This window comes from Triticum aestivum, chromosome 4B, assembly GCF_018294505.1.
Source record: "Triticum aestivum cultivar Chinese Spring chromosome 4B, IWGSC CS RefSeq v2.1, whole genome shotgun sequence".
NCBI classification, from domain to species: domain Eukaryota; kingdom Viridiplantae; phylum Streptophyta; class Magnoliopsida; order Poales; family Poaceae; genus Triticum; species Triticum aestivum.
The window spans coordinates 2,375,651-2,519,829 of NC_057804.1; the positions used below are offsets into that span (position 1 = coordinate 2,375,651).

General features: G+C 45.8%; 3 protein-coding genes and 1 pseudogene across 3 annotated transcripts; 3 read left to right on the top strand and 1 right to left on the bottom strand.

The window, feature by feature from the left end:
- Nucleotides 1-6,899: 6,899 nt before the first annotated feature.
- Nucleotides 6,900-9,426, bottom strand: LOC123094134 (probable pectinesterase 66; annotated as a pseudogene).
- A 31,866-nt stretch (nucleotides 9,427-41,292) lies between these two features.
- On the top strand, nucleotides 41,293-42,439 carry LOC123094135 (zingipain-2-like). Its single transcript, XM_044516198.1, has 2 exons — nucleotides 41,293-41,740; nucleotides 41,865-42,439. The coding sequence occupies exons 1-2, from the start codon at nucleotides 41,293-41,295 to the stop codon at nucleotides 42,437-42,439; spliced, it is 1,023 nt and encodes a 340-aa protein (XP_044372133.1).
- Nucleotides 42,440-53,534: 11,095 nt separating this feature from the next.
- Nucleotides 53,535-56,750, top strand: LOC123094096 (prostatic spermine-binding protein-like). Its single transcript, XM_044516175.1, has 4 exons — nucleotides 53,535-53,562; nucleotides 54,054-54,220; nucleotides 54,303-54,368; nucleotides 54,451-56,750. Exons 1-4 carry the CDS (start codon nucleotides 53,535-53,537, stop codon nucleotides 54,697-54,699), a joined length of 510 nt encoding a protein of 169 aa, XP_044372110.1. The 3' UTR covers nucleotides 54,700-56,750.
- Nucleotides 56,751-67,299: 10,549 nt separating this feature from the next.
- On the top strand, nucleotides 67,300-113,271 carry LOC123094136 (uncharacterized). Its single transcript, XM_044516199.1, has 25 exons — nucleotides 67,300-67,533; nucleotides 67,646-67,830; nucleotides 67,954-68,110; nucleotides 68,841-69,099; nucleotides 69,252-69,471; nucleotides 69,571-69,697; nucleotides 70,685-70,897; nucleotides 71,775-72,185; nucleotides 79,262-79,633; nucleotides 82,046-82,468; nucleotides 82,984-83,508; nucleotides 84,331-84,717; nucleotides 85,007-85,375; nucleotides 86,527-86,898; nucleotides 87,124-87,612; nucleotides 88,543-88,626; nucleotides 94,301-94,666; nucleotides 94,800-95,165; nucleotides 95,609-95,986; nucleotides 96,398-96,775; nucleotides 102,498-102,875; nucleotides 111,622-112,002; nucleotides 112,132-112,518; nucleotides 112,714-112,774; nucleotides 113,034-113,271. The coding sequence occupies exons 3-24, from the start codon at nucleotides 67,955-67,957 to the stop codon at nucleotides 112,768-112,770; spliced, it is 7,098 nt and encodes a 2,365-aa protein (XP_044372134.1). The 5' UTR covers nucleotides 67,300-67,533; nucleotides 67,646-67,830; nucleotide 67,954; the 3' UTR covers nucleotides 112,771-112,774; nucleotides 113,034-113,271.
- The last annotated feature ends 30,908 nt before the right edge of the window (nucleotides 113,272-144,179 follow it).

Genomic DNA, 144,179 nt, shown 5'->3' on the forward strand with positions numbered 1-144,179 from the left:
CCGTTGCCCATCAGCACGGTGGAAGTCCATGCAGTCTGATAAGACGAAAACATTGAAATATCACCGCAAACATGCACATTAGCACCCATGTCAATCAACCAATCAGGAGAATGACATACTGAAAGAATAGTGGGAAATATACCATACCCAACATCCTTCATGTCAGTGTCTCCAATGACAACATTAGCGGTCTTGCCGCCTTTCCCAAGATGACGCTTGTCATAGCGATTAGGGCAACTAGGAGCCCAATGATCGGGTTCTCCACATACATGACAGACACCTTTCTTCTTGTTATTCTTCTTCTTGAAGTTCGTGTGTTGTACAACCTTGTTTTTCCCATCAAACTTTGCTTTACCATCAAACTTTGCTTTATCATCAAACTTGCCCTTGTTCTTGAACTTGTGGGACCGGAATTTTTTCTTCTATACCATATTGGCACTAGATCATCCCTCAATACCTCAAGCACGTGTGTCCTATACTCTCGCCTTTTCTTTCACGTCAAGAGTACCAATGAGATCCGGAACGGAAAACTCTTGTCTCTTATGCTTCAGTAAGGTAGCAAAGTTCCTCCGCGAAGGAGGAAGCTTAGTGATGATACCTCCGGCAACAAACTTGTCTGGTATCATACAATTGAAGTGCTCAAGTTCTCTAGAAAATGACTGTATCTCATGAGCTTGCTCAACCACGGAGCACTCTTCAGTCATCCTGTAGTCATAGAATTGCTCCATGATGTACAACTCAGTGCCGGCATCCGAGACCCCAAACTTGGCCTCGACTGTATCCCACATATCTTTTCCATTATCTATTGACGCATAAGTATCAACTATGTTCTCACCAAAAAAACTCAAGAGAGCAGCCTTAATCAAGGTATCCATTTTCTGAAAAACTTGCTCCTGTTGAGCATCAAAATCTCCTTCAAGTTTGCCAAGAGTAGCGTCATAGCAACTCATGGTTTGGAACCATAAAACTGCTCTCACGCGCCACCTCTTATTGTGAACACCCTCAAACATAGGAGGCTTATGGATGCAACAAAACCACTTGGGGCAAATTGCCTAAAATAAGATTTTTGAATTGTTGGGAATATGAGCAATTTACCATATGATTTTATTAACATAAATACTAGATAAAAAATGACTATTATAGCAAAGATTAAATAAGCCATCTAATCTGACAGAGAGAAGGTAAATACCATCCGCATATATGAACTAGAAGAGAACTTTCCTAGAACAGATACTAGAACAAGAAATTGTGGCAGAAACTGAAACTGAAAGAACACAAAGACATATTGAGGTGCAGCAGAAGTATTGGCGTTGGGGTTGACATCCTCATCGGCCATATCATCGAAGAGGTGGTCGACGTTGGGGAAGAAGTTGTCGTATGGCAAGTGATCGTCGGTGTCCTTGATGAAGAAGCTAGTAGTCGCGCAGAGCGCTTCCCAAAAACCTTATCACCCTTCTCCCGTACAGGACTCAAAAAGGTGTTGTTTCGGAAGCCTACTGTCCCGACCTGCGGTGCACGCCGCAAGTCAGGATGGAGAAGATCGTAGCGGTAGCGCAGTGCTCGGGAACTTTGTGGCGAGAGGGAGAGGATCTTCTTGTGCGTCTCGCTGGAGAGGAGTGACCTCCCTTTTATAGGCACATGAGAAGGAGGCGAGAGGCTGCGCCGGGAGCTGAAGGGAATGAGGGAGACGAAACGAACATGCAGCAGCCGAAGGTTGCAGCGTTCGTATTCAATGTCCACTAGAGCAAAAACTTTCAGCTTCCGAGTGACCTTTCGTATACCAATGGTGCGTGGCAAAAATTTAGACATCGGCTCGGCTCATTCTCGCAACCTGCGGCACGTCGTGACGAGGCGTGGCGGGCCGCGGAGGAGGAGCGCGCATGGATGTCCCTCTTGTCCAACTCCCACTAAACTAGCAATGTGGGACTAAACTTTAATAGTACCCCTTGCCTTGCACGAATGGGCTAAGTGGGCCTCTAGGATTTATTAGGAATTTCTGAAATAGCTATTGGGTTGTCCAAAAATAGACTAAATTCTAGCACAATCCACATTAAGTTTGCTACGATGCATTTCTCATAAAAAATCAGGAGGATAAAGAAGTAAATTGTACTATTGATAGCTACGAGAAGTAAATTGTACTATTGGTAGCTACGAGAGTGTACATATTTGGGCCCTCTGTTCAATATGTACCATATAAATCAGTTACCATATAAATTAGGCTTCGCCCAATCTGGGCGATCGGGGGGAACCCAGCCGCCGCCGGCTCGCGCACCCCTCCTCGTGCCCGCCTCCGCGTTGCCGTCGTCAAATACTGATTTATATTGTTCTTCTATGGCATAAAGTGATGCGATCTATTTCCAAAGTAGGAATGGTTCATAGCAGAACAATATAAATTAGGCAGCAAATGAGTAAGAACATTAGCCCTCTGTTCTAGCCAAATTAAGGAGCTCGCTAAGGCATGGTGCTGCACAATCTTCATACCAATTTTCCCTGCTACAATGTAATGAAGCTTTGAAACTAGATATACCAAGATATTCGCCAACCCATTCAGAACATATACATATGTAATGAAGAGGGAACAGTTAATTTCTATATAGAACATGCACTTGTGAATTGGCCGGTAATATGAAGGTGCTGTATTGGAATTTTACCTTCGCTTTGAGTGACACATATCAGATAATATTCCCTCGATCCTTTCATGATGTGGTTGTTGCCGGTGCTCTAGGAAGAACACCATTTTGTTAATAGTTATTATGAAATAAGAAAACCTTATCATTTTGGAATATAAAAAAGACAAATATATGAAAACTGTTAAAGGTTGAGGGAAGATTTAGAAACTGAAATGGCATGTGAAATATATTTTTCTCTACATTCCTCATATAAGCATCGTAAAGAGAAATGTAACCGTAAAATTGCCCTGTTGGATATATCCTATATATTTTCTAACATAGAGTATGTATCAAACATAAGTCAGAACAAAGGGAATATGCAATAAAATATGATTTCACCTACATTCCTCCTGTACACTTCACGAAAAAATAGTTTTGGCTTGCTTTTCATAAAAATAGCAGTGGGGCCTTACCCCACTGTACAACTAGAAAATATATACGAATTCACCCCACTCAAAGAAGTACACCTTTTTTTAGGAGTCGAAGTGGAAATAACCAAACCTATAGGTAACACATAATTGGAGATTACATATAAGAAAGAGTTCCATGATAAAAATTGTGGAATAACATTACGACATGGATAAAAATTAGACACCGTTACACAACTAGTACTATAGTTGACCAAAATAGAGAATAGCCTAAGATCCACTGGTCCAGCTCTTTGAGAAACACAGAAATGAGAACTTGCAAAGTGAAGTTGTCACCTGCTGCGCCATCTTCAGATGGACCATCTACTTGTGCATAATCATCATCTGCTGGTGGTGGCGAGGATTGAGCTCCAAGAGCCCCGTCATTGCTAAGTTTTCTACAATCTCCTGCACCAAAAATAGGAAGGTTATTTAACATCAAAAAATATACAACGACCAGAATGCCCAAATCGCTGAGGAGGCCGGGTTCCTCCCATGATTCTTGTTTCTCGATAAATAAGCAACATCCTTAAATACGAATAAAAAGGGTTCATATGTGATATCATAGTGGGCTCAGATTCCCCATTCCTCGATCATATAACCTACCCCCGTCATATCTGATCACCAGATCAATATGTTTATACGGTGGAGCTGCACTGGTTATCACTCAACAAGAATGACCATCCAAGGAAAGAAACAACAAGTATCACAGGATCAAAAAGGATTCTAGAGACAAGAGGGAGGATCCAAGTTGATACCCACAGGTGCCTCGATTGCTCAAAGGAACAATTATTTCTGTCAGGTTAATCATCATCGCCCTAGCACGAACACTACTGATCAATTTAGTAAATCCAGGAGCATAGCTATATGACCAGGGCATCCACATGTAAAACAGATCATCACAGGAACTCCTATGATAGAAACCAAACATGAACAACAGCCTGCAAACCCTAGAATAGCATGCATCCACAACTACATATATAGCTCAAGTAGGAACCGATGCCTGAGTAGGGCATAGAGCATCAACCAGACGAGCACCACATCAATATAGCCACGACCATGTCCAATACAGTAGCCGAAACAGATGATCAGGAGGAAGATGGAGCTCGATCACCAAGGGAGATTGTATCCGAGGCAATACTCAGTGGGCACCGGGGTTGCGCCTGAACGCCATCCAACCGGCGAGGAAATGCGTCGGAGTTATGCCTTGCATTGCCCCGCCGACGAGCACGAACGCATGAAACAACCAAGTGACTCTATGCACGGAATACATGTCAAACAATATAAACAATCAGATATGCTATCACAACAGGCAAATATACATCTAGTATAATAGAAAAATGTAATCGAAACGGGGCTAGGCAATACATAAAGCAACACATATTTGATAGACCAATTCATCTATCACTGGAACTGTATAGTATTTAGATGACTGCTAATAATAGTATATCACTGCATATATATTTGTAAGTCAAATGGAACGTGTTTTGTTAAAAACCCATTTAATGGCCTGACTTTGATAAAGCCACAGGACGCTACAGGGTTAAAGGAGATGACACGAGGGCTATAGACTTATACACAGGTTAACCGATATGGCGTACTGAACCTCAGTTATAATTTGAAAGATTCATATTGTGGACTATCGAAGTATCCTACCACTTATTTTGCTAGAAGTATATACAATACAGTCTAGGTTTTAAGACATGACCAACAAATGCACAAGGTAAGCATGTACCTAGCAGGCACTGACATGAATATTACATAATAGCACAAGTAAGCAGAGTATAAAGTTACATGCCAGTCCTAGTGCTTGGTTCATGTTAAGATGTAGACCTTGGAGGTACACGGACTGAATAATCAAGTCCCATGGTAGTCACAAAAACGCTTTAGATATAAAAAATATAGGTGTTCTATTAAGAAAAAGAGAGGTGCGAACCACAAACTTTACACTGAATACTCCAGTTACACGTTAGTCCTAGTGCTTGGTCCATGTAATCATAATTGCTAAAGAAAACAAGAAGGGCATTAATTGCCAGCAACAATAAACCAGAATGACATGAACATAAGGATAGCTCAAATCAGAGTTGCTTCAAACATATATAAAGAAACACTCAAATTCTGAAATTAGTTGTAATTTAAGTATTTGACATTAAATATACTGGTCCTTTGAAAGTAGTACTATGTATCAAACAGAATAATTGGCAAATAGAGTCAGCAACTATCTCCCCTGGAAATATACAATATTTTACTTCATTGACCTTGTGTTATGCTCAAGCTTACAGTAGAGGTGACCTTCCTCCACATGAGTACATAGTTTCATCAAGACCACCGCATCAGAACCTCCTAAACTAAAAGCAAAGTAATCTACAGTCATTATTATTGTGTTCCCACTCCCTGTATGACATTCCATTTTTTTGCATCTTTTGTCGAGAAATGTATCTTCTGATACCTTGCTATAATATACAAACAAAAAATCCCCTGTTGGCAGACTAAAAGAAGGCTATTCTGAAACAACATCGACAGAATCAATTTAGTGTCACCGTATACACGAAGGTGCCATTTACACGAAGTGTCACCGTATACATCACGATATGCACCCACAAGCTATTTTAAGATCACAGTGCCACTGTCAAAATTCACAAATTGCCAATGGTGGTTAAGTTATGTATAATTTAATAGAAAGTTCTAAACACATTTATCCTAAGATCAGAGTGCAGCTCATACAAAAGTGTCTTCCAGTCAGAAAGGAATTGCCAAATAACAAAATGCCAATGTCAATTAATGTGCCAATGTAGTTCATACAACAAGGTGCTACAATGAACAAAATACATATCTGTTGACCCAAAATTTTGTTAACTGCTACAAAGTTCATTTAGGTGCTAAGGGGGGAAACATGACTCACAGATGGCTTGATGAACTGTAGGAAGTGCATGTAAATCTTTCATACATGAAAGAAAAGAGAGATCAGGAGAAGAGATAGAAATTCATACCTGCAGAGGCGGATCTCAGGTCGGCGGGGCTGGCACGAATCGGTCGGGCGAGCCGCATGGTGCTCGGGGGTGGCGAACAACGAGTGAGAAGAGGGGCGACTATGTTGCCTCTGCCGAGCACCGTGGAGGAGGAAGGGGAGAAGTGAAACAGACGAGGAGAGAACCGGACGCCCTTCCCAGCTCGTAGAGGAAAACGCCGGAGACTGGATCTGCCGGTGCTCCTCGCCTTCCCCGAGGGGTAAGGAGCAGCTCCGAGGGGCGACCTTGACGGGGGCGGAGATGACTGGAGCAACGAGCAAGCGGCCGTCGGAGGTGAGGTCCACCTCCACCACTGAAACTCTAGCAGGGGAAATCGAAGCGGGCGAACACGGGAGGCGAGGAAAAGCAGATCGACGCGGTGAAGATTGTAGAGCTCACCGAGGAGCAGCCGTGTGTGTGTTGGGCGGCGCCGGAGCTCACCGGAGCGGTCGGAATCAGCCGGTGACCGAGGCGGCGACGGCAGATCCAGCGAGTGGGCAGGAGGTGGGGATGGGAGGAAGAGGCGAGGAGCTGTGTGAGTGCGGGAGAGAGGCGGCTAGGTCATCTCCATGGGAGCGGCCACCTTTTATACGCATAAGCATGAAATGACGAAAATGCCCCCCGCGGGACAAGCTATTTATGCATGGTGGCACGATCGGGATGAAACTATTCGTTGCTACAGGAGCCCCACTTCGATGCGACGGACGAGGTCGTCCCAGGGCTCGATCCGAGGGCCCAGATCGCATCAAGCAAAACGATCCAACGGCCAGGAAGCTCAAATCGCTGAGGAGCCGGTTCCTGCCATGAATCTTATTTCTGGATACATCTAGCATATGCATGTTTGGAGTAAGCTTTTTCTTAGACTCATTATGCGCGCTTGGCTCCTTAAGACCACATATATAAACATTAAGTAAGCTTGACCAAGCATTCTTCGTGCCTTATCTGTGCATGCATGCATATATATTGCAGCGTACGCATAAATAATTTTGCTAAAGAAACATACATCGAAAATAATGCTAAGTGGTCAGCTTGGTAAGCCACCAACAAAAATTTGAATAGAATGCCAAGTTAGGTACTCACTCAGTAAATAAATATAAGAACGTTTAGATCACCTTTTTAGTGATTTAAATGCTCTTATATATTTTTACGCAGGGAGTAGATATATAGAGAACCTGCCACGCCACCGGATGTAGAGTATAGTTTGCTTGATGCTACCGTATAGTGGCACGTACAAGTGTGTTTCTCACAATCTAGAGTAGGTACGTACATGCCCAGAGCAGCGTAGCTATTTTCTCGTAAATAATAAATAGTACGTATCTAGTGCGGCTGCGGCTCTAGCCATCCATCACTGGAGACGTAGTTTATGTCGGTGAACCTGGCGACCTCTGTGCCGCTGGCTACCCTGGACCAAGGGACTCGGCCTGTCCTGTTGGATCCTGGCCCCGTGCACTCCGACTCCAACATTGTCAGCGAGGTCCTGTGATAATTCGAACACGTTGGTACATTAATTAGTGATTAAGGTTGTAATGCATGCAAACAGTAGATCATACAGTACGTCAGTACGTGTATATATATATATATATGTATACTCACTCATGACCCTTGGCATTCCAGGCGTCCCATCCCTGGGGGACGATGATGTTAGACAAAAAAGTTCGATAGAAGATCACCGTGGAACAGAATCGCCACCCACGCCCCAAGTAGACCGGCGTGACGCCATCTACGGTGCACTCCTTAAAAACGAACCCATTATCTTCACTCAACGATTCGCGCCCTTGAGCCGTGAGGAAGCCAGTATACTTCCACGATGGTAGCTTGCATGTCCACAACGTGCAGCCCTATGCATAAATAAGTATATAACAACATGCATGCAGGGTTAAGTCTTGTGGTTGGTTTTGATATAGGTAGACCAACACCTACGCATGCATTAATTGAAAGAGATTGCAATTATGGTTTTCTAGCACTACTACCTGAAAGATTGATCTTGCATGGCCGAAGATAAAATCTACCGCACCCTCAAGGTAGCAATTCTCGTAGTAATGGCGACCTTGCTGGTCATTCAGCGTGTCCTGGACCCCACGAATCCACAGTTGTAGAACGCGGATCGATCTCCTGACACTTGAGCAGCCACGGCTGGCACCGTGTTGTTATCAATTGTATAAGTGTTCTGCATGCGTCAAGAACAACACGTAGACAGACAGCTAATTATTCTCTTGTCGCTCTCAAAATTACGCAAGTAAGTAGCTAGCAGCTAGCTGGTACGTACAAGGAAGTAAGTAAGTAGCTAGCAGCTAGCTGATACGTACAAGGAAGTTGCTGGTGCGCGCGGACATGCATGCATGGAAGAGATCACAGTGAGTTGGCAACAAGGGTACTAACAGCTAACCTTGAACGTTATATTCCGTGCCTGGAAATCGGAGGCGTCGCACCGAAACGTCGCTGATTTGAAAGTAGACACTCTGTTGAAACTCCGATAGTAGTGATCTCGGCCCTCCCCTTCTAGAACTATAAACGGCTTGTTTGATTTTATGTGCACCTTCTCCCTTAATAAAGAATTAATTAAACATACACATACACATACACATAGGATACATCGTCAATATTAATCTCCGATATGATTCTACAAGCAATGGAAAGTACATACGCCGACTCTATATATCGTACAAGCTAGTACTTCGGGTTACCTGTACGTCCCCGCTGCAACGTGGATACGGATCCACTCAGAATTACCATCCGGAATGGAATCTATTGCTTGTTGAATATGCTTGAAGTCACCACGCCCGCTGTGATTAACGGAAATCGTCCTCGATATTGCTGCTGCTGAAATGTAACGATGTATGCATTACACTCAACTTCTTGGAGCTTGACTTTCTAGTAGAAAATATTACTGGTTTCTAATAGGAAAGCACAAACACCTCTGATTTGCATGTAATATGCAATGAACTTGTTCATTGCAAAACGCAACACAGAATAACCTTTACCAGCCGTTAGCATAATTCTTAGGTTGCGTTTTAACATTGTTATCTCTTATTATTATTATTTTCCTAACTCTTTTTTTTATAAAGAGGGCTCCCCTCCGATTTCATTTTAAAATTCCTACACCAATTCACTCATGGCTACAACTAATAAGGAAGATAGAGGAAAGCAATTCATTTCCTGACCAAAACAAGGTTAAAGCCATACATGCATCTATTACCTGGACTCGGCGAGGTCTGCTTGTTGATAAACGTGCCGGACCGTTGCGCCATGATGGCTACCAGGGGCTGCGCCATGATGGCTACCAGGGGCTGCGCCATGGCACTGATGATTATACAAAATTGCCCTCCTGCACCGGCCATGGCGGGTGCCACAAGTTAGTTTTGGTTCGAAACACGAGAGCTCGTGAACACCGCATTTATGAGAAGTATGAAATCAACCTACTTCCAAAGTTGATGACCTACCCTACCTCGGTAAAATGTTGTAGGTCTCATTTTCTGATGGACTACTTTTTGACACCTCTAAGTTTCATAACCTGAACTACATCTTTCTTTGATGTATGAAATCAACCTACCTCTAAAGTTGATGACCTACCACGATAAAATGCTGTAGGTCTCATTTTCTGGTGGACTTGTTTTTGCCATCCGAAACCTACCTCTAAGTTTCATAACCTGAAACTAACCGTCTTTGATGGTGGAAAGTAGGCAAGTAGTACTAGCAAGAGACACTTCTGATCTGCGTGGGCATTAACTATTAAAATGCAAGATGTGTGCCATCTTTATTGGCAAAAAAATGTTAGCTGATGCTCTTCTTCCGGAGTACCATCTTTCTTGGTCTGTTCACCCAAACGCCAACTAGCAGGTGAACCACCGCGCATAAAAATATTTATCACACACATATCTTTTGTGGATCAATACGGATGTCGACTGCCTCATCCCATTGGATCGCTTGTAGCTGTCTGCAGCAACTTGCGTTTGTATCTATCTGACTACTTGTCAATGTATCATGCAATTAGCTTTCTAGGAATAAAGAAAGAGCTATTTCGTACGGAATTCACACCACTGTGTCCTCTGCCATTTCCAGATGGAGTTCAGGCGCTAATGGTGATCTAGAGCTCCGGTCTTTCGAATCGATTTAAGCTAACTATGGTACTTGTCGGTTATTCTACTGACGTTAGTGTGCGTGCAGTGCAATTAGTCAAATGAATGACCTTTCGTGTAGGCAGATGTTGCTCTTAATTTCCCTGGACTATTGTTGTTTGGAGATCGACTTACAGTCATGTAAAATGATAAATCCAGTGTCAGTTTTTTCTTGGACCATGTGATGTTACGATGATAATGTTAGCTTAAACCTGTGCACAGAGCCATTTACATTTAACGGTGGATTTTCTGTCCACTAGCCATGTTATTGGTGGGAGGGTAGCAACTGTGTTGCTTCTGCGGATGGTGGTGTAATTTCGGGATAGGTAATGCCGCACCCTAGTCTGAGTTAATTTATGTTTTTTACTGTAAAACGATGTTTATTTTTAGGCCTATTGGACTTGCTGGTTGTGTAGATCTTGCTATGCAGAGACCACACTTTCTCTATCTGCGGTTGTATCACCTTGGTATATCATTTCAATGAAGTGCCCTTTATTGAAAAAAATCTAAAAGCCCAATCCTCCGACCTTCAATAAGAAGAAAACACTTGGTTGCAGGACTGTAAAGTTGTGGCGCCAATCCACAAAATTTACTGAAAAAGGCTTTCGCCCCGCTTTATATTATAAAGCAAATGCCCAAGCCAACATTCCACAGAGGTTCAAACACACACACACAGATGTCTCACACACACAGGATCCAAAAGGATTAATGCTGAGGGCACAGCTCAACAAGCCCTATAACAGAAATAAACGTCAGCATCTAGTCGGGCTCCGAGGGCGGCGGAGGAAGCGGAGGCGCCAGGCGGAAGGCGAGCGATCGAAGGTCGGCGATGAGGGTGTTGATGACGTCCCGATCTTGAGGGCGGCTAAGCGGCCGCCAAAGCTGCAAGTACCCACACATTTTTAAAATGGCGTCAGTTGCACATCTGAAAGGGACCTTTTGAATGACAAGCTTATTGCGGACAGTCCACAGCGTCCATGCGAGGACCCCAACGCAGAGCCAAGGGATATGTCGGTAGCGAGGGGGGAGGCATGGATCTCCGCGAGAAGGTCGGGAAAGTTGGAATTGCACCACTATCCGCCAACCGTATCACGGAAGCTGGACCATAGAAACTGGGCCGTGGTGCACGTGAAGAAGATGTGATTAGCATCCTCCACCGTGCCGCACATGGGGCAAAGCTCATCTCCTGGTCCGTTACGCTTGAGGACCTCGACTCCGGAGGGGAGGCGGCCACGGATCCATTGCCAAAGGAAGATCCTAATCTTCAGTGGCAGGCGGATGTCCCAGATCAAACTGAAAGGCTCGGGGGCGGGCGAGGGCGCGATGGCCGCGTACAGGGATTTAGTTGAGAAGCGACCGAAAGATTCTAGACGCCAAGAGATGGCGTCCGGGGTGTCGTTGACGCTCATCGGGAGAAGGGCGATGTCCTCGAGGAGGGCATCCCAGGTGGCCACTTCGGGCAGGCCAAAAGGGCGGCGAAATGTGAGGCGCCCTAAGTCAATAAGGGCCATCTCAACTGAGACCCGAGGGTCAACAGCAATGGCGAATAGCTCGGGAAAGCGGGCCGCCAGAGGGGTGTCGCCAATCCATCAATCAAACCAGAACAGGGTCGCGAACCCAGTACCAACCGAGATGGAAGTGCCAATGCGAAGCACAGGGAGCAGCTGAATGACGGCCTGCCAGAATTGGGAGCCGCTCGATCACTGACAGAAAGCCAGGGGTTGTCCACGGAGGTACTTGTTCCGGATGATGGTGAGCCAAAGGCCTCCGTCGCCATTAGCAATACGCCATAGCCAACGGGTCAGGAGGGCGATGTTCATGCGCTGTGAGGACATAATCCCTAGACCCCCCTGGTCCATGGGTTTACATATGTCCGGCCAACTGACCATATGGTACTTCTGTTTGTCATCCTCGCCAGCCCAATAGAATCTGGATTGGTACTTGGCGATTTCCTTGTGCACCGTTTCATGGAGGCTATAAAAGCTCATGAGGAACCAAAGAAGGCTGGCGAGTGAGGAGTTGATGAGGATCACACGCGCAGCCTTCGATAGCCAGCGCCCTTTCCAAGGCTCGACGCGATATTGCATACGAGTCACCGTGGGGCGGTGGTCCGCCATGGTGAGGCGTGAATCACTAATGGGGATCCCCAGGTACGTCATGGGGAAAGAACCCAGCCGACAGTTAAGTCGGTCAGCAATAGCCTGAGTTTCCACCGGAGGGTAGCCAAGAACCATCACTTCGCTCTTATCGAAGTTGATCGTTAGGCCCGACATCTGCTGGAAGCACAGGGGGAGGAACTTCAGGTTAGCCATGTCCTGAGTAGAAATGGCATCCGCGTATTGAAGGAGGGAGACCCCTCCCCCTCCGACTAGGTGGGGGACAATGCCGTGAATATGGCCGGCACCCTTGGCTTTGTCCAGGATGGCGGCCAGGGCATCGACCACCATGTTGAACAGGAACGGCGAGAACGGGTCACCCTGACGAACTCCACCGAGGGTGGGGACGTATGGCCCAATCTCGCCGTTGATGTTCACCGTGGTCCTCCCGCAGGAGACTAATTGCATCACGCGAGTCACCCAGCGGACGTATGGCCCAATCTCGCCAGTGAACAGTATCATATGCTTTATGGAAGTGCAGCTTCAGGAAGACTGCTCGGTGATGCTTCACCCGGACTTCGTGAAGGACTTCATGGAAGACCAACACGCCATCTAAAATAAACCGGCCCTGGATGAAGGCCGATTGGTTTGGGTGAGTGATCGAGTCAGCAAGCAGGGTCACCCTATTAGCGTACCCTTTGGCCAGGATTCGAAATATCACGTTAGTCATGGTGATGGGACGGAACTGGCGGATATCAGAAGCGCCCGGAACCTTGGGGATGAGGGTAATGATCCCGTAGTTCAGGCGTCCAAGATCCATAGAACCCGAATAGAACTCCTCGAATAGGGCCATGACCTCAGGTTTGATGGTCTGCCAGAATGTTTTATAGAACGTAACGGGCAAGCCATCCGGACTCGGGGCCGAGGAGGGGTTCATTCCTTTAATGGCCGCGAGGACCTCATCTTCGGCGAAGGGGGCAACTAGAGCCGCATTGGCCTCGTCGGAAACCAACTGCACCCCCGTCCAAGTGTCGGGGGCGAGACTAGCCCCACCCTAAGGGGTGGGGGTAAAGAGGGCTTTGTAAAAGCCGTCGACATGGGCCCGGATGGCCGCGGGGCAGGGAAGGAGGGAGTCATCCTCCCACAAGCAGTGGATGGAATTTCTCCGACGTCGGCCATTCGCAACTGCCTGGAAATAAGCAGTGTTCGCATCGCCGCGGAGAACCCATCTTTGGGTACCACACAACCACCAATAGGCCTCCTCATCTGTGTAGATGGATGAGAGTTGATCCTCAAGATCATATCTCAACATCCACTCATCTGGGGAGAGACCGGAGGAGTCGGCCCGGGCGTCCAGAGCTTGAATAGCCAGCAGGAGAGACCGCTTACGCTCGCGGAGGTCATGGCCAAGGTTAGCACCCCAGCCCTTCATGAATTGGCGGGCAAGCTTGGCGTAGAAGTGCCACGAGTCAACGGCGGACATGGAGCGATGGGGCGAAGCGCGAGCAAGAGTCCAACGAGCAGAAACCGCATCCCGAAAGCCGGCCTGGTTGATCCAAAAGGTCTCAAACCTATACCACGGCGGGGAGGGGGGCGATCGTCCGCGGAGGATAGGAGGAGAGGGACGTGGTCAGACCCAATCCGGGTAATCGCACGGAGAGAAGTCAGGGGGCACCTCAATTCCCACTCCCGGGAAACTAGGACACGATCCAAGACGGATCGCGTCGGGTCGGCCTGGCGGTTAGTCCAGGTGAACCTCACACCCGTCCGCTCGATCTCGCAGAGACCGAGCTCCGTGATCCAGTCGTTGAACAACTGCATCCGGGGAAGGTTGATCCAATCATTATTCTTCTCATCCGGAGAACGGATGAGGTTGAAATCTCCGCCCACAACTACTGGGAGGAGGCAGGTGGATATCTTTTGGTGAAGCTCCGTAAGGAAGGTCGGGGAACGGCGGTGATCCGCCGGACCATAAACAATCACGACCTCCCATTTGAAGTTCAGGGCCCGCTCAAAGATCTCCATGCTAACGAAGAATTCGCCCCGGTCCATGCCGCCCACGTCGAAGGTGGCATACTTAACCCCTAAAAGGATGCCACCAGAGTGGCCCGTGGTCCCACTAGAAGGGAGCCAATGCCAGGCGAAAAGGTGGGAGCTGAGGCAGTCAAGCTCATGGAGGGAGAACTCAGTACGCATGGTTTCCTGGATCGCAATGATGTCAATGTGTTCATCACGCACATACTCGACGATTTGTCGGCGTCGGCCATCATGGCCGAAGCCGCGGATGTTCCAAAAAAGGGCCCGCATCTAAGCCCCCATCGGGGGGCTACTTGACCCCAGGACACGAGATGCGCTTTGCGCGCGGAGAGCAGCAGTGCGGGACCGAGTGCGCCCACGGATAGCCCCGTCGACCACCGGAGGAGCCTGAACCGCGGTATGGGCAGTCTGCTCCTCAGGGGCCCGACGCAGGCGAGCCCGAGTTTCATCCAGCTTGCCATCTAGGATCTCGCCTGCCCTAATGGCCGCGATCTTCTCTAAGGGGGGACCCACTCCCCCCCTGAAAATGATGGCCGAGTCAGTGGCCACCTTGGCAAGGTGTCCAAGAGGAATGGCGTCAAGCGCAGAGAAGGAACAACTGGAAGAACTTGGGAGGGCGAAATCCACACCTGACTCGAGGTTCCGAGCAGCCGCGCGGGAACTGCGGGGTGCCCGGCTTCCTTGCAGAGGTAGCAAGTCGGTGGGTTGGGGCAAGCCACCTGGAAGTGGCCGGGCAGGCCACAGTTGAAGCACGGCGGACCCTCGAGGGTTTGCCGTAAGTTTCAGAACATTTTTTTTCGAGCAACCGGCAGGTGCTCTGCCTTTTCATTAAGAAGAAGAGAATTGACCAGTTTATAAGGAAAACTGGCCAAAAACCGATACATCTGCGATACACGCACACGCCAGCCCTGAGGCTGCGCACCACTCGAGTCGACGACACTGTCACCCAAGTGACCAGAGACGACACCCTACAACAGAACACTGGGCTCCGGAGCCGCCGCTCCGACATCCACACCGGCCCCGAGGCCACGCACCAGCCTAGTCGATGGCTCCGCCGCCCTAGAGGCCAAAGCCAACACCCAACGCACACGAGATCTCCGGCGCCGCCGCACCGGCATCCACTCCGGCCCCAAGGCCGCGAACCCACCTAGTCGAAGACCATGTCGCCCTCGCGACCAAAGCCAACCACCGCACGAAGGAGATACCCGGAGCCGCCGCTCCGACTTCCACGCCGGCCCCGAGGCCGCGCACACGCCTAGCCGACGACGAAGTTGCAAAGCCACAGAGCCACCACCAGCAGATGAAGGACCGGACCTCCAAAGGCGTCGCCCCCAAGAGGGAAGCGACGAGGAACGCCGCCGACGCCCACTTCGGCCAAGGCCGAAGTTTGGGTTTTGACCCGAAGAGCCCGTGACTGAGATGACGAGGGAGGTGAAGGGGCTCCACGACGCTGCCTCCAACAAGGGAACGACATCCTAGGACGTCGTCGACGCCGGCATCGACCGAGGTCGAGCTAGGCTTTCACCCGGAGCTCACCAAACCCATGATCACCACAGCCAATCACCACCAGCGGCGGCCGAGCACTCTACGCCGAACACCACTGCCAACCACCTCTAACACGGAAAGCAAAACCACCACAGCACCACGCGCAGTCATGGCAGCCCCGCACCCACCGCCAAGAGCGGCGCCGCTGCGCCACCATCCTCCCTCCTCGCTGCCTTAGCCAACGCGCCGCAGCGCCGCCCGCAACCCGCCGAACTCGAGGCTGACCACCACGCACCAGATCCGGGGTAGCCTCGCCCGGATCCGCGCCCTGGACGCACCCCACGACCGCCGCAGCACATCCACCTACGCGGCGGCGCCGCCATCTAGGAGCTGCCGCGCCGCCCCCTTCGATCCGTGGCACACCGCCATCACCACGGATCCGCAGACGCCAGCCGGAGCAGCCACGCCCCGGCCCGCCCGCCATGCGCGGAGGCCCGCCATGGAAGCCGCCGTCCTGGCCAGATCTGGGAGAGCACGGACCCCCGAAACGAGGCCATCCCGTAGCCCCCATGCCCGGAACCGCCGGCCACCGCACTCCCCTGCCTCCGCGTCCCCGGGGCCGCCGCCCCGGCATGCCCGCGCCGGCCAGCCGCCATCACCGCCCCCAGCCGAGTCCAGCGGCCGCCAGCGCCACCACGAGAAGGAGCCGCCCCCGACGCCGTTTGGCAGCGGAGGGCCGCCGCCACCGCGGCGCAGATGCCGGCGGCAGCGGCGGGGAGGGAGCACCGGAGGGGGGGCTTCTAGACGGCGGCGTGGTTGCGCCCCCGGAGTCGCCTGGGGAGCGACTCGGGGGGTTGGGGAAAGGGTATTTTCTTAGCATTCTTGGTACATGACCAAAGTGGGATTCAGTACATCGCCAAATGGATTAAGTTTCAGAACATTATAGCACGTAATTAAGGATTTGCACTCGGCGCCCTTATTTCACTGACATGCGGGTCATCGGTGAGGCGCTGATGAGTGAGCAGCAGAATCCTTAGTTACATTGCAGACGAATCTAAAACCTTGAATCGATGGATCTAGCTAGACGCAGTGGCACTTGCAGTAGGCGGTGCAGCAGGATGTGCATCCACGGGAGTAGTTGTCCGCGACTCACCGTAGACGGCGCCGCATGCACAAGCTGCTTTGGTTGCTGCAATTGCCTTTGCAGGTGGTTTCGCAGTCGTATGCACCCGGTGTTTGGGCTTTGCACGCCCTCAAGCACCCCGACATGCACTTGCCTTGGTATTCAGCATCTCTCGGGAACTCCATCCATCCTATGACGAATCACACGCCTGATTCTTTCTTGGATCGACCAGTTTAGCTGGTACTCCAGCGGTGGATGTGCAGCACTGCCTAGGATCCATCACTCGGTGTACTTGGATATGAATGATCGGTTTACTGATCGATGCAACGTCAACCTGTTGGATCCCGTGAACGAATCAACACACGAGTGAGTGTATCACACCAGCATGACACATGACGTACTAGAATGACACAGCATGCATGCATGGGACTCGACTCATCACTGTTGACGCCATCAAATACTGACGTCACATGATGCATCCGCGAAACAACAAGTGGCAAGACTTGTTTTTTGTGCAATTTGCTCCACCGACACCCCAACCTCCCTTCGACTTGCCATGATCTACGTTAATTTGGTTTTCAACCCGTTAGGCGATGTACGACACCATACAGTCAGTTGTCCGTAACACATATCACATAGGAATTTTTGATGATGTCACATGCTGCACCAAATAACATCACACATGCATGAATGATTGCTCAAGCTTACTAAATAGAGAAAGGAGATCTGAGCTACAAACGTCGTAGTCTAGATGACAGATAGATGATGATCATGGCACAACTTAGAGAAATGGTTAACTCTACCATCAATTCTTCACCTACGGCGCTCTGCTATTACTGCAGGCTCACAAAACTTTTGAGTACAGACACCATGTTGTCGATGGCCATGGGGCAGTAGTTCAGGCCGAACAACACATTAATTATGTCTTATGGCATATTTCCACTGCCCCCTGGTTTAGGCCGTGGTGACATTATTAAATTTGTGATATAGTACATTGTTTTTTATACTAATTTTATAAATACATCTTACTGATTTCTAGAGATGGATTTTTTTTTGCCTGCACAGGGAGTAGATTAGGCATAGAAGTGCTGAATACATCTCAAGTCTCGCTCTGCTACACGCTCGCACTTCTTACAGACATGTGACCACCAAATCTCCTGGATGAACAGGGAACAACATTGCCGCCCGAACCGTCTTCCCATTTGCTAATGCATGCTTTCTTCTATGAAATATTTTCCACTCAGCATCCTACATAGATGACATATCACATTACATCTACATCTCACAGACCATAGCACCTGCACAATTTATGAGAAGATTCAGTACGATTTCAACTACAAATATTTGTGTTCATCTGCTGTATATGAAGGGCAAGCTATAATTAAGTTATACCGGATTACAAGTGTGCATAGAGTAATAGGACATTAGTGGTGTCACATGATCTTCCTCATACTACTGTCGTACTTATACTATGACTAAGTTGTCTATATTGTGAAGAGATGGCATGAAACGATTTTTTTGTTCCTTCCCGTCACCTTTATGGATGAGAAAAAAAAACAGGGCTTTAAAAAAAATTAATTCATTGCATATGGGACAAAGTAATGTACTAGCTACTTTTGTTACCAATTAACTAGAAATAGGACCGGGCGTTACATAAAGGCCCCATGATAACATGAATTGTACAATGAATTTCCTATGAGATTGTACATTTCCTATAAGGAGTTCCCCCAATTAATCTTGACGTTGAAGAAGGGCCTGAAATGTTTCGAAACAATAGAACAGTGTTTCAAATCATGTGCGTCCATCAGAAATATTGTTGATCATCATTAATTCCGGAATGATGCAATTGCAATGGCAGACTACCAAACGGATCACACAAAATTGAGTTTTGTAGATAATGCAAGAGTACAACTTACATCAAAATTTGAACATTGGGGTATCCAATCTTGCAAGGTGAAAAATGCCAGCGTATTTCATGAACTAAACATATCTGAAGTATGATATTATTATTTTGAACTAATTTGTCAACTGGATCAACTTTTTCATCTAATTGAAATCACGAAGTCCCAATGCATGCTTTAACATTTAGTTTTTTCCCAAAATAAGCCATATTTACAGTACTCAAATGGTTGTTGCTTTAATCATCATTCACTCCTCCATCATCGCTACCATAGGCAACAGGGAGGCCAATTCCACTGCCACCACCACTACTAAACCTTAGTTGTACTGCGCGTTAAAGGCCTAGCTAGCAGTAGCGCGGGGCCCCTGCGCTACTAGTAGGGCACTACAGCTAACTTTTAGCAGTACCACTGGATTGACTCACCCGTGATATGGACTAATGGCGCACCTCTCATCGGTAGACTGTCCACATCCCTGGACACCGATGGAGACTGGCTGCTAGAAGGAGCTTTGGCGGCACACTAGTAGAAAAAGGGTCAAATGTGAGACACATTAGTGCCGGTTTGAATTTGATCCGGCACTAATGTGTCCATTAGTGCCGGTTCCAACGGCTAGCCGGGAGGAGCTCTTTAGTACCGGTTCGTGGTGAACCTTTAGCACCGGTTCGTGCCACGAACCGGTACTAAGGAGAGTGGTGGCAGGATGTTGTCAGTCCGGGGGCCCTCCAGCACCTTTAGTGTCGGTTCATGTAACGAACCAGTACTAAAGGTCGCCCTACATAAACCCTTCGTCCACCCGAGCTCGCTCTGTTCTTCCCCTTTCCCCTCTCCTCTCTGTTGTTCCTCTTCTCTCCCCTCGAGCTCATCACACATTTTGCCCAAATTTTGTCAAGATTTAAAGACCCCCATCCATTCAAGTGATCACAAAGGTTGAAGACACGTGCCATGCATGATGGCGATATTGAAGATGACATGTACTCGCTGTCCCAGTTACCATCTTCGAATAAATGACTTTCAAAGGGTATGAGATAAATGGGAATACATTTTACACGATTGCCCAAGATAAGAAGAGCACCAATCAAAATAGTGGTGTCCACTTTGATGCAATAACCAACACGGGAAAGGAAATATATTATGGTTACATAGAGGACATATGGGAACGTAACTATGGAGGTGGTTTGAAGGTCACTTTGTTTCGGTGCAAATGGGTCAATATGACACGAGGCGGGGTAACGGAAGACCTGCAGTACGGAATGACAACAGTGGATCTCAACAATCTTGCGTATGGAGACGAACCATTCGTCCTAGCCAATGATGTGGCACAGGTTTTCTATGTGAAAGACATGTCTACCAGGCCGAGAAAAAGAAAAGATAAGGAATGGATCATACGATGAGCCAACGCGCCACATAGTTCTTTCAGGGAAAAGAAACATCGTGGGAGTGGATGACAAGACAGACATGTCAGAAGATTATGAACAGTTTGATGAAATTGCTCCATTCAAAGTGAATATTGATCCGAGCATCCAGTTAAATGATGAAGATCGTCCATGGTTACGGCGCAAAGGGACACACGCGAAGAAAAAGTTTCACACCCAAAGATCCCACACTAGTATGTGATAGGCTTCACCGTCATCACTTTCTTCTGTAGTTACTTTCCAGACTTATATATCTCAGAAGTGCCGCTTCGAACAAACCGGAAGGAATCTTTGTAATAGTTAGGGTACTTATGTGTTTTGCTATTTGAAACACGAACAAATTTTATGTGCAAAAACTGGATGCACTTCGTCTACAAATTAGTTCGTCAAATAATTCAAATTTAAACTATTCAAATTTGAAAACTACTGGGACTAACAGAAAGTTTGTAATTTTTTGTAACTATAGAAAAAATATTCAGAAATAAATAAATGAAAATAAATAAAGTAGAAAAGAAAAAAATAAATTTTCCGTGCAAAGAAAATGAAAACTTCCTTAGGAAAAATTGTTTGGAATTCCAAGATGCACCCTTGTGCACAATATGAGATCATTTGAACAAACTATGCCATGAATGTGGCCATAAGATTGATCATTTGGCTTGAAAGCCATGAATCTTCACGCATGATAGCTCATTTCTGAGAACACTTTTTTAAATTAATTACCGTTTTACAAGTTTATTATTTTTCCTGGAAACTTGGTCACATATAATGACCCAATGCGAAGGTTTTCCAATTTTGTGATTTTTATTGAATTTTTTATGCCCGTTTCAAAATGCGGTCAAAACGGCGGGCTTGACCGTTCCTAGCTAGTGGTTGAATCTTGGAAAACATTTGATGTTTCTATGATTAAATAGATACTTATGTACCTAGAAATGATTTTTGGAAAAAAATGAAGAGCAAACTAGGAGGCACCTACAGTTCAAATTTGACCCGTTTCCAGCTGAATCGGCGGTAATTTGTCTCTTTCACCAGAGGTGGATCAAAATTTTTTTCACCCAACCATTTGGTCAATTGTGCATTATATATGGCCTAGTATTTTATAAAAATGATTTGGTCCATTTTTGCAATACTTATTTGGTAGGTCCTTCACAAAAAGACCTCCTTTTGGGCACTCGGAAAATGGAAAATGAATTTTCCGTGCAAAGAAAATAAAAACTTCCTTAGGCAACATTGTTGTTTGGAATTCTAAGATGCACCCTTGTGCACAATATGAGATCATTTGAACAAACTATGTCATGAATGTGGCCATAAGATTGATTATTTGGCTTGAAATCCACGAATCTTCACGCATGATAGCTCATTTCTGAGAACACTTTTTTAAAATAATTACCGTATTACAAGTTTATTATTTTTCCTGGAAACTTGGTCACATATAATGACACAATGCGAAGGTTTTCCAATATTTTGATTTTTTTGAATCTTTTATGCCCGTTTCAAAATGCGGTCAAAAAAGCGGGCTTGACCGTTCCTAGCTAGTGGTTGAATCTTGGATTTTTTTTGGTATTTCTCTGATTAAATAGATACTTATGTACCTAGAATGATTTTTCGAAAAAATAAAGAACAAACTACGAGGTAGCTACAGTTCAAATTTGACCCGCTTCCAGCTGAATCGATGGAAATTTGTCTTTTTCACGAAAGGTGGATCAAAACTTTTTTCATCCAACCATTTGGTCATTTGTGCATTAAATATGGCTTGGTATTTTATAAAAATGATTTGGTCCAATTTTGCAACAATTATTTGGTAGGTCCTTCACAAAAAAACCTCATTTGGGGCACTCAAAAAATGGAAAATGATTTTTTGTGCAAAGAATATAAAAAATCCCTTTCTCGATATTGTTTACTATTCCAAGATGTAAACTTTTGCAGAGTATAAAGAACTCATTTTGAACAAATATAAAGAATATCATTTGAACAAATATTTGGTAGGTCTTTTACAAAAAAAGAACTCATTTTGAGCACTAAAAAATGGAAAATATTTTTTTCATGATATCTACATTATTCAGAGTTTGTTATTTTTACTGAAAAGTTGGTCACACTTGGTGACACAATGCGAAGGTTTTTGATTTCTATTTATTTTTATAAATTTCTTAGGTCGTCAAATAGGAGACATGATTCAAAATCTTCTTTTCGGTCGATTATGACCAATTTAAATGGTCTTAACATCATCAAAGGGGATACTGCGTTCTGATTGGTCTAAAATCATCTCACGCGGATCATGAATTAAGCACCGTCGGATTCACCCAGATCCAACGGCAGCCCACACACCCCCTCGTCGCTCTCACCCTCTCCTGAATCACCCCGTATCCCTCTCATCCTCGTCCACCCACGAAACCCTAGCCCCTTCTCCCAATCGTCGTTGCCGCTCCCTTTTCCCCATCGCCGCCGCCTCGCCTCTCCCTCCCTCAGATCCGCCGCCGTCCGCCTCCGCGCGGCCTCCACCTCCAGCCTCCGTGTGCACCGCGTCCTCGCCCGCCTCCGCGTGGCCTCCACCTCCAGCCCCACCCTCGCCTTCCCCCCCCCCCCCCCGCGCAGATCCGCTCATCTCATAGCCAGATCCAGCAATAATCCTTCCTTCCCACCTCCCTACCTCTGGATCGAGCAGGCGCCGCCGCCCCCACCCCCACTCCCTCCCCCCGGATCGAGCAGACGCGGCTTGGGAAGGCTGGCGTTCCCCGTCGAGATCCGTCGCGCGCGTCCCCCAGCGCCAACCGCGACCGGCTCCCGTCGCTAGGGTTTCGGTCGGCGTGGCTCCGACGACTCAGGTGCGTCCATCTACTCCATCTCCTCCTCACAGCCATTCCTAACTTCCTCAGTTCGTCGTCTCTGCCTCCCAGATCTAGGATGCCGTCCTCGCTCGAGCACCGGGACGTCATGGACGATGGCCGCTTCCTCCCCTGCCTCGGCGCCATGGAGCAGCTCCGTCCGTCCGTGTTCTTGTTCTCGGGATTCCTACCACCGGCCATGGGCCGTGGCGAACGAGTAGCTCCAACCGCAGGGCTCAAAGGTACGAATCCCTTTCTCCTCCCCTCGTCTTTTCTTCTTCCGCTCTCTGTCTGACCCCCTTCTCATCTCTCTTTCAAACCAGGATGTCACCATGGGAGATGAAGGCGTGATGTGTTGTGCTGCTGCTTGGGAGGGACACCATGGACCTCCCTCCTCTGCTTCTTCTCTTCCCCTACTCAAGGTGATGAATTGGTACATCGACCTACTCCCCTGCTTCCTATGTTAATTTGGTGCGCGATGTGGATGTGATGTATTTTAGGCATGATTAAATACGTGTTTTGGCACAATTCCTTGTACAATTCCTTCTCAAGGTGCTGGTGTTTGTGGAGGTGATTTACCTCTTTTTTCACTCTGTGTATCAAGGTGCAGCTGCTGAGCATTGATAGGTGTTGTTCGGTGTACGTGTGTATCCTCTAGTAGTTTGTCTCATATATGATGTTGTCCGCCTGCCATGTTGCTGTCGTGTCTGACTATTGGACGATCAAAACAGAGATTTGTAATTTAGAAACTGCATATTTAGAACAGCTATTTAGAACTAAGTGCTTCATAAGTGTTGTTGAAAATGAAAATGCAGTTAATTATAGCACAGTGAGAGTGCTCTCAAATGTCGGAAGGGTTGCTGCTGCATTTACGCTCCTGTCAGTGTCCTGCATTGACTGATGGTGCAGCCATATACCCCTGCCAGTACCTGATTGTTCTCATTCATTATTGTGCAGCAGCACATGCTTGTTCATACCCATTTTTTTTTCATTTAGTGCCAACATGTACATATTTACACAGGAGAGATAGCTATATTTTTCGACTAACAAGTGACAATAAAAATGTGGTTGTTTTAACCTAGAGGTTAATAAAACACTTTGATAGTTCTCTCTCATTGTAGGATGAGTTTTCTCATAACTGTTGCTGCTGTCTTCATCTTCTATCCCCAAAACTGCTGCTGCTCCCCATCCTCACGTCCTTGCTGCTCCTCTTTCTTCAATCTTGCTGCTGCTTTCCCCACGCCTCTGCTTCCTTTCTTCTCCTTCACTTTCTGCCTGCTTCTTCTCCTTCTTCAACACCTTCTGCTGAATCTCTCTCTCTCTCTCAACCTCCCTTTGCTGCTGCTCTCTCCTCAATCTTGCTACTGCTATCTCTCTTTCTCCCTCTCTTCTCTGAAATTATTGTAAAATTTGAGACGTGTAGTACATGTAATATTCAGATTTGATAAGATCTTGCAACCTGATAATTGTTCAGTCTCGTACTTGTATAATATGGTGCATCTTATTATGTGTTCTGACTAGTTGATGTCTAGTTGCTTTGGAAAACATTTGGTATGTTTGATTTGATCTATGAATTAGTGGTGTGCTAGCTCATATGTGAGTTCACCCTGTGTCTTTTAATTCCAGTTCATGTATGTGTTGTCACCGGTGTGTTCCCTTTTATGCAGAAATAAATTCAGATTCGTAGTCCATGTATTAGCTCAAGTTCTTGTGAGATAAATGTTTGTGATATATATGCCTACTATAATTGTTTGTGTTGTGATATAATTCTATCCCTGTCATATTAGCTTGTTTCTTCCTCCTGTCATATGCTTGATAGTTATATATGCAACTGTCCTTGTCAAATTATTTCCCTTTGTGTTAGTGTTTTAGATTGTCAAGTATAATGAAAATACCAAAAAGATATTGAGTAAAATCTGAATCTCCCTTTGTTGATTGTTGTTTTCTTTGTCAATGATCTATGGGAATAACCTTGTTTAGTTTAGTTTTTTTTTCTTGCTTTCTTAATCTGAATTGTGTTACCTAGCTTTAGCCAAGCATGACCATCGATTTGCCTAGTCCCTGAGGATGGAGCTACTCGTTCGCCTCATTGTAGATATCTTCATGGATCAGTTTTCTCATAAAACTAATGTGCCTGGACAACAGTTTGCTCCACTGATGTTGTATCTCTCTCATTGTAGGATGGCAAGTTGTGGCAGCTGGAGCATGACGCATAAGAGAGAGCAATGAAATCCATTGTACTGTTCCGTTAAAAAAAGTACATTGTGCTGTTATGATAGTAGCAGATGTGCCATCATTTTCTTATTGTATATTCCCGTGTAAGGAAATGTATTCCTGAGATGATTTTTTGTGTTATGTAAACCTGGGAGATATTTTCTTTTTGTGTTATGTAAACCTGGGAGTTTTCCTAATTTGAATGAAATAATGTTGGATGTATGTGTGTGATTGGGCTAAAGTCTGCTTGGGCCAAACTGGACAAATAATTGGGTTGAAACAGGCCACATACCAACAAGCATCGAACAATTTCAAAAATGAAATGAAAAGTCTTACAGAAAAAAGAAATGGACTGCAAAAATCTCAAAGGCCTCAAAAACTAACAAGGCTGAATTGTTGGGCTTGGCCCATGAAGCCGATAAAAAATTGACAGAAAAATATATAAAAAGGCCGAATTATTGGGCTCGGCCCATGTAAAACACCGAATCGGACCGGGCTAAATCTTGTGCCACATAAGCTTGCCACGCTGGATGCCTACGTGGACTGGGGAGGTTGCTAGTGACCAAAACGCCACAGTGGACATATTTTGGTCATAAACGTCTACGACCATTCCAGAAGAAAGGTCGCTATAGTCAGTTTACGACCGTCAGCTTTTGACCTTCTGTTTTTGGTCACAAAAAGGTCGCAAATGAAAAACCATGACCTTTCAGTGACCAATAGTGGTGGTCACAAGTTACATATTTCTTGTAGTGTTAGTACTGGGTCGTGGCTCCAACCGGTACTAAAGGAGGGGGGGGGTCTTTAGTACCTGTTGTAGCCTCCATCCGTTACTAAACGGGGTGCGCTTCCCGCCGCTTCGCCAAGCCAAAACAAACCTTTAGTACTGGTTAGTGGTTCCAACCGGTACTAAAGGTAGGTTCTATATAATAGAACACTTCAAAAAAATTCGTCAGTTCGTTCCCTTTGCTTCTTCTCCTCATCTGCCCCGTCGCCGTCGCCCCTCGCCGCCGCCCCCGTCACCATCGCCGCCGCCCCCGTCCCTGTCCCCGTCGCCATCCCCTCTGCCTCGCCGTCCCGTCGAGTGCCTCGCCGTCCCGTCGCGTGCCTCGCCGTCACCGTCGCCGTCGCCGTCGCCCGCGCTGTGAGCCCCTCTCCTCGGCCCCTCGTCTCCCTCGAAGCCGCCACGCCGCCGGCGCGTGCTCGCGCGCGCGCGCACAGACACACACACAGACGCACACACACATTTAGTTTATAGGTTTTAGTTTTTTTAGTTTTTTTTGTTTTCTGTACACATGTTTTAGATGAATTAATTAATTAGATTAGATTAATTTTAAATAGTATATATAAATGTTAGAAATGTTATAGAAATGTTAGTTTTAGCTAGATGAATTAGATTAATTTTAAATTATTATAGAAATGTTAGTTTTTACTTTCTTATAATTTTAGTTATACAAATTTAGTATTTGCTTATAAGAAATCACAATCCAATCATTTAAAAAATGTTACTTTTGAGGCGTATAGTATTTGTTCTCGATGATACCTGGCCCGCATCCTCGCCATCGACCCATTCGTGACGACGTCCTGCTTCAGAAGACCCATGTCCGGGACTGGGCTCCGCCGGGCTAGCACTGGGAGGTGCTACCTTCAGGGGCTCGCCGCTTGGTGAGGAACCCGGGTCCCGTCGTTGAAAGTTAAGACCCTCGGCCTCTGCATCAATCGATGCATACGGCCATCTTTATTTATTATTCAATATAGGTCTAACAAGAACATACATCAATCCATCAGAAACCACCACTCACATCTACAAAACTTGATTATGTGGAGTGCTTTCACTCCTCATATCTAAAATCGATGTCGTTGCCGATCCATCCACATAATGTATCGGAACCCACAGCCGGTGCAGCAGACCTAAAGCGTACACCACATGCAAACGTTTTAGACGCTGCCATCATCATCGAACTGCTGACCCATCTTCAAGAGAGAGATCTGCATCATCCATGCCAATCCGTCCATCCGTCGACGCCACCACAGCACCCAATGGCACCATTGCCCCATGCTCGTCCGTGCAGACGCGAAGATTCTGGAAGATCTGTCGTGCGTAGCACCTGCTAACCAGGCATGGCACAGTAGCACCTGTCGGACAGGCATGACTTGACATCTCCACCAAAAGCTCCATGCAAGACAAAGCCGCTCTGCCTCCATCTCTGCTCCACAAACGATGCTCCAAAAGAGAAAACGACACTTCAGTACCGCCATGGTCCGATCTATAAAAGAAGATCCTAGGGTTTCCCCCGGAGCAGTATGAGTGGGTCGATAGTAGTTACACGACGATGCCTTCATCAAAGTAACGATGCAGAACACCGCCATCGCCTGCCATTTGCTCGGTTTTCGCCGGCAACTATGTCTTCCCGACTCGCAGCCGAAACTAGATGGGATCTCGAGATCTGACCATCCAGCCTCATGTCGACCACCTCCGACGGAGGAGATGGCCACCACCACCACCAGCGGCGCCGGCCAGATCAGATCTAACCGAAGGCGCCCCTGACCAGTCAACCATGGCCACATCCCATCCTGATCCACCCTCCAACGAAGCTATCGGAGCAACGCCGAACCGTCAGGAAAGACGAAGACCGAAGGGCGATCTCGCGCCGTCGGTCCCTCCAGACCATGGGGCTGCAGCCTAGATCCCCGCCGTCCCCAGCACCGGCGCACGTCTCTGGGGACGACTAGGTGGAGGAGAGGGGGGAGGGGGCAGCGGCCGGGGCGCCGGGGTTGGCCCCCAGATCACCCTGGAGGGAGCAATTTAGGGAGCCGTGGAGCGATACGATGAGAGGGAGCGATCCGGCGCCGCCATGGGCCTAGAGTCTGCTGGTAGCAGAGTTAGGCTGCATATTGCCATGTCCAACCGTTCCTCCCATCGTTCTCCTGCAAAGGCACCTTCTCAAAGCACCTAGTGGGGTGGTGTCTATAGGTAATCCTGATCATCAATAAAATACACAGATAAGCATCTATAGAAAGCTCAAACCCCCATTAGAATTTAAATTTGAATTTGAAAGTCCAGCATATAGCAACCGGTACACACGAAGAAAAAACAGTTCCTGTTTGGAAGCACCGTATTTCTGAAGTATACTTTAGTTTGCGGAAATAATTAAGTATGGAATACTTCAAGGCGTTTGGGTCAAATAAAAACCGTGGTTTAGAAATTGTGCAGATCTATTTCATTTGTTAATTCCAATGGCGGACCATATTTTTATAGAAGGAAAGAGAGTTAATTACAAGAAACCCGTCTCGGTTGCGAACAATCCGAGAGGATACACACTCCAACACCTAACTCCGATGCATACTAAGCTAACTTCTCACAAATATTTGTAGACCTCCTACACCAATCCCCGCAGCCCGTCATTCTGCGATCTCATCCAGCACCAAGATGGGTATGAGAGACGCCGGTTTCTGTTGGTCCGTCCTGTTGAACATCCTAGCATTTCTGTTGGCTTCGGTCCCAAACGTACGAACACCGACGAATACTTTCCGTCGAGTCCCGGTTGGCCGATACTTTGGCCAACGGACGTACGTGCAACAATAAGCAGGCAAGCACCCTGGTGGATTGATTAGCTTCACACTACCAGAAGAAGCTAGCTTGCACTAGCTAGCTCTACGCAGCCGGCCGATCGATTAACCCCGTAGCTCACGAGACAACACGCCGAGTTATAGCAACAGGCTCGTGTCGAGCCTTTGTACTTTTATTGCTTTGATTGATCTGATATTACAACGTAGGGTACAGCTATATTTATACTAGTACAAAGCTAGCTAACCCAAACCGAGTCGGTGACTGCTCCTAGTCCATACCGGACAGGACTTCTACTACGTGGTTGATTCCAACAATCACCCCCCCAACCACGATGTCCTCACTTCACAGCTTGGACGCCGATCCTTCCCCGCATCTCCGTGAACTTCTGTCGTCCCAAAGACTTGGTCAGGATATCTGCAAGCTGATCATCGGTGCAAATGTAGTTGACTTCAATCTTGCCTTCTTCCACGCAATCTCGTATGTAGTGATACCGTATATCAATGTGCTTACTTCTATCATGATGCACTGGATTCTTACATAGAGCAATCGTGGACTTGTTGTCAACATAAAGCACCACTCCTTCCGGTTCCTTGTCAGTGAGGTCACCGAGTAGCCTTTCTAGCCACACACCTTGACCTGCCGCGGTTGCAGCTGCAATATACTCCGCTTCACAGGATGATAATGCGACCACCTTCTGCTTTTGTGATAGCCAACTCACTATGCTTCTTCCCAAGAAATATGCCACGCCCGAGGTACTTTTACGGTCGTCAATATCTCCTGCCAAGTCGCTATCACTGTAGCCAAGTAGCTCCACCATCTCCTTCCGCTTCTCTCTCAAATAGACACAACCGAAGTTAGTTGTCCCTTTGATGTACCTGAGTATTTGTTTCACAGCTGCCCAATGTTCTGTCGTGGGTGCTTCCATGAAGCGACTCACTACGCCAACGGAATAGGCCAAGTCTGGTCGTGTATTCACAAGATACCTTAGGCTTCCGACCACACTTCTATAGTCCGTTGCATCAACCGCGGGTGCTTGGCTCCTCTTGCTAAGTTTAAGTCGAGGCTCCATTGGAACATGACTTGGATTGCAGTCCTCCATGCTACAGCTTTCAAGAATCTTCTTTGCATATGCCTCCTGGCATAACGTGATTCCCTCCGGCTTTTGCTGTACCTCGATCCCGAGATAGTAAGTCAAGAGCCCTAGATCACTCATCTTGAAAAGCTCCTTCATTTGTAGCTTGAATTTAGCAATCTCCTCCTCATCTGCTCCAGTTATCAAGAGATCATCAACATAGATGCCCACTAGGAGACGATCCTTGCCTTTACCTCGCTTGTACATAGCATGCTCTAGTGGACTTTTCTCAAAACCAAGAGAAACTAGTGTACGATCAAGCTTGATGTTCCACGCCCGAGGAGCTTGGCATAGCCCGTACAATGCCTTGTGTAGTTTCAACACCTTGTGCTCCTCTCCCTTTTTGATGTAACCCGGTGGTTGCTTCACATACACTTCTTCTTTTAACTCCCCGTTCAAAAAGGCGGATTTTACATCCATGTGATGTAGCCTCCAAGATTCTTGAGCCGCGAGAGCTATAACTAGCCTCACCGATTCCATCCTTGTGACAGGAGCGAACACTTCCTCGAAGTCTACACCTTGCTCTTGCACGTATCCTTTGGCTACGAGCCTTGCCTTATGCTTCACCAAGTTTCCTTCGGCATCTTTCTTGACCTTGTACACCCACTTGAGCCCTATGATTTTATGGTCGTTGGGTGGATCCACGAGCTCCCATGTATTGTTGTCTCGGATCGATCCCAACTCCTCATCCATAGCACGACGCCAACACTTCTCCGTATTTGCATCTTCAAATTTCGTCGGTTCCTCGACGCTAAGCAGACACTGTCGTCCTCTTCTTTTTATTTTCACTGGATTTTTCTTCGGATATAAATCCGCCACTGGCCGAAGACGGACTGGTGTCGGCGGACGTTCCCTTGTCTCCTGTTCAGTCGAAGACGAGGAATTTTCATCCGGAGTTTCCAAACTCCCAATTTCTGGCGAATCCTGTTCCTCCGAACTGGCTGCATCTCCATTAGATGAACAATCCAAAACATGTGTATCATCTTCACGTACATGGCCTTCACGTACGTGGCTTTGATGTCCTTGTGGTGCAGCACGTGGGCTGCTGGAAACGCCTCCAGTGGACAGGCTTTTTGCTCCCGGGCTGGTTGATGAGCCACCTGGGCTTTGAGGTGGACAGCCTCCTGATGGGCTTCGTCCAGTGCCTCCACGCATATGTGAGCCACCAGATCGAGCGCCGCTGGCGCTGCCTGGCGTGTCTTCAGGCGCATCAGCCGGTCCTTCTTGCTCGTGCGCGTGTGACACAGCGGGAGTAGCTGGCGCTTCTCCATTTTATGTGCGCCGTCCGCGCCGTTTGTCGCGGCCGACGTCTCCGGTTGATCATCAATGTCTGCATGCTCATAATCATCGTAAACAATGTTGAAAATATTATCGGAAGACGGGTATACCGGCTCGGTGAAGTTCCAATTCCATGACCTTGCTTCTTCAAAGACCACGTCGCGCGTCACAACCATCTTATTGGTTGAGGGGTTGCACGCACGGTATGCCTTCGTGCCTTTTTCATAGCCAACCAACACCATTGGAGTACTCCGATCCGCCAATTTGCTAGTATGCCCGGTCACTGTCTTCACATGCGCTACGCACCCGAAAGTGCGAAGATGATCAACCGTGGGCTTGTGTCCGTACCATGCTTCGTACGGCGTCATCCCAACCACACTCTTGGTTGGAGCCCGGTTCAGCAAGTAAACAGCCGTATTGACCGCCTCACCCCAAAACTTGCCCGGCATGCCTTTACTTTTCAACATGCTTCGTGCCATCGCCACCACGGTTTGATTCCTCCGTTCCACAACACCGTTTTGCTGCGGTGAATATGGCGCCGTAAGATACCTCTTGATGCCTTGAGCTTCGCAAAAGTCCGTGAATGCACGGGACTTGAACTCACCCCCCCCCCCCCCGATCGGTACGGAGGGCCTTCAGCTTGGCTTCAGATTCTACTTCAGCCGCCATTTTTATTATCCTGAAGCTTGCAAAGCTTGATCCTTCGTCTTCAACAACACAATCCACATGAATCTGCTGAAGTCGTCGACGACGAGCAAGAAGTATCTGTTTCCGGCAGGGGTGGCCGGTGTAATCGGTCCGCACAAGTCTCCGTGGACCAACTCAAGAGCTTTACTCGCTCTAAAGTTTCCCTCTCTTGGGAACGGGGCTCTCCTTTGTTTCCCAATGAGACAACCGTCGCACACTTGGTCGACATGATTGATGCACGGTAGACCACATACCATCTCCTTTTGTCCAAGTTGCCGAAGAGCCTGGAAATTTAGATGACCGTAGCGCGCGTGCCACTTCCATGCCGAGTCGTCCATGCTCGATAGGAGACATACCGGATCCACACGATCCAAGTTGAGGACGTAGAGCCTGTTCGGTGACCTCTGCACCTTCATAATCAACATCCTCTGACGATCATACCCCCATAAAAAGCCATCTTCGAGCACAATCTTGCAACCACGCTCCTCGAGTTGGCCAAGACTTATGATGCTACTCTTTAGCTTGGGAATATAGTACACATCTGTGAGTACCTTGTGACCGCCATTCTTCAACTCAAACAGGACAGTACCTCGCCATGCGATGTCAACGGTCCGTCCGTCGCCGAATCGAACCGTGCCTCCCACCGAAACACCGAGCTCAGAAAACTGGTCCTTGTCGCCGGTCATGTGGTTGCTAGCGCCCGTGTCGAGGTACCACATGTGCCTCGACGTGTTCATCCTCTTCTTATCATGAAGATAAACTGCCTCCTCTACGAGCGTGACAACCTCTGTAGCCGGCGCCTTTGGAGCTGGACTATCCTCATCCATTAGCTCACATACTTCGACCATGAGCATCATGTCTCCATCATCGCCTCCTTTGGCCATGAGAGCTTTCTCCTTCGGTGGTTTCTTGCACTCCGACTTGAAGTGCCCCATGATGCCACAGTTGTGACACTTGATCTTGCGCTTGTCAAACTTCTTCTTCTTCGGAGCGTCGTCGCCGGCGTTCTTCTTACTTTGTTCTTTTGGTGCACGATCTTGGCGAGTGTTGCTGCTAGAGCCCTCGCCACCTCTCCTTGAGTCCAGCACCAGCCACTGAGCCCGTGTGAGCATGACATTCTCATCATTCCTCCCATCCCCGAGACTGTACTGCATACGCTCGTCGTGAGCTTTGTAGCGTCCGACGAGATCGTCGATGGAGAGAGTCGCGAGATCGACGCACTGCTCGATCGCCGTGACAATTTGCAGGTACCTGGGAGGGGCTGCGCGCAAGAACCGCCGGACAACCGAGGTCTCCGTGAGGTTTTCACCAAGCGCGCAGATCCGATTGACGAGAGTAGCCACCCGTGAAGCGAACGCATCCACGGACTCATTGTCGCCCATGACCAAAGTCTCATAGTTCCTTAGGAGAGTTTGGAGATTGGCTTGCTTGACGCGGGTGTGTCCCTCGAACATGAGCTTCAAAGTATCCCACGCCTCCTTCGCCGTTTCTTTGGCGATTAGGTGTTGGAGGACATCCATCGGCATCACCGAGTAAATCGCTGACGCCGCCTGCCGATCCTTCCGGTGCTCGGCTCCCTCCTTCTTGAACGCGTCGCCTCCTGGATCGACCACGTCCCATAGCTCGTTGGCGCGGAGACCACACTCCATGAGGGCCTTCCAGACCCCGAAGTTCTCGCGATCAAACCGTGGGTATGACGTACCAGGTACGGCAAGTACTTTAGCCGCTCCGGACGATTCCACGATCTCCTTGCCCGTCATGACCTTCCGTTACTAGAAGATCAACCTGGCTCTGATACCAATTGTTGGCTTCGGTCCCAAACGTACGAACACCGACGAGTACTTTCCGTCGAGTCCCGGTTGGCCGATACTTTGGCCAACGGACGTGCGTGCAACAATAAGCAGGCAAGCACCCTGGTGGATCGATTAGCTTCACACTACCAGAAGAAGCTAGCTTGCACTAGCTAGCTCTACGCAGCCGGCCGATCGATTAACCCCGTAGCTCACGAGACAACACGCCGAGTTATAGCAACAGGCTCGTGTCGAGCCTTTGTACTTTTATTGCTTTGATTGATCTGATATTACAACGTAGGGTCCAGCTATATTTATACTAGTACAAAGCTAGCTAACCCAAACCGAGTCGGTGACTGCTCCTAGTCCATACCGGACAGGACTTCTACTACGTGGTTGATTCCAACAATTTCTTTGCTTCAAAAGGTTCCATGCCACCGTGCCTCAGTAAAGAAATGAGTAAACATCCTAATTTGCTTCAAAAGGTTCCATGCCACGGTGTGTACATCCTAATTTTTACCACACCGTGCCTCAGTAAAGAAATGAGTAAACATATTTACATATGTTGCTTTTTCCCTACGTTTGTTTCCCGTTTATGGGGACCAAACACGTAGGCGTTGAACCAGGAAGAGACTAGTTTTTTTTTGCGGAAAAGGAACTTTTCATTGATCAACTATGATGATTACATTCAGATTCGACAATGCTAGCTATCTCCCTAGGGGAATTCCGGAGCCAGCATGCCGTGCGCTGTTGCAAGCGACCCATACAACCTAAGGTGTGGCTCGCCAAATTTGTGTGCCTGCTGATTTTAGCTAGACTAATGTTCCTCTCTTGAGCCATAACTCTTTTGATCTCATTAACCCGGTACGCATACCTCGACCGGTCTTTATCTTTGGAAGCAGACTAGTTGAAGGAGGCCGCGAGCTCCTGGCAGTAGGCAGCGCCCCTCGTGCAGCGAGTGTCGCACGCGTACGTACTAAGCATAATCCCTCACGGGATACCAAGATCAGACGATTGTGCGCCATCACAGAAATTACCAAATAAAAAAATAAACTGGTTAGTCAGCTACATATATGTACTCTTCTCACAACCTACTTAACGGTCAGCTAGCGGTCAACTAATGGAAGTGGCATTTTCGGTACAATGACCCTTGTTCGATGGCTTTATTAAAACGGTGACTAGATTGATGGCATTTTCAGAATGTTGAAATTATTTGTTGGTATTGTCGGAATTTCCTCTACATCAAAACCCTCTGGCCGAGCAGATCTATAAGCTCGCCAAGGTCCACATAGTACCGATCTGAAACAACTGAATTAATAAAGTTCAAGGGACCTTCATCTACATCTTATATGAATCAAACCTGCTGACCCGCATCGCCTGCCGAACTAATAAAAATCTCTTTCGAATCATTGGAAGTGCGATTAATGTGAGATCCTGAAAACTATCTTTCGACACATGGTAATGTGCTTGGAACATACACATCGAAAGATGGACAAAAGTCACATGGGGATAAGATTAGCATGTAGCCTACCCAACTAAAGCCCCAATCCCCATCATCAGTGATGTCACATCAATGGCGGACGACTTAAATATGGATTCTTAATCAATAAAATCAGTTATGAGATATGTTGGGTGTAGTGAGAGCGCATCTTAAAGTTAAAGTGTTTAACTTGTAAGTGGAAATTAATTATGAACACCCCGCAAAAAAAAAGAAATTAATGATGAACAATGTTTAATGTATTTTCATAATTTATTGCAGAGATTGGCATCTGTTTTTCACCCACAAACAGAATTGTTGATTTAGATAATTAAATAGATATCTAGTAATAAAACTTTACGGATTGGTACCGTAATGTGAGGATCGCAAAACTTTCGGTAAAACCTTCTCAATGTATATCAACAGATGAGCACATCTTCTTTGGATGTGTGTTGGCTAGGTTTTTGTGGAGTGGCGTGCTAGAGATGTTGGGTTCGAGTGGAACCATCTTTTCTGTTAGGACTTTTCTGCCATCCTAAGTGCTAGAACGGGCAAGTCACGCCATCTAATTTGGATTATATTCGCAGCCCAAAGTAGAGCGGTTTGGCTGATTCGAAATAAGTTTTACGATTGAGGCTAAATTCCCCCGCTAATGTGGTGACTGTGTTTTTAAAATCCATGATTATTTTGCAGTAGGTGTCTTCTATATAAAAAACGCAGCAACAATACTGTGTCGTAAAACGTTGCCCGTTTGCTTCCAGTTGTTGGCAGCTGCTTGCCCGTAGTAGTGTCTTTGCCGTTATGGCCGTGTGTAAAATCTTAAGATAGTCTCTCGCCTCAGGGATTTATTAATTTAAAAATGGGCAGGTGGTGCCTTCTATATAAAAAAACCCAGCAACACACCATGACACCAACAATACCAGCCTCAACCCTCTCCTCGCTCAAGAGTATACAAAATATGCAGCCTGTGTGTGCATGAGTATATAACGTGCACATGAGAGTTAATTATTTTCTTATTAAAAGCAATACTATTTCTACACAACCAAAGCGGTCAACAAAGCTCGTAGCTTCTGTTGAAGTGGAAAAGGGTCCTCTTTGGTATTTTTTTCCTCTCGAGGCCGTGAGGACGGTGCATTCACTAGTAGAAAAAGAGGCTTCTGTCCAGCCCCATTAGTCGCGAAACTGTAGGAACCGCGACTAATGAAGTCTTTAGTCGCGGTTCGGCAGATGAACCGCGACCAAATGCCTGGGCCCAGGGTGCTCGCGGGCTTTAGTCGCGGTTGGCCAGGCCAACCGCGACTAAAGGTGCCCAAAGGCCTTTAGTCGCGGTTGGCCAGGCCAACCGCGACTAAAGCTCCTCCCTTTTAGTCGCGGTTTGTGGCACGAACCGGAACTAATGGGGTTGAGACCTTTAGTCCCGGTTCGTGCCACGAACCGGTACTAAAGGTCCCATTTTCAAACTCTACCCCCCCCCCCCCGGGATCGCCTTTTCAGTTTTAAAAAAAATAAAAGAAAATAATGGAAATGTCAAAAAAATAAAAGAAAATAAGTTTCTCATGTGATATGTGGTCTAGTTGTTGGGAAAATTTGCAAATGTGAATTTTGACTTTATTTGCAAAATCTCTCTGAAATTTGTAAAAATGGGCATAACTTTTGCATACTAACTCGGATGAAAAAGTTTTTTATATGAAAAATCATCTACTCGAAAAGTTACATCCAAATTTAACGGGGGGAACCCCGTTAAACATTTTCAAAATCCTCAAAAACCTAATAGAAAAAAAGTTACGGGGCTTGTAAGATCTAGAGTGGAAAAAATTGAAAAATATTCAAACAGTGGGCAAACTATGGTCAAACAATGGTCAAACTAATTATTCTAGAATATTAGTGTTACTAAATAATTATTTTAATTATTTCAATTTTGGTCAAATCTGGTCAAACTGTGGTCAACTGTGGTCAAACTGTGGTCAAACAATGGTCAAACTAGTTATTCAAGAAATATTAGTGTTACTAAATAATTATTGTTTTTTAAAACAATAGTTTCAAACTCAAACAGTGAAATGTGTCACTTCATGCTCAAGAAAAATTCCTGAAGGTTAATAGGATTGACATCTTATTATTGTCAGGAAAACAACAAGTGCAGACTTGGAGCGTGGGAGAATAGAACCCGGAAGTTAAGCGTGCTTGGGCTGGAGTAGTGAGAGGGATGGGTGACCGGTTGGGAAGTTAGATGATTTGGAATGATGAGGGGTGATAAAAGAATAAATTGAGAAGTGATGAGGGGTGGTGATTAGAGACTAGAGGATAAAATAATTCAGAAATTTGAAAAAAAAAATTCAATTTTTTTTTTCAAAAACCTGTGGCGGCCTTTAGTCGCGGTTAGCCACAAGAACCGCGACTAAAGGTCCTCCGCCCACGTGGACGGGCCTTTAGTCGCGGTTCTTAAGCAACCGCGACTAAAGGGGGGGGGGGCTTTAGTCGCGCCCGTCTGGTCGCGGTTGCGCAACCGCGACTAATGGCAGTTGCGAACCGCGACCAAAGGCCCTTTTTCCACCAGTGATTGCCTTCCCTCTTGGTTACGTCTTTTATTTTCATTAAGCATGGAACAAAGATAATAACTACTCCCTCCGTAAACTAATATAAGAGCGTTTAGATCACTACTTTAGTGATCTAAACGCTCTTATATTAGTTTACAGAGGGAGTACATCTTGTACAGCATCATCAAAATAAGATCCCTATATTAAGACTGCAGATAGAGTTAAATATGAAAAATAAAAAATACAACACATGATAAAAATATGCCGAACATATTGCCAAAGTAGACGTAACACATGCGCTGACTAAGCAAACATACATATGCTTGTACTAACAAAAAAGCCTAAACGGCTCATATATTATTAAGAGATGTTATCTAGTCTAAACAATAAAGTAAAGTTTGTATATTACAACTGGTATAGCGCACGAGCTCATGAATATTAGAACCAAACAAAACAGTACTCCATCCGTCTCATAATATAAAAGTGTAGTGTCAAAAACGCTCTTATATTCTGAGACGGAGCGAGCACTAATTAAAAATATTCTACCAAATCTATGTAACACTTCGCTATGCCAGGCTAAGTCATTTGGGTATGACATTGTGCACGACGCACACGTTAGGATACTATACTAGTACTACCAGGCAGCAAGTAAACGGATGCTGAACTTGGACAATGGCACTCTTTGTGGAAGGTTCGATGGAATCTTTGGTCAGCAGTCAAATTCATACATACTCCATGGAGTCTATTACAGTATTCTTTTTGCAAACAGACCGCTGGCGTGTCAAACATCTTGCCAAGTGGACAAATACGACTCGTGTGTCACAGTAGACCAGTGACCGTATATATATGAGTCCACACGCGTATTCCGTATTCCGCTAAAATTGCCAAACTCGATGGAGTTGAAACTTTGAATTAAGTACGTATTATTTTTCCACACATGATTCCAAAAATTAGCACCGTGTTGTGTGGGGCTGGAAATATTAGGCTACATCTTTTTTTTTTTGAAAAGGGGGTTTTCCCGGCCTCTGCATCTAGCGATGCATACGGCCCTCTTTATTAACTAAATAGGTGTCCAAAAGGTTCGAAAGTCTCAAATCTGGAGATAAAAGGCAGCTCACACAGAGCGCAAAAGGCTAGAAACACATACTAGCCAAGAACAATGCGCCACAACCGGCTGGCTAGAATAAGACAGGTAAACTAATTTCCTATCCTATTACATGACCGCCATCCAAACCGGTTGAAGATATCCCGAGTTACCGTCTCCCACCGGATACACGCAGTAACCAAATGCTCCCTGGCCTCCATCGTAGTGAGTGGCGACCACGAACGGATCAGTGCCGTAGCTCGGAAAATAACCTGCAAAAAATGAACCCGTGATGATCTGTTAAACACCAAATCATTTCTGCAAAGCCAGATGGTCCACAACAAAGCGCTAACTCCAACCCGAATATGTCTTGCTAAATTAGTCTCAAACCCATTAAGCCAACTCCCAAATAGCGCATTAACAGTATTGGGTGGAGTGATATTGAAAGTAATGTGAACCGTCCGCCAAAGAACCTTGGCCAGCGGGCAATCAAAAAAGAGATGCTTAATCGTCTCGTCCTGGTCACAGAAACTACACCTAGTAGGTCCTGTCCAATTACGCTTTAATAGGTTGTCCTTTGTTAGAATCACTTGTTTATGAACAAACCACATAAACACTTTTATTTTCAAAGGAACTTTGACATCCCAGACGTTCTTGGAAGTTGGAATGGAACTCACATTAATGACATTAATATACATTGACTTAACTGTAAATATTCCAGACCTAGTCAAACTCCAGCGTAATTCATCAGGTTGGTCAGAAAGTTGAACCTCCATCAGTCTCCTAACTAAATGGAGCCAAACCTCCCACCGATTGCCCGCAAGCGCTCGTCTAAAGTGAATATTGAGGGGGATAGACTGAAATACCGTCGCCACTGACACCTCACGTCGTTGAGCAATACAATATAAAGACGGATATTGAACGGCCAAGGGTGAATCGCCAAGCCAAGTATCCTTCCAGAAACGTGTAGTAACCCCGTCTCCAAGTACGACTCTAGTCCTATTAAAGAATAATTGTTTGACTTTCATTAGTCCTCTCCAGAAATGCGAGTCAGTCGGCCTAACCGTTACCTGAGACAAGGTTCTAGAATGAAGGTACTTGCTACGAAGGATCTGTGCCCACATGGCGTCAGTCCCAGAGGCAAGCTTCCAGAGCCACTTGCTGAGAAGGCATCTATTCTTAACCTCAAGATTCTCAATACCAAGCCCTCCTTGGTCTTTCGGTCGACAGATAATATCCCATTTAGCAAGCCTGTATTTCCTTTTAAGTTCATCACCCTGCCAGAAGAAACGTGATCTATAGAAGTCCAATCTTTTCCTCACACCCACTGGGACCTCAAAGAACGATAAGATAAACATAGGCATACTCGTGAGCACCGAGTTAATCAAGATTAGTCGGCCTCCATATGACATGAGTTTACCCTTCCAGCAACTCAGTTTCTTCTCAAATCGATCCTCAACACACTTCCACTCTCTGTTTGTCAGCCTTCGATGGTGAATGGGAATACCAAGATAAGAGAATGGCAAGCTCCCCAACTCACATCCAAACAATTGTCTATAAGACTCCTGTTCGTCATTAGCTCTACCAAAGCAGAACAGCTCGCTCTTATGAAAGTTAATCTTTAACCCAGATAATTGTTCGAATAGGCATAACAACAGCTTCATATTTCTCGCCTTGGCCAAATCGTGCTCCATAAAGATGATTGTAGCATCTGCGTATTGAAGGATGGATACACCTCCATCAACAAGATGAGGAACCAAACCACCCACTTGACCATTGTCCTTAGCCCTTCCTATCAAGATTGCTAACATATCCACCACAATGTTAAACAGGATAGGGGACATTGGATCTCCTTGCCTGAGGCCTTTATGAGTCTGGAAATAATGACCTATATCGTCATTCACTCTAATTCCCACACTTCCTTTTTGCGTAAATGATTCGACTTGCCGGCGCCATGCCTCGTCGAAACCTTTCATACGCAGAGCCTGTTGGAGAAACGGCCACTTGACCTTATCATACGTTTTTTCGAAATCCACCTTAAAAATTACCCCATCTAATTTTTTGGAGTGAATTTCATGGAGCGTTTCATGGAGGACAACCACCCCTTCAAGGATGTTTCTGTCCGGCATGAAAGCAGTTTGGGATTGTTGCACCACAGAATACGCAATCTATGAGAGCCTAATGGTCCCGACTTTGGTAAAGATTTTGAAACTCACATTGAGAAGGCAAATCGGCCTGAACTGCTCAATCCTCACAGCCTCCGATTTCTTAGGGAGCAATGTAATAGTTCCAAAATTCAATTTAAATAATTGAAGCTGTCCAGAGAAAAGATCGTGAAACATAGGTAACAGGTCCCCCTTAATAAAATGCCAGCACCAACTACTCTTGACTCTTGTTACTCACTTAATTAGCTTGCCACGTTTGCTCGCAAATCACTCGATTTGCTAGCTGCGTACATGGCAGGGACCAAGATGACCACCCCTATCTTGCTGCTGCTCCTCATTGCCCTAATGAGCAGCGCGGTCGCGGCCCGTGAGTTGGCCGGCGGCGAGGAGGCGGCGATGCAGGCGAGGCACGAGGAGTGGATGGCCAAGCACAGGCGCAAGTACAAGGACGACGCAGAGAAGGCGCTGCGCTTCCAGGTGTTCAAGGCCAACTCCGATCTTGTCGCCAGGTCCAACGCCGACGGCACCAAGAAGTACCACCTGGCCATCAACAAGTTCGCCGACCTGACCAGCGAGGAGTTCGCCGCCAGGTACACCGGGTTCAAGCCCACGCCGCCGGGACCCAAGATGCTGCCGGGATTCAAGTACGAGAACGTCAGCCTCTCCGCCGCCGACGTGCAGGGCGTTGACTGGAGGACCACAGGCGCAGTTACCGGTGTAAAGTACCAAGGACGGTGTGGTACGTACCAACTCAGTGCATGCATGCATGCATGCACGTTCCTTACCGTCAGTAGTAGTATATAAAGAGTAGTCCGTAATAAGTAAAACTTACATGACGACGACGTTTGGTTTGCTACGTACAGGATGCTGCTGGGCCTTCTCTGCGGTGGCTGCTGTGGAGGGCATCCACCAGATCACCACCGGCCAGCTGGTCTCCCTCTCGGAGCAGCAGCTGCTCGACTGCACCACCGAGAACCAGGGGTGCGGCGGCGGCTTCATGACCTCTGCCTTCGAGTACATAGTGGACAGCGGAGGCATCACCACCGAGGACGCCTACCCATACGTCACGGCCCAAGGCAGGTGCGACTCTGATGCCACACAGCCGGCCGCCACCATCAGCGGCTATCAGGTCGTGCCTGCCAACAACGAGGACGCGCTCGCCGCCGCCGTCGCTAACCAGCCCGTGTCCGTCGGCATCGATGGAAAGCAGCCGAGCTTCCAGATGTACAGTGGCGGCATCATGACCGGCGACGCCTGCGGCACAGAAAGCAACCACGCGGTCACCCTGGTGGGCTACGGTGTCCAGCAGGATGGGACAAGCTACTGGCTCATCAAGAACTCATGGGGCCAAAACTGGGGAGAAGGAGGTTACATGAAGCTCCAGAGAGGCACGGGCGCTTGCGGCGTTGACATGTTGGCTTCTTACCCTGTTGCATGAACCTACGCAAGCACAAGATCCATTAATTAATTAAAAATATATACCCCTAGTAGTAGTAGATGCTAGTCCTATATATAGAATAAACACAACCTGATCAAGCGCATCTGCTTGCTTTGAAGAGATTATTAAGGGGCACTCCTAGCTGTAACATCAGATTGTTTTACCAGTTTTGCTAGAACTCATCTAGATGAGATATAATTCGGTCTCATTCACCTTTTATAGCCATTGGATATGATGCTATAAGATGCGTGTGTGCTGACGTGGGTTGTATCTGTTTTTGTTTTCAAAGTGAATGAAACCAAATTATATCTCATCTAAATGAGTTCTAGGTACTCCCTTGTTTTACTATCTAATATGTACTATGAATGAGCGATTATTTGTACCATCCATACTAGCCACCTTCGACACTGTACTATATGTTTCAACAAATATAAGAGTGCTTTGTACATGTGAGAGTTCACTACAAAAAAATATATCGTCTCAACATATTCTAGACGATTTTTCGCCAGAACATCATGGTCTTTCCTGAGGCCCCTGTTCCGTTGGTTAGGAAATGTCAATTTCAGCATGGAAAGAACGTTGGGAATGATAAGATCGGATGCCCCAGACCCAAACTACCCACGGTCCATTATGAAAATGTCAATTCCGTCAGGAAAAGATGTCACCAGTGTCATACGGGACGCCCCATGCCTAACTAACTACCCGCATCCGGGCTGGTTCTTTTTGTGCTCAAGTTCCAAGGACTAAGTACCATCGACAAGGTGATCTCCTAAATTGTGACTTGAAAAGGGGAAGCTCTTACACATGGCAAAGCACATGGTTCTCCTTAGTCAATTATTTCCACTGCTGCAGAAAAGGACAATTTAAAAATGCAGTCAACAACCTTGTTAGGGAACTTACGTTCAATATTTGTAAATATGTTCCTGGTCGTCCACAAGATCCAGCACACTGTGTGGTTGCCGGAAAGCATTGTCGGAGTTGCGACGTCAAGCTCGACGATGAAGCGGCAAGACACGTACATATACTTACAAAGCAGCCGATCAATCAGAGTATTGATTGATTCAGCAAGAAACAAGACGCCAGGAAGAAACTTGCTTGGAACCTCACCACATGCAAACGCACCAGATCAACCTTTTGTGTCCCCCTCTGCCGTAGCTACCCAGGGGCTTTTCTGCTTTATTTATATCACATGATTACATAGACTCCAACACAAATACGAACTAGTACTTGCCGACCTCGGGCTACCTAACCGTGTAACACAATGAATCATCTAAATTGAGACATACGTTTGGAATAGCTAACATAGACGATCTTTCGCCAAAACATCATGGTCTTGCCTGAGTCCCCTGTTCCGTTCGCTAGGAAATGTCAACTTCAGCGTGGAAAGAACGTAGGGAATAATATAATAAGATGCCCCAGGCCAAAACTACCCATGGTCCATTATGAAAATGTTAATTCCGCCAGGCAATGGGGATGATGAATGATATTTTATCGTTGCACTCTAATAAGAAGGGGATTTTCTTGGTTACATTGTCTAACTATGTGTGGGATATTCAGCATGGTCGGTGTCAAATCCTGTATGGAGGGCCATCTGGTCACTACAGGCACCGGCGAAGATCAAGATTCATAGCTGGCGTGTGATGCTAGCTTGGGACTATACCTTGTCTGGGTGTTCTAGGAAATCGCCATATCTCGGTGTCTAGTCAATGTCCAATATGTTTTGTTTAGTGTGAGAGCATCTCACATGTGTTTCTCAAGTGCGCAAGGGTGAAGGAAGTGTGGTCAGGTTTGGGTATGTTCTAGCTTACTGAAGATTCTTCGGAGGTGGAACTAGACGATACACGGATCCTTGAGTCTCTCCTGCCGCTATTACTAATTTACTCCATGACATTCGCTGCGGTGGCTAGCTGTTATATTTGGTGGGAGAGGCGTAAGGGCACATACTGTGAACCTCTTCAGTCGCCTATGAGATTGGCTCAATTTATTTTGACACTGGCCCTTAACTACAAACGAATTAAAAGATGGGTGCTCAACCTATTGCGAGGCACATATGGGAGAAGCCCCCTGAGGATCTTGTTAAACTGAATGTGCATGCAGCTTTCGATATTGATACAGGGACTAGTGGCATCTGGGCCATCATTCGTGATCACCTTGGATCCCTTGTTTCACATGGGACATGGAGCCTGCAATTTGGAGAGGATGCAGCTATGGCTGAATCTTGCGCGTTACGTGACGGCCTATTAGTAGTTGTAAATACAGGGTGCAACAAGCTGGTGGTCGAATCAAAATTTTCCAAAGTTGTGGATGTCATGCGAAATTGAGGCAATTCTTCTGGGGCGACAGCGGCTGTATACGAGGAGTGTACTTTTCTTTGTTGCAATTTCGTCCATGTTAGTTTTTCCCATTGTCTTAGGGAATCCAATATGGAGCTCACAAACTTACTAAGTTTATTGAGGACAACCATGGAGTGTAGCATGATGATCCTCTGATGTGCATTATTTGATTTATAATCACAAATGAGTTTCTAATCAATAAAGTGCGCTATGATAGCTGTTTCTGAAGAAAATACTCATGGAACACCCCCTACTATAAGCTAAATGAATTAGATTAAATTACAAAAAGTTAAAATCACAAAATAAGAAAAATATCAACCGGATTAAAATATAGAACCGTAATAAAGTAAATGGCGGAGAAAAAAGAATGAAATTATCCCAAAGGTAAATGCGACATCCATGATTTTGTAATTAAAGAAGAAAAATAGCAACCTAATTAAAATGACGTCATGGTCTGCAACACCGAGGATGCCGCCGGTACTGCCTACCTATCTCAAGACATAAGCCAGCATCTCAACAATCTCCTCCAAACCAAGGTTGGAGCCGACGTGACATTCAAGGTCAGCAGCGAGACGTTCAATGCACATCGGTGCATGCTTGCTACCCGATCAACAGTCTTCATGGCGTAGCTCTTTGGCCCCATGACAAAGGGCACATGTCTCTCAAATTTGGAAGAAAGAGTAAAAAGCATAAGGGGCGGGGTGGGTGGAGCATCTTTTCTCTCCGAGAGCCACATAAATGGACCCCGCCTGAAGTATTCAGAATCTAAACAGATGCACCAGTTGCTAATCGTGATGCAATCAAGCGGCTCAAAAAATGTGTCTCCCACCCGTGCGTGTATCCGAAGAAAGACCATATGGCCAGCCTATACCCGCACCCACCGTATACATAGTTAGTGGATGTAGCCATGGTAATGACACTCTTCCTGGAGTACTTCCTGGAGTAATCCTCAGTTCGAAGCAGGAGATCCACCATGGCTTGTCAGATCAACCAATTAGATCTGGCGTCCATCTCCGTCTAGTTGCAGTGGTGCTCTTCCTCGGTCTTGCTCAAAACTAGTCATGTCAGGGTCGTCTAGCAGTATTAGAAAAACAAACATTAGAAGTGGACAACAAGAGCGTTTATGTCCCCAAGTTACAAAGACGGATGTAATAATTCTGCGGTGGTGGTTATTTTATAGTCGAGGTTGTTAGAAATTTGAAAGCACCTTTATTAATTGGTACGGTGGTGGCGGTGGGGGGGGGGGGGGGGGGGGGGGATGGAAATTTCAAACCACCCGCAGTTGAGAAATACTCGAGACTAATTTGTAGGTTGAACCTCATTCAGGATTCCAACACCGACATATTCAGCTTTGCACCCCGTTCCTCACCAAAAGGTCTCATAGAACGGGATGTTAGATCTAGAGCCACCAAACCTCCCCATCATCAGTGTGTGGTCGTGGTGTTGCGTGTGACACCATGCGGTGGCGATGGTGTATCATCACGAATCACCGTGTTGTCTTTCCAGGGTGCATCCGGCTAGTCCCTTTACAAGAATATGCCCATCGCATACAAAGAAAAAACATTTTGTACAACCGATGAACTTCACATGATCAAATTACATTTCTTGATACTTTGTGACCGATCAATAGAGCTTTAATTCATTAGCCCGCATGCTACACACCGCTCCATGGTGTGCATCCGGTTGGTCCTATGCCGCCAAAGTCAAACCCTGGACTGCCAAATACTCCCTCCTTTCCGGTTTATAGGGCTTATCTTAAAATTTTAGTTTTTCCATTTTATAAGGCTCAATTTGGTTGTTTCCATCACATGTTCAGATTCCAAGGTGCATTAAATCATTGAATGCAAGAATTAAGAGAAAATTGACCAATGCATGTAATTTATGCATGCATGCATTGCAATTAATGCATTGGTAAACATACTTTTTTGAGGGAAACAAGAGCATTAATTGGGTGCTTTTGCAAACTCCAAAAGGTATTCCACCACTCACCGTCTATCTTGGTTGGTGAGATTTTTGAATTGAGCCTTATAAACTGGAAACGAGGGAGTATTTCTTCATAATTTTTAGAAATATATTATTATTACCTACCAGCTATTGTTTTGTTACACACACAAAGTTTGTCTTCCGCTTACTTACTGGAACTGGCAAACCTTTATCTCAACGGAAAAGATAAAAAAGCAATACATAACCATTCACAGATGAAAAGCTCCTCGACCAGGACCTTATTTTTTTGTACTCTTTCTTGGGTACCACCTGCCATGACGGAAGCAACCCATCCCAGTTTCTTTTTAAGGAGAGATATGATGTTCAAATCGTTAGAGGACTGTATTCATGGAATTGAATTGAGATGACTCAGAAAATCGCAAGGCCCAGGCTGAGAAAACTCGTAGATCTATAACCCATTATTAGGTAAAGAAAAATCATGTACTCTTTTTTTGTGAGTTTTTAAATAAGTTTCTCATCGAAGGTTTTTGCAAGACAATATGAGTACAGCTGTGCGTATATGTAATATGTCATTGAATTAAAATGGTGGGTCATGTGTTGTTCATGCGTGCGTGCAAACTTGGAAGGCGAGAGATATACATGCAGAGTAAAGAAAGGCGGGAAATGGATGCAAACTTGGAAGGTGGGAAATGGAAAGCCTGCCTACATATGACTGATGACTGATACAGAAGGGCCAACCAATATATACAATAGTGTGTGGTATTGTATTTGGCTGCCGCCAATGAGTCCATTAATTTTCTAAATACTAGCGTTCCATGTAACATGGGCTTCTATATATTATCATCTAATAATCTAATGCACTACGCTATTCATGTTTGAGGCGACAGATATGTAAATTAACTAATTTGAAAATATGTGAATGGAGTTGACCATGGACTCTACTAGCTAGCTAGTGAGGTTGTCCTAAGCATCATTTGCTCCATACTCTTAGATCATGTTTAGCTACAAATAATTACGCTCGTAATCAAAGAGCACAAATTGAAATTTGGCAACGAGATTGCTTGGCAGCTGGTACATCTGGAATTGAGAATTACAATGCAGATTCTAGGAGAGAAAATAGAACTAAACGATTCATTGAAAATAATGAGTGACTTAAATTATGTTGAAATAGGATGCATTGGGATAACACTTGCACAATCCCTCCTTGTCAAAAAGCACAAAGCGTTCTACGGAGCTTCTATTTCAAGGGAAAGAGGCATGGTGGAGATAATCGAGAGTACTAGTAGTATTATTTTCTACTGCTAGGCTGTTGAGGAAAAAAGAGGCTCGCCACATCAACAGACGGTCACCTGCGCTCCTCGTGGACACATGTACCGAAGCATGTTGCCAGCTCAAGGATCATAGAGAACGACGAAAAAACTATGAACATCAAAAATAGGAGACTGCTACCAGCTCTTGCCAAAAGCAACTATCCCTGGTCCGCCCTCCTCTGCCAAAAAGGCCAGAACCATCGATTCCCACATCCACCTTCCCTTGCCAAGATAGTATATATATATGTATGGGAGGGAAAGCAATTCATCCAAGAAAACACAGCAACCAAAAAAGGCGGAGAACTGGGCTGCAAAACAGTGTATACAGGAGCAACAAAAGAACCCACGAAAAGAAGGTTCAAAAATTTCCTACCATATCTGAACTTTGGAATAGATTCCTCATTACAGAAGACCTGCTTTGCTGGTCTTGCCTGTGTACCCTCCCCCGAGATAAATCTTGTGATTTTTGCATGTTATTGCCCTATGGAAGTTTTTAAGTATATTTCGCCAATTCCTTGATAAACCAAATCATGTGCTGGCAGTTTTCTCTCTCCCCAACTTGACCATTCTTTTGCACCCGATGGCTGCAAAAATACCACAAAAACTTGAGTGAATAGCATAAAACTGCGGTAATTTGGGCCACGGTTCCAAACAACTACATTTTTTGAAAAATTTCTAATACCTACCACTTGTGGGTTAGGTGTTTATAAAACCACTAGTTGTTATCTGGTTAAAATTTAATCATGTTTATGATAGTTTTGGCCCACATTCAATGGATAACGTCGCATAAAAGTTAATTCCGTTAGCTTTTACTGTTGGGTTGGACGTCTGATAGATGGGGCCCACATGTCAGTATCCATGAAATCCCCCAGCTCCTTTACAACTTCAAAAATAGGTCCTCTTTTCTACAAATAACCCCTGAAAACATTTTAAAAAAGCAATATGGACCGTAGAAACATTTTTTTAATGGAGTTGGACCCCTGAAAACATTTCTTAAAAAGCATTATGGTCCATATGAATATTTTAAAAATGCAATCAGGTTCTCTGGTCGCACGCATGCCATTGGAAATGTGGTCGCGCGCCATTGACTTATCTCTCTTCCTCCAGACGCATGCATGTAATCCTCTTCTCCTTCCCCCGGTCGCACACACAGAGGATGTCTACGGGGTCACTCAGGCCAAAGCTGCCACCCTTCACGTAGGCCGCTGGTTCCTGCTCCACCAGCCAACACCACCTCAACCATTAGCAATTGTCCTGGACAGAGAGACTGGAAGAGCGCCGCACGCCACCTCCCGACGCCATAGTTCCAGTGATGCTGCTCCTTCGTGCCGCTGCTGCTACTGCCCCACCCATCAGACGCCCAACCTAACGATCAAATCTAACGGAATTGAGTTCTATGCCACGTCACTGTTTAGATGTGGGCCACTGTTGTCATAAACACGATTAAATTTAACCATATAAGAATTTTTTTTCTTAATAGTGAACCACACAAGTAGTAGGTATTAGATTTTTTAAAGTAGTAATTTTTGGAACACTATATGCATGCTTGAATTGGGGTGCCGTGTAGCAAACGATCTTGATGGAGAGAGAGGTGCGGGGGCCGTGATCCAATGTCGGTGCAGGCGGGCGTGATAGGTCGATGGGTGGTGTGCAATGCAAATCAATCTATAGATCGGAGAAACAAAAAGAACACTGATCAATTGAGCGGTGAGAGAGAAAAGCCTCAATTAATGGACCAAAAAAGACTTCAATGTAGCTGATCAATACGATTGGCGGACAAGCCCTAGCTACGGGTTGTGCATCCACAATGGAGATCAACCTTCTCGGGGATGGCATGGCGTGCAAGCTGTGCTGGAGCTAGGTCAGTGACTTGCAGCAGATACCACGTGTGAGGATTAGTGAGGAGATTGGTGGAATTGTTGTTATATTGCTGAGCACGGTGGGCGAGTATATATTGTTTACATGTCTTGAAGGACAAGAAACCATAGTAGAGGCAAGATAATAGAGAGGTACGAAACCTATACTACCAAATACACATTTTTTTTTTTGACGAAACGCTGTCGGAGCAGCTTTTCTTTTTCATTTATAAGAGGAAAGGTGTTACAAGTATGTGGTCGGAGCAGGCCGCTATACATCAACTATGCCAACAGCCGGCAACCCAGCAACATATATCAGCACATAATTCAGTCTGGCTCTCGAGGTCTGTCCAAAAACAGCTGAAACCTATGACGCCCAGCCTGGTTCCATATCCTAAATTCATCAATCATCAAGTTGAAGACCGCACTGACGGTGGACGCCTTGCATTGGAAAATCCGGGCATTCCTCTCGCACCACGTGAACCACCAGATTGCCACTACCAGACCGCCCCAGCCCTTTGAGTTGGTCAGGTTAGCGTTCACCACGTTGGACTCCCACCAGTCAGCAAGGCTGGTTGTCGCCGCCGTCGGCGCAAGAGTGGTGGGGAGGTTGCAGCGGTTGAGCATCAGACTCCATAGAGCTTGGGTGTAGGAGCAGCGTGCTAGGAGGTGATCAACACACTCGTCCGCCGCCCGGCAGAGAGAAACAAATTGGGTCGTGCGGCCATCCTCTTTTCTGCAGGTTATCCGCTGTAAGACATTTTCCTAGGATCGCAAGCCAAGCGAAAATTCTGCATTTTAGCGGAGCATCAGCCGCCCATATGTGTCGCTGACCGGCGAGGCGAGTACACCCCTCGAACTGCACGGCATATGCAGTGGCCGAAGAGTAGGCGCCATTCGGCGTCCATCTCCAGATCACTGAGTCGGGAGTTCCCAGCAGCAAGTGCACATCAGCAACCGCCTCCCAGAGCTTTGTGTATTGGATAATAGCTGCTGGCGTAAGAGGGCGACGCAGGTGTCTGATCCAACGGCCATCTTGTCTTAGGTGACTAGTCAACTACTTTCAAATAGGTTTAGGCAATTATATATTGATTGGTTTTATAAACTTTGTGTGCTTTACAGTGCTATTGAAGTTGTTATCAATGTAAACTCATTTGTTTTGTATTAGTTCATACCACCTTCCGATATAAGACCAATATTCATTTTGTAAGTTGTCCTATTTTGCTTGCTTAAGAACTGAGAACAAATTCTATTTAAAAAGGTAAATGGTGCATTTATGGTATACTTCAGTTATGTTCTTATGGCAGCCATTTCGTGTTGGAGCTCAAATGGATAGGAAAAAGAACCTCCTGATATAATTTTTCGAGAAGGCATAGTTTGCCCTCCTCTTCCACTCTCGGTGAAATCGGCATCATCGTTTGCTTCTTTCCCCTCTCCACTTGCATCTGCCTTTCTCCTGATGCATCAAGTACAAATGACAGTGGCGGTGGTTGCCTCTGCGACGGCGGCGCGTACGCGCACACGCCCTTCCGTGGGGAGGCGATCTAGATGTGGGTGGTACACATGCAACAGTTGCGGTGCCGGCCATGATGACAGTTCGTGCACACTTGTCGGTGGGAGAAGAGGCGCTCCGGATGCTAGTGCCCCAGGCAAGAGAGCGATTATGGGTCATGGCGGTGCCGGCCCTCTTCGTTGGTCATACAACATGGTCGTATGTGGTCAGATCCATTGAGGGCTTGATTGGGCGACGAAGGTGGCCTCCGCTAGTCATATTAAGAGCGATAATTGATTTACGTGATCAAGCACATGGCCATTAATTCTACTGCTAGGTCTCTATCTTCGCTATATAAATCTGTCAGCCGGGCAAGGCATTTGATAAGCATTTCTGCGAGAAGTAGCAAACCAACTGCGAAATATGTAGAGCACTCCCTAGTTACTTAGTTAGGCTCTCCAGATAATTTACACGCACTCGCAGCCATTTTTTTTCTTCCTTCGGAAACATGCAAAATTTAATCTCAACGTAGGGATGAATTGCAATACCCTTTTGGTATACCTTAGTCAGGACTGCGAGGTATTAGGAAAGCACCTAGTTCTGGATCAAATTGAGTCATCAGTGTCGAAACCGTAAATTGCTAGAGCTGCCGCATCACTGGCGACATGTCGGCAATTGGCGTCATGCTGGTCTCCTCCTCCCCATCATCCTCTTTTCTGATGACTCCTCCCTAGATCCATTCATTCATGAAGCCCTTTCCCAGCCTCCTGTTTTCTCTCTATCTGTGAGGAACCTTGTTACTGTGGAGTCAACACTAGAAGGGGGGTTAGCTGGAGCTTTCCCTGACCAAGTGTTAACTGACGAGAAGGCGTCAGTTAAAGAATCTGAAGAATCAATTTCAAAAACAGAGGTGAAAACAGAAACTGAGTGGCTGGGGTCTGAGAAGTTTGCTGGTCAAGCGAGGACTGTGTTGGGATGAGAATACTTGGCAAGGAAGAACTCTGCTCACCTGCTCTTTCTTTCTTTAGTTCCCATCTCAAATTCTCCTTGTCTAGTGTTGCACTACGATAGGAAACCAGGTTCTGAAATTGGAAGCACTACGATAGGAGGAAAAAAAAATTAGACAGCTAGACTTGGGCACAATGTAGCTTGGAATGTTTTGGATGAAGTATATGGGGGTACGTCAGCCAAAGGAAAAGTCACAGGGTGGTCCAAAAGTAGTTCAACACATTCATTATCTCATTCTATTTATGATAGCTGCAGAATAGTATAAATGCACCTACACAGCTTACTAGACATCTGTGTGACCCTATAGACAGTGGGACAACTCAATATTCTACGCACAAGCTAGAAAATTCAAGCTCACAAAAGAAGTCAGGGAGAGAACTTCCAAAGTGAGTTAGCTAGGCAGAGCAAGTAGTTCATATCTATACATTGTTAAGCAACTTGATGAGATTGAGTACGTGCGCACTAAGAGTGTAGGACTGTGACGCATGGGCAACACGAAAGAAAGTGCTTCGGTACACCCCCCCCCCCCCTCCCCAAAACAAAACGTAGAAGGGCAGAAAGGTCATACGGAAGAAACGTATACTCACCTCGTATTTTAGACGTACAATCCCAGTCATACGAATACACGTGAGTAAGAAGAAAAAAAACTTGAACGACCACTCCATCGATCCCGCCTACCGCCCAACTAGAGGAAAGAAAAACCGCAGATCGATTAGGCCTGCCGCACGGCGATCACGCGGCTACTGATCTGGATCGTCGCTGGTGGGCTGAGGAGTGGAAAACCGCCGTCGCCGGTGGCCGGCCCGGTGTTGGACGTCGCCGTTCTCCGCATGGACGGCCGCATCTAACGATCCCGATCTCCCACGCCGGCGATTCCAACCCCGTCGTCTCCCACGTCGCGGTCGGCGGTTAGGGAAGTGGCCGGCCACGTCTTGGACGTCGACGACTTCCGCAACGACGCCGCGTCCGCCGCCTGTAACCGTCCGGGAGTCCCACGGCGCGTACAACACTCGTCCAAGACACCGACGTTGACCTAACTCGTCCGGCGCCGCGGATCCGTCAGGTACTCCCACTTGTGGATTGGTCGTCTTCCACGTCGCCGCCGTCTTGAATCAGGCCGCAGGCCCGTGCCTGAAGGCCCCATCAGCGTTGATGGATGACATCGACACCACCGCTGAAGGTTTGTCACCAGCACTGCAACTTCTTTGGGGGTGGGGGGATCAGAGGGATGTTCAAAAAATAATAATGTTTGGTACTTTGTTCTTCACCTGAAGTTTAGTGTTACAAATTTCCTCATTGTCCACTTTCGGTTCAGTCCCCACTAGGAATTATTGTGGTCTTCAACTGTGTTCAGATGTACAACGGTGGTGCTGTACTTGCCATTCATCACTAGATGGATGTTTGTGTTCAGTTACACTGCACGCTCGCCATTCAGGTGGTGGTTCTAGAGTGGTTTAAATTGTGTTTGGTACGAAGAAAACAAATAAATTCTAGTTCTACATAAATCCCAATGCTCTCTCTGCTTCAGTTTTGTTTCTTGCACTGGCCAAAGATTGGATCTCTACTAAGCTTCCAGTTCCTGTTCCTGCCGTATGGTAGAATTTAACGTGGGATAATGTGTTTTTCAATTATGTGCAGTGTTGGTAGTAACGTGTGTTTAAATGGATGAAGAAACCTCATTTACGGCCGATGATAATGGTAGAAATGATGTCGGTCGGACCGATAACGATCATAGTAATGAAGAAGATGACAACAGCGATAACGATTCATGGTCATCATATGATATCTTACCTTCAGAGGATTTTTCAAATAATGAACATGGTGCAGACAGTGAAAACGTAAGTGAAGTCTATTTGATTCTAGTTTTCAATTGGCAGAGTACCATATGTGTAATAATTTGTCTGTGTTTTTAATTAACAGGAAGATGTGGACGTTGGGAATGAGCAAAATAATTTTGAGGAATCGTGGGCCGATAACTTGAGCCAGGTTTGTTCAAACATTTTGTACCGCACGCGGTAGTTTGTAATAGATCATAAACATTGACATAGTTTCATATGTAATTTTGCAGGAGGGTTCAGATGGTCCCGATAGTGGTGACGACGAAGCAGAGCTGGACATTGAGGAGGCTCAATACCAGCAGCGCGTGTTGGAGACACGTTGGAAGGTCATGGCTATGACTTTTCGGTCACAAGGGGATGCATATATATTCTACAACAGGCACGCCAAAGAACATGGGTTCAACATCAGGAGAGAGAAGGTGAAACGAGGGAAGGGTGCTTCAGGACTAATATGGTTCAGGCGGTTTTTTCTGCTCTAGGGGAGGGAGAAGGCAGAGGAAATTCATAACCATGGAGGGTCGCACCCGCAGGCTTAGACCCGAGACTTGATGCGAGTGCGGTGCACAGATGGTGGTGAAATTGGACAGGGCACGAGGAGTTTGGTTCATCGCGTCATTTGTAGATGATCACAACCATGCGATGGCTCGACCCGATGAGGTTCCTTTTTTGTGGTCACACAGATGGATTGGAGATGGCACGAGGGCAGAGATACTGGCTATGCAAGGGGCTGGAACCAGGAAGCATATAATTGTGGACAACTTCATCAGTAGGTACGGTTCGTATGACAAATGCGGACTTATTAGGCGGGACGTGTACAATCTTTGCTGCAGAGAGAAGATGAAGCTCATAGCAAAGGGTGATGCTGAGACGGCAGTGGGCATTATGAGGAGCAGAAAGGCGAAGGACCCAGACTTCTTCTTCGAGTACGAGCTAGATAAGGAAGGGCGGTTGAAGTGTATGTTCTGGTGCGATGCACAGTCGCGGAGGGACTATCAGGACTACGGAGATGTGGTCGTGTTTGACAGCACGTATAAGATGAACAGATATGGTATGACGTTCGTCCCCTTCGTCGGTGTTAATAACCACCGTTGCACAACAGTTTTTGGGTGCGCCATTGTTTCCGACGAGAACGAAGCGACGTATGTGTGGCTGCTCCATACTTTTATGAGGGAAAACTGTCAGCAGAAGCCAAAGTCAATTATCACAGACGGTGGCGCTGCAATGCTCCGAGCGATTCGGAGTGTCCTTTCAGATGTGCTCCATCATATTTGCTCGTGGCATATCGAGAAAAATATGCAGAGGCACCTACCTTACAAGTCACTAGATGAGTTTAGATCGCTCCTGTACTATGCCACCTCTGAAGAGAACTTTGAGGAGAGATGGACCGCCTTTGTCAATAAATGGAAGACGGATAAAACTAAAGAGTGGCTGAGGAGGATGTATAGGAAGAGGAGACTATGGGCAGCATCATATCTTTCGGATGGCTTTTTTCTTGGTATGCGTAGTAACCAGAGGAGCGAAAGCCTCAACTCCTCCCTTCACCTTCACCTTCACCTCGACTATGGTATGACCATAGTTGATTTGGTAGTGCATTATGAGAACTGCATAGTTCGCCTCCGTGAGAACGAGGCGAATGATGATTGTGAGGCCAATCAGAAAGTACCACCGGCGGTTACTGAATATAAGGACATTGAGGAGCATGCTGCCAAAGTATTCACTCCTGCTAATTTCTACATTCTGCAAAATGATTTGAAGTAGATGGGAGAACTGGAGATATTTGAGATGCTGGTGGGAATTAAGCGCCAGACCTTCATCGTCACATGGCAGAATAACCACAAGTTCAGGTATAATGTTCTGTATGAACCAGGTAACTCAGAAGAAACCTTATCATGCACGTGTCGCGGGATGGTTCGGAAAGAGCTGCCTTGCAAACATATTCTCTTTGTTTTGCATCATCTTAAATTGTCTGAAATACCAAAGTGTTGTGTCCTCCATCGGTTGTCGAAAGATGCGAGAGATGGGTTGCCAGCGCAATGCAAGAGTGATCTTTTTGGTTGGGGTTGGTCTGGGCCAGTCAAGTTAGCATAAAATCAGCAGAAGCTGCTCATGTTGCAGCAAATGATCCCTTCTTGTTTGATGAATTGATGAAGTGCCTAGACGGTATAATAGCAAGGAAGAAGATCCCGGAAGAGGAACTCATAGGATGCAGAAGGTGTGCTCTAATTGCGAAGCAGGCAATTCAAGCGGAAGAAGGTGCAGCAGGTATACGTGATCCTGAGAAAGTTTCGACGAACGGTGCACCTAAGAAAGGCCGGTCAAAGGGTGGCCCTGACGTTATGAAAAATGGTAGACCTAAAGATTTTAGAGAGAAGAAAAGTGGTCCATTGTGCAGTCTTTGTAATTTACCAGGTCATAACAAGGCGACATGTAGTCTAAACGAGAAGTAAGTTTTACATTCTTATTTCAGTTATGTTGTGTGTTCGGTTTTACCAACTATATTTTCTCACACGCGTTCTTTATATTTCTTTCAGGTACCGGGTGTAGAGAAGTGGCTTCGATCCTGGGAAGAAGAAAACTGGTTGCACGAGTCATGTTGGAAGTTGTTATTTATTTATGTGAACATGTGTCCGGCGCCAGAAAACTTAATAAGTGTTTTGTTTATGTTTCTCAAAATAATTATGTGAACATCTATCGTATGTACTGAATTATGATTGTCAACATATTTATGTGGACATCTATCCTATGTAGTGAATTAATTGCCATGATTTCTGTAATGTTTCGTGTGAAGGAGTTCACAGTTTTAACATGCTGTATTCTCATTTTTTTTGTTCACTGTACTGTATATGTGCTATTTAAATCATGTTGTATTCTCATATTTTGTTTGTTCACTGTACTGTATATGTGTTGTTTAAAGGAAAAAAGTGAAAAAAAAGCCCGACCAGCAAGCTGGACCCGCCAGTAGGTATATTTTTTCACACAAATCAAGCACAACAGTGCGAGTCGGGTGGTGAAATCGACCACTACGGGCCTAGCAGCGAGGTCCAACGGGGCAGGATGGATATGTAACAGAGGAGTTCGACTGCTATGCCGCGCCCGGCTATTTAAACAGGTCGAGCCCCCCCCCCCCCCCCCCCCCCCCGCTTTCGAGGTGGTACTAAACCAGTGACCAGGCGCGGCGCGCGCGGGGGGCAGGGGCGACCGCGCGGGTGGACTATGGGCCGCCCTAGTTGGCGTAGGCCCCTGTGGCGCCCGACGCCCCGGGCTGCAACTGGGAACCCGACGGCTCCCGGGCCTCTGTGTAAACCGGCGGAGGCGATGTCCCGTGGAGCCAGCCCGGAATCGGAGATGGTGACGATGGGAACCGGACCTACTGGATCGGAAGACCGCCTGGCGCGGACCGGCCCAGGCTAGGGCTGGGCGGTGGCGGCGGAACCTGCACTGTGGCCGCCGGGAGGGACGGCGAGGCGGTGGGTGGCGCGGCCCAGGCCGGCCACTGCGGGCCCTGGGCGGCTGCTGGCGCCGCGGGTGGCGCCGTGAGCGCTGCGTCGGCCACGGGGGCCAGGGCGACGTGGAAGCGGCCAACGATGGCCGCGGGGACGGAGTAGGCCGGCCACTGTAGGCCTTGGGCGGCTGCTGGCGGCGCGGGTGGCGCCGCGAGCACTGGCGTCGGCCACTGGGGCCAGGGCGGCGTGGAAGCGGCCGGCGATGGTAGCGCCGGGTAACCCCCGGCGATGGCCGCGGGGACGGAGTACCACGGCAGTGCCGGCTGGCCCGAGGGTATAGCCGGCGGTGGCGGCCCGTACGGGCTAGCCAAATAGAGACGGATGCCCTGGACCGCGATCACCAGGTCATTGAGCATGCCGGCCATGGCCTCTTGGGAAAACTGGTTCGGGATGGGGGGAGGAGTTGGCGGCAAATTGTGTACGGGTGGCGGTGGCTGGCCCTGGCTCGGCGTTCTGCCGGGGGCGGGGGCGATCGGTGCCGACGGGAGGGTGAGCGAGGCCGTGGCGCTCGGCGGTAAGGCGGCCTCGATGGTGGAGTTGGTGGCAGCGGCGGTGGGGGTGCTGGTGGGCAGCGGCGGCGGTGGTGGGGTTGACATGGTCGAAACCCAGGTAGCTGATACCAAGGTGTTAGGAGCTAGGGTTCTGCCCGGTCTTGGCCGTAGGCAGTAGGGGAAGGAGGGGGCTGGGCGTGGCGATGAGCGGCCGCGCTGGCGGCTGGGCGCCGTCGCAGGAGAGGAAGATGGCGGCGGTAGTGCAAGAGGCAGGGGCGGCTAGGGTTCCGGCTCCTCTGGGAGCCAGGCAATAGAGATAATCTTCTTATTGCTTAATTCCAAAAGGAGTCTTACAACCTATATTTATAACCTAGATAACTTGCATAAGAATTAACGTAAGATAACTTGTGGGCTAAGATTGCCCGGTGGGCCTCTACGGCCGTAACACCTCCATTTCGGCTTCGAAGAAGTGGCCGTACGTGACGCAACATTGGTTTGGTGTCCGATTTCGTTCGACTCCGCCAACCGGCTCCGAAGAAGTGGCCGTACGTGACGCAACATTGGTTTGGTGTCCGATTTCGTTCAAACCTTGCGTGATGGCCTACGTTGGGCGTGCCCACATGTGTGCACACTTTCTTGCACTTGCATGCATGCGATCACGTACACCATGTGATACCAGCACGGTTTCGGTCCACCGAAGGGGTTCCGAAGTACTTTTTTTTTGAGTCCGCCAACTGGCCCCAAACTTTTCCCACACGTTGGCATCATCATCGGCATCACGCACGCCAGTTTGCATATTTTTCCAATGCTCGATGCATTTTCTATGATTTTTCCGGTGAAAAAGCCCCCAAACAGTGGCCGGACGTGACGCAACGTTGGTTTGGTGTCCGATTTCATTCAAACCGTGCGTGGTGGCCTATGTTGGCCGTGCCCATATGTGTGCACACTTTCATGCACTTGCATGCATGCGATCACGTACACCATGTGACACCAGCACAGTTTGGGTCTACCGAAGGGGGTTCTGAAGTACTTTTTTTTCGAGTCCGCCAACCGGCCCAAACTTTTTCCACACGCTAGCATCATCATCGCCATCACGCACGCCAGTTTGCATATTTTTCCAACGCTCGATGCATTTTCTATGATTTTTTCGGTGAAAAAGCCCCCAAACAGTGGCCGGACATGACGCAACGTTGGTTTGGTGTTTCGATTTTGTTCAAACCTTGCATGGTGGCCTACGTTGGCCGTTCCCACATGTGTGCACACTTTCGTGCACTTTCATGCATGCGATCACGTACATCATGTGAAACCAACACGGTTTCGATCCACTGGAGGGGGTTCCGAAGTACTTTTTTTTTTCGAGTCCGCCAACCGGCCCCAAACTTTTTCCACACGCTGGCATCAATATCGTCATCACGCACGCTAATTAGCATATTTTTCCGACGCTCGATGCGTTTTCTACATTTTTCCCGGTGAAAAAGCCCCGAAACAATGGCCGAACGTGACGCAACGTTGGTTTGGTGTCCGATTTCGTTCAAACCTTGCGTGGTGGCCTACGTTGGCCGTGCCCACATGTGTGCACAGTTTCGTGCACTTGCATGCATGCGATCACGTAGACCTTGTGCAACCAACAACGTATCGATCTGTCAGAGAGGGGTTCCGAAGTACTTTTTTTTTCATCTTCGCCAAATGACCCGAAACTTTTTCCACTCGTTGGCATCACCATCGGCATCACGCACGCCAGTATGCATATTTTTCCCACGCTCAATGCATTTTCTATCATTTTCTCGGTGAAAAAGCCCCGAAATAGTGGCATGACGTGACACAATATTGGTTTGGTGTCTGATTTCGTTCAATCCTTGCGTGGTGGCCTACGTTGGCCGTTCCCACATGTGTGCACACTTTCGTGCGCTTGCATGCGTGCGTTCACGTACACAATGTGATACCAGCACGGTTTCGATCTACCAGAGGGGGTTCCGAAGTACTTTTTTTTTTACTCCGCCGACTGGCCCCAATCTTTTTCTACAAGTAGGTGTCACCATTTTTTATGAACTATTTTGAAATTCGATAAACTTTTTTCTCAAAACTAATTAATTTTTCATTCAATTCAATGAAATTTTTTAAAATTTGTTGAACTTTTTGCATTTTTTTTCAAAAATCCATGAACTCTTTTCAATTTCGACGAACTTTTTTTAAAATTCGATGAATTATTTATCAATTTTTATGAACTTTTTTCCAGTTTGATGAACTTTTTTCAGAATTAATCCAGTATTGAGAGAGAGCTATCCAGGACTAGCCTGAGGGGGCTACGACAGAGTGGGTGCCATGTGCCCGTGAAATGTGCAGTGGGGTACACCTTTTCTTTCTTTTTTTCCTTTTTGTTTGTTTTGTTTTCTGTTCTTTCTATTCTTTAAAATATGTGTAGGATTTTAAAAAAAGTTTTAATTTATCAAAAAATCATGATTTATTAAAATAGTTCCTTTAAAAAAATGTTTGGAATTTCAAAAAATATTCATAAGTTTTTAAAAGTTTCCGGTTTTGAAAAATACAACTGATTCCTTCTATTCTTCTTCCATAGATGAAACGAAGCAAATCGGTCCAAGGAGGATGAGTAACCGTACAATTATTAGACCACCGGCGTGGTACCTATAGCATTACTCTTTTGGATGTATCCTAATGATGGGCTTGAGGACCCACTAGTGGGTTTTTTCTTCGCGGACCTTAACCTTGGCAGTGGATTTCTCAACAACAACAAAAAACATTGGCAGCAGTACACGTCAGTTTATATATTTAATTACCATTTGGTGAAAACATATTCTGCAAGAGAGGTTCAAAGCTCAACCAATCTGATGACACTTTTGCTTCGGTACAACCCCCCCCCCCCCCCCCTAATACAAGGATGGCCGAGATCGCACGATACCTTTTCATAATCAGGGGCACGATCGACATATTTAGAAAAGTCTTCCCCACCTCCCCCGGCTGGTACGTATAGATATTAATGTCCTTGCCAGCATACTACTCCCTTACCTGGGTTATTCGGTTGGACCATATGAAACTATTGAGTAGGATGTGGTGCTGACTGACGAATCGGGCCAGAGGATTCTTCTGAACAGAGTAGTGTTCACAACCCAGGGTGTATTTGGTATCAATTTGATATTAATATATTCCCTTAATCAAAAAAGACATTGCCTCGAACCTTCCTGATACCCACCTCTCCGCTTGATGCCCTCAATGACCCGCGGCAAATACCCACCACCAGAGCTGCTTTCGCCCACAGCTTCACATTGGATCGGATAGAGTTCTATCGAAGGTGGACAATGAGCAAAGCGGAAAATTGGTGGTACCGGCAAATCCTTAGCCGCTTGTTTCCGTCTTAAGATTCATGTGACACTGTGCACAGTGGTGGAGCTGGAAGTAGATTATTCGGCCCATGGGCTGGTTGTATTAGGAGCAGGTGCTGCAAAGCAAGGCGGGCCATGGCAATGTAGCCTTGTTGAAGCTCCGCAAGTGACTGTGCAGTATAAAAGGAGAATTATTTTGCTTCAGAAATTGATAGTCATACGACCTACAAATACGGGACATGTGTCCCATTAAAGTTACTTTTCGTCACATTTGATACACGGGCTTGCATGCATGTGCTGCCCATTCTCTTTCTTCTCTCTCAAAAACAAATTGAACAATTTTTCATATTTGCTTTCTTCAATTATTCATATCTCTTAAACCAAAATTCTGATTTCAATTTTTTATATATATTTGAACTCATGATGAAGAGACCTTTAAAACAAGACCGACCATGAATATATTTTGAATGAGTTAATTTTTTTTCAAAATCACAACAACCTATTTCACTCATTTTCCAATAATATATTCAGTCCTTAAGAATAATATTTTATAATAACATATTCCACTCATTTTCAATGTAACATATTTCACTCATTTCATAATAATGTATTCTCGCATTTTAAAACCGATTTCACTTATTTCAAAAGAGATTTCACTAATTTCATGTATCATGTTTCACTCCTTTCAGTAAAGATTTCATAATAACATGTTTCACCCATTTCATAATAACATATTTCACTTATTTTAAAACTGATTTCACACTTTTCATAACATATTTCATTCATTTAATGTAGCATATTTCAGTCGATTTATTCATTTCAAAAATATTTCATAATAACTTATTTCACACATTTCATATTAAAATATTTCACTCACTTCAAAAATAATGTATTGATAACCTATTTCACTCATTCCAAAATAATCAGTTTCACAAGTTGACATTCCAGTCATTCCAAATAATCAGTTTCACAAAAAAGACATCTATTTCAATTGCACATTTTAGAAAATAACATATTTAACTCTGTTGAAATAAAACTGTTACATATTTAAAAAAATAATTACACAAATTAACATTTCAGTTTCATATTTGGGGTAAGTAGGTTTTCGGTGAAATATGTTGGTTTCATGTTTTCTATTGAAATAAGATTTGTATCAGATTTTTCTAGTGAAATAGGTTTGTTTCTAATATGGAATGTAAAATGTCGAAAATTAAACGTGTTTCAAATGTATCCAGGTTTGATCCTGTTTTAAAAGTCTTGGCGCAAGGGTTCAAATATATACGAAATCAGAAACAGAAATTTTGTTCAAGGGATATGAATCATCCAAATTATGATTTTTTTAAATGATGGTTTAGTGAGACAGAGAGAGAGGGAGAGATAGAGAGAGAGAGAGAGAGAGAGAGAGAGAGTGCGCTTGAGTGAGAAAACAATAGAAATATATGTACCATGCATGTGTCCTTTTTCTGACTGGTAGTACACGCCTAGTGATTTGACTCTGGAATACGTAAAAGGTGAAATGTGCAATACATACACATACAAACGCAGTGGCCTCAGTCGCACAAATCTCAAAGAACATGAATGGTGGACGATGTACTAGCTGCTGCCGGTACTGCGCAAAATGACTGCAGGGCACGGAGGACCTCGTGCAGAGGCAGTTGGCGCTGTGTTCCGGCAGCGGATGGCCGGAAACAGGACGACCTCGAGCGTCTGAATCAGTGCTGCACTACTGCATTCCATGCCTCCATCCTTGAAGTTTTCAAGGGGAGAGAAGGTATACGTACGTGAGGGCCAAGGAAAATACGGGGTAGTTTGCCTTTTTTTTCTACAGAAAAGAGACATAGGTAAGGGAAATTGATGCTATTCGTTGGATGAAAAATGAATGCCGGGGGAGCACAGACCGGAGCGTTTAGTGGCAGCTGGCAAGCCGCATACCGAATGGGGATCGAGCGCTTATTAGTCGTGTACATATGGGTGCTAAAATTAGGGACTTGCCTATCTGCTGCAGCTGCCTCACCATTCTCTGTCCGCTCGAAGAGCCCATCCAGTTCATTTCCGATGTCCGTCTCCCTTCCTATGTTTTTTGTTTTCGTGTCTAGAGAAGTTAGAGAAAGGGGAGCTCGGCCATGCTCTTGTTTGATGTTTGAATCGCTTCAGGACAATGGATTTCCCGCGTACCTTTAGCTAGAGAAGTTAGAGAAAGGGGGGTTGCAGTTGGACCTGGGGTAGCCGTCAAGTCAATACCTTTAGCTAGACCTGCGACTCAGGTTGTGTACGGCTCTATATGGCCAACCGCTTTCCCCTTTCCTTTTTCCCAAGTGTTTTCAACACGTCAATTGTTTGTACTATGCTTTTTAAAGTTCAAGATAACTTCTTTTTATAGAAAAACTTACAATTTATTCATCAACTGTCAAGGTAGTATAACAAACTCCACTGGTAAAAATTACATCCAGGTCTGTAGGTCATCCAATGACGACTACAAACACTGGAGCGAGCCGAAGACACGCCGTCAACATCCCCTTTATCACCGGAGCTGGGCAAACCTTATTGCGGTAAACAATCGGGAAGTCGTCGTGCTAAGACCACAAAGGATTAGCGCACGAGAACAATAACCATCGCAGATGACGAAAAGCGTTGATCGGATGAATCCAGCCTGTAAACACAGTGACATAGACGAGCGAAGGTCGGATCTACCAAAGACAAACGCCGACCGAGTCCCGCGAAATTCGCCAGATAAACCTCCACATGCCCTCTGACGACACAAGAATCATAACTACGATGGGAAATAGACAACGAGAACCTTATTCCATCTTTGGGGAGCTGCACCGCCTCGTCTTCTTGAGCAGGACACATTTCCTATGAAAGTTCAAAGAAATACCTAAAAACGGGGCCCTCCCCCAGCAAGGACCAACATCAACCACGCCTCGATGGTCCTAAGCCCACAGGAGCCGAGGCAACCCGACAACAGCGCGACAGGAGGCAACGGAAACCCTAGGCTTTTGTGCCATGTGTGTTAGGTGCAAAGGATTAGTAATAGATAAACTCCAACAAGCACTGTTGATATATGACTTAAAACTATTAACTTTTTTCCTTATAATAGCATGCAAACGTTCACCGGCATAGCTTTAGCCACGGCGAGGGCTCATACCGTGTGGTAGGCTATGCGGCTGCCTGCGTGTCCGCATGTGATGCAGACGTGGAATATGTTCACCATGCCGCACTGAGCACCGGTTCACGCTATAGTGGAGTCCACTTTTTTAGGGGTTATATCGAAGGGCGCTTCAGTTTACTTAATGTACCATAGAATTTAGTTGTACTACTATATACATGAAAATTTTACAATACCCTTAAGGTTTTTTTTTTGGCAACAAGGTGCTTTGGTACAATTTGTTGCAATGATGCCATCAGGGGCCTTGGCGGTTGGTATAGCCTATCAGGGGCCTTGGCAGCTGGTATAGCCTATCGTCGTCGGCTCTGACGATAGAAAAAGGGTCATATCCCGATTTTTTTTAACCAGGTTCAGATCTGGCTTAACTTTCATGAAAGGTCAAAACACCGAATTTGGCCCCGCCAAGCCACCAGGCGTGCAGAGCTACGAGAGTGAGAACTGCACATGCGCAGGAGGGGATTCCAACTCCAACGACAGGCCACTCGGTGGTTTCAGAAAACAATCCTTAAACGCTTCGGAACAAAAAAGAGGCCACTACTTTTGTTTGTTTTGTCCGTTGTAGCCTCTAGATCTGCAAACAACACAAGATTAGACAGCTATACTACAGAGATGGTACGAACCTTTATTATCTAAATAAAATGATATATATTGTACCAACGAGACTGGCGTCTGTCCGTTCTGAGCCTTAAGATGCTTTCTGCATTCGCTGATCCATGGCTTTCTTTTGTCCCGAGGATTTTTATAAATTTTTCACATAGTGCTAGCTAGTACGTACTACTCTACTTGCAAAGCTTACTGTTCTACATGGAGTGTAAATTAATAAGCTTACTGTCCCATCAATAAACCAAGAGCGAATCATAGAAAAAGCAAAGACACATGTCAATTCAGGAGAGCTCTCAGGCTCAACACTTCAAATACATGTCGTTGAGGCTAGCTTAGCCGCTATAATATGTAAAAATACTAGTACAATTTGTCTGGTCCTGACAGAAATAATCAAGTGGGTCTTGACAGCCGGTTGAGGTTCGTCAGGGCTCCCCATTCGTCGAAACAATTTGTAATTTTGCTTGCGCCTTGCCTACATGAGCATTCTGGATGCTTGAATTTTTAGATATTTTTTTAAAATTATTTTACTATTTAATTGAAATTACTGTTTGCCTAAGTGTAGATGAGCCTTGGCGCCGTTTTGAATGTTCGTTAGCATAGGCAGCCATGTTACACAGATGCTACGGACGTACTGCCTTTATTATATTTATCTAATACTTCTTCCATCTTTATTTACTCGGCATCTTAGATTTGACTGAATTCAAACTTTATAAAGTTTGAATAAATTTGTAAAAAACAAGATAAACATTTAAAGTAACAAATTTATATGATGTAAAAATGCATGCACTGATGGATCCAAAGATATATATTTGATGGTGCATATGTTAAAATATTTTTCAACAAACTTGTTGAAAGAATATAAAGTTTGAATTTAGATAAATCAAATATGCGGCGTAAATAAAAACGAGGGAGTAAAAAGAGATGCTACTGACGAGCTGCTGGCGTCTTGCCTTCGTTTCTAGCTCTCTTGTCTCAATATCTTTCTATCCTACATTCTTGGCTTTTTTCTTGCCGAGAATCTTGCAATACTTTCACAAAGTATGCCACTACTGGTATGTTACTGTTAAACCTGGAGTGTTTTTTTGGTGGGAGAACATGGAGTCTAAATTAGCTTTACACAAAACCAAGTTGTACCAAGCGAGCTTCTTTCGTAGTCCCTACTAAATTTTCGACAACAAATGTAGTACCAGAACAAAAATATCATTTTTTAGTCTGTAATTTTCTGATCTGCAGCTAGTGGAGTAGTAGAGTGTGAAGTGGCCTCACGTGACAGGGTGTGCTATTCCATGCGCCCTCGTGCAACGCAACAACTTTCACGAAGAGGAAAAGAGCACAGTACAGGGCTTCCCGCTCCGTGTTTTGAAATGGCGAACCGAGGCATATGCTGCGTGCATCACCAACAGGACTATCCCCATAGATCAACACTAGACTTTGTATTTCTTTGTGTATGAGCACCTAAATAAAAGTAATTCCTTAATGAAATAAGTAGTCTTTCTCGCACAACATTGGAGTTCTTTGAAATCGAACTGCCAAAGACGCACGAACTACGAGAGCGAAACCAGCACATGCGCAGGAGGAGATTCAAATTCCAACGACAGGCCACTCGGTGGTTTCACGAAGCTATCCTTAACGCTTCGGAACAAGAAAGGGGCCACTACTTTTGTTTGTTTTGTCCGTTGTTGCCTCTAGATCTGCAATCAACATAAGATTAGACAGCTATACTACACAGATGGTACGAACCTGTATTATCTAAATATAAAAAGATATATACTGTACTAACGAGACTGGTGTCTTGCACTAGTCTCTGGCTCTCTTTGTTGCACCTATTTTATATCATGTGGTACCGCTCCTGTTCGGTCTGAGCCTTGAGATGCTTTCTGCATGCGCTCGTTGTTGGCTTTCGTTTCTTCCCGAGGATTTTCTAAAATTTTCACATAGTGCTGGCTAGTACGTACTACCCTACTTGCAATGGTTACTGTTCCAAATGGAGTGTAAACTAAATTAATCTGCTTTACAAAACCTAGTAGGAGCACCAAAAGAGCTTCTCTCCCTACTTCATTTCCGACAGCAAATGTAGTACTAGAAAAAGGTCATTTTTGGGTAAGCTTTCAGCTCGTCTGCAGCTAGTGGAGTAGAGGGTGAAATGGCATCTCGTGACAGCCAGATCCAGTCCCCGCATTCTTCCACAAGCACAGCGCTCTACTGCTAACAGGTGCGTCCGCATGTTGATCTCCTCTCCCTTGTTTCGCCCCTCTTTTTCCATCGCTTCACCGGTTTCGTTTGGTTCGATTTGCTTTGTGTTTCATTTCCTCCAACCCAACTAGCTTCCGCTCTACGTACGCGTCGTGCTGCACGCTGGGAGTTTAGCCTGTAAACAGAAGAACATCGATCTCCGTGGTCTATTAGGCCACATCATTATTAATTGGTCATCCCCTGCACAAGCGGTTCGAGCCAATTTCTCCTCCGTTGGTTGAAATACAAACGGTGGGCACAGCTCAAGTCTTCGTAGGTATGTATGTTCGTTCTCATAGTTGATTTGATCCAAGTACATTTGTCAGTCCAGTTTTGCAAAGTTATTTATACCTCTAATTTTTGATACGTACATACGTATGGGCTACATGTAATTTATTAGGATGGAGGAGGGACACATGGAACATAATTTACTGGAGAGTATTCTTGACGGAAGCATGCAACCAGAGCATCTACCGTTTGACCTTCTACAGAAGATCACAGATAATTTCTCTAAAGTGCGAAGAATTGGTGATGGTGGGTTCGCGGTGGTCTACAAGGTAAACTTCACTTTTCCAGATGAAATAAGGTTTATACGTCATAAATTTTGACAGGTGCATTCGCTAGCTTTTTTTTAGGGCAGTGCATTCGCTAGCTAGGGGGAGCGCAGGGAGTCGGGGTGCTTTGTATTGGTCTTGGGCTGCTTGTAAAGGCAACTATGTGTAAACAATGGGCTACAAATTGCCTTAAAAAGTTGACTGGGCTGCGAAACGGGCCACCCAGCTGCACCGAGCGGGAACGGGCCGAAATTTGCTTCTCGGCCGAGCCGACTTCACTATTCGGCCGAGCTCAATCGGGTGGAGTTGGAGCGAGTTTCGAGACGAGCTACTATGTGGCGGATTTGATCTTTTGCCCCACTTTACATGGAGTTTGATGATTTACCCCATGTTTGTCTCAATGGCAAGTGGGGTGGGGGGGGGGGGGTGATCAAAGAAGAAAAGTGGGGCAAAAGATCCGGTTTCTCGTAGATGTGCTACACTGCCAAGCCAATTTCTTTGGGCTGTACTACGTTACCAAGTACTTTCTCCGTTTGGAAATACTTGTTGAAGAAATTGATGTATTTACATGTTTACACATATTTTAATTTTAGATACATCATTTTTATTCATTTCTCCTATTAGTATTTCCAGACAGAGGAGTTTAGAAGAACTCTAATCATACCAAATTTTCTCACAAATTGTTGAACTGTACAGTCAACCAACATGTTCTAACATGATCCAGTTTGAACAGGGTGTCCTCCAAAATGAAAAGGAAGTTGCTGTGAAGAGGATTAACAGCAGCAAGACAATCGATGAGACGCTATTTTGTCGGGAGGTCACTAACCTGCTGGGTGTCAACCATGAGAATGTTGTCCGGTTTCTTGGCTACTGTTTCAACACAGTGCGGGAACATCAGAAATATGAGGGAGAGGACATTTACCCTGATAAGAGAGAAATGCTATTATGCTTCGAGTACGTGGACAATGGAAGCCTTGATAACTATATTACAGGTACACACCATCGAATGTGATTGCCACTCTTATCCCTTTTCCCACTTGTACTTTTCAATTAAGGTCCGCAAGTTATACATCGTTCTGTACGAAGTCTTGCGCGAGCTGAAGATACCATGCTCCTTTATTTTGTTTTTTTGTTTTTCCTGCAGATGAATTACGAGGACTTGAATGGAATGACCGATACAATATAATCAAAGGAATATGCAATGGTTTGGAGTATCTTCAGGTGAAAAGGAAAATCGTTCATATGGACTTGAAACCAGCGAATGTACTGTTAGATAATGATATGACGGCCAAGATTACAGATTTTGGGTTATCAAGAAAGATAGAAAATTTACAAACCAAATGTACAAACCACTTCTTTACACGGTAAGAAATTTACTAAAAGAACAAACTACTTTCTTTAACCTTCATTACATTACGTTTTCTATATTCCACTATGCATCAAACCATCTTTTTCTCATGCAGGGGCTACTGCGCACCAGAATACATACTAGGCAAAAAAATAACAATCAAGTGCGATGTGTACAGCCTCGGTGTTATAATACTTGAATTGTTGACAGGACATAGGAATATTCGCAATAATAAGGATAATGTAAGTAACGTTTTGTACCTCTCTGCAGATGGTGCTCTCTCATAGACTTCGACCAAAATATGCCGGCTGCATATGTTAATTAATTAAGGAGCCTTCATTTTGGAACAACTCATTTAAGTATTTTTATTACTTGTTGCAAATAAATAGTGACGATTATAAGTTAGACTGTCAATTCAAATGCACATGATGATGAACATTTAGTTTTATGACAGTCCACATAAATATGCCCCTTGAACTTAGATCCGGCCAGAACACAAATCAGCTTGTGCACAATAATTTATAGTATTTACCTTAATCATCTTAGTATGTTAATTATTCATCTCGTGAGAAAGAAGAATGTATTCTTTCAGTACAGCTAGTTGCAGAACAAACATATGTATAGATCGTTCACAAGCTCATACAACTCCAATTCCGTTCTTGTTTCGAACCATGCAGGGTTTCGTGGTGTAGTTGGTTATCACGTCAGTCTAACAACTCCAATTCCTTGGCTTTATACATTATAACAGCATGAGTAGGTATCAGTCAAAGGAATACAAGTGTATGGGAGCAATCGTGAATGTCAGGCTGTTCATCCGGGGTCTGCCCCAGCCTAATAAAGAATACTGACTAGAGTTAGTTAACAACTGACGTAAAATAGTATTCTTTTCAAATGATGACATGTAAATGTTTCTCAAAAGGTTATACGTTTTAGAAAATGAGATGAAAAATAACATAGCACCCCATCAATTTCCATTTTTTGGGTAAAGAAGAGTTATACTGATTAGCCGAATTGAGATTACATTGCTCGTGCACTTTTCCTTAATTTTCTTTCTATAGCATTTTAAGAATGGCATATTAAACTATTCATGGTGATACAGTTCAATGAAATATTTAAAAAAGATCGTGTATTGAGGTCATAATTATATACTCGCCCTAAGCATATACACATATATACTGGCTGCATTAAATATTTTTTCGTCATTGTATACGAGCTTTGGCCAATGGCAGGTACTTAGAAGATGGAGGCACAGACAGAATAAATCAGGGCAAGCAACACCATTCAGATACCAACAAGTAGCTAAACTCATCGATATTGGGTTACTTTGCACGGAAATTGACCCTTGTAAGAGGCCTTCTATATCAGAAATAATCCATGATATCAATGAATTAGAAAGAACAGATATGCAAATAAGCAATGCCAACGAACCTACCAATGAGCAGGTAAGCTCATTTAATTTAGGCATGTACTGTTTAGCCATGCACTGTTTCATCGCTTCACCCATTGTTCTTAGATATCATGAAACAAAATAAGGCTCAGTTTGTGGTTGAGTACACACCTCTTGGGTCTTGATACAAAGTGCGGGGGCAGATGCAGATGCATTATTCCGTTAAGCGACCATATGAGAGCAAGTGGCATCCCATATAGCCTCTCCCTCTGCTCTGTCTTCTTTACTTTCTACAAGGATATAACACCGCGCCATGAATTTTGAACACTGGAATCTAAAAGGTCTTATATTTAGGAACGGAGGGTGTAGTATATAAGAATGTATAGAGAGTATACAAGGGACCGTGGTCGGAAGTGGAGTTTCTACTTCCGAGCTCAAATGCTTCCTGGTGAACAGTACAATAAAAAAATGAATTTTTGGGGTGAACTTTAACAGATATTTTGCGTGCTTGCCAAATTTCATCAAGAAAGAATATTTGTCGAAGTTGTGGCAAAAAAAATCAGTGCTCCAAAAATGCTATTTTTGAAAGCATTTGGAAGTGTTGATTCTTTTTTGCATGACTTCCACAAACATTCTTTCACGATGATGTTTGGCAAGCATATAGAACATTTGTCAAAATTTGTCACACAAATTTATATTTTTAAAATTTTGTTTCATATATTTTATGATTTTACTGTCCGTCCCGAGCTCATATCAGCTTGGGAGTAGAAGACGACTTTTGACAGTCAAATGAATATGTGTTTCCATATACTAATGTGGTGGTGCAAAAGACAGTTTTATACTCTTCTTTCGAAGAAGCGTATTTTTCTTCTACTTTAACGTAATTGTAGAAGTATTTCTCATGGTGGCATGCATCTTATTTATTCTTGCAGATATGCCCCTATGAAGAGGATGACATGCTTGGGATCGAGCCACTAGAGTTATGTTTTCCTTTTAAGTTGAACAAGGAGACGTCATGCCCACTTCAGCTTAGCAACCAGACAAATGCTTATTTTGCTTTCTATATCAGAACGACGAGCCCCAACGGAACGCCGTCATACTCTATAGAACCAACCAAAGGCATCGTGTCACCAGAATCCATGCATATAGTCAACATAACATTGCAACCACTGTACAAGGCATCAGAATATAAGCAACAAACTAGTGATTTTGTCGTCTGGAGCACCAAAGTGAATGGTAGTCTTATATCTGAAGCAATAACGGAAGATATGTTCAGCGAACAGGAGGGTAAAGTGGTTGATGAGGTGAATGTGACGGTTGTGCTAGCAGAGGCAAAATCCAAGGTGAGCTTAGTTACTCAATTATGCCTGCAAAGAATTTCAGTACTATCCTTAGCAGAAGCGAATTGTTTAAGCATTCAGATCCAGTACAGAACTATGCTGAGATATAATAAGATCATTCAGCTTAGACTAACTAAAAAAATGGACAACGCTAACGCTCACACGTGTGGTGGGAGCCTAATCCGCCCACACGCCCTACAACACACAGACTCCACCACATCACCGCATGCATGGATGTGAAAATCTTTTTAGATTTTCAGTTTTTAAAATGTTTATCTCTTAAATGAAAAATCCGATTGAAGATCCGTTTTCACAATTAAATCTCTCGTGACGCAATGTTCAAAACTATATCTCATATCAATATATTTCGACAAATTTTTTTTGGGGTTAAAAGTTGACATGTCTATTGCATATGAATTGACATGATGTTTACACTGAAGTTGACATGATATGTTTCAATTATTTTCTTCTACATTTAAAAGTAGTTTTGACATATTATAAAACGGAGAATTAAGAAACTAGACTTGCTATGAACCATAAACTAAAATTTCCTTGATGCATGCACTTAAAATTGTCATGGTTCATACAAAATATAATTTTCATGGTCAAAGTACTGCAATTGCCATCATAAGAAAACTACAATTGCCATGCTCTACAAACTAAAATTGCCACATGGCATTTTCAGTTTAAACACTATGGCAACTACAGTGTAAACATCATGGCAACTTTTGGGCCAATTTTTTTTCGTCGAAATATATCAACATGGTGTCTAGTTTTGAAGATCTCGTCCAGACGAATTTAATTATGAAAACAGATTTTTAATTCGATTTTTTATTAGAAGATAAAACATTTTTAAGCCGAAAACCAAAAAGATTTCTGCCGGTGTCATCTGTTCATACGTGGCAAGATGCCACATGTGTGTGCGTTAATTTTTTCGAAAAAAATTTACCACTAGACGGTCCATTTATGCGTCACTTTATTTTTTATTGTTAACAGCCGAAGTGTAATCATCAGTTTTGTTTTAAATATTAGACATTGTCATATATGAGTTGGATAATTTTGTCTAAATAAATCAATATTTTAGATTCAGCAGTCCGAATATTGTTGGCACAGGCCCTATCTCGACACCGTTGTAGCCGAGTACTTTCCGGCGATACATGCGTACAAGACTAGCTCGAGTACTTTCCGAGCTTTCCGAGCTAACCAGTTTGAGATGTAGACAATGAAACGTGCACGTATACCACAAGCAGCCTAGCAGGCTGCTGGATCGGTTGCTTCACGCACGTACACGACTTAGTACATGCATGCATGGGAAAACGCACGCACGCGAGAATACTGGACGCCGGATTGATAGCAATAGGAGCGTGTCGCTTTACTTTGATCTGGGATGAGTTACAAAATCTTATAGGGATACAAGTATATATATAGGAGATAAGCTAGCCTAAACTAGTGCTACACCTATACGGCTTAGTGATTGCACCTGTCCGAGCTGGACAAGGTCTCCTTATCGTGGTTAATTCCAACATATATGTATCACTTTGGTTATTTTCTAACAACAGAAAATAAACTCACAACATGACTTTTTGGATTTGATTATGTCATCTATACGTTTTATCCATATATCACAGATTGTCTTTGTAAGAACTTAAGCTAGTCTAGCTGGTCATCTCCGTGTGAAACAAGACCTAGATACCTGGTCATCTATGTGTTCCGTACCAGCTTCAAAAGAACTCGGACAGAGCCCACACGTTTCTTTCAGAGGACCGCTTGGGCTGCAACGTAATCCAACCCTCCTCTGCTGTTGGTGGACCCGCTCCAAATTCCGTCCATGATGAGTACTCTAATTGTGAACCAACCAGTTGTGCGCACCTTCAGTTCATACTAGTGCAAAATCGGACTTTAGCTCCAGTTCGTAAGGGTGTTTAGTGTCGGTTCTGCAACCGGCACGAAAGAGTGGGCACTAAAGCCCCCCCTCCCCCTTTAGTACCAGTTCATCACGAACCGGCGCTAAAGTGGCACAACGTGGCACGAGCCAGGCCCGGGTGCGTGTAGGACATTAGTACCGGTTGGTAACATCAACCGGTACTAAATGTTTGGGGGTGTTTTGGTTTTATTTTTTATTTTTCCTTTAATTTTGTGTTTTCAATTTAATTTAGTGATGATTTTACATTGTAATGAGTTGTTAAATCATTAGGTGAAAGTACCGCAAATTAGTTTTGACTGGATGCATGTGGATCCTAACTAAGTGATCAAGTATATGCCAGGTGATCAAGTCATATACTTGATCACTTAGCTATGATCCATCCAGCTGAAACTAATCTGCGGTTTCGTTCATAAATGATATAATAACTCATCATCATCATCATCATCATATTAATATAAAAACTCTTGCATCATATCATCAACAACAGTATAGTAGCTAGCTAAAAATCATCATAGTCGTCATTACCACTATTTAATCATCATAGTCATTACCACTTTCTAATCACCACCAACACTAGCTTAAAGAAGAAACATCCACTTGTACCAGAAGCAAAGATATATCATCGAGTTCAACATGGTCATGATATTATAAGCGTTCATAAGACCACAACAGCAAATCACTCTTTGAGATTATGTTCAGGACGAAGAACACGAACATGAGAGGACAAGAACTAAGAGCATGAACTAGCTAAATCACTCCTGCTGCTCTCTCTCAGGTAAAATAGCATAGAACATGTATAACTCTCCAGGTTCATCATACTGGAGCATGCAGATGAACCTGTCTCCTAATCGTGGGCTGCGCTTCTCATTGCTGCCACCTAGTACTTCTCTGCTGGGATCGTTAACAATTTTGCTCCAATCTTTCACTATTAAGCATTTACCGCGCTTTTAGAAATCCCAAATGCACTCATGTTCAATGTAGGATATCTTGGCCGTAAGCTAACCATTGACATGCGACCTTTAGTCTTGATCCACTGAGGCACAACTGTCATCGGGAATCCCTGTTGAAGAACATCGTATAGTAATTAATATACTTAGTAATGAAAGTTTAGCAAAAAAATTATGTATGCAAAAGATGCACTGAGGACAAATAGTAAAATTTTTACCATCATTCCTAAATAGATGTGACCGTAGTTCAATACGATTATTATTGGTCGCACGTTTTGAGTACTAACATTTCTAAGTGCAGGAAGAAAAATTTTCTTGACAGTATGAAGATCCTCAAGCCATGAAACATAATGACTTATCTCCTCGATGTTTAGTTCAGCTTCGGGACAGTAGTAGGTCCTATCTACCAAGCCCCGGATATGTTTACTTGAATGGAAATAAGCTGTCAATAAAAATTAGTTGTCAACTATTTTAAAATAAAAATATCAAATACATAAATATGGTTGAGAAACTCACATAATGGTAGAATTGGAGGCGTCTGCACATCGACTCAGATGTCTCTATTACTTTCAATATCATCTTCCGGATGAATATCAAAGGTGATAACCATATCAGGCTTAAATGCATAAGCCTTGCATAGTACTTGCCAAGTTTTGCATTCAAAATAGGTGTACGTATTTGCATTGTATACTTTGATGTTGAAAGTATAACCATGCTCGGTTTTCAGGTAAACTCTATTTACCTCCATAGTTTCCATAGTACTGAAACCTATCTTATCCAATACAAAAATTCTTGCATGGCAGGGGATGCGCTAGTAGAATAGTGAAAATTAGAAATTATAAGTTGAAGCAAATGAAGCATATATAAGTCATGCTTAATTTCGAAAAAATACTTGTCGCTGTGACTTACTGTATCCACTTCGAAGGTCTCATCCAGCTTGATGCTGAATCACATATCATCAAACAGGAAATTTCTGTCACACAGGCCGCGCTGGTCTTCACAGTATTCGCACATAATGAAATCTTTTCCGTCGCCAGACGACATTTCCTATGTTCATATAAGTGAAACATTAAACACTTACTAGTTCTATTAATTCAACTAATTCAACTATTTCTATGAATTCAACTACTTACTAAAATAAAGTAGCTAGTTCTATATAGTAATATTTTCTTACTAAAAATAAACTAGTTCTATTATTCAACTAATTCAACTAAGAATTTACTAAAAACAAACTAGTTCTATTAATTTACTTACTAAAATATGTAAAGTAGATATATATATAGTAATATTTTAATTAGATCATCAAATCTCATATACCTAAATTTTCTTACTAAAAATAAACTAATTCTATTAATTTTCTTACTAAAAATAAACTAGTTATATTAATTCAACTAGTTCAAATCTCATATATATACCTAATTAATTCATCTAGCTAACAATTGACATTAATATTTAACAACTTTTCTATCTAATTCATCTAACATTAATATTCTAACATTCTTATCTACGTAATTAATCTAACATTAATCTAAACAATAGAAAACAGAAAATAAGCGTGTATGTGTGTATGTGTGTGTGTCTCTGTGTGTGTGTATGTGTGTTTGTATGTGTGTGTTTGTGTGTGTGTACGAGCGGGGGGAGGCGGCGTATGGGCGGCGGCGCGAGAAGGCGACGTGACGGGGACGGCGTGACGACGGGCGGCGGGTCGGGGGCCAGCGACGACGCGATCGAGACGGCGACGTAGTACGGGGCGGCGGCATGAGGCGGCGACGACGGGGACGGCAACACCAGGTCGGCGCGCGGCGGGGGCGGCAAGGGCGGCGAGGGCGGCGCGCGATGGGCGACTGCGCGGCGGCGGCGGCGATGTCGCGCGAATAAGTTGGAGAAAAAGTGCTGGTCGATGAAACTGAATTTTTCGTAAGTGCCATATATATAGGGTGGACCTTTAGTACCGGTTGGAGCCACCAACTGATACTAAAGGCCAATTTTGGCCAGCTCAAGCGGCGGGAAACGGCCGCCATTAGTATCGGTTCATTACCCCAACTGATACCGAAGGCCCACCCATTAGTACCGGTTGGGGCCACCAACCGGTAGTAATGGTTGTGCGCTGCCACCCGCGGTGCACTATGTTTAGTCCCACCTCGCCGAGCGAAGGGCAGCCGCACTGGTTTATAAACCCAGCCGCGGCTGCTTCTTCGAACTCCTCTATATAGCAAGCTTCTGGGCCTAACTAGGGCGCGCTGCCCTGTGAGCCTGCCGGCCCTTCTAGGCCTGAATTTGCACACCCTAGGTCTGGCAGGCCCACTGGGCAGCGCCCCAACAAATTTTTATATAGTTTTTTTTTTCTTTTCTGCATTATTTATTTTCTTCTATTTATTTTTCAGTAATTTTTTAATATAGTTTTCTTATTTTCTGCATTATTTATTTTCTTCTATTTATTTTTGAGTAATTTTTCCATATAGTTTTTTTCTTTTATGCTTTATTTATTTTTTTCTATTTATTCCTAAGTAGTTTTTTTGCTATATTTAGTTTCTTTATGAATATTTTTGCTTTAGCTCTCTAAACAAATTGGTAAATGATGAAGTCGCTTTGAATGCTGCATACTAAACATAAAAAAGTCTGGAGTTCAAATAAGTTAAGAAATAATGAAGTGCCCGTCGTAAGAGATGAGTTCTCGTCCGAAACCCTGATACTCCGAAAGAGATTGTCCAGTTTATACACGAAGTGCGTCCAGTTTTTGCTGTGACCCTCTCTACCCTTTCGCACATGCTATGCGGGTGAAATGATGATACCTTCAATATATTCAGAGTTCATTTTATAGTGATTTTCAATTTCACGGTCATTTAGCTCTCTAAACAAATCGGTAAATGACTGAAAAACAACAAATGATGTCAGAACGTGTTGGAAATTGATGAGGTCGTTTCGAATGCTGCGTAGTGCCGGCTCAAAAAAATCTGGAGTTCAAATAAGTTTTAAAAAATGAAGTGTCCGTGTAACAGATGAGTTCTCGTCCTGATACTCCGACAGCGATTGTCGAGTTTGTACACGGAGTGCGTCCAGTTTTTGCTGTGAACCTCTCTACTTTTTGGCACATGCTATGCGGGTGAAATAATGATACCTTCAACATTATCAGAGTTCATTTTGTAGTGATTTTCAATTTCACGGTCATTTAACTCTCCAAACAAATCGGTGACTAAAAACAACAGATAATGTCAGAACATGTCGCTTCGAATGCTGCATAATGCCAGCTCAAAAAAAGTCTGGACCTTAAATAAGTTATAAAAAAATGAGTTCTCGTCCGAAACTCTGATACTCCGAAAGAGATTGTCCAGTTTGTACACGAAGTGCGTCCAGTTTTGAAGTGAGTGGCGGCCGGCGGGGGAGGAACGGCGCGGGGGATTGAGGGGGAGACCGAGTGAGTGGAGAGATTGAGGGCGTAAACATGTAAAAATATACATCAAAAATACATTGATTATCAATGAACTTTTTGTGTATAATCTGAACTGTCAATATGAGTCCCCAACGGTTTGGAAACCGGTGAAGACCCATATTGAGTTTACAAATTATACACATAGAGTTCAATGAAGACCAAATGCTTGTGATAGTTTGAGAAGTAACATATTTAAGGTGGTAAAAATCTTGCTAGAGGAGCAAGATGTGACTAAAAACAGCCTGCCACAACCTCTTTACTACCGATTCGTTTCACGAACCGGTACTAAAGATGTTGGCCGGGCCCCAGAATCTTTAGTACCGGTTCGTGGCATGAACCAGTACTAAAGATCTTCGGCCGCCTAGCCATTTGAACCGGCACTAGTGGACACATTAGTGCCGGCTCAAATGCAAACCGGGACTAATGACTCTCACATTTGACCCTTTTTCTACTAGTGTCAAAAAGATGTTAAGTTTCCACAAACTATACTTTCATCCAAAATAAATATAGGAAAAAAATGGGCTAGTCACTCTTCGATAGCATACATGGTACTGGTGGATAATGTTTTAATATTAATCTTTGTAACAGTAGTACAGACATTGTAAAGAAAGGTGGTGTAAATGCATCTCAAAGTAGTAAACCATGCTATTCTTGAAACTAAAACTGGAAGCTATATTTACAGGTATTCAACTAAGATAGTACGTTAAACTGCGAGTTAATTTCTCTAGTGCATGTTTCTCTTGGTCCGATGGATTCATCGGTTTATGTTGCTTTGCAGATAAATCCCTCTGCCTCAAATGAGCTGATCCAATTTGATCCCCCTGAACTACACTTCCCCTTGGTGCCAGATAAGATGGTCTTGTCCTCAGTTAAGATAGTCAACGACACAGACTTCAATGTTGGTTTCCACTTGTTTTATGTAAACATCACCGCAAAATACAACGCAAATCCATCCATAGCAATCCTCCCACCACGGTCCTCACAACGTCTCATGGTGACAAGGGAAGAAAGCGAAGAGACACTAAAACACAGGCAGTCCATTGAACAGGTCTTTGTGTGGAGTGGCATTGTGACTAAAGATGACATACAAATAGGCCCTACGTTCCCGAAAGTGGAGGACAGCAAGGAGTTGCCCATGGTCCTTACAGAGGTAAATCAACAGTTTTTTTCTTGACATATACTATACGTGAGAGTATATGATAGATTTGATTTGTTGTATATCTAACTTGTCTTATACTCAAAGTCACTTGTACTATTCTACCAATGATTACCGTGGAAAATGAATATGGTTTTGACGTTGTAGAAGTTTCCTAGAATCATGAAACAAATACTGTAACTCTATGACTAACGTAGAGTAACAGGCATCAGGTGTCCCAAAGTATTCTGTGTGTCAGTTGGGTACTAAAATTATAAAAATGCACATCTAGGTCCTAAACCTGATCAAACGGCACACCATGTGTCCTACCTACTTCTGACTTGCATGCGTGGTGTATTAACTGATGCCTGTGATTACCCTCTGACTAGTGAGTAAAGTATTAGAGAGCAGCAGAAGCTGAGTACTCTTAGTTTTGGATTTGCATAATCATCTGGTGCATTGCGGATACTACCCGCACCGTTATCCACCATTGATCCTCTTAATCCGATGGTCACTATGTACTGGTGGGTTAAAAGGTCTAACTCTGTAAATTATCTGCGTGTCCGAAACAAGCACTAGTACTGGCAGGCGTCAGCTTTCGAGTCAGCTACTCCCTTCGAATCTATCGCCGCCGCCGCCATCACCCAGCACCACCGGGATCCCTCCTCAGTCACCCACCTCATCCGTCCTTCCCCTCATGTCTTCCGTGCCGTCCCCCCCCCCCCCCCCCCCCCCCCGCGTCATTCCCGCGAGCGACAGAGGGGCGAACCCTAGCCGCCGGCACTAGGTCTTCTCCCCTCGCCGCCAGGCAAAGCCCGTCAGTGCAGGCGGATGAGGGGCTCGCTCCTGTCCTCGCTTGAGCCACATGGCGTGACACGATGGCCGGGTGATGGCACGGTGCTGATCAAGGGCTCGGCGACTCCTGGATGGGTTTGAACGCCTGTTCGGGTCGCGGACGGATGGACTGGACGGGACCCTTCTGCGGCATCAGCGGCTGGCTGAGAATCGTCCTAGATCCGGTGCGCTCGGGGCGTCTGCGCGATCATGGAGGACATGGATGCAGTGGCCTGCAATTTGTTGGTTCGACGGCGCGGGGGCACATCTATCTATATCCGGGCATGCGGCGTGGGGAGTGGTAGCGCTGTGGCTAGCCATACGGTGCACAGGATGCTGGACTGAGGCTCGTGAATAGATCCCGATGAACACCCTGGTCTCGGCTAGTTGGCAAGGCCGTTGATGGCGGCATTCTTCTGCGCCTTCTCCTTCTTGATGGCATCACCACGGAGAACCTCCATACCTCAGTCCGCAACCTCCGGAGGAAACCCTAGATCAGTCAACCGGATGACGGCGACGCTCTTGTGTCATCCCTCCTTAGGGATGTCATTCTTGGAGGTGTGCATTGTCTCGAGGGACCACTGGACGGTTTCAGCGGTGGAGCGGCATTTCATGTGACGCATCGACGATGTGGAGTCTCGGCGGCGTGGCGCAGCAGGGTCTCGAGGACGTATGTGTAACAATGGATGCGTGTAGGGAGGTGGCATTGTCTGGCGCCGTGGTGGCGTCGACGACAAGCCTGGTAAAGCCGATGCGCAAGTATCTACTCTGAAGATTGATCAGTGGAAAACGGTGGCCGCGGCCTTTACAACTTGCGCATGCGGTGACCACTGAGAGTCCGCCAGACTGGTGTGTGCCCCAGACCCGGCAATGCTACTCGTTGGGGCCTCCAGCCTTAGATGTTGGTATTTCGTGTGAGGTCTGCGTATACGGCTCAGACAATCTACACCCTTTCATCAAGTTGATAGAGTAGCGACAGATGTTGTTAAGATGGTGACTTCAGACTTATTGATGTATTATGTTGTAAGATCGTAGTGTATAATTAATAAAATGGCTTCATGAATCGCCCTAGTTTAGAGGTCGGGGTCATCCTCCTTTTAGGAAAAGAAAAAAGGTACTCCCTTCGGATGGGAAGATAACTCGGGCACGAGTTTTTAGGTCTCGATTTTATGAACGAGAAATATGTTGTATGTCATAAAAATATAATTTTAGATTCGTCATTGAATGAAGTTTTAAAAAATATTTTTATGACATACTATACATGTTTCGATAGTTAAAGTGATGACCTAAATTCCCATGCCAGACTTCCATTCCCATCGAAAGGGAGGAGCGGGCATAGTTAGCAGAGAAGTAGAACTTGGCGCAATTTAAAATGTTTGCTTATGTTTTTGGACAGAAGACCCTTAGCGCAGGACCTCTTGTAAATGCTATAACATGCTATAGTGGAGCTATAGCATCCACTACAGCACGCTATTTAAAATCATGATTTATATTAATACGTACAAAGGAACAACTAATGTTATGTAAATCCATGTTTTTTTCTCACTTGGATTAAATTAATACATAGCTGTATATGCATGTTCATGTTTGCAGATAACCCAATGTACTTCAAACGAGCTAATCCAGCTTGATCCACCTGAGCTCAGCTTCCCGTTTTTGCCAAACAGGCTGTTAATATCCTCAGTTGAGATAGTCAACATTACAGATTTTAATGTTGGTTTCACTGTATGCACGTCAGAGGATATTGCTTGGATGTACACCGTAGATCCAAATGTAGGAATTGTGCCACCACGGTCTACTCAAAGAGTGGTTATAAAAAGGGTACTCACGGAAAAGGATCTACTAGATGTATATTTTCAAAAAGGTGGGAGGCCGCCCGGCCTAATAGATGGCATGTCATATGGCCAAGGAAAGTTCTTTGTTCATAACATGATTGTGGATGAAGGTGTTGAGGCTGAATACCTCATGAATTACAAGCCTAGTACAAACATCGAGTTGCCCGTTGTTTTTAAGAAGGTGAGTTTTCTAATTACGCAATGTATTAGTTAATTTTACTTTTTGCTACCCGTGTCTTTGTCCTCCTTTACCATCTAAAAAAACGGATTTAACCATGCATCTTGAATCATGATTTACACACTTTGTGTTGTTTTAGTCCTCACTGTAAGTTCGAATTGTCATTATTTTTTCCCAAATTCCAGAAGGAGACTTGCTAAAACAGTTGAAGCACTTTTGTTTGTTCTGAAAAATGAGCATAAGGTCTCTCTTTTCATGAGTTATCTCAATGCTACTGTCCACAGTCTAAATAGCCATTTTTTCTTGAGTTTGTTAGTAGGCATCTGTGCCATCTGCAAAGAATAACACATCAATGCAATATTATTCTGTCACAGACCGACCTGACTTATGTGCATGTTCTTTAGTATTCTGTCACAGATGCGTGAATCATGTGTTTCAATGGAAACAAACTGATCGTGATGTTCTCATCTTCCTTTCAGCCCATGCCTTATCCACAATTGTGATAAATTTTTTTGCAGGGAGAGAACTATGCTTATCCTCCCGTAACAAATTCGCCCTACCACGATTTGTGTAAGGTGCAGCTGATTCGATTCAATCCTCCTCGGCTCAGCTTCCCCTTTTTGCCAAACAAGACTCTGCTCTCCTCTGTTAATATGGTCAACAATACAGATTACTCTGTCGGTTTCCACAGTTGTGCATGGAATGCAAAGGCGAGATATTACACAGAACCGAGGTATGGAATTTTACCACCACGATCTACTCAGAAACTCGTAGTGAAAAGGGTACCAACCGAAAATGACCCACAGGGCATGAAATGTAAAGACAATTACATTTTGTGGAATGCTATTGTGACTGAACATGTCGAGGCCAACGACCTCATCAGTTGTATACCATGGAGCAAAGGGGGTACAGACTTACCCATTGAAGATATCTATGATGATGCTGTGGAGCAAGACAAGGGCACATGGTGGCCCGGTTTCATGCTCTTTCCTAGATTTGGGATGAAGTTTGAGCATAGACAGTTGCCCATTGTTCTCAGGAAGGTGAGTTTTCCCTAATTTTCCAATGCAGTAGTTTAAACCTGTTGTTACTCGTGTCTTTAGCCAATGGAGGTCACCCACCACCATGTCTTTCCCTCCGCCGAGATCTGCTTGACCTCCTTGGGGAAAGACATGGTGATGGATCCAACCACCAATGCCCCAGGCGCAGAGTCTTCGGAGGTCGCCACTGCTGCCTTCACTTCCCCTCCTCCGAGATACTGTCGTTCTAGCCGTGTTGTTGTTGCCAGCTGCCGGCGCTGCAACGGATAATCGTGGGCCATCGTGGGCCACGAAATCGCCTCACCGAGGTTTTTCGATCAGGGTTTTTTTCCCACCCTCCCCATCATACCTAAAAAATTAGAAAAGAATTTCAATTCACACAGCCTCTGTATCAACTAGGATTTCCCTTTTATAGGATTGCCTAGATAATTTATGTTGGTTCCACCAAGCCAGGTCCTCGGGATAATTTATCTTGGTCAATTTTGTGAATTGTATCGGGATAGGTAGCAGGCTTCACAACGGCTGCCTGACCGCCAAGCCAAGGCTTTATTTGCATAATACCAGACTGTTGACCCAAGGCAAGTGAACACACCGGCCCCAAAAATCAAAACCGGACACTAGCAAAATAGTACTTCCAAACTTTGTTAATGACTAATAACACATCAGCAAAGTCAAATTGTCAATGTGATCCATCAGTTCAGAACTGAAGATTCTTTTGTCTTGTTTCTGATGCAGAAGATAACTGTAATTTAAATGATGTTTCTCGGCCGGCCACATGTTTATTTGTACGTACCAATTAATCTGCAGCTATATTCTTCAATGCAGATAAGTCCATCTATGGGAAATGAAGTGATTGAGGTTGAGCCCCCGGAGTTGTGCTTCCCCTTCTTACCGAACGGGACTCGAAAGACTTCAATAAATATAGTTAACATTAGTAATTACTTGGTTGGTTTCAACACATTTGAGAATAAAGCAAATGTGGCGCGGTACAACACAGAGCCACCATGTGGAATCGTGCCACCAAACTCCACACTAGAACTCGTGGTAACAAGGGTAGCAAAGGAAGATGCAGAGGCACTGGAAGACATGATGCACTGCAGAGACAAGTATTTTTTATGGAGCAGCTTTGTGACTCGAGATGTTGATGCCATCGACCTCAACCGATGCACATCCGAGAGAGAGAGTAAAGAGTTACCCATATTTTTCGCAAAGGTAATTAAGCTTTCTAATCATGTAATATATCAATTAAATTTTTATTTTCTTCATATCCCACTAAAGCTAATACCTAATGAAGTCAGTCCTACAAATTAAACTCTCAGTTCCAAACAATTTTATGGTCTAGCTTTGTCCTAAGTCAAATTCCTAGTGAACAAGTTAGTACTATGATGCGCATTTTTGTGGGTTTACAACATTTGAAGCATAGTGATAATTACTGATGTTCTTTGTTTGCATGTTTCTCTGCAACAAACAAATAGTCCTTAGATATGTGGCATTTTTGCAGGAAAGCTCGAGCGAGTTGATCCGGTTGGATCCTCCCGAGCTTTACCTTCCCTCGTTGTCAAACAGGAGTGTGCTGTCCTCAGTTAATATAGTCAACGTTACAGACCACTCCATCAGTTTCAGTATATGCACTACCAAGAGCAATTCAGCGAGCTACTGCACAGATCTATTGAAAGGAATCCTGTCACCAAAGTCCACGCAAGTACTCATGGTGACCAGGGTAGCAATGAAAAAGAAACCACGAGACAGAAAGCTTGAAGATAAGTGCTTGTTGTATAGCAGGATTGTGCCAGAAGGTGTACAAGGCGGTGGCATCAGTGACCACATTGTTGAACGAGAGACCAAGGTGTTGCCAATTGTTCTTACCAAGGTATGTTCATTATATATCTTTTGCGCTTGACAGGCTATTGAAGGATCAGTTCTTTCTAAGGTACTGTTCACCACTGACCTCTCCTCCCAGTGACCAATGCCTAAAGAAAATTCTGAAGCTATATTTGAGTAATTTATTAAGTGATGGATTCAGGGGGTTTCCATGGTAGCAGAGTCGTCCTGCTGGAGACAACTAACAGCCCTTTGGAACGCCATAAATAAGATAAATGTGCAATCTCAGAAAAAATAGAGCTAAATGTGCGTGAGACACTTATGGAGGGTTTTCGCAAAAACAATAGAGACACTTATGGAGGGATAAGGGATATCATGAAATTTTGTCTTTTTTAGTGAGCACCCGTCAAGGTTTCGCTTACCATATCCTAAAAAAATAATGCGGGGGGGGGGGGGGGGGGGGGGGTACCATGGTTGCTGAAAAATGCCGACCGGTTATCGTTCAAAATATTTAAATTAATTTCAAATTCAAATTTGTTTGAGCTTGGTATAGATATATGTTAGTCATTTTGTTTGGCAATTCGGGGTTGTCGCACTGGTCATCATTGCGCCTGTGACTGAACGCTGTGGTGGAAAGTTTCCACTTTAGTTAACTATATACATGCAGTGTTCAAATTCATTTTTTTAAATCAATTTTATTGCTCGAAATGGTAATTTATCGAGGGGCATCGAAATACTCGGTAACAGCTTGAAAGTTCGAGCGGTAACCAAAATTCTGGCACCCATTAAAACTCACCGCAATTTATTGCATATTTACTCTACTGAAGTAGATTCTGTTTAACTACTCAATACTTATGCAGTGTGTAATAACACTTTCTAAAAGCTATACTATATCTTTTTTCAACATTTTTTTACCTATGAGCCAACTAGCTAGCTAGTCGGCTAGCTACACACAGCATCGCAATCTAGCTTCGCTCGTCTATACCAATTTTACTTTCACGCTAGGTTAATTAGTGTGTCCTATGGACCATCAATCTTTCAAATACTGAAGTATTTTTCAGAAAATGAACTAATAATATACCCCACTTTAGTCCATGACGATCAATTTGTTAACTAGTAATGAATTGATGATGGTGTTGTATGACCGCATGTTTCACCTGACGAAATAAATCCCCTTACCGACATATTCATTTTTAACAGACAAAAAGGCTAGGTACCACAGAAGAGCTGATACGATTTGACCCGCCTGAGCTCAGCTTCCCATTCCTGCCAAACAAGACGGTGGTGTCCTCAGTTACTATAATCAACAATACCAATTTAAATATTGGTTTCTGTGTAAGGGACTCACATGAAAATGCAGGGATGTACAAAGTAGATCCAGATCCACGAATTCTGCCACCCCGGTCCAGTCATAGAATTCTTGTAAAAAGGGTACCCACGGAAGAACACATACAGTGCCAAGGCATGTTATTTGTATGGAACATGATTGTGGTTGAAGGTGTCGAAGCTGAAAATTTGGTCAATTATTTGGGTGTTGGAAACACTAAAAAGTTGCCGATTCTTCTTACAAAGGTGAGTTTCCCTAATCTCAGTATGCTTCAGTTTCACATCCTTACCTTCATTTTTTATATGTGAAGACGGAAGTGAACGATGTATTATCATCAAAAGTTAAATGTGAAGATGAAATTATGTTTGGTTTATTTCAGTCGTAAACCAACTAATTGATGATGTTCTCATTGCATCATCGTTTTTCAAACTACGCTTGTCTTATCCACGGTTGTGTTCATTTTTGGGCAGACAATCCAATGTACTTCGAATGAGCTGATCCAGTTTGACCCTCCTCAGCTCTGTTTCCCCTTCATGCCAAACAAGACCCTGCTATCCTCTGTTAATATTGTCAACATTACATATCACTCCATCGTTTTCTGCAACTATGTTTGGAATGCAGAGGCGAGGTACTACACAGAACCGAGGTATGGTATCTTGCCACCACAGTCTACTCAGAAACTCGTGGTGAAGAGGGTACCAATGTATAATGAACCACAAGACATCAAGTGTAATGACAAGTATATTTTGTGGAATGCCATTGTGACCAAAGGTGTCGAGGCCAGCGACCTTAATTTTGCAATGAACGGTGAACAGGGTACAACGTTGCCCAATCATGATCTCTACGATCAAACTGTGGAGCAAGCAAAGGGTACATTGTGGTCGGGTACCAATCTATTATTCTATGGCTGTGTTGCCCGGCAAAAAGAGAATGTAGAGTTGCCCATTGTTCTTACACAGGTCAGTTTCTCTGATTATACAATGCATTAGTAGTTTTTAATTTTTATTACACGTTTCTTAGGACTCCACAATCTGGACGGCACCTGCGCATCCAATCAAAGATCATGAGGTTTACCCGGTTGGTTGTGGCGACCATTTGGAGCTAGCTCCTTTTCTTGAAACATGATGTATACGTTTGTAATACAGTGGAAAACACGTTGCAATATGGTTTTTAGTTTCCAATAAAATTCCAACTACCACTTGTGCATTTATTTTAATATTTTCTTTCATTTAAAACATGAGCCTGAGCTCTGTCTTTCCCTGAATGAGGGAATAAGAGGTATGCCATTCCAAGTTATTCTCTAATATTATGATTTCAGGAAAAATATTAGTGCAATGCTTATTGTGAATTTCAATTTTCGAAAGCAATTTTTTTGTAAGAATGCTTCTATACACCAAAAACAAAACCTTTTGTTTAAGAACAAGTAATGTTTTGGAAAAAAATTGTTTTAAACATGGGAAATTTTACTGGTATTCTACCTTTACTTATAAAGTTGATGTACTATAAAATAAACAATATTTCAAGTACCAATTACATACTTTTTTCAAAATATAAATAAACTTCTTGTTTTTGAAAATTATAACATTTATGAATGGATGAATGTGAGAGGTTTACAAACTATTTTTTTTTGAATTATTAATGATTAGTAACAAATTAAGTTTGATGAACATTTCTTTAGTTTTCTGCAAACTATCACGAAACATAGACACTCACCATTTTTAAAACTACACAATTTTCTTTGTGCGATATTTTGTAAAATAAGTCACCATAGGTCCAATAGGTTAGCCCGGCTCTTCCATGAACCGTAGATACTACATCTACATGTTCTTTTACCTGTTCTTCTCTTCCGACATAGACTAGTCCTGAGCTAACATGTGTGCTTCTAACAGGCCCAACCCATATGTGCAACCGGCGGAAGCTCTTGGTGGCCCTACTCTCTCTCCTTTGCAACCGGGAGGCACCAGAACCACCAGGTTAAGGCATTGTCTAGTTACTTACTCCTTATCATGATAAAATGCAGATTCAAATGAACCTGAGGATGGAAACGAAAATGAAAATCTGCCAAATTATATACCTATCTTGTCTAGCACGAAAATGAAATCGAGGAAAGCATGTAGGCTAACCATATTTGGCAGGAGTAATATCTTGGTTCACTTTTCATGCACTTGTGGTCTAGTCTTACAAATAGTTCACTTTTCAATAGAAAAAAAATGGATAACAAAACGTAACGGTAAGATAATTTCTGCAATGAACATTGTGGTCGACTTAACATAACTGTAAGACCTATCCTTCAAGAGATGGCTAGGTTTTCTGTAATTCAATGTGGCTAACTCTAAAATACTTTAAGTTGTTGTAGCATAGTTATATTTTAGTTTGATCAATCAAAACACAAGAAATTCTCACAAGATGTGAAAGAAAGGAAACAAATCAATTTGACAATCAAGGACCAGCCTCCTTGCAGGGTTTCAATCGACTATATGCTACAGAGTTAGCGAATGCGGTCACCACTCACCAAATGTGATTGTATGCATATGGTCCAAAATATTCCGGTTTATAAGTTGTAGCACATTGAGGAAAATTTATGTGAAACTAAAGGAGAAGGAACAGTTCGTAAAAGCAGCCAGTTAATGAGTAGTTGTGTAACAACAGACTAGTGACATGCCAGGATTATGACACTAAAAGGCTATATTCTTGAGAACGGCGTTTCGGTGCCCGGGTGCATCTGCACCCGGTCAAAAAAAATTCGTAAAAAATTCAGAAAAATTCAAAAAAAATTGGGTGGTAGACAATTTGATGCGTGAGGTACGCTCCAATTTTCAAAATATTTGGACTTCTGTGCAGCTCTCAGCAAAAAAGACAAATCAGACCAGAACAGTATATGAACAGTACACATTTTTACATACCTCCGATTTGTCTTTTTTGCTGAGAGTTGCACAGAAGTCCAAATGTTTTGAAAATTGGAGCGTACCTCACGCATCAAATTGTCCACCACCCAAATTTTTTTGGAATGTTTTGAATTTTTCTAGTATTTATTTTGAATTTTTTCCTGAGCGCAGGTGCAGATGAGCTCGGGCTCAGATTCGAATTTTCGTATATTCTTAACTTTTTTCCGGGAAGTTGTTGACCCCAGCCTCTGCATTATAACCATTTTATTGAATGGTAGCAAACGAAAGATCCCGTCATAACAAGTACACGATAAATACCAAGCCACAGCTGGAGAAAAAAAAGATTAGGTGACTCAACCACGTAACCTATAGCTGTCTCGAGAGCGAAACCAGTTGGATATGGGAAACTTGTGATAAAGCAGGCATGCCATGCAGCTGCACTCATTATCCTAGCTGCGAGTCTGCCTCGGGATAGATGAGGTAGGCCATGATGATTTGCAGGGATGACGACGCTTAGAGAATCTGCACGAGTTTTGTGGTGCCATTCTGTGTGCGTCGTAGTCATGGAGGGTAAGGAACCTCTCCCAAAATTAGTGATATTAATATTCCTTGCACTCTGTGAACCAAGTCAGAGTGGGCAAATATCTCTATGAATAGAACTACCAATGCACGATAGAGGGTGCAGCTGCGTACGAGTTTGAAAAACCCACCCTCGTTGGATAATACTGGTGCGACCGTCTCCAAATGGTTGCACCCGAAGGCCAGGTCCTCTTGAGAGTCCACACAGATTGTTAAGGTGACCGCAAAAAGAAAAGATTGTTGAGGTGACAACCATCGTGTCAAAAACTCTAACTAGCACGTTTCTCATCTTAGGCAGTGCGAAAACGAAACAAAAATCTGGATGCTAATCAAAGCACTAGCAGCACTCTAACAACGACATTGGTGAAATCGTACAAGAAGCAGGTTGCTACAAATTTGTGTAATCATAAAAAAAGTATGTTGCTAGAAGCAGGTAGTGGCAACCATATAGCCTTGCATCCAAAACTTACTAAGAATGTTGCCACCACACAAGCATACAAACAACCATAGTCTATCATCCAGAAATTGTCTAGTGCATGAACATTGATGGTACGGAAATCTGTTAGTAGTCTCGGTAGGGTGGAGAGCGCGACGAGAAGTACCAGAGAAGATTGCACATGGGGAATTTACCTAGGTTCAGGACCTCATGGTAAATGTAATACCATACTCCTCTGTTTTGGTTGATGGTGGAAAACACCTTTTTTTTTGCGGGAAATCTTCCGATCTATTCATCTTCAATCATGGCAGTACAACGAATACCAAAAATAATAAAAACTACATCTAGATCCGTAGACCACCTAGCGACGACTACAAGCACTGAAGCGAGCCGAAGGCGCGCCGCCGTCATCGCCCCTCCATCGTCAGAGTCGGGCACAACTTGTTGTAGTAGACAATCGGGAAGTCGTCGTGCTAAGGCCCCATAGGACCAGCGCACCAGAACATCAATCGCCGGAGATGAAGAATAACATAGATTGGAAGGATCCATTCCGAAGACACACGAACGTAGACGAACACCAATGAGATCCGAGTAAATCTACCAAAGATAGATCCGCCGGAGACACACCTCCACACGCCCATCAACGATGCTAGACGCACCACTTGAACGGGGGCTAGGCGGGAAGACCTTTATTCCATCTTCAGAAAGCCGCCGCCGTTTCGTCTTCCTGAGCAGAATACAAAAACCCTAACAAAATTGAAAGAAACGACTAAAAACGAAGCCCTCCCGCCGGCCCTTGGCAGGATCCACCACGCCTCCATGGCCCTAGGGCCACCGGAGACGAGGCGGACCTGCGTCGGAGCCGGCGAGAGGCAGAAACCCTAGCTGCTTTTTTTAGGAGGAGGAAGAGGTGGCGGCTGTATGGAGTCTGTTCCTCGGGGCTTATTTAACGCCTTGTGTGAGTGGTTAAAAGTATAAGGTGACAGGTTGGTTTGGGTGCTCTCCATGAGGTGCCGAGTTTCATCCTTGGCTTGCGCAAGTCGGCGCTTGGTGTTCTCCAGCGGTCTGGAGCTCGTTTGAAGGACAGAGAAGCTGCTCTATATAATACAAAAAATATAAGATGAAAAACAAAAGTTCGTGACCAAGATTTATTCGATCCTCATGTTGGTTCTTGGAAAAAAAACATGAGTGTTGGGGGCTACTGGATATTCATCTTTTCTACATCTAAGGAATACCCCTATTTATAGTGATTCGATCCCCATGTCGGTTCTTTCAAACAAACATGAGTCTCAGGGGCTACTGGATATCACGCACAAATTACCGTTAAGATAATTATTTTCTAGCATTGAGATTATGATGGTAAAAACAACCCTCAAGTTAGTTTAGTTAAGATAACTCAAGGCTTGGGGCTACTGGGAATCACGGTTTTGTACTAAGGATCTGAAACTACAGTTGGACATCATCCTCTACTATGCTACGCTATAGAGAATTACACGGTCCAAACTCATGCTTTCCCCCGGTGTCCTCGGGCGTTGGAGGCCAAGGAACACCTTGATGGCTACTGGATACTCCATATGCTCAAGGAAAAATAAAATATGGAAAAAAGGTAAGGACCTATATGCATGTCTGTTGCTAGGCATGTGAGCGTATCCAACAAGGAATTGGCCCAACAAGGCATCAAGACTGACACGGTGGACAAGGAGGGATGTTCTTCTCATGCCCGCCTCCATTGCCTGTCGGCTCTCTGCCAGCTCAGGCTCAGGTAACACCGAGGGCTGTGCCGAAGAATCGGGCGCACCATCGATGGTTGCAGGGGGCAGGGAGACCTCCGACTGCTCACGTGGGTTTGAGTCCACATGAGCCTAGAGGCCGGACCGGGATCCAACATCTCTTCACGGACCGAAGAGTGTTCTCCCCTGTTGACACCCTTGTCACCCACGACCTAGGTGTCAACCTCGTCCATGGCATCCTCTGCCTTTCCTCCTACGGTGAGCTTCGGGTGAGGGGGAATTTCTTCACCCCCCCCGCCCTGCTACTCGGTTTGGAGGGGAAGGAGGGATGGCAGGAGTGGACTCCGTGCAAGCACGAAGAGGGGGACCAGAGGAAGCAAGGTCACCTCATCCTCGATGGTGTGGTGCTTCTGAGCCGACGAGATCGGCCTGTGAATCCCGACCTGGATCGGGATCCTGGTTGCTCGGCAGCGTGGAGCGACCTAACGCCTTCTCACCATGCGCCCTTCGATGTTTCCTACCCCTGGAGGAGGACGGCTTGCCGTCAGAATGCAAATGTACCATCTGGCTCATCCTTCCGGCGGGTGGAGCAACTGGCATGATCCTGCTCCCCGGTGTTCGAGATGGCTTCCGAGCTTTTTACAAGGAGCTTGGGGGTGCTGTCTAGGATGGTCAGGCCCTTAGCGGCCTTGGACCACTTGAACTTGGCTGGATTGACCGAGGTGTCCACGGTTAGTAGCTCTGCCAAGAGCGCGTTCATCGGCTGCCAGGAGCACGCTCATCGGCTCCTCAGGGTGGGGCACCGGCGACTTGATGTCGGCTGCGGTAGTGTGACATGCTTGTGTCAAATTGTGGCAGAATAAATCCATTAGCTCGACATGGTAAAACAATCCATCTTCAAGGGAAAGAAAGTGAGGTATCTAACCCTGTCGGGCTTGGGCCCTACCCAATACGCGACGTCAGGCCCTTTGACCTTCAAGGCTTGGCCTTTGGTAGTGAAAAGAAGGGTCTGCATGCTCGCCATATCCCACATCCAAGACTTAGATCACTTAAAGAATTGTATATAGAACTTGGTGAACCAGCTTAAAAGGAGAACAACTCGGATGGACTGAGAAGCGTCCTCGACTCGAAGACCGGTTCTACGGCTACTCATGGTGTCCTGGACTAGGGGTGCTAGCCACGAGAGCCAAGAAGGAAGATTCCGAAGACTTGCGCATACACCAAAGTTTTAGAGGTGGTCTCTGCCTTGATTAGCCTTAGATGTAGCCGACCAATGTAAACCATGGGCACCCCTGGTATTTGTCGAAAGCGAGTGATGAGGGCGATAAATGACACCCTCAATTACAAATCATACACACAATCTCGACACTATAATGTTACCAAAAAATGTTATAAGCATTCGCTAATTACAAGTTTGTCCAAACCTTCAAATTTTAGGACGACAATTAAGAGTCAATATAAATTTACCTTAGTATGTTTTCCGAATTACATAAAAAATTGCAGACTTAATTATGGTTTAATTTTATGGATTCACGTCAATCTTGAATTGATGGGTACTTGGTTATCTCGATTATTAAATGATTGATGGTGACATTTTCATTACAAAATTGTTATAAGTTTAATGTTATGATAGTTATCAAAATGGATAACATGAAGTTTTGTGGAACAATATGTCCTTACCACCCCCCCCCCCCCCCCCCCCACACACACAAGACAACAAGAACAAAAAAAAGAAACATGACACTCCGGCAGAATAGTTTTAAGTTTTTGTTAATGGCAAGCACCATGGTAAAATGGTCAGTGTCGTGTCATCCTTTTCTTCAGTTTCGTAGGATTTTTGCATCTTGTTGCTAATGCATGCAAGAGTAAGTACAACCCATTTGGGTCATAAATGTTAATTTAATTACCTGATTCGAAATAAACGGAAGAACACTGTGAAATGACGTCCTCGAGCTGGCTCATGTTTATTTGTATGTATTACATAGTAATATGCAGCTATATTAATTTATCCTTGCAGAGTGAGCTGGTTAAGATTGAGCCCCCCATACTCTGCTTCCCCTTCCTACCAAGCGAGGATCAGAGGTCCTCAATAAAGATAGTTAACATTACAGATCACTTCGTCGGTTTTAACATGTTTGAGAAGAAAACAAATGTGGCATTGTACAATACGAATCCACTGTGTGGAATCCTGCCTCCTAGGTCCACACAAGAACTCGTGGTAACAAGGGTAGCAAAGGAAGTAGAGTCATTGAAAGACAAGATGCATAGCAAAGACAAGTACTTTTTCTGGAGCAGTTTTGTGACTCAAGATGTTGATGCCTTCCATCTCAAAGGATGCACATCTGAGAATGAGAGTAAAGATTTACCCATAGTTTTCACCGAGGTAATTGAACTTCCTTATCATATTATGATGAAATTGTTTGTTGGTCTCGATTTGGCTACATTGTAAGCTTGAGTTCTCAGTTTGCATGTTACTTCGGGACGAGCTAATTAACAACTATGTTCCCTTTCTGTAGACTAGCTCAAACGACTTGATCAAGTTTGACCCCGCCGAGCTTTATCTCCCAATGTTTTCAAACAAGAGTGTGCTGTCCTCGGTTAGTATCATCAACGTTACAGACCACTACATCAGTTACAATACATGTGCCAATAGCAATTCAGCAAGGTATTACACAGATCCATCAGAAGGAATCCTAAAACCAAGGTCCACAGAATTACTCATGGTGATTAGGGTACCGGAGGAAAAGGAACAAGAAGACACGAACTCCAAAGACAAGTACTTGGCGTGGTGCAGTGTCGTGAATGAAGGCCTCGAAGATAGTGATGTCGTTAATAACATATTTGCGACAAAGATTACCGAGTTGCCTATTGTTCCTACAGAGGTGAGTTATCTTACTATGTAATTAATTGTTATTTTATTCTTGATTACCATTGTATCTTCGTCTTAGACCCTAATAATTGATCGCTATAGTGAATTCCGTGTATATTTTTAACTATGTGAATATAATTTCGGCGTACTTATTTCAATTTGCCTCTCTACTTAGCACCTAAAAAGACAAACAAAACTACTATCATAAATATGTGAATGAAAGAAATTTCTATATAAATTTGAGAAAATGAAAAATAGAGTATTTAATAAAATCTACTAGCTATCAAGAGACAAAGGCAAGATTACAACTTCCTAACTTATATTTAATAATCCTCTTCATCAGTAGAAAAATGCACCTCTGTTTAGCGCTAAATACACCTCATGGTGTTCTCTCTAATTGCATGTTTCTGCGGGCGCAAATAATCTATGGATTTACTCTCTTTTTTATTTTTGCAGATAAGTCCAACTACCTATGGCGAGTTGATCGAGTTTCATCCCGTTGTACTCCGCTTCACCATCTTGCCAAATAGGAAATCATCGTCCTCAGTTGATATAGTTAACACTACAGAATCCTATATAGGTTTCAGTACATATAGCTGGTACAAAAATGTGGCGTGGTACCATACAGAACCATCGAGAGGAATCTTGCCACCAAAATCAACAAAAAGACTCATGGTAACAAGGGAGGAAAAGGAAGGTGCACTAGAAGATATCATGTTTAACGACAAGTACTTTGTGCGGACCAGCATTGTGCCTGAAGGTGTCAAAGGCAGCGACCTTGGTGAATACATGGTGAAACAAGAGAGCAAGGAGTTGCCCATTGTTCTTAATAAGGTACGTTCACTACCTATCTTTTGTACTTGACTAGCTATTGAAGGATCAGTTTTGTTAATAGTTATATTAACCATTATCGTTTCCGTCCCAAACAGCTAACACCCAAAGTGAAAGTTCTAAAAGCTAATATTCTAATTTTTTTTGAGTCGTCCAATACTCCAATAATTGATTCTGTTTCGGGAAATCATGGGACTTGGATTGTACTCCTTTTGGCCCGACCCAGCCATAGCAGGTCAACTGCCTTTGGTCAGCTTTGGTGGGCTATGTTTATTTTATATATGTTGTGCAAATGTTTGGTAGAAAAATAGTATTAGTCTATTTGGCTAATAATACTATAGTGAACTGATGAAGTTCTGCTCTTATTTGCATGTTCCTCCATCCGATTCACCGATATTTATGCTCATTTTGCAGATAAGCTTGCCAATCTCGGACCAGCTAATCCAGATTGACCCCCCTCAACTCTGCTTCCCCTTCTTGCCAAACAAGACACTGATGACCTTCGTTTGTATACAAAACATAACAGATGGCTATGTTGGTTTCGATACATATAACATACAAACAGGTAAAGTGGACTATTACGTAATGCCACCGTCTGCAATTCTGCCACCACGGTCCACTCAAAAACTAGTGGTAATATGGGTGCCAAAGGAAAAAGAACTGGAAGACATGCCGTACAATGACAAGTTTTTTGTGAGGGACCGCATTGTGACTGAAAGTGTTGAAGCCAGTGACATTATTGATTACCTATACGACGATGAGGGTATAGAGCTGCCCATGATACTTAACAAGGTAAATTCACTAATTATGCAATGCATATGTTATATTTTTCATTCTATTCTTACCAACAACTAAAAGAGATCTTCTCCCGCAAAAGAAAAAGAAAAAAACTAAAAGACATCTTAAAAAATAACTAAAATAAATCTCACCGGGAATCATGTGGTGGGGCATGCAAACGGAATATTCTTACCATTGCACGGGCTAGCTACATGCACTATACTCTCCCTCCGTTTCTTATGACTCCGCATATTACATTTGCTGAAGTCACATTCTCTAAAGTTGGACCAAATTTATATAGAAAAGCATTAACATTCATTATACAAAATCAATATCATTAGATCCATCTATATTTTCATATTATTCTTATTTGATACTGTAGATGTTGATATCTTTTAGTAATAAGTTTTTTTTTTTGTAAACCTTACAAGTTTGACGTAAGACAAATCTAGAATGTGGGGTCTAAATAAATGGAGGGAGTACTACATACATGCAGATCCGACTGCTGTTAATTTACGGAAAAGGGTTTCCCCTACTTTATATACAGAGCACGAGCACAACATCGCAGCATCTCTGATACAAATGCACGCCACACACTCCCAAGGCAAAATACACGAATGCCGGGCACCGACACACAACCTCAACGACTACAAAGCACCTAAAAGATGAGCAAAACGGATTTGCTTAGAGCCGAGACCACCACCACGAGGAGCGATCGCCCGGGAGGATGTGCGACGGGCACGCCGGACCAAGGACTCCAAGACGGTGCCTCCAGGAAGGGCAAGACCACGAACATCGCCACCTTTCGATCCGAAGATCAAGTTTTCACCTGGAGTAAGATGGAAGGAGTAGAAGCACCACGACGGAGTCTGCAAGGAGAACACAACGTCCACGGACGCCGTCACCGTCGACCAACACAGACTGGGTAGGTGATGTACCCCGGTGCTTCAACTCTTCCGCAGCCACCCCGGTCCATCAACACCCGCAGCCATGCCGCCCAAGCGGCCATGGTTGCCTCCCCGCATCCGAGCCGCACAATCCGCCCACGACCAATGCGCGACTCCCACCGCCAGGGCCGCCGCCACGCCATGAGACCACCCCGAAGCCATCAAAGGCCACGTCTTTTCCCAGATCTGCTACTCCAACCACCTCCAGAACTGCCGGCATCCAACTTGCCTCGAGAAGGACCGCGACCATACATCGATCGGGGGATGGGGAAGGTGGAGAAGTGGCCCATGGACAAGACCAACGCCTGTGCCGGCTCCAGCTCCCCCCTGAAACCGAGTTCCGCCCCCGCGCCGAAGGCTCATCCAGGACACCATGAGGCATCGGCCACCGCCAGAAGCCGAAGAGGGAGGGTGGCCAACCTGTCGCCGCCGCCTAGAGACGTCACCAGGGGGATCCGCCCCAGCCGAGCGCCGCCACCCAGCCGCGAGAGCCCGACTGGGTGGGAGAAGCCCACCACTAGAGAACCACGGCGAGAGGGTTGTCCGTGATCCGCAGCGCCGACTGCGACGCTGAGGCGCTGCCGGAATCACCGCCGCCAATGCCACCACCGGCCCGAACCACCATGCCGCCCGCCGCCCGGTGCCACGCCAGCATCGCTGGCCTGCTCAGGAGCGCCGCCGCGCCGCCACGCCCGGCGTCGAGCGTCGCGCCCTGCTGCGAGATCTGACCCGCGGCTAGCTCAACACGCGGGGGGCGGAGGGGCCCCGCCGGCGGCGGCGATGACTGGGCTTCGCCCGGCCGTGTCCTCTGGCGGCGGCGAGGGAGGGGGATGGAGGAGGAGAGTGGGTGCGGCGGCGGGATATGAAGCCCTCCCTCTCACCTCGCGGGTGGCTGCGGGGGAGGGGAGGGGGGCGCCAATAAGGAGATAATTGAGTGACTGCAGTTAATTTACTTGCCCTACCATTTAACAAAATTATGGCTACCAATATTACCCTGCCATTTAGAGCCATCTTTTGTTATCACTCATATAATGAGTTGGCTATAAGGACTATTATGTTGGCCATTTGCCCACCTTCTCTCTTAATCTGTCATATTGATTTGCTTTGTTTGCTTTGAAGCATGTGTAGGTGCGATATGCTGCACGAGGGCTCGTTCCTCTCATTTATCATTATCTCTCTACTCATAGGCAAAAGTGCTATGTGACAGGTAGTGATCCCCTTATTAACTTGCCCTTTATCATTAGTCTGTATCACCGCAATCGCACCGGTGATGGGGCTCAAGCCTCCGCTACGAAAACCAGGCCACATATACCATTATGCTGGTCCTGCCAAGGGTGGTTGTGTGGGATGTAGTGCGCGGTGTCATGCAGGAGTGCCGACGATGCCACCGTCAGCGGATGTCGTAAAGTATCGCGCTTTCCTCACAGTGAGAATGGGAGGGTCAGGCCTTGCATGAGCTGAAGGTCTCCTTCATCGTCAGGCCCGCAGACTACAAGCATCCGTCTGGTTCAGCAGAGACATTGTGTGGTGATGTGGCTGGCAGTGCTGGAGTGGCAAAGGTGTTGCGGTTGCGTGTCACCGCTCCATCGCCGCAATATTTCTGATGCTCAGGAAGTTGGTGGGTCGCTGATACAGATGGGTGCAGTTACATCTGGTGTGTGCGGCTGTGTTCAGGACAATCCTCCTGCAGTGGAGGCCACCTGAAGGTTCTGGCGGTGTTGCCGCGGTGTGCGCACATGCTGGATCTAATGAGTGGCACTGCCCAGGGGTCGAATCCTGCCGATGGGAGCCATTTGTGCTGGACACAAGGGTGGGAGCATCGGGGATGTGTTGCATGGAGCCATTAGGTGGATGAAATGGCGGCTATTAGCGAGTTGGCTGCAACTGCAGACTGATTTGAAGACCAACTAATCTACATGCGTCTCCCTCACACATACGTGGATATAGATGGTAGATTAGAAAATGGTGCCGCAGTGATCATAAGAAGGACGTCATGTAGGATGGCATTGACGGTGTCATACACCCGGGTGGTTCACCAATGGGAGCCTGCCAGGAGGCCAGTGAGAGGGCCCATAAGGCCCAATAACTAAAGTGGCCCAGAAAGAGAAGATACGCCCCTGATGATCATCTTCTCAAAAAAAAAAAAGTAAGGGGTGGCAACGACCTAGATCGCAAATCTCACTCTGTAAAACCCTAGCCTCTATCGTGTATACAAAGGGAAGCTAGAGAGATCTCATCCCTATCTGTTCTTAGATAGACCAACTCTTGGTAGCAAACTTCCTGTGCGATCTTCAATCTGTGACTGTCACCTATGCCCCTACCAAGCAATCATACAATTTTCTACACCCTTAGTTGTCGCACCGGACATGGGCGACGCCAGTTGGAGACCAATGTCAGATTGGATCTTCCCCAGCATCCGGCGGGCTTCCGCTGGGGTAGAGCCTTACCTTTGGCTCCCTTACCCTTCACAGTCGATGGAGCGGGCCGGGTCAACATCAACCCACCGGCCCATCCAGTATTCACGATCTACGTGGGCGCCATGGTCTTTGTCATCAACAGCCACGATGACCTCCGTATGTGTCTATCGCTGACTCAGTACATCGCATTGTCATCTCCATCGACACGTATGACATCTTTGCCACCAACCTCGGGGCCATCATCCCTGTACGGTCTCCAGAACGCTAGAGCCAGGTGAGAGCAGGCCATCTTAGAGCACCTGCATGATTAGATTGTCGAAGAAGCCAATGGCTAGTCAAATGACGTCAGACTACACAACATCTTCAGCGCCATACCAGTGACCGGGGAGTGGTGCCAACCTCCACAGTATCGTACAGGGTGAGAACGAGTCCGTCCGCGACTCCAGTTGTTGCGGCTAACGAGGCAGAAAATTCTGGAGCCAAGAAGCCATGGTGGGGCGGCAAGTCCAAGTGAACTCCCCGCACATACCGGCAATGCTACACGTACAAACGATTTACAGGCTTTTACAGGATGGTTAACCTTGATTGGTCGATAGGTGAGCGGCGCGGCCCACCCCCCTGAAAATCAGGGGAGAAAGGTTTGTGATTGGTTGTTAGATGGAAGGAGCGTGTAAAAGCGTGTAAGTCTTTGTATGTATAGCATTTTTGCGCACATATTCGGAGACCGGCTACACGAGCTGTAGGACGACCATATTTGCAGCCACGTAACTCGAGCCAATAGGCCTTCCCCAAGGATGTGCACCAGGTCAATATGATTACATCTGAGCCCATGCCACATCACCAAAGGAGGCGCGCATGCCTATGGCACCACACACGCATATCGAGGAACAAGCAATTCCTCAAATGGCCAGAATACACCATCTCCTTTGGCTAAGAGAACCACCCAGACTCGCTCACCAAGCTTGGCAGCACGCCTCTGATCAAAGACCGTAATCATGGGCTGCAGGATCCACAAGGTGCTCATGGACGGAGGCTCAGGCATCAACATGATATACATCGACACACTACACAAAATGGGGATACCACTATCAGCACACCAGCCATCACAAACATAATTTCACGGAGTGTTGCCAGGCCGGAAGGTGGAGCCCATTGGGTAGATCACGCTGGAGGTCCTCTTCATGGTCGGGCACAACCATCGATGCGAGCTCACTTCCTTTGAGGTCGTGTCCCTTTCCAAGGGGAATTTCTATCTTTGGTTGGACTCAACAAAATCTGTGCTCCAACCAACTCAACAAAATCAGTGCTCCTACGATGATCTCGCCTGAAGGCTTTGTTTAGGAGTAGCATATTATCATTAAATTTGGTCATTTTGGCATAGGGTTTTTGGTCAGGTTGTAAGGAATCTAACGCGAGGCAGATACATTTTGGATGCCGTTGGTTTTTTGTCTGTAATCTCTTGCGTTCGGCATGCATGGTTTGCTTTGCTTGTCATAATTAAGTAATGAATAATACATGGATGTGTGCATTAATTGATGTAGAGGTCGAGGGCGCTATCCTTATTTTCGCAAAAAAGTATCCCAATTAATAATGATCGTACGACAATGGTGTTGAGGATAAAATAACTAACTATGTTCTCCTCAATTTTCTGAAACGGGCTAGATGCACCACTATTGAGAAACATAAAAAGCCTAAAAGCTTCACTAATGAAATGGAGGGCATATTTTATCATTTTTTATCTTTGTTCCAGGCTGGCTCTCTTTGAAAATCATGGGAACTCATTCTCATATACCCATGGGATGTGTAATCGACGTTCCTTTTGCATACAACTTTTTATATAATCTATAGTATTGTCGTTTTAAATAATTTTGACCTATGGATCACTAGTCGGCTAACTCCAGATAGCTTCACAATCGCTCACCTACACTAATTTTAGTGAACACGAAGCTAATGTGTCCTATGGATTATCGCTGTTCGCAAACTGAATATTTTTCAGAGCATGTTATCCAAACCAATGGTTATACAAAATGATTGCTTTAGTTTAGATTTGTCATAGTTTCAACACAAAAGGTGCTTTGTTTGTGCAACATACTAGTACGTGATACCTAGACAAGAATAACAGTATTTCCCACTATAATATCCTGCTTTAGTGCAAATTAATCCTATATTTTGATGCTCAGCTAGTGCAGAAGCAAAACATTTTCCTTTTTTTTCTACGCATACCAAAAGATGGCAGGCCGTCATTTGAGTCAAAAAATCTGGCTTCACCCATGTCTTGGTCATGATTGTTGCGGAATAAACTACTCCATGTATATATTGAAGAAAAAATGTATCTCCATGTCAGATTAACCCATAATTGTGCTCTTTTTGCAGATAAGCCCGCCGACACCAAAAGAGCTAATCCAGTTTCACCCCCCTAAACTGTACTTCCCCTTATTGCCAAAAGCGGAAGTGATGTCATCTGTCTCAGTAGTCAACATTACAGATTGCTACGTCGCCGTAAAGGCTTATACCATCAATACAGATAAAGTGCAGTATCAGATGATACCAGATACAGAAATTCTTCCACCCCAGTCAACTAAAAAGCTATTGGTACTAAGGCAGCGGGCTGAATCGGAAGTAGCAGACATGCAGTGCGATGACATGTTCTGTGTGTGGAACTGCGTTGTGACTGAAGGTGTTGAAAGCGATGACATCACTGATTACTTATATGACGATGAATGTACAAAGTTGCCCATTGTTCTTAACAAGGTGAATTCTCTAATTACGTACATATAAGTTATAATTCTTTTTATCATTTTCATTCTTTTACCCAACTACCTAGAGCTAAAAATTGATCCCATTCGGAATTATAAGCTTGCCACGGAATTGGATTCATGTGATCATTGCTCTTTTTTGAGCTATTTCTAAATGCATCATACTCACTCCATTTCTAGATGGTGGTACATTCAGTATCTTCATTCCTTTGGGTCCAAAATTGTATTACATATAGGATCCGAATACACTTAGCTTTTTTGCCCTAGCATTTAGTTGCATATATAACTTAGTAGAGCATAACTAATAATATAGTCATCCAGAGCCATCATTGAGAAAAAGGGCTTTCCCCCGTTTTAGATTATAAAGCAACCATCCGATACAACAAGCTTGCTGGGACCGCATCACAAACAAGCCCAAAAGAAAAAAAAGGAGAGAGAAAGAAAGAGAAATAAATGCAAATGATGGCAGATCGACAAAACAAAGATGGCCGGCAACCGCTGCACCCTCCGGAGAAGTACCATCGCGCTTCTAGCACCCCGAGACTGTAACACCCATGATGCGGCTATATCTCCCACGTGTCGAAGCACGACTTAGAGGCATAACCGCATAATAGTTTTGTCGCAAGAAGGGTCATCTTCACACAATCCCATGTAATGAACAAGAATGGGATAAAGAGAGTTGGCATACAATCGCCACTTTACACAATACATAAATTAAGATCATACATCATCCAAATACACTCATAGACTGGCTACGGTCAAGTTCAAATGAAAAGAAGTCAATCCCAAATGCTAGATCCCCGATCGTCCCGACTGGGCACCTCTACTGATCATCTGGAAACGATACATAATAACGACCAAGGGCCTCATCAAATTCCCCACTTCAGCTCAGTTGCGCCATCTGCGCCAGTACCCTCGGCACCTGCATCTGTTTTGGTAGAATCTGTGAGCCACGAGGACTCAACAATCTCACACCCGCAAGATCAAGACTATTTAAGCTCATAGGTAGGTAAGGGGTAATATGGTGGAGCTGCAGCAAGCACTAAGCAAATATGGTGGCTAACATACACAAGTGAGAGCGAGAAGAGAAGAAACGCATCGGTCGAGAAGCTAGAAGCGATCAAGAAGTGATCCTGAAACTACTTACGTCAAGCATAACACAAACCGTGTTCACTTCCTGGACTCCGCCGAGAAGAGACCATCACGGCTACACACACGGTTGATGCATTTTAAAGAGGTCAAGTGTCAAGTTATCTACAACCGAACATTAACAAATTTCCATCTGCCTCATAACCGCGGGCACGGCTTTCGAAAGATTATATACCCTGCAGGGGTGTCCCAACTCAGCCCATCACAAGCTCTCACGGTCAACGAAGGAATAGACCTTCTCCCGGGAAGACCCGATCAGTCTCGGAATCCCGGTTCGCAAAACATTTCGACAATGGTAAAACAAGTCCAGCAAGACCACCCGACTGTGCCAACAAATCCCGATAGGAGCTGCACATATCTCGTTCTCAGGGCACAAACGGATGAGCAGTCCGTACAACTAAAACCAGCCCTCAAGTTTCCCCGAGGTGGCGCTGCAAAGGGCTCTAGTTTGGACCAACACTTAGAGGAGCACTGGCCCGGGGGGGGGGGGTAATAAAGATGACCCTTGGGCTCGCGAAAACCCAAGGGAAAAGGGCTTAGGTGGAAAATGGTAAAACCAAGTTTGGGCCTTGCTGGAGGAGTTTTATTCAAAGAGAACTGTTAAGGGGGTCCCATAAATCACCCAACCGTGTAAGGAACGCAAAATCAAGGAACATAACACCGGTATGACGGAAACTAGGGCGGCAAGAGTGGAACAAGTCACCAGGCATAAGGCCAAGCCTTCCACCCTTTACCAAGTATATAAGGTGCATTAATTTAAACAGGAGATATTGTAATATCCCAAAATAACCACGTTCTGACCTGGAACAAACTTCATCTTCACCTGCAACTAACAATGCTATAAGAGGGGCTAAGCAAAAGCGGTGACGTAGCCAAACAACGGTTGCTGGGACAGGTTGGTTAGAGGTTTGTCATGGCAATAGGGAGGCATGGTAAACAATGGCAGGTAGGGCTAACATAGAGAAAGAGCGAGTACTAGCAAGCAAAGATAGAAATAATTTCGAAGGTATGGTCATCTTGCCTGCAAGGTTCTCAGAGTTATCGAAGGCTGGATCCTCGTTAGCGTACTCAACAGGTTCCTCGTGCACGTACTCGTCTCCCGGCTCTACCCAAAGCAAGAACACAAGCAAAGAAACCACAATAAATCACGGTGCAATGCACAACCAACATGATGCAATACATGTCATGATATGTGAGATGTGATATGCAATGCATATGCGTGCTTCGGAAGGAAAGATGATGAACAAGGCATCGACTTGGCAAACCAAGTATGCCGCTGGAAAGATGAGATGATTTCGGTTGAAATCAATATAAAGATCACCGGATTCGGATGCACGGTTTGCAAATGGCAAGCAAGACAAGTATGGCACAAAGCTGCGATTAACAGCACGATGCTACTTAGCATGCAACAAGAAACTATGCTACAGCACCCCAACATGAAAACAAAGCATATGGAGATCATCTACAGGAGATGCTTTACAAAAGAGGAACACTGAGCTACGGCTAATTCACATCATAACAGGTTCAAACAAGCATGGAGAAAGTGCAAAAAATTATCAGGTTGGACATGGCATAAACAGCAGCACGAAGCAATGTTCAGAGTAAGTTATCAACATGCTACATGAACTTATAATAGCAAAATAAGACATGGCATGAATCTAATCAAAGCATAGATCAAAAGTCCCTTACTGATCATAAGCCAAAAAGGATCAGAAAATATGATGGCACCCACGTAAAGATAGCAAGTTTCGTTAACAGATTCAGCAAACAAAGCATGGCATTGAAATAATTACGAAGGCACCTTCGTGAGCTCGATGCACTCACTACAGAGCATCCCATGATAAACTAAGCATACATCCATCAAGAAGACATGTCACAGAATCTATACATGGCAAGAAACAACATCATAGCATATCCGGATCAACTACAACAACCTCGGCCAAATTGAATAACATGTAAACAATCTGCCAGGAAACATTTTGAAGCAAAAGTAGATCACGAACATGACATGCTAGACTACTCCATAATTGCAACCAGGACCATGGATGGATAGAGCATAACCATGTTTTCAAAACACCCTTACTGAAGTATCTCAAAATATGCATGGATCTCTCTGTAGCAACATGTTTACATGGCATCAAAATTAAAGCAGAACAGAGACTAAAATCAGCATTTTCACGAAGCCTAGTTTGCATGCTTGTGCTAGTCACCACATTGATCACAAAAATACATGGTAAGCACCTCTGTAAAGAAGACATAGCCTAGTTCAAAACACATTTAGGGACCAAGTTCATAGGATGCACACATCACTCATGGCAAAAATGACAAAAGAGCTCGTGCTGATAAGAATCTGAAACTAACATTATGAAGCCCTCTTCCAACAGCATTTCGCGCATCAAGATGAGCTCAAAAGTAAACGATGCAATGGAATGAAATGGAGCTATGGATGCGAAGATGTGATGCGATGAAGATGCAACAATTTTTCTGGCAGAAAATGACTTAGTGAAAATAACGGGGGGGGGGGGGGGGAAGAACGAGGTCAACCCCTGGGCTCGATCGGATCTGACGCGGCTCGCGGAACGAGGCGAGGCGCGGCTCGCCGGAGATGGAGGAAGGGGCGGCCGGCGGAGGAGGACGCGGCCGGGGTGGCGCTGGAGGCTGGCGGCGACGGGGCGGCGGCCGGCGACGGGGCGGCGGCCGGCGACGGCGGCGTCCGCGGCGGCGGCGCGGGCGACGGAGACTAGCTCCGGGCGGCGGAGGAGCACGGGAGGCGGCCGGCGCGGCCGGAGGCGAAGGGGTCGGCGACGGGGCGGACGAGAGGCCGGCGACGAGGCGGAGGCGGCGGCGATGCGGCGGCGGAGGACGGCGCCGGCGACGGGCGCGGCTGCGCACGGGCCGAGCGGGGGAGCGGCGGTGGCGCGCGGGCTGGGCGGGCCCCGCCTGGGCCCGGCGGGCCGGCGGCGCGGGAGCGCGGCGGAGGGGCACGTGGCGCATCGCGGTTCGTCCGGTGCGGAGAGGCGGACGTGTCCGGCTGCGGCCGGACGTGTCCGGTGGCGGCGGGGACGAATCTGCTAGGGTTTGCCCGTGAATTTCGGGGGAGTGCACATATTTATAGGTAGATGGAGCTAGGAGTGTCCAAATGGGGTGCGGTTTTCGCCCACACGATCGTGATCGAACAATCGAGAGCATGGAGGGGAGTTAGATGGGTTATTGGGCTGTTTTGGAGGGGTGTTGGGCTGCAACTTAAAAGAGGCCTTTGCGGGAGTGCGGTTAACCGTTCGAGTACCAAACGAGCTCCAAATGACCCAAAACTTGACAGGTGGTCTACCGGTGCTATACCAGGGCCACTTGGCAAGGCTCAGTCCATTCCGAGAACGTTCAACACCCGCACACGAAAGAAGACAAGAGGGGTGTGCCGGTGCATTTGGGAGTGTCGGATTGCGAAACGGACAACGGGGAAAATGCTCGGATGCATGAGACGAACACGTATGCAAAATGAAATGCACATGATGACATGATATGATATGCATGACATGAATAAAATGCAAAAACAAAAGACAAAACCCAACCACAGAAGGAATAACATATCACATGGCCGAAAATGTCAAGAGTTGGAGTTACAAAGATGGAAAGTTACATCCGGGGTGTTACAGAGACGTCGCGTACCGAGCAGCACCTTCAAAAAGAATTGCGACGACGACACCACTGCTGCCCGGACAAGTCCAAGGGTTTCCCCTGTACGTAGAGGGCAGTGGGGAAGGGGTATATCCGACGCCCTTCAGGAAGGTATGGCGGCGCCCACAGGCGTCACCGCGCCGATGACGGATGAGCCACCAGGGATTTCTCCCACCCAAACGACCACCACCACCCCGGACGATCTGAAGTGCACCACAGAACTGCCGCCCACCAACATGTGCCACCACAGTCACCGAATCATCATCATCGTCTCTCTGAGCCACCGACACGAGACCTGGGGGAGGGATGAAGAGCCAACGGGCTCGGGGGCATCCGCCACTCAGCCGACGGGTGGGGACTACCACCACCGCTGCCGCGGAGCCGATCGGACAGGACGACATGAGCTTACCAGGCCCGCACAGGCTCGGCCGGACCTCGAAGGATCCGGACAACCCCTGCCTCCACGCTGCAGCACATCGGCCAATGAGGGCGCCAACGCCCGGAACCCCCGACGCCGCGCCATCTCCACCAGGGAGCCGCGCCGCTGCGCGCCGGAGCACCGACCAGCCCCAACCCAGATGAGGCCCAGAGGGGCCCAGATCTGGGCGGAGTAGAAGTCGGCGGCTAGCCGCACCACCACGCGCCCCGCGACCAACGGCCGTGCCACCACATCAGGAATCCCCGCCACCCGCGGGAATGCCGCAAGTCGCACCATCGGAAGCCGAGGAGCACCGCCGCCGGCCACCGACGTCCGAGCAGGGATGGCCGCACGCGGGGAGAGGCAGACCCACCGCCGCCGGCAAGGCCCGGCGGCGCGCGCTGGCGGCGGGAGGAGGGAGGAGCGGCGGGGGAGTGTTGGGAGGAGCCGAGAAGGAGCCCCCGGTTGCCTCGCTCGGGGAGGCGACGCGGGGGTACGGGGAAGGGGGGAGGGGGGAGGGGAGGGGCTGGGGGCCAGAGGGAGGGCCAGCGGCGGCGCGGCGGGCGCCAGCAGCGGCGGCGCGGGCGGAACCCTAGGGAGGGGGAGCGCTCGGGGGAGAAGCCGTTCTCTCCAGAGCCATCGTTAACAACCATTCATGTAATGAGTTGGCTATAAGGACTATTGGTGAAAAGAGATTCCTCCTATCCTCGCTCGCCCGTGCCGCTCTCGCGGGCGGTAGGGCGTACCCTAGCCACCGCCGGCCAGCGGCCCTCCCCCGCCCCTTCCTCCCCCTGCCGCCGCCCGAGGGCGTCGCCGGGCGAAGCCCGGCTGGCGTCGGCGGCGGCGGGGCCTTCTTCCCTTCTTCCTTGGCTTCCGGTGGCGCGGGACGCAGGGCCTCGGAGAGAAGCGCGCCGTTCGCGCGGCACTGCACGGCGGCGACCCGGGCGGCGCGCCGGTGGTGCGGCCGTGCGGCGGAGCGACGACGGCTGTTTCGTTCTGGTGGCGCGGCTTGCGCGTGGGGGGGGGGGGGGGCGAGGTGCTGGCTTCTTTGGGGCCTCCTCGTCAGATCCCGGCGCAAGGGCCGCGGGCCGCGGCCGCGCGGGCTGGGGCCGGTGTCCTGCTAGGCTGGGCCGGCCTCCAACATGTTGTGGCGTGCCGGCTGGTGCGCTCGTGGTGGGGCGTGGCCGTTCGGGCGTGGGGGCTGCAGATCTGGTGGTGGTTGCGGTGGCACCCGTGCGGTCGACGCGGGTGGTGGTGGCGATGGTCTCCGGCAGGGGGCGGCTAGGCACGTGGATCCGGTGGTGCGTGCCCGGCGGCTCCGGCGCGTAGAGCTCGCCGGGCGACGTGGATGGGCAGCGGCCGGGCGTGGCTGTTGCTCCGGCCGTGGGCGGCGGCATGGGTAGGTCTCGGTGGCCTACCGGTGTCGTGGCGGCTTCACGGTGGCTCGATGGATCTGGCCGCGGCAACGGCCTACTTCTCCGGCGTCGGTTTGTCTGCGTTCGGGCCGTCTCGACCTTCACCCCATCTCCTCGTCGCCCGGGCGCTACTCCCATCAAAGGGCTGGTCCTCTCCCAGCTGCGGTCCACTTCTCGTCTCGCGCCCGATTCCGCAGGACAGAGCTCGTCTCGCGCACGATGCAGCAGGACCGAGCTCGTCTCGCGCACGATGCAGCAGGACTGACCTCGTCCCCCTCTCGTTGCTGCAGGACCGAGCTCAGCTTGCGCTTGGGGTAGCAGGATGGGTCGGTGGATGCCAGTGTTGGCCGACCTATTGGGTCTCGACACTGGGGTCGCCCAGGGGCGCGAAAGGTGGGACCTTTCCGCTCGTCTCTTTCGTTGGGATGCGGTGGGTCACGGGCGAGGTGGTGTGGAGGTCTTGGATGCTGGGGCAGTGGCCCTGGTGGTGGTGGTTGCGCGGTGCTCTTGGACAAAGCCCGTGCCTTGGTGCTGCCCGATCACCATGGTCGTGTGGGCGGCGTGGTTGCCAGGGTGTGGCGTTCGGTGGCGGTGATTGTTGGTCGAGGTGAAAACCTGCTCTATCTTCAGACGGACCGACGGCGGCGAAGATTGTTCCCTTCTTGAAGGCGTCGTCGCGGCTTTCATTGCCCGTCATGCGGCTCCGAGGGAAACTCTGATCCTTGGATCGGGCGGTGGCGGCGCTCCGGCGTCGTATCCTTTCTGAAGGCGCCGCCTTGGAGCGCATGGTTCGTCATATGTAGCTTCATTCTTCGAGGCAGTAGTGCTAGGAGTGGTGTTGCTGCGCTCAGCGCCTATGTATCTTGTCTTGGGTGTGTGCGTGTGTTGCGGTGGCGTGGCGTGTAGTTGTACTGGATGCTTGTGGTTTGATGCTTTATATATAAAGCGGGACGAAAGTCTTTTTCGGTTTATAAAGACTATTGGCTTGGACATTTTTTCACCTTCTGGCATTGAAGAGAGTTTAGATGTGAGCTACTGCATGAGAGCTCACTCGTCTCATTTTTCCTTGGTTCTCTCCTCGTATAGCGAAAGTGACATGTCACCAAGCTATAAGCAATCTTACAATACTTGCTCTTAGCTGTGGCCCAACTAAAAAGCATCCCACAGATATACTATTGAGGAGAATACTAACTAGCCATGTTCTCCTCATGTGTGTAATACGAGCAAAATTTACCTGCAGAAATCTGAACTACTGTTAAATGTTCCACTACCTGAAAATAGACAGACTACTATTTTGTTTTTTTAATCTTTTTTGTCCCAAGTGAACTCCTTTTATAAGTTCCCAGAACTCCTTGCAATATGTCGTATTAAATTGCACTCTATTTGACTAGTTGATAGATATGGTGTCTGTAATTGTAGTTTCTTTTGCACACTACTCTTACTGAAATCTATACCATTATAATTTTCAATAATTCTAACCAACATGCCCACTTGTCGGCTAGCTGCACATAGCATCGCAATCTAGCTTCACTCAACTCTGCCAATTTCAGTGCAAACTAGGTTATTGTGTGCTTTGGATCATCAATTTTCAACAATGAAGTATTTTAAAGAGCATGTTATACAAAATAGGATATACGAAGTGGTTGATTGAAAGTAGAGTTTTGTGTTTATTTTAACATAACAGGTGGTTTATATGTGAAACTTACTAGCACATAATATGTTGGCCTGCGCAACAAAGAATAAGAAAAACTCACACTCTAATTGTATTCTACTTTAATTTTGTGCAATGGGATCCTTTGTTTATCGGGATAAAGTGTGGAAGAGTAACACCACAACTAACCCCCAAATTCATACTTTACATAGGGTGAAAGCAAAAAAAGATGGCTGGCCGTTCTTTGATTCAAAAAATCGAGCATGATCCATATCTTTGTCTTAAATGTTGCGTGTTGACTTAATAATATACTCCCCATTGGTCCATCATGATCGATTTATTTATGTACAAATGAACTGCTGATATGTTGTATGATCACATGTTTCACCTGAAGAAATAAATGCACGTATTGATATGTTCATCTTTTTGTTAGGCAAGCTCCCCATGTACTTCAGAGGATCTGATCCGGTTTGACCCGCCGGAACTCAGGTTCCCCTTTGTGCCAAACAAGACGATAGTGTCCTCTGTTGATATGGTCAACAATACAGATTACTCCGTCGCATTTTTTAATCATACCAACGATGAAAATGTGGCGTGGTACTATGCAAAACCACAGAGTGGAATTATACCACCAAAATCAACTCAAAGACTTGTAGTAAAAAGGGTGGTGAAAAAGGAACAAGGGGACATGCAGATGGAAGACAAGTTGTTTCTGGGTAGCGTGATTGTGACTGTAGGTGTTGAAGCGGTTGACCTGACTGATTTGGAGCTTGAGGAAGATCCGAGTATGGTGTTGCCCATAGTCATTGAGAAGGTAAGTTGTTCCCGAATTATTTACTGCAACAGTTAAAAAAATTGCACTATATATTGTGCAGCCCCTAAATAAGATCGAAGATATTAATTCCGCCCCTCTTCAGCAAATCTGTTTCTTCATGTTTTGCAGACACGCCTATTGTGCAGCTCCGAAGAGTTGATCCAGTTCAATCCTCCCCAGCTACGCTTTCTCTTCCAGCCAAACAATATGCAGCCCTTGTCGTGCTTCATTGAAATAGTCAACGTCACAGATTACTGCGTCGGTTTCAACGCATGGTTACACAAGTGCAACTCCGCGAGGTACTCCTTATATCCATGCCGAGGAATCCTGACACCACGGTCCAGACTAAAAATCAAGGTAACAAGGTTTATATGCAAAAATGAATCAGAAGATTTGCAGTGCAAAGACGTGGTTGGTGTGTGGAATGGCATTGTGACTAAAGGTGTCGAAGCTAGCGATTTCACTTGCTACAAGGCTCCTAAACAGAGTAGGCAGTTGTCCGTTGTTCTTACAAGGGTGAGATTCCTAACTACTCCTACTATCTAATGGATCGGCCCCAATGACTCGTCCTATTCTTATTCTCGATGGTTTTAGCAAAGGATTGCCACGTACACCAGAAATACTACAGTTTCATTATAAACCTGGATACAGGTGCAATTATTGCGCTTAAGTATGACTTTACAACTAAACATGGGCTTTCTGTGTTTACAGCCTGGAGAAATCAGTTCATCTAAGGCTTGGCTTGGTCGATTTATCGGGAAAGCTTGAGAAGGTAATGCTTCTATCTTGCTACTATTAGTCTATTACTACTATATACCTAGCTACTGAGATATACACTTAGGTACACCCGCATTTAAAAACATTTACCAATCTTAACAACGGATGAGTTTTTTTTGTTTCTTTGAGGGAGTGCTGTCAAGCAATTGTAACTGACCTGCTGGTTTCTAGCTCAGTTATTACGTAGGCTTGTACACCAACCTTCTTCTTTAGAACTTGTAATGCATAGCATCTTATTTATGTAAGCTCGTCAGGTGACCCATGAAGCATGGCGTGACGCAACAGAAATGAACATGATGAAATCACAGCGCGGTTGATTCTCAAGATCTGCAGAAATCGCTCATTCTAAAGATACATTGGCTGTCGCCATGATGGCCACAGTACAACTTGGCGGTCACTCTGGAATGGTTGTTTCTTTAACACTACTCTGTTTCGGTTAATGAATCTGTTCTCCCCTGCAAGCGATATAGTATGCGACACTACACTGAATTTAATGAATGGTTGACTATTATACTGTGAGGTTCTCTCTACTAATTCAGTCAATTAAGCCTCGGCCGAAGCCGCCGTCGTGATCCAAGCCGAGTTGGCCGCAGCCGTCTCCGTCTGTATATGTAGTCCACGACTCCTTCGTGGGCTCGGTAGTGGCTGATAGACCAGGGAGGCCCAAGGAGACCCGGGTTGCTGACAATCCCCCATCCATAAAATTCGGCTTGCCCTCAAGCCGAAACCATGACAACTTGCCCGGATCCCAGGGTACTTGCTTTACCTTCAACGAAGTCGATATAGTCGTCGTCGTGGCCATTGGGGTCCCGGTAGAGAAAGGCACTGAGGTAGTACTCTTGGTCAGCACGAACTTAGTCGAAGTAGAACGTGTGGCCGAACCGCCGAAGAAGTGGCCACAGCAGTATGTCAGAGCCACAAAAGTTTGCCCTCCTTTAGCTTTTGCATGTTTGTAATTTCCATTTGGATGGCCGAGTAGTTTCCAATTTTCAGGATCCCATGCCAATTCCACTTTCTGTGTAGGCCAAGAAGGGGGCTCCAAGAAGCTTTTGTTTTGTTTGCTGTCCTTGGGGGGTTCCATGTACTGATGTGTGGGAGGCTGGCTTTGAAGTTCAGCACCAATAACAAGGATCACACAGAGTGCTAGAATTAGTGCACGTACCAATTTCTGACATTTGTTGCCCTTCATGTTGTCAAGAAGGGAACATGCCAATGTGTTAGACTGTATAGCTCCTGTATACGTGTACGTATATGAATACGTACGATGTAACGTTGTACCCCCTTGTTATATATATATGAGATAGGCCACCCCTAGAGGGTTGAGCCAGTTCCCTAAACCTATTGTTTTACATGGTATCAGACTAGGTCTACGCTTCCGCTACACCCCAAGCCGCCGCCGCCCCACGTCGCGCCGTCGCCATCTTCGATCGCGCCGCCGCCACCATGTCGGGATCCGCCGCCTTGGGCTCCTCCACGGCCAGCTACCTGCCGGCCTCCCTGGCGGCCCTCCTCTCCCGGCCCCTCGACTCCGTCGCGGCTGCTTCACTCCCGATCGGGACAAGGAGCGTCGGCTCCTTCTTCTCCTCGTCGCCGGGAACCACGCTGGTGGTCCGCACTTCCAGCGCCACGACGGACGACTCCCTGCCCGCCTTCGCCAGCGCCAACGCTGCTGCCCCGATGGAGGCCTCTGACTCGGCCCTGATGGCCGGTCTCACCGCGTCGGGCGCGGCTCCTGCGCCATCGATCTCCGCGGCTGTGCCTGTCGCCACTGCCCCTATGGCGCCTTTGCCTCCGGCAGTCTCCACGGGTTCTCTACCGCCGCCGCCGTTTCACTTCGGAAACCTTATCACCATCAAGTTGTCGGCGGACAACTACATCTTCTGGCGTGCGCAGGTCCTCCCGCTTCTTGGGAGTCATTACCTGCTTGGCTACGTCGACGGTTCTCTCCCCTGTCCTCCTGCGCTTATCGACAGCGTGCACGGCCCGGTCTACAATCCGGCGCATCGTGTTTGGATGGGGCAGGACCAAGCGAACCTCTCCTCCATCCAGGGGTCGCTCACTCCGGCCGTTGCCGGTCTTGTTGTCTTCGCCAAGACGTCTCATGAGGCTTGGACCATCCTTGAGCGCTCCTTTGCAGCACAGTCGCAGGCTCGTGTCTCTTCGCTCCGTCGTCAACTTGGGGAGTGTCAGAAACTTGACTCCACTGCCACCGAGTTCTACAACAAGGTCAAGGGCCTCGCCGACATGTTGGCTTCTATTGGACAGCCCCTTACTGACTCCGAGTTCAACTCGTTTATTGTCAATGGTCTTGATGAGGAGTATGATGCCTTAGTCGAGATCATTAACGAGCGGGGCAACTCCACACCCATGATGGCGCACGAGGTCTTTTCCCGTCTCCTTCTCACTGAGCAACGGGTTGAGACGCGTCGCTCCAGGAGCAGCGGCTCCCTCTCGGCAAACACCGCCACGAAGGGTGGCCGCGCATCTTCATCATCTCGGGTCCCTTCGGGGTTGCCACCACCGCCCACTTCGGCCCCCCCTCCTACTGCAACATTACCGGGGGCTGGCGGTCCTCGTGTGTGTCAGCTTTGTGGTCGTGATGGACACTGGGCCTCTAAGTGTCACAAGCGCTTTCAGAAGAGTTTTCTGGGCCTCGGCACTGATGGCAAGGACACACGCAACTTTGCGCGCCAAGTGGCCATGGCAGAAAAACCGACGGCCACAAAGCAGCAAGGGCACACTCAGTCCGACTCTGTTGATCCTCACTGGTACATGGACTCCGGGGCAACGGAGCATCTGACGAGCGAGATGGGCAAGCTCCATACTCGCGAACCCTACCATGGCTCCGACAAAATCCACACCGCCAATGGAGCAGGTATGCATATATCTCATATTGGTCAAGCATCTATTCTTACTAGGCATGCAAATAGGAGTCTTCAGCTTCGTAATGTGCTTAGAGTTCCCTCTGTGACACGTAATCTTCTTTCTGTTCCTAAACTCACACGTGATAATAATGTGCTTTGTGAATTTCATCCTTTTGATCTTTTTAGTAAGGATCGGGGCACGAGGGACATTCTTCTTAGCGGGCGGTTGTGCCAGGGCCTCTATCGTTTGGAGCATCCTGGTGTCGCTCGTGTGTTCAGTGGAGTTCGGGTATCTCCGTCACAGTGGCATGCTCGTCTTGGTCACCCGGCCACACCTATCGTTCGTCATGTTTTGCGTCGTCATGAGCTTCCTAGCATGTCTAGTAATAAAGATGTAGCAGTGTGTGACGCTTGTTAGCAAGGGAAAAGTCATCAACTTCCTTTTTCAGAGTCCAGTCGTGAGGTTAAACATCCTTTAGAACTTGTTTTCTCTGATGTATGGGGTCCTGCTCAGACTTCTGTCAGTGGTCACAATTATTATATCAGTTTCGTTAATGCTTATAGTCGCTTTACCTGGCTTTACCTTATTAAACGCAAATCTGATGTGTTTGACATTGTTGTTCAGTTCCAAAAACATGTTGAACGCCTTCTCAAGCACAAAATTGTTCATGTCCAGTCGGACTGGGGGGGTGAGTATCGCAACCTCAACTCCTTCTTTCAGTCGCTTGGGATCGCTCACCGTTTAGCATGTCCACATACACATCAACAGAACGGTTCTGTGGAATGTAAGCATCGTCACATTGTTGAAACTGGTCTTACTCTTTTGGCCCATGCATCGGTTCCGTTTCGGTTCTGGAGTGATGCCCTTACCACTGCATGTTTTCTCATAAACCGCACTCCCACTCGTGTTTTGAATATGAAGACTCCACTCGAAGTTCTCCTTAATGAACAACCTGATTATACCTTCCTTAAGGTTTTTGGGTGTGCTTGTTGGCCACATCTCCGTCCTTATAACAAACGCAAGCTTGAGTTTCGTTCCAAGAAGTGTGTTTTTCTTGGTTATAGCTCTCTTCATAAAGGTTACAAATGTCTTCATGTTCCCACAAATCGTGTCTACATATCTCGGGATGTTGTGTTTGATGAGCAAGTCTTTCCTTTTGCGAAGCTTCCTATGTCCACTGCTGAACCATTGCCTTTGCATTCATCCTCCGTTGCATCTGACCAATTTGATGATATTGCATACTCTCCTATTTTGCTGCCTAACCATGGTGCAGGCACTGGACGTGGGGCTCGGTTGGAGATTTTGGAGGAGCCATCGTCTCCTCCTGATGATCGTGAGGTGTCCCTGCATGGCCTCGGCGATCGTGCTCATGCACATCGGGCCGAACCTCCGCCTACGCTGACTGCTTCAGTGCCCCCGGCCTCTGGACCGGCGCCCTTGATCACCGGGCCATCTTCATCGCCCATGGGCCCGGAGTCAGTTTCTGCGCCGGCCTCGTCGTTTCGCCCGGAGGTTTCGTCGTCTCGGCCTGTCACCACATCTGCTGAGCCGGCCTCGCCGCTTCGCCAGGAGGCCTCGCCGTTCTCTCGGCCCACCATCACGCCGACCTCGTCACCCACTCGGTCTGGTGCGGCTGGGCCGTGCTCGCCTGGGCCGTGCTCGCTTGGTCTGAGCTCACCTGCCCCTGGAGTCCAGTCGCCGTTGCTCCTTGAGGCATCTCCATCGGTGGTCGAGGCCTCTCCATCATCGTCATCGCCTGCTTCGCCGTCTGTACACTCTGAGGCGTCGCCATCACCGCCACCTGTGCCTCCTGTGGCTCCTCAACGACCACATACACGGAGTCGCAGTGGAGTATTTCAGCCCAAACAGCGTACTGATGGTACGGTTGCCTGGTTGGCTGCATGCCTGGCTGCCATCCGTGCGGATCCTACCTCTGAGCCTCGTACGTATCAAGCTGCTCTCAGCATACCTCATTGGCGAGAGGCTATGGAACAGGAGTATCATGCTCTTCTTCGTAACAAGACATGGACCCTTGTTCCTCCACCACCCCGAGTTAATGTCATCGATTCCAAATGGGTTTTCAAAGTGAAGAAGCATTCTGATGGTTCTATTGAGCGCTACAAGGCGCGGCTGGTTGCTCGAGGATTTCGGCAGCGTTATGGTCTTGATTATGATGACACCTTCAGCCCAGTTGTTAAACCGACTACCATCAGGCTTCTTCTCTCTCTTGCATTTACTCGGGGATGGTTTCTTCGTCAGCTTGATGTGCAGAATGCTTTTCTGCATGGTGTCCTGGAGGAGGAGGTCTATATGCGGCAGCCACCAGGGTTCTCTGATCCTGATCGTTCTGATTATCTGTGTCGTCTTACGAAAGCACTCTATGGTCTGAAGCAGGCTCCCCGTGCTTGGCATGCTCGTCTTGCGACAGCTCTCCGTGCTCATGGTTTTGCATCCTCGGCTGCTGACTCTTCGTTATTTCTTCTCCAACGGCCCGAAGTTATCATGTATCTGCTGGTCTATGTGGATGATATTATACTTGTCAGTTCTTCTCAGTCGGCTGCTTCTGCTCTTGTTCGGTCCCTTGGTGCTGATTTTGCAGTCAAAGATCTTGGGAAGCTTCACTACTTTCTTGGTGTGGAAGTCGCTTCTCTCTCTGATGGTCTTGTTATGACACAAAAGAAGTACTGTTTGGACTTGCTGCAGCGAGCTGGAATGCTTAAGTGCAAACCAACTACTACACCTATGTCTGCTACTGACAGGATTACTGCTATAGATGGTGAGCTCCTTCCCTCTGCTGATGCGACACAGTACAGAAGTATTGTTGGTGGGTTGCAGTACTTGACGATCACCCGTCCAGATATTTCATTTGCTGTCAACAGAGTATGTCAGTATCTCCATGCACCACGTGATGCTCATTGGTCTGCAGTTAAGCGCATCTTGCGTTACATTCGTTTCACATTGTCCTATGGATTACACATTCGGCCGAATCCCTCTGGGATCATTTCAGCATATTCTGATGCGGATTGGGCTGGCAGTCCGGATGACAGGCGATCCACGGGGGGCTATGCTGTGTTCTTTGGCTCTACTTTGATCGCCTGGAGTGCTCGGAAACAAGCTACTGTTTCACGTAGCAGTACTGAAGCTGAGTATAAGGCTGTGGCTAATGCCACTGCAGAGATTATCTGGGTGCAGTCTTTACTTCAGGAGTTGGGTATATCTCAATCACAGTCTCCTATTCTTTGGTGTGATAACATCGGTGCTACATACCTATCTGCTAATCCAGTATTTCATGCCCGAACGAAACACATCGAAGTGGACTATCATTTTGTACGGGAACGGGTATCTCAGAAGCAACTACAGATCAAGTTCATCTCCTCCAAAGATCAACTTGCAGACATCTTCACCAAGCCGTTACCTCTTCCACAGTTTGAGCATTGTCGGCGCAATCTTACCCTTCTAGATTCTTTAGGAAGTGGCTAAGATTGAGGGAGGGTGTTAGACTGTATAGCTCCTGTATATGTGTACGTATATGAATACGTACGATGTAACGTTGTACCCCCTTGTTATATATATATGAGATAGGCCACCCCTAGAGGGTTGAGCCAGTTCCCTAAACCTATTGTTTTACACAATGTAGTCCTGAAGCTTGTATAGGACACGTACTCAACAACAATCTGATAAACAACAGAATTAGGAGTTTCAGAGCACTCCCCCTTAGGGCCTGTTCTGGCGATTCCAATCGTTCGGCGTCGGTGTGTGTGTGTGTGTGGGGGGGGGGGGGGGTAGAGCTAGCTGGCCTGGTTGGGCTCCAGTTTGGGCCGGTTGGAGGCAGTCCAACTTGGTGGTTCAGCAAGAGAAGGAGCCCTCATACCGATTGAATCGAGGGAGTGAGGAGCGATCGCCTGGTTGGGCTCCAGTTTGGGCCGGTTGGAGGCAGTCCAACTTGGTGGTTCAGCGAGAGAAGGAGCCCTCGTACCGATTGAATCGAGGGAGTGAGGAGCGATCTGTTACGGCTAGCGTACCGGTTCGATCTGAATTGACTTGGCACTGGCAGCCCCTTGTAAATTTAGTGAACTTCTCCTTTTACAAATCGGTGGAGCTGGGCTTTTGGTGCTTCGCGTTTTTACACTGGAGTCCGGCTGAGCTTCTCGCTTCTAGCTTCTTGGCGGTAATTCGTTTGGCTCAGCTCCCCTCCAGGAATTGGTGAAGCGTGGAGCTCGAGAGCCTCCGAACACGCCCTTAACTGACCATGCAATCGCCCATTGAAACTTTTTAGAGCCCGATAAACTGAGGCATGAGCTCACACAGTCTTGCAAGAAAACATCAATCATTAGGAAGGCACTTGATTGACCCAACATGTACCAATGATTCAAGCTTCTGAAGAATGTACATGGAAAGCTAAATACAACAACCACACACATAGAACAAGGCTCCGATGCAGTCTTCCAAATCATCAGGAAAGTGAAGTCAAACCTCAGTTGAACAAGGTGGATATGATAGAAATCAGATACACAAGCTTGTGAAACACTGGTAGAAAAAGGCCCATCCATACCGGTTTGTGAGGGCCTTTAGTCCCGGTTCTAGAACCGGGACTAAAGGGTCGTTACTAAAGCACTGTCCCTTTAGTCCCGGTTCGCCCAGGAACCGGGACAGATGGGGGCTCCATGTGGCCATTGCCGCTTGCCCAGGCAGGGGGGCCTTTTGTTCCGGTTGGTGTCACCAACCGGGACCAAAAGGCTTGCTGGGTTTTTTGTTTTTTTTTCTGAAAGAGGGGGGGGGGGGTTGGTAGGGTTAATTTAGGGGTTTCATATATTGTGTTAGCTAGCTAATAGAGAAAAGTGTCCTTTCTTGTCTCCGTGCTTGGTCGACGCTACGTATAGAGAGGACTTGACACGCTAGCTAGCTATAAGCGAATGAAGGAAACTATTAAGTACAGAAGATCGTCATGAACATATACAGAAGTGATCGACCTCTCCTTCTCCGAGAGATTGGTCGAACAACAAGTTATTGTATATCTATCCGACGCTACTGGCTACATATATATATATATATATATATATATATATATATATATATATATATATATATATATACACAATGTGTAAGATCTCTTATAATACCCTAACATATGAACTCAACTTCCACATGCATGGTGGTATTCTCCGGCTTTATTGATGAGGTTGTCAAGAAAGAATCCAACTAATTCCTCTTGAATTGCTCGCACGCGATCTTGTGGTAGGAGTTCATTCCGCATCTCCCATATCTAATTTAAAGAAGGGGGTCAATACCAATATATGAACGAAACTCAACAGAAATGATGGTAATAAAATAAACTTATGAATATTTTTGCTTACGCACTTCATATTGTCTTTTAGAGTAGCCCCACCTATTCTTGGCCGTCGCGTTGTAGATGAACTCGCAGACGTAGTATCCACAGTAATTATTCTCGGCTTCCTGCCACAAACACTTTACGAGAAATAGAGGTCAATCAAACTGATAATGAAGCATTATAAATGGGCATTGATGAAAGTAGCTAGAACCAACGGGAGATGCGCGGAACTAGCTAGCTACTAGTACTTACTTTCGGGTAAATCCATCGCAGTTCCCGCGTCAGTCCTGAAACTTGTGCGGTGAATACTTTCCAAACCTTGGAAGACAAAGAAAACAATTACTTGATATCATGAAATGAACAAAGTTGCTGATATGGTGCGATAATGATCGATTCAACTTACTTCTCGAGCATTTTAGACATGTCCGCATATTCAGAGGGATCTTTTCGTCTCGAGTCTAAGACTTTTACTAGTCCCCGCTCAAGCTTAATCTCCAGGAGAATATAGTGGAAGCTGCGCACGCATGCATAACTCATCAATTACATAACCTCGAGTAATAATTAAGGGAAACCGAATGTGCACAAGACAGTAACACTCACTTGAAGTTGTAAGGAAAGAGTATTGTATCTTTGTTTTGATTTACTATCAACGATCGTAGCAGGTTGTCCTCGGTTTCTTTGGCATGAGATGTAACCGTAAATTGATCTATGAGATTTGTGTTAATGAACTCAATATCATACATTTTAGCTTTTCTGCATTCGATGATCTTCAACCTGCATAATATAGTGAGGATAATTATATATACATGCAATGAAAGAGCTGAGCTATATATAGAGACTTAATGACAGAAGTAGTACTTACAGATAGTAGCAAGTGACCCTTAATTTATCGAGGGCCTTTTGATTGAAAAACTGGAAGAACTCCTCAAATGGAACAGACAAGTGCTCAATTCCAACAAGGTCGTGATGATCCTCTTTAACTTTTAGCGTCAAAGTATCCTTTTTTTTCTCCCCTGCAAACTTTCTGCAGGTTTCCATGTACCAATCATGGAATCTTTGCATCGTCGTTGTTAGAGTAGTGACATCTTTGATGAGAGGCTTCCTATACTCGTATTTGAATTCGTCCACCTCCATTGTATCAAAATGTGCATCGTCGGGCAGGTAATCTGCAGGATTGGTACTGGGAAAGATCCCCGGATGATTAGCGACGATATCGCTAGACACCTTGAGCGGGGGGCACGATTGGTTCTCTTGTTCGCCGAGCTGGGGAATTTTTTCCCACTTCTTCATTCTTGTAACCTTTTGTCACTGCAACTACTTCCCGACCGCTTCGCTTCCTTATATGTCTTTTCAGTAATGCGCTCATAGTTGGTTTGCGGTGGAGACGGTGGTGGTCACTGCAGGGCGTCCAAAGTGCGCTTCACTTTCACCTGATCTATCTTCTCCTCCGGAGGTGGATGTCTCTTAGCTCTTTGCGTTTTGAAGTAGGCCTTCACTTGGGCTTGACAGATATCCGTGTTTTCCTGTTCGGTCATCTCGTATGGTAACTTCTATTGAGTCTTGAGAGATGGATCGAATCTGTATGCCTCCCGCCTCTGGCTGTACTGCTAGACGCCGGAGCAGGCCGAGCGGCTGCGGCTGTCTTCTTTGGTTGCTTACAAGGCGGAGCTGCCGGAGCGGCGACGGGTCCGGCACGCCGGTGCAGGCGGAGAAGGAGGCGGAGGCGTCCAGTTCAGAAGGTTGATGAGATCCTTCCGCCATAGGCATGGAGTCTTCAGAGCAGACTCCAGCCTATTCTCCCCTTCACCGGTAGGGTGGTCAAGCACGAGCTCCTCAAATCCCTCTGTTATTTCCTCCACCATCACCCTAGCATATCCTTCTGGAATTGGACGGCAGTGAAAAGTTGCACCGGCTTCAGTAGGTCGAACAGAGCCGACAGCCGCCTTGACTTTATAGTTCTGCCATTTCGTCATAGGGTCACACTGTTGAGACTCCGTGATAGCATCCACGGGGTAGCTAGCAGGAGCCGTGAAGACAGGCTTCAGCTGAAGCGTCTCGGCGGAAGCCACGCTGCTTCTCCGCTGAGATGGCGGAGTAGCTTCGGGGGTAGCTTTGGCAGGTCATTTGCTTCGAAGTGCTTCTTGTTCCTCTAGGTTCCGTACCCTTGCGTGCAGCTCATGCAGTTCGCTCTGCTCCTATTTCCTCCTCCTCTCCTGAGTTTTGTAACCGCCTGCGTCCGAAAACCCAACCTTCCATGGAAGGGAGCCTGGCGTGCCTCATGTCCGTCTAGGATGCTCAGGATTCCCGAGGGCCATTGTGAGCTCGTCCTTCTCTCTATCTGGAATGAACCTCCCTTCCCGCGCTGCGGCAATATAGTCCCGAAGCTTCGCGACGGGTATTCGCAGTTGCTCGCTCGTCCAAACGCACTTCGCTATTACAGGGTCCATGGTTCCGCCAACTAATACGTCTCCAACGTATCTATAATTTTTGATTGTTCCATGCTATTATATTACCTGTTTTGGATGTTTATGGGCTTTATTTTACACATTTATACCATTTTTGGGACTAACCTACTAACCGGAGGCCTAGCCCGTATTGCTGTTTTTTTGCCTATTTCAGTATTTCGAAGAAAAGGAATATTAAACGGAGTCCAAACGGAATGAAACCTTCGAGAGCATGATTTTTTGGAACGGACGTGATCCAGAGGACTTGGAGTGCAAGTCAAGAAGCAATCGAGGCGGCCAGGAGATAGAAGGGCGCGCCCACCCCTCCTGGGCGCGCCCCTGTCTCCTGGGCCCCTCGAGCGGCCACCGACATACTTCTTCTTCCTATTTATACCTCCGTACCCCGAAAACATCCAGGGAGCCACCGAAGAAATATTTCCGCCACCGTAACCTTCTGTATCCGCGAGATCCCATCTTGGAGCCGTCGCTGGCGTTCTGCCGGAGGGGGAATCCACCACGGAGGGCTTCTACATCAACACCATAGCCTTTTTGAGTTGTGAGTAGTTTACCACAGACCTTCGGGTCCATAGTTATTAGCTAGATGGCTTCTTCTCTCTTTTTGGCTCTCAATACAATGTTCTCCCCCTCTCTTGTGGAGATCTATTCGATGTAAACTCTTTTTACGGTGTGTTTGTCAAGATCCGATGAATTGTGGGTTTATGTAACGCCCCAGATGTAACTTTCCATATTTGTATCCAACTCTTGCCGTCTCCGGCGCTAAGTTATATTTAGTTCTCGGGTTCGGGTCTTTGTCTCCGTGTGTTGTTTTCTTTTTCGTGCATCTCTTATCATGTCATCACGTGCATTGCATTTGCATACGTGTTCATCTCATGCATTCGAGCATTTTCCCCCGTTGTCCGTTTTGCATTCCGGCGTTTCGTTCTCCTCCGGTGGTCATTTCTACCTTTCTTTCTTGTGTGGGGATTAAACATTTCCGGATTGGACCGAGACTTGTCAAGTGGCCTTGGTTTACTACCGGTAGACCGCCTGTCAAGTTTCGGGTCATTTGGACTTCGTTTGATACTCCAACGGTTAACCGAGGGACCGAAAAGGCCTCGTGTGTGTTGCAGCCCAACACCCCCCGAATTTGGCCCAAAACCCACCAAACTCTGCTCCATGTCCTAGAGCGTTCGATCACGATCGTGTGGGCGAAAACCGCACCTCATTTGGACTCTCCTAGCTCCACTTATGCCTATATATACCCCCTCCATTTCGGATCTCGTCTTCCCCGTCCAAACCCTAGTTCAAAAAAAAAACATCTCCGCGCCGAGCCGGACACGTCCGACCCGGCCGGACATTTCTCCGCCGCCACTCCCGCGCCGCCACGTGGCACCGGACCACATCCCCGCCGCCAGGCCCGGGAGGCCCGTGGCCGGCCCCGAGGCCCACGCCGCCGCCCAGCGCCTCCCTCGCGCCTCTCCTCCGCGCCACCGCACGCCGGCCGCCGCCGCCGCCACCGAGCCCGGCTGCTGCCGCCGCCGCCTCGCCGGGACGACGCGGGCCGCGCCCCACGCCGCCGCGGGCTGCCGGCGCCGCCCCGCCGCCTCCACGTCGTCCTCTCCTCCGGCCCCGGCCTCTCCCCGCTGCTCCGGCCGCCGTCCCCACCATTTCCGGCAAGTCCCCAGTGAACCTCGGCTTCCGTGCTCCGGCGGTGAACAGTAACCGCGAGATCTGGATCCAGATCTGATTTCGAACGGTTGACTTTTATCCTCGAAACCCTAGTTTTTCGTGCTACCTTTGACTGCTTGTATCTCCGCAACCGTAGATCCGTTTTAGGCGTATGATATATCAAAATCTTCGTCTCGACATGTACATCATTTCATTCCATTGCATCATTTGCATTTGAGGTCATCTTGATACCCAAAATGCTGTTAGAAGGAGGCTTCGTGAGTTAAATTGCAGATCCGTTAGTTCATCATGCACTTTTGTCATTTTTGCTATATTTAATCCGTGCATGATATGCCTGTGCCCCTTTGGGGTGTATTGTGAAGCATTTTGTCTTCTTTCCAGAGGTGCCACCCATGCATTTTTAGGATGTGTGTGTTGTCTTGTGCAAGCTTGCGAAGTAGGGTACCTGAGATTGCAGATTTCAGGGACTTAGTGATTTTCGCTAAGTCTGGGATATTTTAGTTCATGATGCTATATGTCCAGCTTGTTTCCTAATGATCCGTGCCTCTTTTGAGGATGATCAGTAAGGGAGTTTTGATATTTATGTTATGCTCTATCCATCCATGTCTTTGTTGGCATTTGTGGAGTGCTCTAGGTTGACTCAATCGAGCTCAACTTTTGCTTCGTTGTTAATCTGGGCAGATCGTCAACTTGTTTGCGATTTCGCCGATGCTACCGTTAGTGTTCCATGCATGCTATGCCTTCGTTCTTGCCATGTGTAGCTAGCACTTTGTGCCTTCTTGCTGGTTATATGCTTTCCTTGCCATGACTTGCACCGTAGTGAGTGCATCGAGCTCGTTTACATGCCTTCGTGAGTTAAATTTCAGCATGTCTCAGTTTTCACTAAGTCTGAAAACTGATTGTGTTCGAGCGATGTTCGTGAGCTCGGTAGAGTATTTTGTGAACCCTTTTGGCCCCAGGTCACTTTGGGTGTTTTATTAAGCTTGTTGAGTAGCTCCATGCCATGTTCTTACTTGTCATGTTCAGGTTTTCTATCATGTTGTTTTGCTGCTCCGAAGAGAGCTTCGTGATCTGAAATTTCAGACTAGTGTTAATTTCACTAAGTCTGAAATCTGTTTTGCATTTGCGTTTTAGCCATGCTTGTTTGAACCTCTTAATGGATGAATTTGCCTATGGCTCAGTGCTAGTGTTTTGTCAACCATCTTGTGTACATCACTGCCATGTATTTTGTTTTCATGTTTGGTGGCTGTAGCATGTTCATTTCGTTGCATTTAGATGCCTACTTGCTGTAAATCGCAGACCGGTGTCATATCTTAAAACGCTCGCCATTTCCAAACCGTAGCTCCGATTCCTATGATCTTTATATCGTTTTCAAGCGATTTCATCCCCTCTATCCAGTGGCACACTTGGTTTTCCAAGTTGATGCCAGGTTCATGCATTTCCTGTCATATCTTGCATATTGCATCCCGCATCGCATCCCGCATAGCATATCGTCATTTCATCATATTGCTTGGTCTTGCCCGTGGTTGATTGTGTCCTTGTTGCTTGTTTGTCTTTGGGTAGAGCCGGGAGACGAGTTCGCTACCGAGGAGCCCGTTGAGTTTGCGTGTGAGGATCCAGTCAACTCTGACAACTGTGCAGGCAAGATGATCATACCCTCGAAATCACTACTATCTTTGCTATGCTAGTTTGCTCGCTCTTTTGCTTTGCCAATGCTACGATGCCTACCTTTTGCCTGTCAGCCTCCCAATTGCCATGTTGAACCTCTAACCCACCTTTGTCCTAGCAAACCGTTGATTGGCTATGTTACCGCTTGCTCAGCCCTTCTTATAGCGTTGTTAGTTGCAGGTGAAGATTGGAGCTGTTCCTTGTTGGAACATTTATATTACTTGTTGGGATATCATTATATTGCTATGTTATCTTAACGCATCTATATACTTGGTAAAGGGTGGAAGGCTCGGCCTCTCGCCTAGTGTTTTGTTCCACTCTTGCCGCCCTAGTTTCCGTCATATCGGTGTTATGTTCCCGGATTGTTGCGTCCCTTACACGGTTGGGCTATAATGGGAACCCCTTGATAGTTCGTCTTGATTAAAGCTTTTCCAGCAATGCCCAACATTGGTTTTACCATTTGCCACCTAGCCTCTTTTTCCCTTGGGTTTCCGGAGCCCGAGGGTCATCTTATTTTAACCCCCCCGGGCCAGTGCTCCTGTGAGTGTTGGTCCGAACCAGGCAGCCTGCGGGGCCACCTCGGGGAAACTTGAGGTTTGGTTTTACTCGTAGCTTGACCTATCCGAGCGTGCCCTGAGAAAGAGATATGTGCAGCTCCTATCGGGATTTGTCGGCACATTCGGGCGGTGTTGCTGGACTTGTTTTAACCTGTCGAATCATCTTGTTGTACCGAGATACCGAGTCTAATCGGTGTGTCTTGGGTGGAGGTCTATTCCTTCGTTGACCGTGAGAGCTTGTTATGGGCTAAGTTGGGACCCCCCTGCAGGGATTGATCTTTCGAAAGCCGTGCCCGCGGTTATGGGCGGATGGGAATTTGTTAATGTCCGGTTGTAGATGACTTGAACTAAACTTAATTAAATGAATCAACCGTGTGTGTTACCGTGATGGCCCCTTCTCGGCGGAGTCCGGGAAGTGGACACGGTGTTGGAGTTATGCTTGCGCAGGATGTTCCTTTAGCTTCTCGCTCGTGCTTCGCCTTCTCTTCTCGCTCTCTTTTGCGTATAAGTTAGCCACCACATATGCTAGTCGCTTGCTGCAGCTCCACACATATTGGCCTTATCCATTCCTATGAGCTTAAATAGTCTTGATCGCGTGGGTGTGAGATTGCTGAGTCCCTGTGGCTCACAGATACTACAACTCCAGATGCAGGTCCAGGTGATTCCGCTCCAGTTGACGATTACGAGCTCAGGTGGGAGTTCGACGAGGACTCTCAGCGATACTATGTGTCTTTTCCGGATGATCAGTAGTGGTGCCTAGTTGGGGTTATCGATCCAGGACCTTGTCGCATGTTGGGGGTCTTTTCTATTTTGGCGCCGTGGTCGGGCCATGAGTGCTTGTTTGATGGATGTTATTTATGTACTCTGATGTGACGTGGCGAGTGTAAGCCAACTATGTTACCTCCCCCTTTTATTATGTATTACATGGGATGTTGTAATGATTGCCTGACTTGCGACATTGCTTTCTATGCGGTTATGCCTCTAAGTCGTGCCTCGACACGTGGGAGCTATAGCCGCATCGAGGGCGTTACAGTTTATGATCAAGTTTATCTATGAGAAATATCTGAATCTTCTCTGAATTCTTTTATGTATGATTGAGTTATCTTTGCAAGTCTCTTCGAATTATCGGTTTGGTTTGGCCTACTAGATTGATCTTTCTTGCCATGGGAGAAGTGCTTAACTGTGGGTTCAATCTTGCGGTGTCCTTACCCAGTGACAAAAAGGGTTGCAAGGCACGTATTTTATTGTTGCCATCAAGGATAAAAAGATGGGGTTTATATCATATTGCTTGAGTATATCCCTCTACATCATGTCATCTATCTTAATGTGTTACTCTGTTCTTATGAACTTAATCCTCTAGATGCATGATGGATAGCGGTCGATGTGTGGAGTAATAGTAGTAGATACAGGCAGGAGTCGGTCTACTTGTCACGGACGTGATGCCTATATACATGATCATGCTTAGATAATCTTATAATTATTCGCTTTTCTATCAATTGCTCGACAGTAATTTTTTCACCCACCGTAATACTTATGCTATCTTGAGAGAAGCCACTAGTGAAACCTATGGCCCCGGGGTCTATCTTTTATCCTATAAGCTTTCAATCTACTTTTATTTGCATCTTTACTTTCTGCATCTATATTATTAAATACCAAAAATATATTTATCTTATCATATTATCTCTATCAGATCTCACTTTCGCAAGTGGTCGTGAAGGGATTGACAACCCCTTTATCGCGTTGGTTGCGAGTTCTTTGTTTGTTTGTGTTGGTTCGTGGGACTTGTGAGGAGCCTCCTACTGGATTGATACCTTGGTTCTCAAAAACTGAGGGAAATACTTACGCTACTGTGCTGCATCACCCTTTCCTCTTCAAGGAAAACCAACGCAAGCTCAAGACGTAGCAAGAAGGATTTCTGGCGCCGTTGCCGGGTAGGTGTTCGCTCAAGTCAAGACATACCAAGTACCCATGACAAACTCATCTCCCTCGCATTTACATTATTTGCCATTTGCCTCTCGTTTTCCTCTCCCCCACTTCACCCTTGCCGTTTTATTCGTCCTCTCTTTCCCAATCTCCTCTCCCTTTTCGCTCACCTTTTTCCGTTTGCTCGCGTGTTAGATCGTTTACCTTGTCATTATGGCTAGCTCTGTTTTTATCCCTTCGTCTCCCGACTTTGAAGTTCTTCACTTCAAACAAATACAAGGAGAAAATTTAAAAGATGCTTGGTTCAGGATGCTAGAATCTTATCGTAGTTGCACTATAGAAGGAGATTTTAAGATTTTAATTCGCAATTTTTATGTTGGGTTAACCCTACCCTATAGACAACTCCTTGATTTTGCCACAAAAGGGTGTTTTATTGAAGTTGATCCTAGTTTCGCTTATGAAATTATAGAGGGGATAGTTGGAGTACTTCCCCTACAAAAGGGATCACCCATTATGAAATTATAGAGGGGATAGTTGGAGTACTTCTCTCATGAAGGAACCCAAATTTTAGAGAAACTTTATGAATTGCAAAAATTCATTGAACCACTTAAGAATATTGGTGGGAATATCAACCGCATGAATAACTTGATTACACTTTGTAATAAGTGGTTGGATGCCTTAGATCAAAAGATCTCCGAGCATGAAGGGAAATGCAAGGAGCCTCCCGGATCTGAGCATAACCCCATTAAAAAGTCAAGTGCCAAAGATGGCACTAGTTAGATCTATCTTTGCCTTTATGCCTAGCTAGGGGCGTTAAACGATAGCGCTAGTTGGGAGGCAACCCAATTTTCTTTGTGTTTTTTTGTTTTTGTTCCTGTTTAGTAATAAATTTTGCATCTACTTTCTTTTTATATGTGTTTTCATGTTTTAATTAGTGTTTGTGCCAAGTAGAACCTATAGGATAACCTATGATATGAGTTGATTTGATTATGCTGAAAAACAGAAACTTTGCGCCCACGAGAAAAAACTTAATAAATCACAGAAACGTGCTTTTGCATTGATTATTATTTCTGCTGATCAATAGATAAATTTTTTAGGACGCCGTATTTTGGTAGGATTTTTGGAGTTCCAGAAGTAACCTAAAGTTACAGATTGCTACAGACTGTTCTGTTTTTGACAGATTCTGCCTTTCGTGTGTTGTTTGCTTATTTTGATGCATCTATGGTTAGTATGTAAGGGTATGAACCATATAGAACTTGGAATACAGTAGGTTTAACACCAATATAAATAAAGAATGAGTTCACTGCAGTACCTTATGTGGTGGTTTTTATTTCTTGCACTAACGGAGCTTATGAGATTTCCTGTTGAGTTTTGTGTTGTGAAGTTTTCAAGTTTTGGGTAAAGATTTGATGGACTATGGAATAAGGAGTGGAAAAATCCTCAGATTGGGGAGGCCCAAGGCACCCCAAGATATTCAATAATAGCCAAAAGCCTAAGCTTGGGGATGCCCCCGGAAGGCATCCCCTCTTTCGCCTTCGTTCATTGGTAACTTTACTTGGAGCTATATTTTTATTCGCCACATGATATTTGTTTTCCTTGGAGCGTCGTGTATTATATTAGTCTTTGCTTTTAGTTTACCACCATCATCCTTGCTGTACACACCTTTTGGGAAGAGCCCACTTGATTAGAATTTATTAGAATATGCTATGTGCTTCACTTATATCTTTTGAGCTAGATAGTTTTTGCTCTAGTGCTTCACTTATATCTTTTAGAGCACGGTGGTGGATTAATTTTGAAGAAATTGCTAGTCTCTCATGCTTCACTTATATTATTTTGAGAGTCTCTTAGAACAGCATGGTATTTGCTATGGTTATTAATTTGGTCCTAGAATGATGAGCATCCAAGTTGGGTATAATAAAAACTATCATAGAAAGTGCATTAAACACTAGGATTAATTTGATGCTTGATAATTGTTTTGATATATAAAGGTAGTAATGTTAGAGTCATGCTAGTGGATAATTGTGAAATTGAGAAATACTTGTGTTGAAGTTGGCAAGTCCCGTAGCATGCACATATGATAAAACTTGTGTGACAAATTTGTTGCATGAGGTGCTCTTTTGATTGTCTTCCTTATGAGTGGCAGTCGGGAACGATCGATGGTCTTTTCCTACCAATCTATCCCTCTAGGGGCATGCGTAGTAGTACTTTGCTTCGAGGGCTAAGTAGACTTTTGCAATAAGTATATGAGTTCTTTATGACAAATGTGAGTCCATGGATATATGCACACTCATATTTCCACTTTGCTAGCCTCTATTATACCGCACAACTTTCGCCGGTAGCATGCACCCATTATTTACCTTCCTCAAAACAGCCACCATACCTACCTATTATGGCATTTCCATAGTCATTCCGAGATATATTTCCATGCAATTTTCCACCATTCCGTTTATTACGACACGCTCCATCATTGTCATATTGCTCTTTGCATGATCATGTAGTTGACATCGTATTTGTGGCAAAGCCACCTTCATAATTTTCATACATGTCGCTCTTGATTCATTGCATATCCCGGTACACCGCCGGAGGCATTCATATATAGTCATATCTTGTTCTAGCTTTGAGTTGTAATTCTTGAGTTGTAAATCAATAAAAGTGTGATGATCTTCATTATTAGAGCATTGTCCCAGTGAGGAAAGGATGATGAAGACTATGATTCCCCCACAAGTCGGGATGAGACTTCGGACTTTACAAAAAAAGAGAGAAAGGCCAAAAAGAAAAAGAAAAAAGGCCAAAGAAAAAAAAAGAAATTGAAAAAAAGAAAAGAAAAAAAATATAGAATGAGAGAAAAAGAGAGAAGGGACAATTGCTACTATCCCTTTTCCACATGTGTGCTTCAAAATAGCACCATGATCTTCATGATAGAGAGTCTCCTATGTTGTCACTTTCATATACTAGTGGGAATTTTTCATTATAGAAGTTGGCTTGTATATTCCAATGATGGGCTTCCTCAAAATACCCTAGGTCTTCGTGAGCAAGCAAGTTGGATGCACACCCACTTAGTTTCTTTTGTTGAGCTTTCATACATTTATAGCTTTAGGGCATCCGTTGCATGGTAATCCCTACTCACTCACATTGATATCTATTAATGCGCATCTTCATAGCCTGTTGATATGCCTACACTAGTAGAAAAAGGACCTAATATGAGACACATTAGTGTCGGTTTGATTTTGAGCCGGCACTAATGTGTCCAATAGTGTCGGTTCCAACGGCTAGCCGGCCGTTCTCATTACTACCGGTTCGTGGTGAACCTTTAGTACCGGTTCGTGCCACGAACCGGTACTAAAGAGAGTGGTGGCAGGGTGTTGTCAGTCTGGGGCCCCTACAACACCTTTAGTACCGGTTCGTGGCACGAACTGGTACTAAAGGTCGACCTACATAAACCCTTCGTCCACCCGAGCCACTCTGTTCTTCCCCTTTCCCCTCACTTCCTCTGTTCTTCCCCTCTCTTCCTCGGGCTCCTCACAAATTTTGCCCAAAATTTGTCAAGATTTGAAGGCTCCCATCCATGCAAATGATCACAAAGGTTAGCAACTTTGTCCTTTCAACTCTCATTGCTAGATTAACTCTTGCAATGCTTTGTATAGTGATTAATTTGGGAGGAATTATATTTGCTAGTATTTGATTTATATGCAATTTGAGGTCAAAAATAACACTTAGTTTGCATATGTAGGTGTGGTTTACTTAGTGCCTTCTAAATCTCCGCTGTAACCACCGTCGATCGCCCGCACCGTCTAGTCGTCGGCACCACCTTGTGGTGAGGCTCTTGTTCATGAATGTTTTACATTACCAAATTGATGTTTGTGTGATTTGGATATATAGTTACTCGTATAATTATCTTATCCATACGTTGTTTGTTATACATAGTGCCATGGTTTTGATATCCGTCCCCGTCGGCCCTCGTCCTTGTTATTATTCGGAAGTGGTATATTCTCATTTAAAACTAGTTGTTGCATTTCGTGTTTATGACAAATTATGCCCATCAAGTTGACATAGATATTTGTATCTAGGAGGTATGTGAACCGGAAATTCCAACCGACCCTATTGTCGAGAGGTTAAATTTAGTTGAAAGAGAAAATGAGTATTTGAAAGAAAAACTGAAAAGAATTGAGGGGGAGAAGATGGAATTGGAGTTGCATGTTGCCGATGTCGTCGATGATCACAAGATCAAGATGGAGAAAATGAGGTTGAAGATTAGAAAGATTAGAAAATATGCCATTGATAGTGTGGCTTGGTATCATTATGCTGTTGGATCAATTGTTACCTTAGTTGCGATCTTCATCGCATTTGTTGTTGCATTTAAATTCTTTAGCTAGAGAGTTATTTGTATGTTGCATTTAATTAAGTGTTGTATATGAACTTTATGTATGAACTTTATGTATGAACTTGTATTAATTTGGTCTATTCGGTGTTGTGTAATGAAGATGAGACGACAATGGATGTATGATGAAAAATGCTCTCCCGAGTTCATTAATGGCGTGCATACTTTTCTGCTTGCCGCTGAGGCAAACAAGCGGGCGGATGGTTTTATGCCTTGTCCATGTGCTGGCTGTAAGAATGGTCACAGTTACTCTACGTCAAGAACCATTCACGTCCACCTATTTGAGTGCGGTTTGATGCCCCGCTATAATGTTTGGGCCAAGCACGGAGAAATAGGGGTTATGATGGAAGACAATGAAGAAGAAGAGGACGACGACGGCTATCCTGGCCATGGGTTCCCTGAATACGATGATACAATAATGGGGGAAGAAACTGAGCCGACAATGCAGAAAGAAGCTGAAGAAGAGGCATCAGATGAGCCCGCTGATGATCTAGGTCGGGCCATTGCTGATGCAAAGAGAAACTGCGCAAGTGATCTGGAGAGGACGAAGTTGCTGCGCATGTTAGAGGATCACAAGAAATTGTTGTACCCGAATTGCGAAGCTGACAAAAAAAAGTTGGGCACCACACTTGAATTGCTGCAATGGAAGGCAAAGAATGGTGTATCTGACAAGGGATTTGGAAAGTTGCTGGTAATGATAAAGAATATGCTTCCAAAGGACAACGAATTGCCCGAGAGTACGTATGAAGCAAAGAAGGCTGTCTGCCCTCTAGGGTTAGAGGTGCAAAAGACACATGCATGCCCTAATGACTGCATCCTCTACCGCGGTGAGTACGAGGAATTGAATGCTTGCCCGGTATGCGGTGCATTGCGTTATAAGATCAGTCGCGATGACCCTGGTGATGTCGAGGGTGAGCGCCCCAGGAAGAAGATTCCTGCCAAGGTGATGTGGTATGCTCCTATAATACCACGGTTGAAACGTTTGTTCCAAAACAAAGAGCATGCAAAGGGGATGCGGTGGCACGCAGAAGACCGTAAGAAAGACGGAAAGTTGAGAGTACCCGCTGACGGTTCGCAGTGGAGAAAAATCAAGAGAAAGTACTGGGAGGAGTTTGCAGGTGACCCAAGGAACGTATGGTTTGGTCTAAGCGCAGATGGCATTAATCCTTTTGGGGAGCAGAGCAGCAACCATAGCACATGGCCTGTGACTCTATGTTTGTATAACCTTCCTCCTTGGTTGTGCATGAAGCGGAAGTTTGTTATGATGCCAGTGCTCATCCAAGGCCCTAAGCAACCCGACAACGACATTGATGTGTACCTAAGGCCATTAGTTGAAGAACTCTTACAACTGTGGAATGGAACAGATGTACGTGCATGGGATGAGCACATGGGGGAAGAATTTGACCTAAAGGCGTTGCTGTTCGTGACCATCAATGATTGGCCTGCTCTCAGTAACCTTTCAGGACAGACAAACAAGGGATACCACGGATGATACCGACAGTATATATTTGAATAGTTGTAAGAAGAATGTGTACCTGGGACATCGTCGATTTCTTCCGAGCAGGCATCCCGTAAGAAAGAAAGGCAAGCATTTCAAAGGTGAGGCGGATCACCGGACGAAGCCTCACCACCGTACTGGTGCTGATGTACATGATATGGTCAAGGATTTGAATGTAATCTTTGGAAAGGGTCCTGGCGGACAACATGTTCCGAAGGACGCTGACAGACGCGCACCCATGTGGAAGAAGAAATCTATATTTTGGGACCTGCCATATTGGAAAGACCTAGAGGTCCGCTCCGCAATCGACGTGATGCACGTGACGAAGAATCTTTGCGTGACCCTGCTTGGCTTTTTGGGCGTGTATGGGAAGACAAAAGATACACCATAGGCACGGGAGGACCAGCAACGTATGCACGGAAAAGATGACATACATCAGGGTCAGGCCAGGTACGCTCTTACCAAAGAAGAGAAGGAAATCTTCTTCGAATGCCTGCTCAGCAGGAAGGTACCGTCTGGCTTCTCGTCGAATATAAAGGGAATAATAAATATGGCAAAGAAAAAGTTCCAGAACCTAAAGTCTCATGACTGCCACGTGATTATGACGCAACTGCTTCCGGTTGCATTGAGGGGGCTTCTACCGGAAAACGTTCGATTAGCCATTGTGACACTATGTGCATTCCTCAATGCAATCTCTCAGAAGGTAATCGCTCCAGAAATCATACCAAGGTTACAGAATGCTTTGGTGCAATGTCTTGTCAGTTTCGAGTTGGTGTTCCCACCATCCTTCTTCAACATCATGACGCACGTCCTAGTTCACCTTTGCGAAGAGATTAACGTTTTGGGTCCTGTATTTCTACACAATATGTTCCCCTTTGAAAGGTTCATCGGAGTCTTGAAGAAATATGTTCATAACCGTGCTAGGCCAGAAGGAAGCATCTCGAAGGGCCATGAAAATGAAGAGGTCATTGAGTTTTGTATTGACTTTATTCCTGACCTTAAGCCGATTGGTTTTCCTGAATCGCGGCATAAGGGCAGACTGGAAGGAAAAGGCATGCTAGGAGGGCATCAAATAATATGTATGGACGGACATTCTCTCACTGAAGCACACTACACAGTTCTACAGAATTCCGCCTTGGTGGCTCCGTATATGGAGGAACACAAGAATTTTCTACAGTCCAAACACCCGGAGAAGTCTGACGACTAGATTACACGCGAACAAACGAGGACTTTCGCCGGTTGGTTGCAGAAACGTGCCCTGAATGATGGCGATATTCAAAATGACCTGTACTCGCTGTCCCAGTTACCATCTTAGAATATAATGACTTTCAAAGGGTACCAGATAAATGGGAATACATTTTACACGATCGCCCAAGATAAGAAGAGCACCAACCAAAACAGTGGTGTCCACTTTGATGCAACAACCAACACGGGAAAGGAAACATATTATGGTTACATAGAGGACATATGGGAACTTAACTGTGGATCAGGTGATTTGAAGGTCCCTTTGTTTCGGTGCAAATGGGTCTATATGACACGAGGCGGGGTAACGGAAGACCCGCAGTATGGAATGACAATAGTGGATCTCAACAATCTTGCGTATGAAGACGAACCATTCGTCCTAGCCAATGATATGGCGCAGGATTTTTATGTGAAAGACATGTCTACCAGGTCGAGAAAAAGAAAAGATAAGGAAGCGAATGGATCATACGACGAGCCAAAGCGCCACATAGTTCTTTCAGGAAAAAGAAACATCGTGGGAGTGGATGACAAGACAGACATGTCAGAAGATTATGAAAAGTTTGATGAAATTGCTCCATTCACAGTGAATATTGACCAGAGCATCCAGTTAAATGATGAAGATTTTCCATGGCTACGGCGCAAAGGGACACACGAGAAGAAAAAGTTTCACACCCAAAGATCTGGGATGTGATCGGCTTCACTATCATCACTTTCTTCTGTGTTTCACACCCAAGAGGGAATGTCTGTAATAGTTAGGGTAGTTAATTATGTGTTTTGGCATTTGAAACGCGAAGAAATTTTATGTGCAAACAAATTCTTTTCATGCATTTACTGACTTCTTTTCCAGCTAAATGACCCTGAAATTGAAAAGCATTTGAAATGAACTCAAAAAAGGTTGAAAGTTGGCATGGTATCATAATTTCATACAAATAGCATGTGCAAAAAAGTAGAGAGGGTTATGGCAAAAATTGGATACACTTCATGTACAAAATAGACAATCTTTTTCGAAGTATCAGGGTTTCCGATGAAAACTGAAATGTTACAAAGGCATTTCATTTATTAAATAACTTAAGCATTACCAAATTGAATATAATGATAAAACACAATAATATTAAACATAAGAAAAAAGAATCACTGAAAAAACTTTTTTCAAAGTTAAGTTATTCACAAACTAGTGATTCACACAAATTTCAAATAATTTAAAATTTAAACTATTCAAAATTGAAAACTACCGGCACTAACAGAAAGTTCGTAATTTTTTGTACCTAAAGCAAAAATATTCACAAAGAAACTCTAAATACAGCAAAAAACAACTCAAAAATAAATAAAACAAAAATAAATAAAGCGAAAAAAATTAAGAAAATAAAAAAGCCCGCCTACTGGGCCAAAGCGGCCTGCATACGACTAGGAACACAAATTTTAGTTGGGACAGGATGTAGGCCCGCAAAGGCCCAGTAGGCCGACAGGGCAGAAGAGGACAGGTAGGCCCAGTAGGCCTGCTTAGGAGAGGAGCTCGAGAGAGCTACCGCACTGGGGCTTATAAACCAGTGCGGTAGCCCCTCGGGTAGCGTGGTGGGACTAAACTTGCGCACCGCCTGGAGCCAGCGCACCCCCTTTAGTATCGGGTCGTGGATCCACCGGTACTAAAGACCCCCCCTTTAGTACCGGTTGGAGCCACCACCCGGTACTAAAGGGGTTGCGCTTCCCGCCGCTTGGCCTGGCCAAAACAGACCTTTAGTATCGGTTGGTGGCTCCAACCGGTACTAAAGGTCCATCCTATATATACAACACTTAAAAAATTCAGTTTCCCTCTGTTTCTTCCCTCTGTTTCCTCCCTCCGTCGCGCCGCCCTGCCCCGATCGACGCCGTCCCCGTCGACGTCGCCGCCCCCGCCCCTCGTCGTCGACCCCGGCCGTCCCCACCCCTCGTCGCCGCCCCGGCCGTCCCCGTCCCCGTCGCCGCGCCGCGCCCCGCCCCTCGTCGCCGCCCCGTCCCATCGCCCCGCCCCGTCGTCGTCGCCGCCCCGTCCCGTTGCCCCGTCGTCGCCGCCCTGTCCCGTCGCCCCGTTGTCGCCGCCCCGTCGTCGCCTTGCCGGTGACTCGCCCCGGCCGCCATGTCCACACACACACACACTATACACACACACACTACACACACACACTACACACACACATTATTAGTTTGTTTGTTAATTTTTTTTCTGTTTTTTAGTTATAGAAATGTTAGGAAATTATTCTGTTTTTTAGTTATATAAATATTAGAAATGTTAGTTATATAGAAATGTTATAAATGTTTTCTGTTTTTTAGTTATAGAAATATTTATAGAAATGTTAGCAATTTTTCTGTTTTTTAGTTATATAAATATTAGAATTGTTATAGAAATGTTAGTTATATAATCAGGAAATTTTAGAATTAGTTTTAGTTAGATGAATTAGATTAATGTCAAATTGTTAGAATTTGCATATATATAGAATTTTAGTTATCACAATCCAATCATTTAAAAAATGTTACTTTTTGCGGGCATATAGTATTTGTTCTCGACGATATGCCCGGCCCGCATCCTCGCCGTCGACCCATTCGCGACGACGTCATGCTTTAGAGGACCCATGTCCGGGTCTGGGCTCCGTCTGGCTGGCACTGGGAGGTGCTACCTAGAGGGGCGCGCCGTTTGGTGAGGAACCCGACCTCGGGTCCCGTCATCGACCCTGATCTTCTTTGGTGGCGTTCGCGTGGGCCACATTCGGTGCAGAAGCAGCCGGCCCCGCCGGAGGTGGTGCGTCGCCGTGTCAGGGAGGAAGATGAGCACGTCCATCGCTACATGGCTGCTATGGACGACGTCAGGTTCTCCACTACTTGGCGGGTTCTTTGGGCAGATGACCGGAGATATGATCTTGTGATGGTTCCTTCTCTTTGGTGTGCACCGCCCGCGCCCCAGGAACCGCGAGTGGCGCCCTAGATTCTTCTGTAGTACTCGATCTTTATTAGGTACCTAGCCAGTGATGTATTCGATATATAATATTCGAGACGATGTATTCGATATTATATATATTAAGACGATGATGTATTCGAGATTTTATATTCGAGACGATGTATTCGAGATTCAGTTTTTCCTTATTGATTAATTGCATCCATGCATTGTAATTTGAATACTAAATTGTTTTATATTTCTTCTGTGTTAATTAGTAAAGTAAAAGCTATGGCGGACAATACCGGCAGAGAGAGAGAAGAGGAATTGTTCGACATCATACGCAGCCCTCATAGCCTAGATGATTTGAATGATGAAGGCTCCCAATATCTGAACAATACCGGAGAGGGTGATGAAAAGATATTCGATCTCGACGACCGAGCTGAAGAAGTCATGAACTATGATTATGATGACACAGACAATGTTAGTGATGACACAGACAATGCTGATCTTCAAATAACAAAGACTTCCGGCGAGGTATATATTTATATAAGCATGCATCCTGGTGATCATCACATGTTTTTTTATTGAAGATATATTAACGAATCGATCTTTCTTATTTCAGCCCTCCGGATCGAGCAAATCTGCTTGTACAGACAGCAAGACAAAGCGAGGCCCGGGCAGTTTGTTGAAGGATGGTGTAAAGTACCACATCGAATCCACCAAACTTATTGGTGAACCCCTCACGCCTAAGAACGTTGCGGACAAGTGGACTCGTCAGTGCGGAGTTCTTGTGAAGGACAAACTTCCGATCTCCATTCAAGAATGGAAAGAGACAAAGACTGAACGTCCAGGTGTTACTTGGGTCGATGCCAGAGCCAAAGAAGACCTGGTGAAATCTCTGATGGAACATTTCACCCTACCAGATCATTTCACTAAAGCAGATGTGGAGAAATTCAAGGCCGCTGCTCTTAAGAAGATGACAATTGCATTCAATACCCACAAGAAAACCGTATGGGCCAACTACCTCGCTAATGAAAGGAAGACTCCAGATTTCAAGGGAACACTGGAGAAGCAAAGAGAACACTGGGACAATTTTGTGACCTTCAAGGATTCAGAATTCTCTAAGGAACGGTCGATGAAAAACAAGGCAAATGTCGCAAGAAAGACGCAGTTCCATAGGCTGGGTCCAGGTGGCTACGCGGTGGGATTGCCTAAGTTGGATAAGTCTGAGCAAGATATGGAGGATGAAGGGGTCACTCCGATTACTAGGAGATGGCCCCCCAGGTGCAGAACTTGGTTCTATGCGCATGGGGGGGGGCGTTGGACCCGAAGACAGACCTGGTTTCGATGAAGGCAAGTCTAAAAGGAGCCGAACAAAAGATAATTGACGCAATAGAAGAAGCTCGAGCGAGGGTGTTCACGCCCAACAGAGAGAACGACGAGCTTACGCGCCCTAGGAAATCCTGAACACCCGAGAAGAACATGAGGCATGGGCATTATTCCCTGGTATGAGGGCTTTTCGGACTGGAATGACGACAACAGGTCCCGTGAAAGAAAGAAGATGGAGGAGGAGAAGAAGAGGAAGCTAGAGGAGGACCAGAGGAAGCAGGACGCAGAACGTCTTCAAGGCCTAGAAGCAAGGCACGCGGACCTGGCACTCAAATTCCAGCAGCAGCAGCAGCAGATCGACTCACTTAGCCAGGAAAGGGGGTCCCAGCAGCGGCAGCAGCAAGCGGATGATCGTCCATCATTGGATAGCACCGTCCCATCCATGCCAAGCAGCGTTGGTTCTGCCCCGGGCGACACACTGCTGGATACATACCCTGTGGATGGCATCATAGAGAACACTAACTGTGAGCTACACTCCAAAATGAAGAACATATCCATGAAGGTGGCGGATGGTGTTGCTTTTCCAGTGACCCCCGAAGCAACCTACCATTGCATCCCGATTACAGAGGGCTATGCTCGTGTCATGGTTGATGAAGTGGTGGAGCCATATTCGGGGCTAACGCTTGACATTCCTGGAGGTGAAGACGAGCGCACACTGGGACAGGCCATACATCGTATCATCCTATGGAGAAAGGATTGCATCATCTTTCGAAGTCCACCGACACCGTGTCGTCTGCCGACTCCTCGAAGTCCGCCACCGAGTCAGCAGACTCCCGCTCCTCCAAGTCCACGAACGCGTGAGACTCCTCCTCCTCGAAGTCTGCCACCTCCTCGAAGTCCCCGAACGCGTGAGCTAACTCCTCCGATTTCAAGTCCGGCACAGCGTCATGCCACTTCTCCGGTTTCAAGTCCGGCACCGTGTCAGGCCACACCTCCTGCTTCAAGTCCGGCACATCGTCAGGCCACTTCTCCTGGTCCAACTCCACGTCAGCCGTCTCCGCCGTCTCAGCAATCGCAGAAGAGACATGCCGCAACTTTGGTGCGTAGTGGTACGAGTCGAGGTAGTTCAGGAAGTACAGGCGGATACAAGCGACATAAATATGGTGCAAGCCTCGCTCCTCTTCCTCAGAGGCCTTACGACATGACCAAGGAGCAAAACGCAGCCATAGTGCAAGCCCAAGTGGACGCCCATTTTGGACTGAAACCGGCACCGCCGCCAAAGGAGAAAGTGCCTGAGAAAACGATTGACCACTTCATTCATATGGCTAGACCACCAGCTCCCAAGCCTGTTGACTTAGACTATGAGCGTCAAATCAGGAAGCTACATCGAGCACGGCTACGGAAGGAATCGAGCTCGAGCTCGAGCCAACAAGCAGCTGGCAAAAAATGCGGGAAAACCGTTCCCCAGCTGGTAGAACAGGCGGTGCAAGAGATCCCCCCGCTTGTTGTGCCAACAACACATGAGAGGAGTACGCACGCAAAATGTTATTGTGGGCAAACCGTTAGCGTTCCTCAGCAAGGCGATGTGGTAATAACGGAGGAGCATATAATGCAGGCTGAAATGCTCAAGATCTCTGTTGGACAACTCCTCGAAATCGAGCCCATGTCTCCGCTTAAAGAATCGGAAATAAAATGGAAATATGTCTGGGGCCAACCTTTGGTCCATCCAGACAAGGTCAAGGACCTCCCAACGAGAATGTATGAATTGCATCAATGGTACATGAACATGACCAAGATTTCCAATCGAGTGTCCCTCATGGTGAATGGCAAGAAGGAGCATTATGACCATGAGAAAGCTCTGTCCATTGACTATTCAGAACTATATCAGTTATTCAATCAAGATGCACTTGACAAGTCTATCGTCAGTTGCTATTGTCTGTAAGTGATTTCTTTCTGTAATTTAAGTCTCAAGCTAATTATGTAGTGATAATTTTGATCAATCATTACATGTAATTATCCTCACTATATTCTTTTCTGTGGTATTATATGCATGATGAAGATGTATGAAATGAAAAAATTTGGACGCTATGGCATTGGGTTCATTAACCCAAATACCATTAATGAGGACATATGGACGTATCCATTTTATCAAGCATGTGTAGAGGAAAGCATGGTAGAGTTCTTGAAGCGCCTCAATAGCAATGAAGATATACTACTTCCTTACAACTTCCCGTGAGTCACACTGTCTTGTACTACAAATTCTATTTTTGCTTACTAGCTAGCTAGATGTTAATAATTAAGTGTATACGGTTTACGGTAGTTGATTAAGTTTATGCACATGCCTGCTTATTTAAGACATGCAAACATGTGCGCATGCAGTTGGCACTGGGTCTTGATAGACATTAAAGTTGAGGAAGGAAAAGTTGAATTACTGGACCCGCTAACTAAAGAAGAAAGTGACTTCACCATCGTGAAGGGGATATTCAATAGGTAATTTCAATCATTATTAACTATATATATCTCGGCCTATTATTAGTTCATCATTTTATAATATGAACTATTTAATAACCCCTTTATTAATTTTCTTTGCTGGTGGGCAGGGCATGGGAAAAGTTCATCGCGGTGACTCCAGGCGAATGGAAACAAAAGTTGTTTTGGCATCGACCAAAGGCAAGTAATTAAGTAGTACTAGCTAGCTACCATCTCTTTAATTCTTGTTTCAATATCATTAATTAATTATCATGCTTGATTAATCATTATCTGATTCAATTCCATTCTCGTAAAGGCCCTGAAGCAGGCGTCGGGGAATAATCTGTGTGCATTCTATGTTTGCGAAAACATTCGCATGATGACGTCCGAAAGGAGCAGATCTGATAGACAGGACTGGGTACGTTTGTCAGAACACTATTCACACCATTATCGATATCTAGTGACACAACTAACACACATGCATATTGATCTCCTTCTTAACAGTTCAAAGAGGTGCGGGATAAGCTCCTACCATCGGACCGCATACTAGCACTTCAAGAGGAAATAGCCGGATTTTTGCTCGACCAGGTCATAAATCCCGAAGGAGAATACTATTACTCGCTACCGCCCCCATGAACCACTTGTCATCGTGCTCCGAAGGCACCAAGGCAACATATGTAGGAGAAATTGTATATGTATACATGTGTATGTGTCAATAATGGTGTTGGTTGTGAGACATTCGATGATATATATATATATATATATATATATATATATATATATATATATATATATATATATATATATATATGCGGTTCTATACGTACGAGAAAATCTATTTATATATATGCATAACATGTACAATTTGTAGTATCGTGAAATACCAGCAAACAAAAAAATGTAATGAAAAATAAAAAAAACACCCAAACATTTAGTACCGGTTGGTGTTACCAACCGGTACTAAATCCCTACGCGCACCCGGGCCTGGCTCGTGCCACGTGTTTGCACTTTAGCGCCGGTTCGTGACCAACTGGTACTAAAGGAGGGGGGGGACCTTTAGTCCCCACTCTTTTGTGCCGGTTGTAGAACCGGCACTAAAGG

Bases quoted from the DNA above. Each gene is read 5' to 3' on its own strand.
- LOC123094096 (XM_044516175.1), top strand. From the start codon at position 53,535: ATGGATGACATCGACACCACCGCTGAAG. The intron at 53,563-54,053 runs GTTTGTCACCAG...AAATGGATGAAG, and splicing joins CATCGACACCACCGCTGAAG to AAACCTCATTTACGGCCGAT. The intron at 54,221-54,302 runs GTAAGTGAAGTC...TTTAATTAACAG, and splicing joins ATGGTGCAGACAGTGAAAAC to GAAGATGTGGACGTTGGGAA.
- LOC123094135 (XM_044516198.1), top strand. From the start codon at position 41,293: ATGGCAGGGACCAAGATGACCACCCCTATCTTGCTGCTGCTCCTCATT. The intron at 41,741-41,864 runs GTACGTACCAAC...TGCTACGTACAG, and splicing joins AAAGTACCAAGGACGGTGTG to GATGCTGCTGGGCCTTCTCT.
- LOC123094136 (XM_044516199.1), top strand. From the start codon at position 67,955: ATGGAGGAGGGACACATGGAACATAATTTACTGGAGAGTATTCTTGAC. The intron at 68,111-68,840 runs GTAAACTTCACT...CAGTTTGAACAG, and splicing joins GGTTCGCGGTGGTCTACAAG to GGTGTCCTCCAAAATGAAAA. The intron at 88,627-94,300 runs GTTAAGGCATTG...TTATCCTTGCAG, and splicing joins GGAGGCACCAGAACCACCAG to AGTGAGCTGGTTAAGATTGA.